The 121287-nt window shown below is 37.9% G+C and overlaps 18 protein-coding genes across 27 annotated transcripts; 8 read left to right on the top strand and 10 right to left on the bottom strand.

The window, feature by feature from the left end:
- Positions 1-11574: 11574 nt before the first annotated feature.
- Positions 11575-55288, bottom strand: LOC115623765 (maternal protein pumilio-like). The gene is made up of 8 exons (XM_030518301.1): positions 54360-55288; positions 49252-50094; positions 22015-22256; positions 20770-20896; positions 20572-20693; positions 13135-13408; positions 12951-13049; positions 11575-11604 (listed from the first exon to the last, which is right to left on the bottom strand). The coding sequence occupies exons 1-8, from the start codon at positions 54660-54662 to the stop codon at positions 11575-11577; spliced, it is 2040 nt and encodes a 679-aa protein (XP_030374161.1). The 5' UTR covers positions 54663-55288.
- A 4078-nt stretch (positions 55289-59366) lies between these two features.
- On the top strand, positions 59367-59910 carry LOC115623764. Its single transcript, XM_030518300.1, has 3 exons — positions 59367-59370; positions 59449-59652; positions 59731-59910. The coding sequence occupies exons 1-3, from the start codon at positions 59368-59370 to the stop codon at positions 59908-59910; spliced, it is 387 nt and encodes a 128-aa protein (XP_030374160.1). The 5' UTR covers position 59367.
- A 1299-nt stretch (positions 59911-61209) lies between these two features.
- LOC115623465 (chromosomal protein D1) lies at positions 61210-63301 on the bottom strand. Its single transcript, XM_030517826.1, has 2 exons — positions 62743-63301; positions 61210-62646 (listed from the first exon to the last, which is right to left on the bottom strand). The coding sequence occupies exons 1-2, from the start codon at positions 63164-63166 to the stop codon at positions 61898-61900; spliced, it is 1173 nt and encodes a 390-aa protein (XP_030373686.1). The 5' UTR covers positions 63167-63301; the 3' UTR covers positions 61210-61897.
- A 1330-nt stretch (positions 63302-64631) lies between these two features.
- Positions 64632-65012, bottom strand: LOC115623763 (major heat shock 70 kDa protein Bbb-like). Its single transcript, XM_030518299.1, has one exon. It carries the CDS (start codon positions 65010-65012, stop codon positions 64833-64835), a length of 180 nt encoding a protein of 59 aa, XP_030374159.1. The 3' UTR covers positions 64632-64832.
- Positions 65013-69361: 4349 nt separating this feature from the next.
- Positions 69362-71515, top strand: LOC115624313 (thiamine transporter 2-like). Of its 3 annotated transcripts, XM_030518941.1 has the most exons (5): positions 69362-69622; positions 69965-70266; positions 70330-70673; positions 70761-71002; positions 71067-71515. In XM_030518941.1, the coding sequence occupies exons 1-5, from the start codon at positions 69414-69416 to the stop codon at positions 71323-71325; spliced, it is 1356 nt and encodes a 451-aa protein (XP_030374801.1). In that variant the 5' UTR covers positions 69362-69413; the 3' UTR covers positions 71326-71515. The 3 variants fall into 3 exon arrangements, with proteins under 3 accessions (XP_030374801.1, XP_030374798.1, XP_030374802.1); XM_030518938.1 differs by having other exon boundaries at positions 69965-70673; XM_030518942.1 differs by having other exon boundaries at positions 69965-70701; positions 71067-71200.
- A 1557-nt stretch (positions 71516-73072) lies between these two features.
- LOC115624312 (major heat shock 70 kDa protein Ba-like) lies at positions 73073-75439 on the top strand. Its single transcript, XM_030518937.1, has one exon. The coding sequence runs from the start codon at positions 73245-73247 to the stop codon at positions 75162-75164; it is 1920 nt and encodes a 639-aa protein (XP_030374797.1). The 5' UTR covers positions 73073-73244; the 3' UTR covers positions 75165-75439.
- Positions 75440-76775: 1336 nt separating this feature from the next.
- LOC115624310 (dipeptidyl peptidase 9) lies at positions 76776-83238 on the bottom strand. 2 transcript variants are annotated; one of them, XM_030518934.1, is made up of 9 exons: positions 82174-83238; positions 81483-82104; positions 81182-81425; positions 80229-80788; positions 79111-79726; positions 78021-78332; positions 77732-77954; positions 77234-77426; positions 76776-77169 (listed from the first exon to the last, which is right to left on the bottom strand). In XM_030518934.1, the coding sequence occupies exons 1-9, from the start codon at positions 82565-82567 to the stop codon at positions 76968-76970; spliced, it is 3366 nt and encodes a 1121-aa protein (XP_030374794.1). In that variant the 5' UTR covers positions 82568-83238; the 3' UTR covers positions 76776-76967. The 2 variants fall into 2 exon arrangements, with proteins under 2 accessions (XP_030374794.1, XP_030374793.1); XM_030518933.1 differs by having other exon boundaries at positions 81483-83238.
- Positions 83239-83377: 139 nt separating this feature from the next.
- LOC115624315 (acylphosphatase-1) lies at positions 83378-84106 on the bottom strand. Its single transcript, XM_030518944.1, has 4 exons — positions 83857-84106; positions 83788-83804; positions 83617-83726; positions 83378-83526 (listed from the first exon to the last, which is right to left on the bottom strand). Exons 1-4 carry the CDS (start codon positions 83978-83980, stop codon positions 83412-83414), a joined length of 366 nt encoding a protein of 121 aa, XP_030374804.1. The 5' UTR covers positions 83981-84106; the 3' UTR covers positions 83378-83411.
- Positions 84107-84142: 36 nt separating this feature from the next.
- On the top strand, positions 84143-87625 carry LOC115624311 (inhibitor of nuclear factor kappa-B kinase subunit beta). 2 transcript variants are annotated; one of them, XM_030518935.1, is made up of 5 exons: positions 84143-84282; positions 84549-84796; positions 84866-86095; positions 86402-86988; positions 87060-87625. In XM_030518935.1, exons 1-5 carry the CDS (start codon positions 84171-84173, stop codon positions 87085-87087), a joined length of 2205 nt encoding a protein of 734 aa, XP_030374795.1. In that variant the 5' UTR covers positions 84143-84170; the 3' UTR covers positions 87088-87625. The 2 variants fall into 2 exon arrangements, with proteins under 2 accessions (XP_030374795.1, XP_030374796.1); XM_030518936.1 differs by lacking the exon at positions 87060-87625 and having other exon boundaries at positions 86382-86421.
- A 110-nt stretch (positions 87626-87735) lies between these two features.
- LOC115624314 (2-oxoisovalerate dehydrogenase subunit beta, mitochondrial) lies at positions 87736-89304 on the bottom strand. The gene is made up of 3 exons (XM_030518943.1): positions 88454-89304; positions 88294-88386; positions 87736-88132 (listed from the first exon to the last, which is right to left on the bottom strand). The coding sequence occupies exons 1-3, from the start codon at positions 89273-89275 to the stop codon at positions 87905-87907; spliced, it is 1143 nt and encodes a 380-aa protein (XP_030374803.1). The 5' UTR covers positions 89276-89304; the 3' UTR covers positions 87736-87904.
- Positions 89305-89634: 330 nt separating this feature from the next.
- Positions 89635-91676, top strand: LOC115624134. Its single transcript, XM_030518730.1, has 3 exons — positions 89635-89850; positions 89930-90346; positions 90408-91676. Exons 1-3 carry the CDS (start codon positions 89703-89705, stop codon positions 91067-91069), a joined length of 1227 nt encoding a protein of 408 aa, XP_030374590.1. The 5' UTR covers positions 89635-89702; the 3' UTR covers positions 91070-91676.
- Positions 91677-91753: 77 nt separating this feature from the next.
- Positions 91754-93908, bottom strand: LOC115624133 (ubiquitin-associated protein 1). Its single transcript, XM_030518729.1, has 2 exons — positions 92421-93908; positions 91754-91943 (listed from the first exon to the last, which is right to left on the bottom strand). Exons 1-2 carry the CDS (start codon positions 93801-93803, stop codon positions 91818-91820), a joined length of 1509 nt encoding a protein of 502 aa, XP_030374589.1. The 5' UTR covers positions 93804-93908; the 3' UTR covers positions 91754-91817.
- A 502-nt stretch (positions 93909-94410) lies between these two features.
- LOC115623683 (snRNA-activating protein complex subunit 4) lies at positions 94411-97065 on the top strand. Its single transcript, XM_030518153.1, has 3 exons — positions 94411-94951; positions 95015-95573; positions 95687-97065. The coding sequence occupies exons 1-3, from the start codon at positions 94487-94489 to the stop codon at positions 96844-96846; spliced, it is 2184 nt and encodes a 727-aa protein (XP_030374013.1). The 5' UTR covers positions 94411-94486; the 3' UTR covers positions 96847-97065.
- A 146-nt stretch (positions 97066-97211) lies between these two features.
- On the bottom strand, positions 97212-114083 carry LOC115624370 (HEAT repeat-containing protein 5B). Of its 5 annotated transcripts, none has more exons than XM_030519035.1 (9): positions 113967-114083; positions 106133-106558; positions 103583-105229; positions 103251-103524; positions 102887-102919; positions 100840-102666; positions 98770-100765; positions 98358-98372; positions 97212-97830 (listed from the first exon to the last, which is right to left on the bottom strand). In XM_030519035.1, exons 2-9 carry the CDS (start codon positions 106468-106470, stop codon positions 97502-97504), a joined length of 6459 nt encoding a protein of 2152 aa, XP_030374895.1. In that variant the 5' UTR covers positions 106471-106558; positions 113967-114083; the 3' UTR covers positions 97212-97501. The 5 variants fall into 5 exon arrangements, with proteins under 5 accessions (XP_030374895.1, XP_030374892.1, XP_030374893.1 ...); XM_030519032.1 differs by lacking the exon at positions 113967-114083 and adding an exon at positions 110011-110181; XM_030519033.1 differs by lacking the exons at positions 98358-98372; positions 113967-114083 and adding an exon at positions 110011-110181.
- LOC115623762 lies at positions 110886-112282 on the bottom strand. The gene is made up of 2 exons (XM_030518298.1): positions 111588-112282; positions 110886-111159 (listed from the first exon to the last, which is right to left on the bottom strand). Exons 1-2 carry the CDS (start codon positions 112280-112282, stop codon positions 110886-110888), a joined length of 969 nt encoding a protein of 322 aa, XP_030374158.1.
- A 502-nt stretch (positions 114084-114585) lies between the features above and the next one.
- On the top strand, positions 114586-115710 carry LOC115623521 (probable 18S rRNA (guanine-N(7))-methyltransferase). The gene is made up of 4 exons (XM_030517902.1): positions 114586-114710; positions 114776-114813; positions 114868-115433; positions 115486-115710. The coding sequence occupies exons 1-4, from the start codon at positions 114672-114674 to the stop codon at positions 115671-115673; spliced, it is 831 nt and encodes a 276-aa protein (XP_030373762.1). The 5' UTR covers positions 114586-114671; the 3' UTR covers positions 115674-115710.
- LOC115623522 (dnaJ homolog subfamily C member 30, mitochondrial) lies at positions 115695-116672 on the bottom strand. 2 transcript variants are annotated; one of them, XM_030517905.1, is made up of 2 exons: positions 116406-116530; positions 115695-116322 (listed from the first exon to the last, which is right to left on the bottom strand). In XM_030517905.1, the coding sequence occupies exon 2, from the start codon at positions 116188-116190 to the stop codon at positions 115801-115803; it is 390 nt and encodes a 129-aa protein (XP_030373765.1). In that variant the 5' UTR covers positions 116191-116322; positions 116406-116530; the 3' UTR covers positions 115695-115800. The 2 variants fall into 2 exon arrangements, with proteins under 2 accessions (XP_030373765.1, XP_030373763.1); XM_030517903.1 differs by having other exon boundaries at positions 115697-116351; positions 116406-116672.
- Positions 116673-116766: 94 nt separating this feature from the next.
- LOC115623520 (protein unc-45 homolog B) lies at positions 116767-120193 on the top strand. Its single transcript, XM_030517901.1, has 2 exons — positions 116767-118333; positions 118408-120193. The coding sequence occupies exons 1-2, from the start codon at positions 117031-117033 to the stop codon at positions 119973-119975; spliced, it is 2871 nt and encodes a 956-aa protein (XP_030373761.1). The 5' UTR covers positions 116767-117030; the 3' UTR covers positions 119976-120193.
- Positions 120194-121287: the final 1094 nt, after the last annotated feature.

Below are 121287 nucleotides of genomic sequence, written 5' to 3'. Positions count from 1 at the left end.
CTTTGCTTACAAACACACACGCACACACACACACCCAGCAAGTTCCGTAAAACCCTTGCAAGCATCCAAATCCGTCCATCCACCCGTCTCTTTTGCGATTGCTTCGTTCTGGTTTGCAAACCCAAGTGTCTGCATGTGGTTTTCTGGCAGTGCTTTAGATGCTTTTAGTTTAGTTAAGCTTCTGACCAACAGAACTCAACACAACGCTTAAATGAGCTAGACAAAATGAAGTTTTCCGTCAGACACACACACACACATACGCACAGAGAGTAGACACGCACACATGGATACAGTTACAGTAAGGCTTCTCAAATTGTTGACTTTTCCTATTTGCCAACAAGAGAAAAACAAAGATTTTCCAACACTGGTAACACAATGTAGTCTTGAAGAATGGAGTCTCTAAAATTGATCGATGCCGTGTCAACAGTTCTTTCTAAACGAAGCTATTACCGGCTTTACAGTTTCCAACAACGATTTTAAATAAACCTTTGAGTTACATTTAAGATCGGCTATATTTAGAAAATCTATGACCTGTTCAACAAAAAGAACCACGTTCTTAAGACCTTAAAACATTGCCTATTTATGGCTTGTGTATTGTCTTTATTTACCAGATGAGGAGGCAAAAGCCTATCGAAAATAAAGACCTTAGTATAACTATAGTTCACAGATGGTGCAAGATAAACGGTAAAACGTTATGTATATGCACATTTCTTTAAAACAAATCTTGTACTTAAGCATTTGAAATATGTTAGAAACAAATTTCAATAAGTTGGTCACACTGAAAATTATATAAACTAATACGTAAATGTAAAATCAGCCCAGCTGGCTAGTCTTTCAGTCATTATACCATTAAAAAAAATATATATAACGAAATTTTCATAAATTGGTCACACTGAAAATTATATTACATATGTACATTGATGTGTTATTCGACACTTTCTTATATTGCCAAATGTGTGGCGTCATATGGGAATTATGCAACCCTCTAAGTTAAAAAGTTTTCATTTACTTTTTAATTATTTTTGAAAAGATTATTTAGATTGGAGGTAAGTTTTATTAATTAGTTTACACTTTAATAATAATTAAAAGCAACGTTTCATATTAAAAACAAATAATAAATATCTTCTCCATGGGCACACTTAATATTAAGTTTATTTACTTGAATAAACGTCTATTCTTCTCCATTTAAAATATCCAATTATAAGCTTGATTATTATTTACCATGATGCTGAAAGCTCTTTCATAAGCCAACTTAAGCAACTTACACTGTTCAAATGCACATATATAATATGTCGAAGCATCGAAGAGTCTCAGATGCCCCCAAAGCTTTGCTACAAATTTCATAAGAAAGCAACGAATTTGTTAAGTTAACTAGCAAGTGAGAGAATTTTGGTTTTCAGCTTTCAGCTTCGGGAGAACTCGTGGTTAACCTCTGCTAATGAGCCAATTTAAATTTATGGTCGAGTTTTCAACGTTCTGTGGATAGATCTAGCATGCAATCGTAACAGTTCAGAATCGCACATGCTGAAATAATTTAAATTCGCATTATTCCTAAAATTCTGCAAATGGCAGTTCACCATTGGGAGTTCAGTTACAAGTTTCAGAGTGCATTTCTGTATTATTTTGCACAACTTTATGGGGAGAAAGAGGGGGAGGAGTGAAATATGAAAACAGTTGGTGCGGAAAATGAGCAACAACTCTGGCCAGAGTTGTCAACGCTGTTGATGTCGCCTGCAGTTGAAAGGTGTGACATGCTTTGAACTGCTTAAGAAATCTTATGACAGCCAACAGCAGCAAATGCACGCAAAAATGCACGCAACAAGCAACAAAACAAGAATAGAAGGGGGAAAATAAAATAAAAATAAAAAAATTGTAGAGAAGTCAATGACTGCAATGCGCAGCAGGTGGAATAGAAAGGGACTCGACAAAACTGCTTTATCAGCATAATTCAGTAGTGCAAAAAGAGTAGAGAAAAGCAAAAGTTTCCCAGAACTTGTTCATCTTGTTGCTGTTGTTGGGTGGAGTGGGTGCGGGGAAGAAAAACTACCAAGTTCCGTCTGATGCTTAATTATGTAGCTTGTTAACTATTAATGAAAAAGTTGTTGTAAAGCAAGAAGGAAGGAAATGCAGGAAATACGAAACCAAGATATAGGACTGAAATGACATTACAGCGACGATGCCGGAGGCGGGAGGAGTAGGAGGGAGAATCTGGCATTGGGGGAGGTGGGGATTAATGGCTGAGGGCGACATTGACGAAAGATGGATGTTGTTTGTGTCTGTTGCCGAAGCAGCCAATATCAGCAGTGGACAACAGCAACAAAAGAGATGGCCATCACTTACGCTTTCTAGCAAGATGTTAAGCCATGCTTAGTGCGCAGCGCTAGTGGATTTCTTGATTCCTTGCCTGTTGGTCCATTACTTTCAAATACTGAAATATCTATTTAGTAAAGTTTATTAAATGAATACTATCTTACTGCTTCTGCTCACACATATTTAACACTTGCAGCGATTTCCAACACACACAGCTAATAGAATTGTTAAATTATAGAAAGTAACATAAATGAACTCTAATAATGGCTATATATAACAACTAATATTAGTATAGTTACTCGTATTATTTTTACGAATACCTTTCATTGAAACATCTCTCAAGAGAAACGGCTCATTATTTTGTTTTTCTCGTAACATTATGGCTTTGGCGTCCTTCTTCTCTTCTGCTTCTTTTAAAATGTCCTGCTAGATAAGCCAATTTTTTTTTTTAAATTCAAATTGTTTACTCCAATTGATTCCGTGTTGTACAAAACTTTTAATTTGCTTTGCTTTTTAATCTTATTTCATTTTCATATGTTTCGTTAGAATACTTCTGCTTTTTGAATGCTTTTTTAGCGCAGGCTATAATTTTTTTTTTTTACTGATTACTGCCTAGCATTATATAACCCAGCTTCTTAATTTCATTATCAATTTCCATTTATTCACATTTTTTAAAAACAAAAAGTGAGGTAAAGATATCTTAACGTTAAGAGTACAGGCAGCTTAGCCTTTTCTACTCAGCTTCTCAAACCTTTTCAAACACTAGAACAAGTAGGGTGTTTATAAATTATGCTCTCACTCTCATTCTTTAACCCAAGAATCATTAAATTTATTAAAAAACTTAGTGCCCAATAAAGTTCAACTTTAAAAGGTCAACCAAAGCAGCGCAATGGAACTTGACAAATTGTTACGCTATCGTCTCATCTCAACCCCCAAATTTGTGCTACGTTTTCTTTTTTCCTATTTTTTTGGATTAATACTTTGGGGAGAACTTTAGCGCCTTTTCATGCCCAGCTGCCTGCTGCTTTTGTAAATAATTTGCCTTTAATTAACATACTGCTGACATCATTAACACACACACACACAGGCACACGCACACATAAAAATGGGGAAACGTTTGTCAGCGAGGCAGTGAACAGTGAATAACGAACAGCATGACCACCATTTGTCTCGACACCCATGGCCAGCCAGCGTATTGACAGTCTCAGGATAAAAGTCCCGCTCGAGTTTCTTTTTTGCTAATTAAATAGGGGAAATTAGAAAAAATACGTCGTAAATTGTGTGTGAGAATGTGCGGCAGTGTCGTGTTATCTCTCTTCACTAGGACTAACATGTTGCTGGGCATCTGAACAAAAGAAGCACTTATCACACTCTGCTGGGGTGTCGCTGACGCCGCCATCGTCCTTGTCCTCGTCCGACTGACTTACTCCCCCATTGACTTGGTGTGAAATCATTTGAGCAACAGCAACAACAACAACAACATCGTCAGCAGCAGCAGTGTCGTCGTCGTAGTCGCCGCCGCATGACGCAATTAATCAAATTAAGTTGCTTTGGTGTTATTTATTTGGTTACTCTCCTACTCTTTATCTTCGTCTTTATTCAGTATGTGGGTGAGCGCTTGATTAACGCATAAGCAGGCATGCGCCTCAAGATAGACTAGTACTTGGCATATGTTTTCGAAATAAAACACACACATAATTCTTCAATTATGGAAAGAAAAACAAGAGTGAGATTGGATTAAGCCAGTTGACCCCATAAGTCGGTGCGTTTCTAAAACGGATTCGGTTCGTTGGTGAATGGAATTAGTGTCTTAGGAAAAAATAAGGTCAAGGGAAAACAGCTATTTCAACTTTTATGATACGTCACTTTTGTAATTATTTAAAAAACATGTAATCAATTGTATGTAGTTAAAATACCTTTTTTTATATTAAAAAAAAATCCTATAATTTAAATCAAGGGATGGCGTTAAATAAAAAAAAAAGTTATGTATTATTGCTGGCTCACTTTAAAAGATGTTTGCAGTTCGACTAAGTTTTTATTAGAGAAAAATAAAATAAAAATAAACAATAAATAAATAAAATAACTATAAACATATACAAAAGACCCTAAAATTAAAAAGTTAAAAATAAATATAGAAAAATAAATAAATAAATAAATAAATAATGCAAAAATTAATAAATAAGAAATATAAATAAATAAAAATTTAAATAAATAAAAATATAAATTAATTAATTAATAAATACAAAATTAATAAATAAAAAATTAATAAACAAAAAAATTAATAAATAAATAAAAAATATAAATATAAAAATAAATAAAAACAAGTAAATAAAAAAATATAAATAAATAAAAATATAAACAAAAAATATATAAACAAAAAAATATAAATAAATAACACTATAAATAAATAACACTATATATAAATAAATAACACTATAAATAAATAAATAACACTATAAATAAATACATACAATAAAAATATTAACATGAAAATCTTGGATTTGTACAATTCGTGAAATACATTTCTGTTAATTTTAAGCTTCTTATTTGAACGAATTTTAATTGAAGTCATTTAAACAAAGTTTGTAGTCCCGTTTTTTCTGAAAGGTTCTTCTTTAATGTTTGTTGTACATTTTACTTGAGTTTTTCGACTCCAATGGAGTGCCGTAACTTGAAACTAACCATTTCTTTAACTTCTTTTTTATGCGCATTTTAACTTGAGCGAGCTTTAGAGTGCAGTGTATTTGCAGCTGCTCGGAGTTTTGATTTGAATCTTGTTGAACTTCTGTTGAGAATGAGAACGAATAATGCATGCCACTAAACTTTTAAATACCCTGTGACGGACCTATTAAATTCGATTGTGTCAATCTTTCCTTTAGTAGCTATATGATTAAAAGCATCGATGTTGGAATATGTGCATGTATTGGTCATCATTTTGTATTGCCTTAAATCTCTTCAAACTAAACTAAAACTAGAAATTGCCGATTTAAAAATTATTCGTATTCAATTTTAGTTCGGTTTCTTTCTTTGCAGCTGGCGTTAAAAGTGCTTTAAATACAAATATCGATTTATTTAATTCGTAGCCTACTTACCAGCACTTTCTCTCAATGAGTTAGTGCTGCCCATAAATTGCACTCGAGAATTGTAGGCGGCATTTAAGTGGAAACTAAATAAAGTGTGCGTTCAAGTGTGGCAGCCAAAAAAGAGTATTCGTGTGATTGTGTGTGTGCCTTGGAAATATGTCACAAGCTGCATTTAAAGCTGGTTTTCTTCCCTGGCTGCCCACCAGAGCGCAATCGCATAATTTGTTGCATACTTTACTGCGCTAGCTGGCGATAAATTGAGCAAGACATCGTCCTGGTCTTGGGTATGGGGTCTTCGTCTTTTTGGTTGTTGGTTGCCAATGGCAGCGTTAGAGTCTTGGCAACGCCAACCAAATGTTTCTGCTTATCAGCTCTGTCATAATCTAAAGGACAGCAGGCTCCTCCTTGGCGTGCTTGGCAACTCCTCCCCTTTGCCTCTTCACCCAGAAACTTGTGGCACGCTTCACTTGACATTTGCCGCCAATAAAGTCCAATTAGCGGCTTCTGTCTGTCTGTCTGCCTGCTTGTTTGGGTGTGTATGTGAGTCGCCTTTGCAAGTTGGCGGGCACGCAAATGCTAATTAGTAAGTGTGACAGCCAAATAGTTGGCAACGAAAAGGCGCTAGACATTAATTAGGCAACAACCAGGTGCTTAGGACAACGCCCACAAAATTTATTCCGCAAACTCCAACCTCCGACCGCCAACCAAATGCAGTGAGGCCCGAAATGAGTGAAGGGGAGCGTCAAAAAGTTTTCATTTTATTCCTGTTGTCATCATGATTTAAGGCTCAAACTCATCCTGTGGGCTGCTGAGTGGAGTGTGTGTGCGACTGAAAATTGTGCATGTATTTACACAAGTGCCATTACATAATTAATTGTGCGCCCGCTTTGCGTTAATTAACGACTAATTAAGTGCGAATTTAAATGGCAAAGACAATGTATGTGAGCCCATATGTTTTTATAGATTTAAATGCATTTTTATGCAAATTTTGTATTTGGCAGGCGCCTATAACTGGGCTACATAAGTTTCAGGCATATGTCTCTTTTTTTCGCAGATTCCACTACCTTTTTTATTATTGTTTTTATTATTATTGGATTTATTGAACAAAAAAGTAGCCACAAGTGCAAAAATGTGCCATGTCAACAGCTGCAATTTGTTTGCTGCAAAATATGCATAAACAAATACTATGGCGCTCAAAAATTTGCATGCAACATAAGTGCTTGCCTTGCTATTTTACATATTTGTCGCAACAAAAAAGATTTGCATTCATAAATTTATAAATATTTGTGTTTATATGATTTTTCAATATGTTGATATAATTTCTGAAAATTTGTTTAATCCTGCGGACGCAAATAACAGCTATATAGCTAGAATATTCACTGCAAGTCTAAGCAATTGGTAAGGGCTCTTAATAAAAACAATATATGGGTAAGATAAAAAATTAAACTAAATAAAACGAATAAAGTAACATTTAAAAACTAAAAACTAAACTATTAAAAAATAATATTTTCAACATTGATAAAAATGATTAAAAAATAAAATATACAAATAAAATTAAATATTTTAATATATAAAAAATATCAAAACTAGTATACCCTTTCACCCTTTGGGTACAGGGTATAAAAATATAAAAAGTAAATAAATATAAAAAATAAATAAATATAAAAATATATATAAAAAATTACAAAAAAATTGAGCTATGACAGTACTAGCATAGCAGGTTCGAACCTGAGAGTTATTTATTAACTCTGTTGAGTTGAATTAAAATGAATTTCAATATATTGTTGCAATTTAATAAATAATTTATAGTATGCTACTATAAAATGTTTGACTCATGTTTAAGCGAAAGTCAAATTATTATTTGACAAGTGTTAAATTGTATTTTAACAAAAGTATGAAACTTAATCTCTGCTGAAAGCTTCCTCAGTTTAAACTCAACATCAAAGCAACACAATTTCTTTCGCTCTGTCAATGCCTGGCTACGACTTGCTGGCAGTTAAGTCAGTCAGATTGGCCGATTTTACTGTCAGCTTAACACTTAACAGTCAGCACTCGACTCGACACGTAGCAACTTAATCTGCAGAGCTCAAAATCAATTAGCCCTGCTCATGCATAATCAAAGCCTCGCCTGTCAGAGATCTAACAGCTCTTTCGTTCGCTTCACACCAAAACAACGACTCTAGAGGATGAGAAAAATGGGCAGAGAGAGAGTAAGAGTTTTGGCTTAAAGCCCTATTGACTGATTAACACAGAAGCATTGCAGCAGCAGCAGTAAAGAGTCGTCAGTGAAGCGTGCAGGAAAGTAAAAACAACAGCAAGAAAAAATTCAAATGGGCAAAGTCTTCATTAAGCGAACAGTCAAGTCAAGTCTGTCTGTCTGTCTGTTTATCTAACCAACCCATTTTATGCAATTGGGTTATGCGTTCAATAGGCATCGTAACAACAACAACAACAACAGCGACTACGCAACTACAACAACTCTTCCGACTTTGCCGCTCATTCGTTTTACACATAATTATATTATTAGAAAACTTTAAGCAGCTGTCAAAAAGTCTGCGTTACTTTTCGCTTTTGCGCTTCAAAAAACTTTTCCAGGGCGACGCACAAGTTTCTGGCATGAGCAATCGAGTCCCGAGGTGCTATTCCGTAATATTTTATGTTTGTTCAAAGTGACAAGAATAATTGCTTACTAAGTGGGCGTAAAAACGAATTTCAATTGCATTTTTTCTCCCCCCCTCCTTCTAAGTCAACGTCAAATTATGTACGAACGTGAGCAAAATGCTTAAAGAATTAATGGCATGAATGTGGAAAAGGTTGCAAATAAGGTAATAAAGATAGTTATATTTTAAACTATGCAAAGGGAGTCATAAGAAAGTCGGGAATACACCTGGCCCTCGCTTAACACGACCTCTCTTAATACGAACTCGGTCTAACACGCTTAACAATTTGCAACCTTTTCGCTGAAAACCTCATTCTTACACTATAGCTTGGAAAGACCCATTCCAGTTGACAAGAGAGTTGGAAAAAATACTTTTACCTTAGTAAAAAGCCAATAAATAATTGAAAACACCTTTCTTTTGCCAGCACAAGCAAAAAAAGTATTTATATTTAATATTTATATTTAATATTTATATTTAATATTTATATTTAATATTTATATTTATATTTTATATTTATATTTTATATTTTATATTTTATATTTTATATTTTATATTTTATATTTTATATTTTATATTTTATATTTTATATTTTATATTTTATATTTTATATTTTATATTTTATATTTAATATTTATATTTAATATTTAAACTTAATATTTATATTTAATATTCAACACTTGGAATTGTTCGGACCTTAAAAGCACCAGAAATTTAAATAAGAAAAAAAATGTTCGTGCATTTATCGAAATCTAGGAACGTAACACCATATTTTGTATGGAGTCCATGTCGCTTAACGCGATGTTTTCCAGGAACGTAACCCCCGTGTTAGGCGAGGGCAGTGTACTCTATTCCATATATTCCAGCAACATAACACCTAAAACAAACTTACTATTGTATTTATTGCATTGATAATAAACTTAGTTTTGAGGTTCAAGCAACGCTCGCACTCTCTTTCTATAACTTAAAAAACGAACTTCAATTGCAAAATACATGCGTCTAAGTTCTACAGCCTCAATCAATTTCATTTCTATTGTATCTAAGTCTAACATTTTCGTTTTCCTTAAGTATCGTGTTAGGAACATTATTGAAAAAGTAATAGGCCTCGCACTTCACTTCAGACCGCATTAAAAACAGAAATTGGTTCTTAAGACGACGACATGCAAATCGGCAATGAAAGGCAACCACACAATACATATACTACGTCGATAATGGATAACGCCTTTCATGCCCGCTTTTAATGTGCAATGTGTCGGCGACGCCGATTGCTTTCGTGTGCATATTTCGTGCATTTTTATTATTAAAATTATATATATGTGTATAGTATGTTGAGGCGTCAATATTAACACCCCAACAGTTGACGAATTGCAGGAAATTGTTCGCCTGACTGTCACGATATGAAGGAGAAGCGACGGGAAGCATTGAAGAGGCAGACGACGAGCGATACGACGAAATATTGCAAAAGCATACACAATAGGTCTCTTCGAGGCAGTTCGGTTATGCAAGAAGAGCATAAAATATTCTTATGAATAGTGAACGACGCTTTGTCAAGTGAATGATGTGATAAGGAAGCAGTGGGGGGAAGCAGAAGCAATGATTTAAAGGTAAGCAAATATGCCCATCATATTTTTGTATTGTTAAAGAGTTAAAAATACTCAAAGTCCATGGAATATCCTTCAGATTTGACTGGACTGAAGCGACTAAAAGGAACTCTCTTAATCTTAGCGAACACTTCAGGGAAATTAACTATAAAAATAGCAATAATATCACATTCTTATAAGACAGAACGTACATCTTTGGGACAATATTTATGACAAATTGTTTTGTAGATCATTTATATTAGATATCCCATAATTCTACCGACAGAATTTTTGAAAAATTGTTTTAAAATGTATGAAAAATGGTTTGTAGATCATTGATATTAGATATCCCACAATTCTTTCGACTGATTTTTCAAAAAACTGTTTCAAATTTACCTGCAAGCAATGCTTTTCAAAGTAATTCACATTGAAAGTGTAGAAAAATTCCGAGTTACTTTTTAAAAGCCCTTAAAGTAAGCAACATTTTGTGCTGTTTGTTGTCCGATATTTCTTAAAGTAAAATTCGAGAAATTCTATAAGTCGTTATCTTAATAAAAAGTTATTCCTTGTATTGAACCATTGCATTGTCATAGCGTTTGCGTCCCACCTCCACCACAGCAATAAAATACTTCCTTTTTACAAAACTACACATGTCTGTTTGTGTTTCTCTATACCTAAGCCAGTGGAATTATTTGTGAAAGACCCACATATGTTGCATTTGAAGTTGCATTGAAAACAAGAAAAGCAGCCACTCAAATGCTATATCATTATTTGTATATGTGTACAAGTATGTATATAGATGTAGGTATGTGTACCACAAGCAGAACTGAAAGGATACGGAAAAACGTCTTTGACATAAATGCAAACTGTTGTCTGGACACAAGCGACTAGGATGATGGCAAGCACCATCAATATAAATTTCAATGTGTCCAAAAATATTTGCTGCTTCAAAATGAAGAAAAATAATGCAGCTTGTGCGAAGATGGGCGAGCACATACAAAAAATGTAGAAGAAATATTTTAAAAAAAATTCGAGCAACATATTGGCGAGTATTTGAAATTTAAGTTCTATACAATTGTTAGCGAAACAAAAAAAAGCAGTACAGTGGAGCACATGCTTTTGTAGCAGGGCTCCTTTTAAAAGACTTTCCAATATGCATATACATTTTAAGCAATACCCACAACTCAAATTGTATCAAACGTTCCCCGAAGCAGTTCCGACTTTAAGGCATAATGACATCAAGCTGGCTGCTCCTTCCATTGCTGGCTTTTTGCTGCCTTTGATGCAATTTTTGTGTTGCTACTTTTGAAAAGTAGCAAAAAGTGCATTATACGCAGACCAACGATAAAGTTGACGCTCAATGGCAGCAACAAAAGACAAAAGGCGCAAAAAAGCCTGCAGGATGTATATATGTGTGTATGTGTGGAAAAGTTCATGGCAACGATAACAGCGGAAGTGAAGATTGGCCCAGCGACTAAAGTGTGGAAATGTCAATTTGCTTTGCGGGCTAGCCAAATGACTGGGAAGGGCGGAGCATTCGAAGGGCGTGTGAAGCGAAGGAGCAAAGGAAGGAAGGAAGCTACTGCAACAGCGCATATTGATTTTCAATTTGATGGAAGCCAGTGTTGAGATAAAGAAGGCAATGCGGGAAATGACATTATGCAGCGCAAAGCGAGAGCGCCAGCAACAGGAAGACGAAGAAGCAGCACCAAAGGTTTTAGATGCACTGCAATACGACAAAACTAGCGTGGACTAAAAGCATTTGCAGGCGACTGCAAAAAGGCAATTTTGCGGCTAATAAATCCGATTTCCGTTCCGTTTCGAAATAAATTGTGAGCTTTTTGGGGACCAAGCACTAACACAAAATGCACAGTGGTTCCGAAATGAAATCAAATCCTTTTAAGAGGATTTCAAGCGAGACAGTCTCACTAAATTAATTGGTGCCTAGCAAGCTTCCATTACTATATCTTCAGCCTGCACAAATAATTTGAAAGATTAGATATTTCATAGATAGAGATTTCTTGCCAACTTTCTAGATAATATCAATATTGGAACCAGTAGTTGAACTAAGATTAAAATTATTCCATTATAATATATCTTCAGGCTGCACAAATAATTTGAAAGATTAGATATTTCATAGATAGAGATTTTTTTGCCAACTTTCTAGATAATATCAATATTGGAACCAGTAGTTGAACTAAGACTAAAATTATTCCATTATAATATGTCTTTAGTCTGCACAAATAATTTGACGGAATATATATTTCTTAGATAGAGATTTCTTCCTAGATACTATCAATATTGAACTAAGACTAAAACTATTCCCGAAACCATTATTTTAATAGTATTTATTTATTTTTGCAAGTACGAGTTTTTCCTCTCTAATTTCTGTTCATATCAATAATTAGTGATTTTATTAAAAAAAATTATTATTATATTTTTGCATGCATTAATTAATTAATTTAGTTCTTGGACATATATTTCATTTAATAAGTATTTTCCTTTATTATATATTATTTTAATTTTTTTATTCTCTTATATTTGTTGTTATAGTTATTTTTGCTTTTTATTTTTTTTATAGAAAACATGTTTAATTCTTATAATTTTATAAAACATTACTATTTTTTCTGCAGCTATTTTTTCCTCCAGTTTTTTTACATGTTTTACTTTTTACGATAGGTTTTATTGGTATTTTGCATTTTCTTTACTCCGATTTGTTTCATTTTTTTACTTGTTTTATTTTCTTTATTTAATGAAAATGTTACTTGTTTTTATTCGTTCGTTTTTATCATTCAAATAGAAAATTTTTTATTATATTTCATTTCTAAAATTTATAAACTGTTTGTAACCCTTTTTTAATATTCTATTAAAAAGTAAAAGATATTAAATTGAAGAAAAAGGTTTCGTGGGGTGCCCCAGCATTCCATGAAAAGCACATACTGTACTTCAACGGATGGTAGCTGTGGGTTAAAATGGAAGGGGATGTGTTGCACATTCGTTAGCCAAGGGACAGTTTGAACTGCTTTGGGGATGGCAACAACTGCAACAACATACAGGATGTTGCGGTAAATTAGCAGCTGCTATTGCGCCACATGACCTCATTTTGCAACTTTAAATTAGCCTATATAGCCAGCCACCACAACAGTAGCAACAACAACAACAACACCATCTGAAACGACAATCGCACACTGGGGAGCCATAATGCAGTCAACAACAACAAGGTCATTGAGCATTCTCGTTCTATATATGTATATATAAAGATATGTATGTGTGTGTGCACGCTTTTGGGAGCTTATCTCATTAATCCTTAATGCACTTACCTGTACATCAAAATTTGCTTGCTGTTGCTGCAATAGATTGCCCGGAGATTCCATATGATTAGGTCCACCTGCCTGTGCCTGATGATTCAACATGGGCGACTGTAATATATTAAAAAAAAAAAAAAAATTATATATTTTTAGAATCGGGCAAACTTCCTTTGAAACTGTTCAACTGAACACTTACCTGTGCTGCCATTGGCATGCCACCAACACCATTCATCATGGGGGGCTGCAATTGACTCATCTGTGCCATTTGCTGATGCGGATAGTTGCCGTTGCCACCTCCGCCGACGCCAACACCGCCGAGACCACCGCCCATGCTCTGGGCGTGGTCCATGAGCATTTGATTGAAGTGCGGCATTTGTGGAAAGCTGCCATGCTGTGAGGGATCGAGCAGTGTTGGTGGGCGTGGCAGTGTCTCTTCAGCGGGCGAGGGTTGACGGGAGCCGGGCGTGCGACTGAAACAAGAAATTGAAAGAAGTTAAGCAAAAAAATTAAATAAATTTAAGAAATTTAAAACTATAGACTATTTTAAGCACTGTACAGTTTTGAAAGCTCTGCCAGCAGCAATAACAATTAAAAATATATATAAATTCATGTTTAAATTAATCTCTGTTTGGCAATTCACGAATTTCAGTTACACATAGTTTTATGACCATTGCTAGTACGATGAAGTGCAGTTTTAGAAGCTCTTTAATCGTTCCTATTTTAAAATTTTTAAACTTTCTTTATGTATTTTGTGAACATTGCCAAAAATCGGGCGATTTTATTTGAAAGATCAAATTCTATGAAGACATTTATATACCTTACAGTTTTGTTATCATTAAAGTTCACCACAGAGTTTTATGTTCATTGCATACATATCCTTTGCTACTGTTATAATTCACAGCTGTATTGTCAACTGTGCTTCTGTACAGTTTTTGAGTCACTGCGCATATCACTTAGCAAATGCACGCACCCATTCACCACATAGCCGTGCCACACACCATAAATAAATTCTCAAACTGTACTAAAAATGTACTAAAAGGTGGCACATGCTATTGACAACAAAAATAAAATAAAAATTATAATTTAAATTATTACCAGCAGAGCAGGCCCGGCCCTCTTTCAAGAAACAGGTTCATAATTTAATTTACATTATTATAGTTGGGCAGTCATTGAAAGATAGTGTTTTTAATCAACGCAGCTGGCAATACAAACAAACAAAAGACTTAAGCAGCAAACCTGCTGATAATGTGCGGCTGGAATCATGTCTATGACGTCAGCCAGCGACAGCGCCAGTCATTTGTCAATAAACAACAACAATAAGCACGTTTTACGACCGGCGCTATTAATGCAAATCAAAAACAAAATACCATAAAAAAATAAATAAATTTGTGGCGGCGTGACTGTCTGTCGCCAAAACCGCCATCCGAAGCAGCTGTTCAGCTCATATGGTACAGGTAAGTTATAGGATATACTTGTATGTATGTAGATGTGTCTGTATGTCTATGTATGTTTCTGTTACGCTTGGCTCATTTGTTAATGCATTTAACTGTCAATTCATTCATTTATACGCGTCACAACAAAGCGAGTAATAAATATGTAAATCAGCGACTGCAGTCAAGACAATGACTCTGCAACTGTGCGTCATGGTATTAGTAAACATTTATTATTGCGTTTCCTATATACCATACATACTCTTTTTCATTATCGGGTCATTAACACCAGCGCTTAATGCAGCGCATGCAAAACTGTGACTAATTTAAATCTCCCCCTCTCTTTCTCTTTTCTCTCTCTCTGTTGTGTTTAGTCGTCAGTGCATAAAAGTGGAAATGTTTGAGAGCCAGTGGAGCATATAAAGGGGCGAGTGCTTTGTCTGAGGTCAGTTCTCAGAGCGCTCGAGCTAAAAAATTGATGACTAATGGGCACGTAAGCTGCAATCACTATTTTGAGATAAGCGAGTACATGCAACTTTCAATTAAATGCGTTTCTGTTTGCTTGGAATTAAAGATAAAAATGAAAAAAGATAAATTGAAAAAAAGAATATAAATATTATTCAAATAAAGAATGTACATTTTTAAAAATACATTTAAAAGTAAGAGTATAAACTAAAAAGGAGCAAAAAAGTTAAAACATTTAATTAGTTTAATGAAAAAAAAAACAATAAATAATAAAGGAAATGATAAATAAAATATATAATAAATAAAAAAGGGAAAATTTAAATATATTTTTTCAAATATTAATATTAATGATTTTTTAACTAAAAATCTGATCCTATATCTGAATCTAAGAATCTAATAAAAAGAATTGTTATCGATAAATAATTGGGGAAAATTAATAATTGAAGATGAAGAAATATTAAGAAATGAGAAAACTTAAAAATGTAGGAATAAAAGAGACAGAAAAGAGAAACAAATTACAATAAAAATAAATAATCAATATTAAGCTAACAAAAAAAAAACTGTATTTTCCATTATTATATACTGCATTTTTGGAGACAGCTCGATTATTCTCACAGATGCAAAATCTTGCCAAATTAATTGAAGTTTTTTAATTTCCAATGCGGCTTCCCATTCATTTAAGCCAAAAGAAGCCCTAATTTCGACATCTTCGCATTTTCACAAGCGCTGTTTAGAAAATTGCTCGTACTTTATTCAAAAAGGTTAAGATGAATACCCCTAATGACCTCATTTTCACTTTCTTCATTGTGCCCTCGAAAGTAAAAACAAAAACTAATCTCATCAAGCCAAAGAAGAAAGTGCTCCAAAAGAAAGAAATATTAAGACAGCCATTAAATAACACACAAAGGTCAAACAGACAATTTGCCGCAAGTCATCGTCATCATCGTCAAGTAACAAACACACAGACACACAAAAGTGTTGCAAATGCCGCTGGAAAAGCAGCTGTGAAGACAAACACCTGACCAACTTCTTCTTTACATACATACACACATATATACTTGTAGTATGCCTATAGATATATTTTTGGTTGGCAGTTATTGCCACAATTTCGTTTTTCGCAATGAATTTCATTAGCGCGCAAAACGTGAGCCAAAAGCAATGGAAAAACAGCAACAAAAAATTACAAACGAAAAAAAATGCTTTAAAAAAATGAAACTTGTAAGCCGATCTGTTTAACAACAACAACAACAACAATGGCGCCGCACGCACACAAAAAATAAAAATAATAATGGAAAAAAACACGAAACTAATCGAAAACGTATCGTAAATTGTGGCGTAGCTTGTTGTTGTTGTTGTTGCTGTGGGTACTTACATCATAACAGTTATTACGTTTGGCATTGAAACATGTTTGGGCCGACCGGCAATGAAATTGCAGCAGCAGCAACAACAACAACAACCGCACCACGAACAATAAAACTCGTCAAAGAGAAACCGGCAAAGACGTTGCCAACTTTTTCAGCCAAAACGGCAGCGACTGGTTTTTTTAGGCTAATCGGCATATATATGGAATGCAACGACATTTTAATACCCTACAAATAATATAAAAGCTTTCAACTGGGAACATCTGATAACCGGGCTGTGTTGAGTGATTGAATTAATAAACTATACCTCTCTTAAGCAGAATTTCCCTCTCTTGATTAAGGTAAATGGATCTTTCAAAAACGCTATCAACAATCAAACAATTACTGTGTTTGGATTTTAACCCTAAAATCCCCTACCCAATACAAATCGTGTGTATCAATTGTTACCTACGCTTATACTCGTTATCCAGTAAATGGAATTCCATCCTCTATTAAGTAAGATTTACCTCTTGTGATTAGGGTAAATGGATCTTTCAAAAACGCTATAAAAAATCAAACAATTACTGTTTTTGGATTTTAACCCTAAAATCTCCTACCCAATACTACTCCTGTGTAAATGGAATTCCATCGAATCCGAACTCTTCATAAAATATCAATAACAATTATCTACTTAGGAATGTTTGCAAATCTACATCTGATGTATAGTTATGGTATTTGACTTCAATTTTAATTTTCTCTTTTATATCTTCTTTTTTTACATAAAAAATAAAAAAAAAATAATAATAATAATAAATAATAAAGAAAATAATAATAATAATAATAATAATAATAATAATAATAATAATAAATAATAAAGAAAATAATAAAAAAATAAAAAAAATTTAAAAAAAAATAGTACAAAAATAATTTTAAAAAATAGTACAAAAATAATAAAAAAAATAGTACAAAAATAATAAAAAAAAATTAAATAATAATAATAATAAAAAAAAAATAATAAGCAAACAAATAATAATAAAAAAAATTAAACGATAATAATACACTTTTTTGTATATTTGTTGCTTCCTTGCTTAATTAAAACAGAGTGGCAAAATGTTATAAATAAAATGATAAACAGATGTTTAGAAATCCTAAAAGAGATGGAAAAAGTCAACGTGTGCTTTCTCTTGAATGAATTCCTGAATTGATTTGTTCCATCCTTTTAGCAGTAGAGACAGCAAGCAATATAAATCTTTTGCAACTAATCAGACTCGTTCTGCTATTCATTTTCTACATATACGTTCACAAATTTGTTTAAATGGATCTAGAAATGTCCGGATATTTCATTTTAAAATATGTTTCTTAAAAGACAAACAAAAAAGATTATGCGATACAGGCGAAAGTTTGAATCAGAATTGAGAACGCCAACACAGTTTTTGCTAAACAAAACATATGCGTGTTAACAAATCACAATGGTGTTCTGTTGTTAAACAATCGCATTTCGGATGTATCTTTAACTAAAAGAAAATGCCAACAAAGAAGTATGAGAAGAAAGTGCTAATGTCTCCAGAGTTGTCCTTCAACTCCCATTAAGTTATTATGCAAGGAAGGAAGATTAAGTGTTCTGTTGTTAAACAATCACATTTCGGATGTATCTTTAACTAAAAGAAAATACCAACAAAGAAGTATGAGAAGAAAGTGCTAATGTCTCCAGAGTTGTCCTTCAACTCCCATTAACTTATTATGCAAGGAAGGAAGGAAGATTAAGTCAAAACTTACTAATTGTCAGTCAATTAACGATTGCAAGACGAAGTTTAGTTTTGATAGGAAAATGTCATTTCATTGACAGCTCTGACAACCTGCTAATGGAACAAGAGGACACATTTTCAATACCCTAACCACTTGAGAAGACAAAATGGAAAAGCCAACACAGTTTCCACTCTCAACCGAGCTGTCGATATTCGAGCTCTGGTCTCACACTCAACTACTCAGACAACACTCGTTTTATACACACGTCCAACACTCAGCTCTGAGTGACTCTGAAATGCTAATGCATAATGCTCCAATTGGCGTCACATAATATCAACTGTCATTGCCCCAAGTGGGCCGCATCAAAACTCGCAACAGTAGCTATCTGAGAGGTCTGACTATAAGTCTGGTTGGCGGTAGGTGGGTAGAAGAGTAGGTGGGCGGGGAGCAGACCTCGAAAAATGACAATTAGTCGAATGTGGGCAAACAACGGCAGCTTTCCACGAGTTATACCCGTATATCGATAATATTGTAATGACAATTGAAATTTATGGCCAATAAAAATAACGCTGATAGACAGTTGCTAAGAAAATGGGTAGCAGAATGAACCAAACAATTAAGCAATTAAATACTTTTGAATTATGAATGAGAAATTATAAGTGCAGTGCTAACAGCTTCATTAACATTTCTCAAGTTGATAAGTTTATTACAAAACTAAAGCACTCTACAGCCTAAAATATACTAGCGTCCTGCCCCTGCTTCGCACGGGTATTTTTACAAAAATTTTACAAATTATACATTTATACATTTATTTATACACACACTTAACACACATACACCCTTCTTTTTGCTATGAGTTCTTAAGGAGTGAATTTTATTTTGGATATTATTATTTTAATGATTTTTTTTTTATTATTATTCTTTATTATGTCAGAGGTTCTCTGTAAAAGATATTTGATGTTTTATTTTGTGGTAGCAAAATATCGATCCCTAATGCCAATTCGAAGGCTTGGCCTTGGAACTACCGGTAATTGAAGCCATATAAATGATCAAATGGGAACATTGATATCCTCGTTATATGAGCTAGTTGACCAGTTGCTGGGCCGTTGATAATAGTTGCTACATTAATAATTCCTTAATAAGCAGCCTCGTCCCATGGCATGCTTGGAAGGCTTTAATTTCTCAAAAGCATGATTACACTTCCGAATTTTACCGTCAATTCATGTGGCGGCAGTCTAGAAGGGTTTAGTGAAATTAAATGTCTTCAATATTAATCACGGTGTCGATCGATTATTTGGCTGGGGGCTTTTGAATAATATTGCCTTAATATTTAAAGTGACAATGTTTCGAGGATTATTATGAACTAACTGCAAGACTTTTTTAAGTTAATTTTTGTACACCTTTGATTACATTATTGGCGTTTTAGTAAGGATTCCATTTTTTTTTTTTTTTTTTTTTTTTTTTTCAAATATAATATGGCCCATGTTAACCGTCGATAGTGTAGTTTCCCAACAATGAAAGAATCCATTATCCCGGTACAGTAGATTCGGAGCCTTTTCAATTCAAATAAACAAACAAACAATCAAATCTTTTCTCATTATAATATTAGTTTAGATAGATTACATATCTATAGTATGTTATGTAATTTACTTTTTCAAAACCCATTAACTAAGCACAACCGCAACCTAACCCAATATTATATATATCTGTAAGCCCCACTTGCTATTAGACATGGGAAAGTTGCCGCCCGAATTAACGCCTCTTCAGAGCTTCAACGAGCTACTTGAAGTAACAAGCAAACTAAGTCAAGTTGCCAGTTACAGCTACAGACACGGCCGAACCGAACCGAGCTGAAGGCATAAAAGCAGCGCGGAGTTAAAACATAGCTGACATAACTCAGCGGCGAGCTGGAACACCATACATCTTGTTTAAGAGGCAGGCAGGGCTGGCTAGAGACAAAGATGGAGGGAGGTAGACGGGGAGAGAGAGAGGGAGAATGCGAGTGCGAGAGACGAGAACCTTGAAGTAAACCAGTTTAGGCCGTTCTAATGTCAATGCCATTGCAAAACGGGCAAACCAAACAGGCCGGGCAGCCGCCGCAGACACGACCACAGACTCCACCACAGTCACAGTTCAGGCAACCAACAGACAGACAGACAGACAGACAAACAGACAGTCAGACATCGTGACACTTGCGGCAGACTTCAACTAGACTATAAGTGCAGCGCACACACATATAGATATATATATATATAGATAGAGAAGAGAGAGAGAGAGACGAGAGAGAGAGAGATAGAGAAGAGAGAGATAGAGAGAGAGATATATATAGATCTATATAGATATATAGGTATATATATAATATATGATATATTATATATATGATAGATAGATATATATCTCTATAGTATATATATATCCTATATATGATATAGTATATATCTTATATTATATATGCTATATATATATATATATATATATATATATATATATATATATATATATATATATAATACATTCACGTACTCGGTACGTACAAAATGGCATTTGGTTAAGTGGCATGGAAAAGAAACTTATACTTGTGACAGTCTTGACAGACAGTCCGACTAAACTAGAGCCTTTAGTTAATGCATTTCTTTATTTCTTTGTACTCACTTGAATCCTTTGTCGTCATCGATGCCATTGACAATAACACCATTGGTGTTTGTAACCTGATCGTCCTTCTTTAAACCATTTGTATCAAACGGAGAATTGGCCTTTTCCTTATCATCGTGTGACTGCAACAAACAAAAAATCGCACATCGTTAATCATCAATAAGTTGATATATTTCTGAGAGTTCCAATTGCACTCACCTTATCGTTATCGTCAAACTTTAAGTTGCGCATACGCGGCTCCAAACCGGATAAGGGACTCTCCTTATTTGTGGGCGAACCACCCAAAACATATTCAACCATTTTGACGCAAGTGGAATCGCGTGGACTGTAAAGGAGGAAGAGAGATAATACGGGCCATTAATTTCAGGTATAATTCATGAACAGTCGCCTCGACCGAATCGGCCGAAATGTACTTGATTAAGTAAGCCCGTTATCTAGAATAGGCTTTGAAACCACTAACAAAAATTTAGCTTAGCTTAAAAATGATTAAAAATGAATTAAAACATGGCGAAGTTATATCTGCACTTCCTTATATTACAATACATCCAATACATTCCCAAATCCACTGTTTATAATAGGTAAAGCTACAGAGAAAATTATAGTCATCATCAAAAATTAAAGTTCCTGTGTGTCCTAATTCTACATGGATATAATCTTTTGATCAAAAATATGACTTTAAATAGCGAATAGCAATTAAGCCATTAGTAATTGGGCTTTTAGTAAAACTTAGGCACAATACAATCAACGAAAGGTCGATGAATCGCATCTTCACAAAAGGCCTATTAGCAGCTTAATTGCTTAAATATTAACACTTTTTTCATTGTCTTCATCTGAAACGTTAAACACTCTTCTGGTTTAATCATTTTTTTTTTTTTTAAAAAAGCAAATAAAAACCTTTAATTTTTCCTATACCCGTTTAAAATTGTCTATTCTGAGCAACAATGTACATATCTGCTACTTTATTGCCGATTTTTTAACGACAATCGAAGCAGAAACTTTGGGTATTGTCACTAAGTACTTGCGACAAAAGATAGGAAACTGTCACATCATCTTTCCCGTGGATCTTTTAAATATTTGTTCATAACTTATATACTTGTAGGTTGTATATTTGTATTTAGAATTAGATAAAAAGAAATTAAATAAGAACCATTTATATTTAATTTGATGATAAAAAAAATGGCTTTTAAAGTTTCAATAACGGTGAAGATTTGTTTTGTGTAGGAAAAGTTGGTGCGATTATGTAACTACGAGTAGATACTATGTTCATACACATTTTAATACAATTTGCATTCAATTAATGTTCATAATGGCCCTAAAATGTTGGCATATATAATTTACATTTCATTGGGATTAGTGAGTAAGCATTAGCTTTTTAATTTCATATTTTCTTGTTCTACATCATCTTTAATTTTTTATAGCTACGTTTTGACATGTTAGACTCACCTTAATATGCCCGCATTGCCGCTGTTGGATGTATCGGAGGCGGCACCATGTGGATAACCACGTGATCGTGGCGGCACCAATATATTCTCGCCTTGTGTGGACCAAGTGTGATCCTTCCATACCGAAGAGTGATCTCCAACGCCAGGTATTTGTAATGGATTCAATGGACCGCCTGGAGTGCTTGAGGCGCCGCTCTTGCCATCGGATTTCTCCCATAACTTTTTGGCAGTAGATGTGGTTATCTAAAATAAAAACCAGAGAGTGAAAAGGATGAGTATAAGGCATTCATTTTTTATTAAATTTTTAATTTAATTTTTAAATTAAATGTGTTGGGTAGGAAATTTCATTTAGCACCCAAAGAATCTCCCAGCTTTCCCCTTGAATCAGCACAAGCTGCAGTTGTGTTATTAAACATCAATAATTTGAATGTTCACAAGCCCTGACGCCCTCACCTCCTCATATCCGCCACCCTGAATCCGCGACCTAATTTCTTTCAAGGCAAAAAGCTGGCAGGAGGGGGAAGGCGATGACGCCTCTTATCGGCGTCAAGGGTCTGCCGTCTTCCTTCGTTAGACCTCTTTTGATGTTGCTCATCATCTTGCTAACTTGCTTTAGCCTTCAAGTATTCAAGTACACTAATCCGCTGGCTGTGCCAAGCGAACGTCCTTCCATCCACGTTAAGGCTACAGAGTTGTGCCGCCCATGACAATGTGTCAGAAGAATAATTAAAAAATTCAAAAACGAAATAAAAGTAATCAGAAAAAAAGAAGAAAATGAATATAAATCTACAAAACTTTTAGATGGAAAACTATATAGCATGTGAACAGACTTTTTAAGAAAATAAAGCTTGGTCTTTGATTGGAAAGCAATTGATAAACAACTACAGAATAAGGAGAAAAGATTTGATTACATCAGACAATATTTAAAATTATAATTTAAAGAGAAACCCATGAAGGGTAGACATTTAAAAACATTATATGTAATTTATTTTTGAATTGCAATGCCAAAATATTTTAGAGTATGAATTTAAGGATTAAATTATATATATATTAAATAATATAATTTAAAGAGAATCCTAGGAAGAGTAGACATTTGAAAACAGTATATGTAATTTATTTTTGAACGAGTATACGAGTATAGTGTATGAATTTAAGGATTAAATTATATATATTAAATTATATAATTTAAAGAGAATCCCATGAAGAGTAGCCATTGAATTTATTTTTGAATTGCAATATTAAACAATTTTAGAGCATGAATTTAAGTATTAAATTATATACATAGATGTACAAGTATGTGTGTAGATGTGATTCAATTCTGCATCAATTCTCATTCAATTTAATCAACCGCATAAGCTGATTGTTTATATTCTTGGCCATATCTTCATTGTAAGCTGCACAACGACAACTGCATTTTCTCAGCAATCTCGACAACAGTTGCCCATCTAGGAAATACATTACTCAGATGTCGCCAGGCACAGAAACGTGCTAACTGATGAGGCTTTTTACTCAAGCTTTCAGTTAACAAACAGCACAAATGGTCAATGGGGACATCAACAACAACAATAACAACAATAACAGCAAGAAGTAGAAGAGCAAAAGAGCTTGCCTGCCTGTCTGTCTGGACGGGCAGTCAAGTCGCAATCCACCGATTGGCCTCATCAGTCAAGGAGAGCCTGCAGCTGCAGCAATCAAACAATTTCCAACTATGTATTTCAACTTCAGCTCCATGGGGAGCCATGGGAGAGGTATAGAGAAGAGATACAGAAAGAGAGAGAGAGAGAGAGAGATGAAAAGTAGAGCTTAAACGGGTAAATAAGAAAAGTGCAGACATTTATCGAATCGCCAGCATTCACGGGCAGCATAAACTAGCAAAGATGACGACGAGTGACAAGTGTTTCAATCAGTGGGCCGAACAAAACGATAAGCTGACAGCAGGCTGGCTAACACAGATGAGATACATACTCGTAGTGGAGAGAGAGAAGGGGGTAGCTTTAGGTGAGCGAACGGCAGGCAAGACAACACAACTAACCCAACTAACTAAATAATCTACTTAATATGCAAATATTAGACTAATTTATGCCTGGAACTTCCAATTTTCAAATTAGTGCTGTGTGATAAGCAAAAAGAGGCCCAAAAGGCAACACGACAGCAATTAGCAACCTAAACACATGTTTGGGAGCTTAAATAAATAAATGAATAAAGGTTGCACATGACACAACAATTGAGCAGAATATTGACATGTCTTAAATGTTGTGGCTTTAATAAAGTGAATACGTGTGCATTAAAATATTAACAAGCGAAAATGTTTATCACTAAAGATATACAGGCAATGCAATTCTTGATATCTTAGAGAAAATTTAAATATTTCTATATTAAAACGAAATGAGCAGAAGTGGGGCGGGGACGTCAGGGAGAAAAACACACACTTGGAAATATGAATACCAAGTTTGGTTAGTCCAGCTCTTATAATTTCCAAGAGAATTCCGATCATACAGACGGACGGACGATCAGCTGAACGGTCTGTGTTGGCATTTGGCGACGATCATTACTAGACAAACAGTAGCCGTTAAGTTAGTTATATTGTTAATAATAAAAAGTTTGTCATATATGTATAAAACCTAAGGATTAAATTATATATTAAATTATATAACTTAAAGAGCATCCCATGAAGAGTAGACATTTGAATTTATTTTTGAATTGCAATGCTAGAATATTTTAGAGCATGAATTTAAGGATTAAATTATATAGATGTATGTATAATGTATATGTGTAGATAATTGAAATAAATTAAAGTTTATTTAACAAATTTAATGATTGTCCACGATGGACAGTTTTAAATAAAAAACACTCTGCTAATACAAAAATATATGTATAATATATTCTATTCATCTATATTAATATTATTAAATAATATAAGAAGAATTAATCTAGTATATCTTCGCTTTTCTTAGGAACTATACGATTCTATCTTTTCGAAAGTAGGATTTTAGATAAGAGACATGGCATCTGAGTTGACAGGGAATCGGAATCTGTGGTTGGAGAGGAATGAGCCAAGTTAGAATATGCTATGGCAGAATTGCCCGTTATCTATTATCGGATATAGATTTGTGTGTCCAAGTCCGAGGCTTGCGTTTTCTATACGATTTGTTTAAAAATATAATTGAAAAATATAATTATTATTATGACTAACTAATTAAGATTTGATAAGTATGTGATTAACAAGAATTACGAAGTAATTATGAAAAGATAAGATAAGCTTTGAACTGGTACTGTGCAATTTGTTTAACATTATTTAATTTTTCTTTTCATCGCAATCATCGCCGGCATTATGGCCGAAAATGACAGCCTAAGGAGCCAGAGGAGCTTACTGTCATCGCTATTTAGCCGCAAAGCGTGCTCATAACAATACGAAAGAGATAAATAGCTACGGCGCAGTGAGCTTAAAATGCTAATTAACTTTTTATTTTATTTTCAAATGGCAGGCGAAGAAGCAACCACGTGCGGTACATACATATATGTATATAGGGAGCAACGAGCAGAACAATGTGGATGATAATGACGATGGCTGTGGCATCCACATCTACGAAAGTAGCAGCAGCCAGCAACCGCTCGCGTCATAATGCGTCAGACAACCACACGTGGCAAGGAGAGGGAGGCAGAGAAATAGAGACAGTAGCAGAGACACACTCTTTCTCACACACACACACACACACACCCTGGTGGAAAATCGTTTTAAATATTTAAATGCTTATCAGTCAAATGTGTGAGCTCGTCAAGCAGCCACAAACCGCGCGCTCTGCGGCAGCCTTGCATAAATAAAGCGGCTCGTTACAAAAGCTGTTCCCTAGACGATGACGACAACGACTACAACGACAACGATGATGAGGACGTCGCACGGAAATTTTATTTCACAACATTTTGTATGCCCATTTTTTGGGCGTGGCACTGTCTTTTGGCATTTCGGCCACAGCTATGACGCCCTAAAGTAGGCAACACAACAAGCCTTGAACTACTTACTATGCACATATGTATTAGTAATACGATAAGGTGTGTGGATAAACAAATTAATATTTGCATTGTAAACAAGCTGCTAGGGAGTCAATGTGGCACGACCAATGATTATCCAGATTATTCAAATACTTGTACAACCCAATGTAAGCAACAACAATGGCAACACACAAGTGATGTGGAGAGGTGTGCGCTCAATATGTTGGAAAATTTATACCTTAATGTCTTTAAGAATTGAGCAATATAAAATTCTTTAAGATTGGAATAATCTATCTATCCATCTGTTCCATATACATGTACATATATAGCCAATAGTATGTATTAAGACTGCAGCAGTATAATCATGACTGAGTGTTGCTTCTTCAGAAGCAGCTGTTTGCGAAACACCTTTATTTTAAATAGCGATTTGTAAACAATTTTCTAGATTTAAATTAATTAAAAGGACATACAAATAGCACCTATTGGGGAAAGGAAAATATCGATAGAACTGCATTGGAATCGATTGTGTAATTTATAATGTCAGGGTACTGCAACCGACTTAAACGCTTTAAAACATAACGGCGTTGGTTGGCGATTTGAAAAGCTCCGAACTCATTTAGGAACCAAAAAAGTGTATATATTAGGTCCTAAATAAAAATGTAGCCATTATATTTCTTTCTTTCCAAATAACCTAATAATTTTTGGAATATTAATCAGAATTTTTTGTTTGTTTGTTTAGTAAATTAAAAATTAATTATGTTTTTAATAGTGCTGTAGTCACGTGAATTTTAGGAAAAACAATCCACTTTTGACTTTGAAAAAGTTCTTATTTATATTTAAGGGGAACAAAATCAGCTCCAACACAACCAAACTCTCTTTTGTAACATAATAATATATGCTCCCAGCATCTCAAAAACTTTTAAATACAATAGCTTGGGGAATACCCATCCATTTCATTTCGCTTATTTTGGTAAGGAAGGAAGTAGATTTGGAACAGAGTTTTGTGTAATTCGCCTTACTCATTTATTATTTGGAGAACTCTGCATTATTTGTTGCTTCAGCACCTTGCCTGCCTGTCAAACTTTTTCCTAACATCCGACAATAAGCCACATATGTATGTAATTTCCTATTCCACACTCATACATATATACACCATCCCGCTTTAATTATTATGCTATGAGCACAGCGCCATTGTCATGCACAGAAACAACCACAACAATAAAATTTGCCAAAAATAAAAGAACAATAAGGAATGAAAACAAAAACCGGCCCCACAAATGAAAAAACTGGGAACGAGACATCGCTGCTGCCTCCCTGCCTGACGGCCTGCCTAACTGACTGGTTTTCTTCTTGTATTTGCCAATTCTTTGCTTTGCTCTGCCTTTGCCGGCCTGCTCTTCACCTGCTTTTTATGTTGCTTTACATTCACCTCCACCTTCCTCTTTACCAAGTAATGTTGTTGCTGTTCATTGGTTGCTTTTGTTGTTTTTGTTTCAAGCCTACACCTCCCTTTAAAGTTTCGTGCTGTTTTTCTTGCTTTGCCTTTTCGCTACGCATTCCTTGTGTTTTGCTTTGTTCTATGTTGTTGTTGTTGCGCACGCATTTTATTTATTTTTTGAGAGAGGGGGCCGGTTTGTTCTCACTCTTCTTCTCACCCAGACCCTCCCTCTCTTTCTCTGAATTTTTGTGTGTGTGCGTGTCTTCACAGTCAAGGACAAGTTAATGAACGCATTTGCTTTGCTTTGCTTTGAATTTTCCGCATTTTCTCTATTTTTGCTTCCATTTTTTTGGCTTTTCGTACTGAGTCATTTAACGTTGATTTTTCAGTATTTTTTTTTCATTTTTTTGTTTATTTATTCACTTTTATGCTAGCTCATAATTTTTGCGCAATATTTAACAATTATAATTGTTAAACTTTTAATTTGCGCGCTTGCTGTTGAATGAAACGCCAAAACTGCGCCAACAGCAGTTGTTGTTGCTCATTCCCATTATTGTTTTAAGATTTATTATTTTGCTTGGCGCCGCATTTTTTAACATTTACTTGTATTTTTATTTATTTATGCAGTTTCTTATGCAGTTGTCGTTTCTTTTCTGTACATTTTATTGTTGTTAATTGCGGTTTAATTAATTTTGTTTGATTTATTTGCCAGCTTCATTCATTTCTTGCGCCGCTGGCCCGCCTCTCTGACCTATATTAAGGCACAGCGCGTATACGCCCCATATGACGACGAAAAATCGGCATAAAGCGGAATAAGCGAAATGTTGCGTCAGGTGCGACGAACTTGCCGGTTTTCGCACTTCATTTTTTGTTGCAATTATTTGGCACCGTTGTTGTTGTTGCTTTTGCTGTTGCTTTTATTGTTGTAGTTTAGGTAACGTGTGTGGCAGTTAAACTTTATTTGTTGACGCTTTCGCACTTTTCCAGTTCGTTTTACATTCTTTACATAAAAAAAAAAAAACAACGGCCAATTATGTAAACGAAACGAATTTGCATTGCACATATGTACATACATAAATATATATATTTGTTTAAGATAACAAGCTCAGAGGTAACCTGGAATACAAATATCTGCCCCTAATAGCCACTTGTGCTGATTTACTCGACGTTCGTACATTTTCTCACAAGCTATCATGATAATGGCCTTGTGGCACTTGACTGCAAACTAAACTTAAAAACTAACTTACAATTTTACAGCCTGTCTGACCAGCAACGTCTTATGGCGTTTATAAAATTGAATGTTGATTTTGGTTGAATCATTCTATCGGTTTCGGAACACAATATGTAAACACTAAACTGAAGCTCTTGGATTTCAGTTCTTCACAAAAATAATTTAGTCTTGTGTTCTGTGAGACAAACATGATTATTGTTTGGCAGGAAGAAAGATTTTACTGCATCTATGTATCATGTCAATCAATAAAATACATTGTAAAACAAATTTGGAACTAAAATTTAAAAATAAATATCAAACAAACAAAAAAATGTATAATTAAATATCATATAATTCCATTTAAAAACGTATATTTTTATATGTAAAAAAAAATAAAATACTATGTATATATATTAAATAAAATAATAATGGAATAAATTGATAAATAAATAAAATAATATAATAAATATAATAAGATAAAATAATAATAAAATTAAAAAAAAAAACTAAAAAATTAATTTAAGAAAATTTGCTCTAAGTCCAAGACACAAGATATAAAATATTTTGATGGTATTAGGAATAGAAAAATTAATTTGAATTTGATTGCCGGTTTTAAACAGTTACGAAATCTTTTAACTTTAAGAAGTTTTTTGGGTAAAATAGACAGCTTGTGCACCTTTTAAAACGTAGTGTATCTAAAACAAGTAAAAAAGCTAAAGTCGGGTGTCCCGACTTTGAAATACTCTGTACATATGTTTACAATAATTATAGAAAATAAAAAAAAAATAAATAAAAAAAAAATTGGATCGATTTTACCTCTCTCGGTATTCGAACTCACGTAAAGGGTGTGTAATTGCACATTTACATAGCAATTGCGTCTGTGTGAGTGTATGTATGCCTATGCGCATCTATTCGTGTCTGTGTAAGCATTTTCGCAGTCAACCAAACAGCAACATCAACAACAGCCGCGGGCAGCGTTTGAGCAGCGCTGCAGCAGCAAATATATTTATGGCTATAACTTCTTATTAAATCGGTCTATCATAGTGAAACTTGGCATACGGACACATAATAACCAGCTGGGGGTATTTCCAAAATTTTAGTTCGAAATTCCAAGAATTAAGGGAGTTACGATTTGCGGGGTAGAGGGGGGAGGGAGGGGAATTCCAAAATATACATTTTCTGCGTATTCACATAAGGCATCTGGGACTACAATTTGGTGTTCCTAGGTCTTATAGTCTCCGAGATATAGGCGATTATACGAATGGAAAATCGGGAAAACCCCCATAGGGGGGAAGTGGGGGGGAAAATCAAAAAAATAAAACAAACTCGTATAGAATACACACATAACGCATCTTCGTGCAAAATTTGGTGTCTCTATCTCTTATAGTCTCTGAGATCCAGGTGTTCATACGGACGGACAGACGGACAGACGGACAGACAGACAGACAGGGCTAGATCGACTCGTCTCGTCATGCTGATCAAGAATATATATACTTTGTGGGGTCTGCCACGCCTCCTTCTGCCTGTTACATTTTTCAGCTCCCGCAAACCTAATATACTCTTGTACATTTCATGTACAGAGTATAACTAACGGAAAGAAGGAATGTACTTTGTTAAGGAAAGCGACCTAATGAGCAAAGATGAAACCTATTTAATATTATACACGTATGTACTTTGAACATTGTTCATCGCTTGAACGCACTTGTAACGACCTTAAAAGCTATAAACTTATTTTCCCTATTTGCTAGCCAATTTAAAAAGCCCCAAAAATATACACATACTTGTATAGTAGTAGTGCGTTAAACTTTTTTATTTGCCTTGCGATGAATAAACAAACTTTAGCTTTTTTAATGAAAGGAACTCCACGGAAACTAAAATTAGTTTTGGCCACAAACAATGAAACAACAATAAGTTGCGCAGTTTTTAGAAGGCAAAAATTTTAATTTACCATTATATTGCAAATAATGAGTGAAGCATATAATGCTTAAAAGTATGAACGGAGAGGCGAGAAAATAAAAATAATTGCCAAATAAATATATTTTACATAAAAAACCAAACTAAGCACGAAATGCACTTGACATATATTACAAAAGTCAGCTAAGCAACAAATAAGACATATACAAATATATGAAAAAAAAAGTCTAGTTAAAGTTTACAGCGCGCATAGTTCTTGACTTTGAGTTTTAAGTGTTGCTTAAAAAAAATATATATACGAGTATATAAATGAAAATGATGATAAAAAGAGCGTTGTTTAAACTATTTGTTGACTTTGAAAATTGAAGCAGACCGCGGTTTTTGCCTTTATTTTTAGTGTGTAGAAGATTTATTGCAGCAATCAAGAGTTGAAGTTGTATATGAAACAATCTTGAATATACTTCAGTTTATTTAACTTCAACAACAGCACTTCTCGCATTCGCACGGTATTGATGTCTTTAAGGCTTAAGGCCCGAAGAGCAGGAAATAACAGGGTTTTTGTTGTTATTGTTGGCATACATGTTTGCCCGATTTGAAGTGCAAAGACCTCTCGCGTGCCACAAGAAAGAAAAGCAAGAAAAAAGGAAAAACAAATGGTATAGTTTGGCGCATCGAAGATTAGCTACCCTAAATAATTCGTTTGGGGTGATTGTTTTCTTTGACAGTAAATATATATAAATTAACTATACTTTGCCGCTTTACTTTTAAATTTGAGGCAGTAAAATGTTCTTAAATTAAACTGTCATTAATTCCGAATCTCTCTCTGTAAGCTGCGACCTATTAACAGAATATGTAATACTTTATATCGATCAATATGGCACAAAACAAATAAATTAAACATTAATAAGATTTAAAATTAAAAGGATTCAAAATATTAAAAACTTAAACAGAAATTAAAAATAAAACCGATTTTAAATTCAAAAGATTTGATATAAAATGGATTAACATTACAAAGCTTCGCTAAGACAATAAAAATTCATAATTAACAAAAACATAAAATTTGTACAACAAATTAAAATACAAATTTATATAAAGACCGCATAAAGAAACAAATAAGTATAAAGAAACAAAAAGGTATAAATAAACAAACAAAAATTAAAATAAATTTGTATTTGCGATTATCTATGATAAATACATAAAAATAAATGAATAGTATGAAAATTAAATAAACAAAAAATAAAGACAGAGACGTACAAGTATATTGAAAAATAAAATGTTTAAAAAATAGATAAATAACATAAACAACATTTTTGAAATTGCAAAAATAAAAACCAATCAATATTTAAAAACTTGTTCAAAATAAATTGTAATTTTTTTTATAAACTGCAGCAATCTCATCAAGACGTTCCGCTACCACTTTCTTCTACGTCCTACCAACACAATCAGAAAATTATAATACCCTTTATGAGGGCAATAAAAAGGCAATAAGCAAACAAGCGAGTAAAAATATATTCATAAAAACCATAAAGAAAATAACAACAAAATTGAGTTGACAAGAAGGACTGACGACAATGAGTGAGGAGTGTATTGAAATATAACGGTAAAAGCTAATAGTTGGCCAGTGGTGGTGGGCTGTAGTGGGCGTTTCTTCCACAGCTTTCACCATCAAGATAATGTCAAGTGCTATAACAAATACTAGAAAGTAATTTCAATATATGAATGATTGTGCGTCACAAACAAGAACAAGAATAATCACAGCAACAAGAGCACCAACAAGAACAGAACCGAACAGATGTGGGCAAGCAACCCATGTGTGGGTTTCTTATTTTGGATATTCCAATCGATATTCGTCCGAGATTGGCTTTAATGCGGAGTGGCAACAAAGTCAGCGCCAGTGCGAGAAATGCGTTTATTGCACTTTTCAATCCGACCGTCGAAAGAGCGTGAATATATTGAGGCCAATAGCTCCGATAAACATACAAATAAACATATATATTATATCTGGGATGGAGCTGATGTGCTGTATAGAACTTGGCTTTATCCATATATTGTATGTGTGTGTGTGTTGTCGAGAAAAACAGTGTGAGAAATTGTGCTAATTTAGGCAACAACGACTTTTGTGGTACTCTTTTTTTTTAAACAAACAAGTTACAGGTTAGTCGAACAAGCTTGTCAGTTTAATACCCTAGCTTTGAAATAGTGGACAGTATTGACGAAACTGAAATTACCTAGGGATTCTACATATCAAGTTTGGTCAATGTGGGCTCAGTCGTTTCCGATAGCCAGGCGTTCATACAGACAGATAGACGAAGAAGCTACCTTCCCTTTTTTTCACAAATATAACATAAAATTTTTATACAATTTTTATCCATTTTTAGACCATATACTGCTTAAAATATTTAGTTAGTTTTTCAACTAGTTATAAGTGGCCTTAGCTTCTGTGCTATTCCAGCTAACCGCAAAGTTCCGCAATATCATGTATCGATAAACAATGTTTTTGTGAAATAAAAACATTCTTTGTCCACATGCATGTACATAGTTTGTAGTATCAACTAATTCTAACCTTGCCTTGCCTAGCTTTTGCGCTTCACCAATTACCTCAAAAGACCCACAGTAGCGCATCATCGATGGCCCAACTCTGCAATGCTGACGCATATTTTCTTAGTTAAACTAAACAACGTGACTGCACTAACAAAATGACATGATTGCCGAAATGCCATACGTTTTCTCCCCCCACCCTTTCCCTAATACCCTAACTAACGACCGGTCTTTGCTTGAAGTTCTGTAACATTGTTTAGTGGATTTGTAGCGTTCCTCAAGCTACACACACACACACACACATACTCACACGGACATACATAAAGAGCAGCCACGCCCATGAACGCCCACAAGTTAACTGCAGTCAACTGGCATATCTTCCGCTGCTGCTGTCGCTGTCAGCCTGTCCTCAGCCTGTCCGCACTCTGTTGGTTTATTGTTGTCCCTATTGCTTTCGTTTGATTTGCTTTATGTTGTTGTTTTTGTTGTTATTGCTGCTGTTGTTGTCATGTTGCAAACATTTCCGTCGCTCGTCCGGTTGTCCATTTGTCTAAGCGTCCGCCTGCCATTTAGTCAACTCGTTTGCCAAGGTGTTGTCATCAACGTCGTCTTCCAAGTGGGGCGCCTCAGTTACTTTACCGCACAAACTTCATTGCATAATTTAGTTGTGCGCTTTTGATTGCCATCATCTTTCTGATTGAATTGTTAGCAATTCTTTCAGGGAGCTGTCAGCAGAACCACGCCCAAAATTACTGTTCAATAGCAAGGCTATTATGCAGGGTGAGAGAAAAACATGGGCCAAACATCGTCAAACTAACAAAACCTTAAGTCCATTGATTGCTTATTCATTCAGTTATCCAATTTATGGTTTCGTTTATAGAAAGGAGTCATTGGAAAGCCTAAGTGAACTTATTGAGTCATTCTTTTAAATAATGAAAAAAAAGTCTAGTCATGATTTGAGAAAAAAAAACCAAAACAAAGAGAATAGTAGAAAGATTCGTGTTCAGGACTTCATTGTTTATTGAAAAGATCACATCATATCACTTTATTTTTAAGCTTTTCCGTAGTTAGATTAGTAGTATTATCGATAATCGATCAGATCTCAAATTGGAGAATCCTTAAAATAATAATTTTTAAATTTTTAGTTTATTTATTTTAGTTTGCAACATTAACTTTGAATTTTTCTCTCTTTTATTGTGGCTTTTTGCGACGTTCGCTATATAGATGATAATGATAATGCTAGAAATGGTTTGTAATAAATTGGCTTTTGCATGTGCATAAGACAAGTCTAGTTACCAAGTTTGGTGACCCTAGCTGTTACGGTTCAAAAGTTCTCGATGTTCATACAGACGAACAGACGCATCTGCCGTTTAGACTTTCTAGCATACCATTTCACCCTTCGAGTACAGGGGTATATAAATAAAAGAAACGAAATTATTATAAATTAAACAATTAATATTCCATTTTGTTTCACTCGATCGGAATGTCTTTTTTCCATATTGTTGAATGACGCAATTCTATATAGAATACAACATAGACTGAAGACATGCTATGACAATTGTTGTCGTTGCGGTGCATGCAGCAGCTATGGTCTGTGAAGGTAGACTATAGCCATGCTATATACTATACCTAATCAGCGAGCGCGTCATGAGTCGCGCAATCAAGCATGAAATAGACGACAACGACGACGACGATGAGCGAGCGAGAGCGGGCCGAAAATAATTGAAACCGGAAAATATTTATTTTCATGTAAATTCCTTCCAAAAAGCGAAACCGGCACAAAATACACACACACACATATATACACATGCAGTCAGCTAGCGAACAGACAGGAGAGCGGGGAAAAGGGGGCGGGGGAAGGGGCACAACATAAAATTTGTACAATGGCTCAACCCTTCCAGCTTATTTTCCAGTTTACTTTTTGCCATCAGCTTTGTAAATGGCTTTGTGTGTGCCCCTAGTATTTTTTAATACTTTTTTTTTAGGGTTAAACTACGTGAAATGCATAAAAACAATTGCCAGCTCTAGGTAGGCAACTCGGCCAATGCACAGAGACAGAGGAGCAGAGAACGCAGTCGCAGCCGCAGCCACAGCCACAGCCAAAGCTTTTTTATAATTTTTTTTATCTGAGACCAGCAGCCCAAGTGGGCGACCGCTATAGCTGCTTCTGTAGCTCTATAGATCTGCGTCTGCTTCTGGTTGCGGTTTTATTTTATTGCCATTTCTGCTTGAGCATGGGGGTGTGTACATACCTATATATGTATGTAGATGCATATGTGTATGTGTGCTTATGTATGTATAAAGCAAAGCGCCCCATTGCCCGCTTCACGCTATTATCTAATAGCAGTTGCAGAATGAAATAAAACAAAAAGAACATTCAATTCCAACTGTGAATGGAGGAGCCCGAGTTTTGATGGTCGGCACACATTAGAGAGCGCTGCGGTTTTGTGGCCTTTGTTTCGTTAACTTTATGCCTGAGCTTTATCAGTTTCCACATACTCGCAGAGTTTAAGCGCAAATTACGCGATTAATTGCATTGAAGTCCAGAAGGCAAAATATGTTCGGCGGTCATTTCTATTACCAACAACTTCTATAACTGTACATCTTAATTCAATTAATTAATTGAGTGCGCTTAGCTTAACTTCTGAATTTCTAGCTACATTTTTAATATTATCTAGTGAGGCATAACGAAAAAAAAAATTAAAATAATAAATAAAAGCCCGTTTCGAATTCCGTAAATGTTCACGTTTCAGCAAATAATGATTCTGCCGATTTAGGATTTTTCGTTTAATTGAAGCAGATTTTTAAGTACTATTTATTTATTTTTATTTATTATCTATTTTGTTTTAATCCTGAGGGATTAAACTTTAATTTTCAAGATTTAACTGTAAGAAAAATAAATTCACAAAATAAATTAATTCTAAAATAACAAAATTTAAGAACCAATTTGGAAAAACTAATTAATATAAAAAAAAAACAATACTGTAACTATAACAGGAAAAAAATATTTAATACACGTGTAAAAACAAAAATAAAACGATTTAAAAAAAAGGATTAACAGAATTAAAACAGAATTAAAATGGATCAATAATAACAATTTCGGATTTGATAAAAGGCAAATTAATGGCTAGCTAGTAGCTACGAAGTAGAATGAAAAGAATTTATTTTAAAAAAATTACCAAGCAAGTGAATTTAAAAAGGAAATTAGACTAGTTAAGGAGTGACAAGAAAAGTGCTTCAATTAGCAACGAATATAATGGAAATATTATTTACGAACATGCGAGACTGTTTAAATAAACTAGACTATGCAACAAGAAATTGAAATTGAAATGGCTGTAGCTGTTGGTTTTTAATCCACACTACATTATTAACACCCTCCCCACGCACAAAGAAAACCGGAAAACATGCACATGCACATACACATACACATACATGCACAAATATTGTATGTATAAAGTGAGTAAAACATGAAGCCATATTCCCTTTATAAATCAGTTTGGGCGCCACATTTTCAAAAAAGGATCAGAGGACACCAGAGCAAAAGTATAAATATATAAATAAGCAAACGAGAAATTCGCTCTCAACTGAAAATAACAAATCATTTACCATTTCCTGTGTGAGTGCAACATCCTCGGCGTTGCGCGCATCCAACATAAACTCTTGCAATAATTTCATCATGGCCAACAGAGTTCAACGCAAACAGAACAGAACGTGGAAAAAGAAGTAGCGCCGGAGGCAGTGGCAGTGCAGAGGCAGAGGAAGAGGCAGCAAAAGAAGCAACGTAATGACGTTAATGGTGAGAAGCAAGGAACAAACAAACAAAGACACACACACACACACGCACTTGCTTTAAAGCCGCAATCGTTTTATGTTGATTTTCACAAGCGACTATTTACATACATATATACATCTATACTATATGTATATATGCGACGATTCGGTTGGTATTTATTATTTATGCAGAAATTTTCGTTATCGATTTTTGATTTAGGGTTCGCCCTTATTGACTTTTTCACCAACTATGTACAACTTTTTTTTTCATTGACAATCAGCTGCGTTTTTCACATGGGGAGTAGGAGGCGAGTCACAGCTGCGCATTTTAAATACAATATCAATAAACACATTTGTACAAATACAAATACACAATAACACACACACGTAGCAATATAACAAGTTGCAACTTTTTATTAATTTTTTTTTACATATGTACACGCACAATTGTTGGTTGTTTAAAACATTTCACATATCATTTAGCCTTATATGTTTTATTGCTGGATTTCTTTTCTTCCCTTCTTTATCATATCATATGCTACATATATACAAAGCAGCGCGCGCCCGCAAACACAAAAACGTGATTCCGATGATCGTGGCAAAGCCGTCGACGCAGCTCACAAGATATTTCATACAGACGAGTCAACTGTTGCGGCCTAACTGAAAATTCTGTGCGCTGAGGTGAGCAAAAAAATAAAACAACAAAAAAAGGTACACAAAATGAAAAAGCGTTGGCAAAATTCACAAACACACACACACGAACACAAACGCTCAAGCCAGTGGTCAACACGAAGTGTGTGTGTGTATGTGAGCGGCAGAGCAAAATAAATGTGAGCATGAGAACATGAAACAGCTGCTGTTGTGGACGCACAGTGGAAATATTTTAAGAAAATTGTACACTGAAACATGCTTTCTCAGCAGAAAATACGTGATTTCAACAATTTCATACAAGTTAAGAAAAAAGTTAAATTAAATGAAAGACAAAAATTACAGATTTAATCTTTGTATACAGATCCTTTTGAATTCATGTAAGTTTAAGAAATACCTACATATTTTGAAATGAATAATTTTGTTTGTTCAATATAACTTTCAATTTAATGAACTATTTCAATATGAAAATTTTAAATACTAAATTTTCAGGCTATCCTTTAAAACTTGCTCGTATACACAAAACAAAAATATTCCTTATAGGTATTTTCAAATAAAACAAGAGAGAACGCTACAGTCGAGCAAGCCCGACAGTGTAATACCCTGTACCCAGGTAAACTTCCGTCACTGAGTTATATGCGCCCAAAGCAGCAGCAAAAAGAGGAAGAAGAAGAGCGAACTTGTTGCTGCAGTTTGTGGGGGTTGTACTGGCGAGAATTTGTTTCGCTAATAACTTTTCTTAGAATTGATCGAATTGAATAAAATTTTGAACAACAGTAGACAATTATATATAAATTATGTGTGTAAAGTTTGGTTTAGGTAGCATTTGAAATGTGGACGCTATTGACGAAATTCTGTAGCGGGGGAAGGGGGGGAAAAATTCCAAAAAATAAAATAAACTCGTCCTTTCTCGGACCTAGGAGAATCTGGATGCCAACTTTGGTTATTCTAGCTTTTATAGTTTCTGAGATCCTCGCGTTCATCCAGACGGACGGACAGACGGACGGACGGACGGACATGTCTAGATCGATTTCTCTCGTCATGCTGATCAAGAATATATATACGATATGGGGTCGGAGATGCTTCCTTCTGTATGTTACATACTTTGCACAAACCTAATATACCCTTTTTACCCTACGGGTACAGGGTATAAATATGTGAGCTAAAAAAAAAACCATAGTCATACAATTGAAACGCATTTCAATCTTTTTTTAGTAATTTCTCATAAAAAATAATATTTAACTAGTAACCGCTATTTGTGTCCTTCCTGGGATACTAGAAGTTTCTACTACTACTTTTATACAAATTGGCCTTTGGAAACCCAACGTTCGAATTTGAAGTTTTTACAGTCTCCGGGTTTAAGTTATGACGCTGACTTGGCTACCTTAGCACGTTCATGGTTTTTTCGTTATACCAATCTTTTCCCAGTTTTGTGGTTGTTATCTTAGTTACAGGCCATTTTTAAGGACATATTTTGCTGAGCATATAGTTGCATTGTGTTAATTATATTACATATTTTGGACATATTCCATATTCTCATTTCTCGCCTTAAGCACACTGTGCAACAATAGCGACGTCTACTGCGCCGACACGACAATAACATAATCAGAGGCAATTTATGTTGTTAGGCACAGCAACAACAAAAACAATAGCCACAGTGGCAAAGCAAAGCTAATGAGCGGCCCCAACTTAAGCTCCCCCGGGGGAGCCAAGCTCTCAATGCCGTTTGTGTGTATGAGTGTATCTGTATTTGCATTCGTATCTGTGTGTATAGTATGTGTGTGCGTTAAGCTGCATTTGGCATAGTTTTTACGTAATTTGAGACAGTGTGTGACTTGAGTGAGTGAGCGACTTAATGATTTTTAGTGTGTGGGCGCCCGCAGACAACCACACTCGTGCTCTCTATCTCTTTAGCTCTCCCTCTCTCTCTCTTTCCCACTCTCAAACATAACTCAACATTGTATTTGTGAGCTGTGATCATGATTTATTTGTTGTTGTTTTTTAAACCGAAAATTGGCGCAATGTCTCAAGCAATTCGCACAGCTGTTAACAAAAACAACTACATAGACATAAATGTACTTATGTATATGCATATATTGAATACAAAAGCAAGCGACTGTCATCAGCAATTAACATCATTTGAGCTGCGAGAACAGTAACAACGACAACAACAGCTATAATAACAAATTAATTTGACAAACAATTTGCCGCAACTATTAAAGTGTCTATTAAATTAATGCACGTAATTGGTCTCAGTGAGACAAGACACGAGTCGGAGAGCAAGCTTAAAGAGGAGCGAGACACCCCTGTAAGTTAAGCTTTCTATGACACAAGGGAAGAAACATAAACTGAACTGTGACTATTAGTGATGAACACTACAACATATGATATAAATGGTAAATATTACTACTAGGCATACAAGTAAGATTATTCAAATTTGATTTGCGCATTTTATTGTAATTTGATTAGTTTTCTCCTTCTTCGGCTTTTCTAAGATGCTTTTTATAATTTTTATATGTTTTCCTCCTATGTGGACAGTAAATGTCTGTTGACATAATTAAATTATTAAAAATGTCAATCAACTGTGTCTATAACAAAACCATTAAGCGACGACTTCGATTTTCAAGAATAAATCAGCACACAAAATCAATTCAAAATATCTAACCACATGGAATTAGTTACAATAAATATTAACCATTATTTCAATAACAACAATTACAATTTTAAGATAGAGATGTTTTTTTTTTTTACCAAAATCAAACACATAAGCAAAAAAAAATTGGACATTAAAATAACAGTCCTGAAACAATAGGAATTTAAAATAAATTTTAAGTATTAATAACACAATCTAAGTCTAAAACTTAATTGAGTAAAAAAGTTAATTGCCTTAATTGCAACTAGTTGAAGCATTTATTGATATTGGTCAGCAGTATATTTAATCACGCACTCATCCCTTTTGTGTGTCTGCTGCATGACGCATACAATGAACGAGCCCCAAGAAACCGAACAACAGCTGCTGGCCAGACGCCACACTCAGCTGCTTACTTGCTGGCCGGTCGGTCGGTCGCAAAAGCATTTTTTTTTTTTTCAATTTTTTCTATTTTTGCAAAGATAAGCAGAAAAACGTGCAAAAGGCAGCAAGAAAATAAAGCCAGCCCGAACACTTTGAATACATACAGATATACATACATATGTACGTATGTATGTACATATGTGAATGCGGCGTTGCATACGAAGAGAGCTGGAGAGAGGGAGACACAAACGAAACCAGGTCTAGCAGCCAGCCGGCTTTGAAGGCGCGCACAACAAATGCAAATCAATCAAAGCTCTGCCAACATCGCAGACTGCCGGCAAAAATGCAAACAGCGCTGTCGACGTCACTTTGGCAGTGCCAATGAACGCACAGCAGCAGCGACGCTAACGGCAGCTGCAGCAGCGACGCTAACGGCAGCTGCAGCAGCGAATGTATTGCTCGTTTGACACGCCAAAGCAATAGCAAGAACAATTCTAAAGACGCGCAAGACTGACTCTTAAAATCACTCTACTCTTTTTTTCAAAACGATTGTTATTTTAATTTTGATACATAAGATTAATTATAAAACTTACGCTTTAAATTGAACACAAAATTAGTTTTCATTCATACGGACTGTTGGAGAGTTAGATGCGCATTCTTATATCGAATCATCTCGTCTTACTGATCAATAATACTTATATAAATTTTGTGGAATCCATGTGCATAGCCATGTCTGCTGCCTGTAACATGCCTTGGCACTAAACTGGTATACCTATTTACCTTTTGAGTACAGGGTATAAAGAGCTACAATGTAATGTCTTATGGGGAGTTTAAATTGCAAGCAAACATTCTTCTAATTGGCAGCAGAGACAAGAAAGAGAGAACGTTAATAAGAAGCGCAGCAGCGCAAAACACACGCGCAAATAAATCATAAGCAATTTTTAGTAGATGGACACGTAAGGAAGGGGCAAGGTAGGCAAGCATTTTTCCAATTAGAAACAAAACGCACGAAAAGGGGGGCTGCTGTAGGTACATACAGTGCTGCCTAAAATAGTTGGTACAGTTCGAATTATTGATAATGCAGCGTTGCCAACCCAGTTTAGGATAACAAAATAGTTAAACGCAGCTCTTTCTCAGGTACATTATTGCTTTTGACACTTGGATTAACACTGGAATTAGTAATTGTCTATTGTGTAATTGAAACATGCCTAGTATTATGAGTTTAGACTTCTTAAATAATTCGTTTAAATTGATTAGAAGTAGAATGAAAATCTATGACATGATGCCTGCTTTCTTGTTAATTTCGAGAATATGAAGATATTTTTCATTTTTAAAATAACTGTCACAAATTAATTTTTTGTTATGGTAACTCAAAATGTTTGCCTGTAGACTGCAGAAAAGAACAAACGACAGAACAGATAAGAACAGAGCCGTTCTGTTCTTAACTCAGGAATTGATGTTCGTTCACAAAAACCAGGGCAACATGCATTTCTACTTAGATATTATGTACATTAATACTTGCAGAGCTCGACATTCATGTCCAACACTTGTTTATTTAGAAAATCTATGTATGCCGATAATCTGGTGACACACTGTATATTATTCTGCTTGAATTAAGAAAAAACAAGCCGCAAGACAAAAACAATTGGCATATGAGAGACACGGTTGGCTGTGAGAAAAATCACAAAGAAGAAGAACAACAAAAGAGTGCATATATGGAAATAATTGCCAGAGGCGTACAAATTAACACAATTTAGAGCCGAGAAAAATGAAATAAAAGAAACAGCGAACCAGCGGAGCGGATGAAAAAAGTGGAGAAGCAAACGCCACGCACTTCAATTCAAAACTCAAAAATGTTGCTGTTATCCGAAAGGTACTAAACTTATTTAATATGCTTATAAACTTTATGAAAGCTACAATGCTGTGCTGACAAAGGAAAACTGAACTATGTATATATGGAAATGTATCTATTTAGAGTACCCAACAAAGTATCCACATTGTAGAAATAAACAAATAAAGTAGTCATTAAAACAATTTTGCTGTAAAATTGCAAAAAGGTTACTAAGAAATTAAGTCACAAATGGCAGAGGGGGAAGGAATAGGGAGCATTCTCGCATTAAACAAAAATTAAGAATCGGGAAAGTTTTCAAGATTCTATGTTAATAAAAAGGTTTTAGGAACTTCATAGAAAATCTATATCTTAAAGTTGAGAAAGAATTGGATTTATAAATCGATTCAAAATTTAAAAAATTACTTAAAATTTAAAAAAAAAAAATCGACTTGAATAAAATAATTGATTTTAATTAAAAGATTGATTTAAATAAAATTAATCGATTTTAATTAAAAGATTGATTTAAATCAAAAAAATCAATAAATAAATTTTAAAACCAATTTAAATTTTAAATGGATTTTAATAAAATCAATTTTTAAAATTGTATATTAAACATTTTTTTGAATAAACCATTTTTTTTATGGAAAACATATCTTTTTAAAAAAAGTTTTTAAAGAATCGAAAATTAATAATAAATAAAATACAACTTTTTTTTACCTGTTATTTTAGTTTGCTTAAAGTTTAACTTTGACTTTTTGCGAAATATCTTTTAGAAGACTTTCCTGTGCCATGCAAAAACAAGGTGTAACAAAAAAAGTGCGCTCGCAATCTGAAGATGAATCCCACGCACACGCACATACATACACACACACACCGTACATAGATAAATCATTATAGAGCGAGCAAAAAATGTAAACTTAAATGCCGCATAACGTGTAGCGTACAAAAGCAAAAAGACGACGACAATTACAAGCGACAGCAAAAGAACACATTCTCACACACACACACACTCCCTCCCTCTCACACAGATACAGATAAACACACACACCCAAGTAATAAGAACACAGCGCCACATAAACGAGCAACAAGAACAACCACAGCAGGCCGAGTAGAAGAAGAAAATGCGCCACATGCAACGACACAAAAAAACAAAAACGAAGAAGAGTAGCAAAAAGTCAAACAAAGCTGCGACGAACGTTGGGGCGGTCACCGAGGCAGAGAGTCCACCGGACAGGCGGCAGAAAGGCAGACTGCGAAGAGAACCAGACAGCCAGCCAGCCACCAAAGCAGTCGCGCAGTTAAGCACAAATCAATGACCTACGACATCAGCAGAAGGCAGAGGCAGAAAGCCAGGCAGGCAACAACAACCGAACAACGTGCTAAAATGGCGCACGAAGAAGACAACGCGATTGCTTCACCAAGCCGCACAAAAGAACCCAAAGCGCACAAAAAAAATATGGCGCTAAAAACTGGAGTAGCAGGCAGGAGCTAAAGAAGAAGAAAATAAAATAAAACAAAAGCGAGCGCGATATTTTGCACGCTCTTTTAGTCCTTTAGTTGGCATAAATGCAATAAATTTCTTTCAGCTCTTGCGCAAAACCAAAGATTGCACAATACGTATAAGTGTGTACGTTTGCACAAAGGAAGTTACAAAAAGGTGAACGCTTATAAAAACGTAATCGATTTTTGTGCAAGTGTATGTGTGTGTGTGTGTGTATCTGTGATTTAAATAAATGGGATGCTGTAACCATATCAACTGGTCGTCTGTTGAAAAATACCACTAAAAGAACAAGAGGAATTCGAATTGGGAAATAACATCGATAACAATCGTTTTTGCACCAGTAATTCTTATATTAGAACTTGTTCGATAAATACTATTTAAGTAGGCATTTGTTATCGGTATCATACGAGTAAGTAACACAATTTCAGTTTGGTCGTATACTTGAATGAGTTTGATATTTAACTGAAATAAAAACATAGCAAGTTCGAAATCGAATTCTTGCTACACTAGCATATATGGTTCTTGTTCTAAGTACTAATTACTTTTTCTAAATACTATTTCATTTGATATTTTTGATATCGATAAGCCAAAACAGTTATGTTAATTCAACTCTGCAAAATATAAAAAATGAAGAACCGAGTCGGTCGGAAAACAGAAATGGAGAATCATCACAAAATTTGTTGGGACTTTAAAAAATTATAAACAGTGAATAAAATATATAAATGCATTTGAAATTAAATAAAGCATTTGCTATCCATAAAGATTCTTAAAGATTGCCTTTAAGGCCATAATTTTGTTAGCTCTAGCTCTAAGTATAATAAATATCGAATCCCAAAGACTTAAATTCTTTGATTAAAATTTATTTTGCTTTAAACGCATTTGTGACATAGCATGTTGCTGTAAGTAGAGGCAGATACTCATATATGTATGTATATACTATACATACATATATATTATGTATGTATGTATGTATGTAGTCCCAGGTTCAGTCCCGTAAAGTATTAAATTCTTTTATTTATAAATGCGTGCGTCGGTAGCACTTGAGGCGTTGCTTGGCTGTGTAGAATTCTTGTTGACTTGGTCAACAGCATCAGAAGCAGTGTTTTGGTCAAGTGAGTTGATAGCGGTGGCGTTCTCAAGTTTCCAACAAAAGTCACACAACAACAAGAACAGGAGGCATGGTGTGGCATGTGCAATGCCCGACGCTTAGCTTATATGGCATGAAATTGCAACCGGAATGCGTCTTAAGCGGAACAGCAGCAGCCGCAGCAAAACAAATGCAACATGTCTTAGACAACAGCTGGTAGCAGGCAGCAGGCAGCCAGCCACCAACTCTGGAGATGATTGCCTAACTGCCTGAGTGGTTAACTGGCTTTTAGTGTACTAATGTGGTCAACAACAGGCAGAAGACATGGCCCAACAGCAAGCAGGTTGAGCGGCTTATGAGGAGCACAACACCTTTCAGGAAAATCCAAGAGCTGACGGTTTACCAGTGTAGCAAAGATTTATGGGTTTGAAAACATTAGCTCTAAATGAAGATACCATGTGAGGACAAATTGAAAGCAGCTTTTGGTTAACATATCTCCCAGTATGTCTTGCTAAATTTTAACACAACTTTATAATTATTTAAAAACTGTACACCTAATTCTGTTTTTACACGGTAGATAGGTATATATATATACATATATATATATATATGCAATTTTTAATTTTCAAACCGTGTTATATCAAAATCGTAAAAAGAGCATTAGGTGTATTCTAATTGAGAAGTTTTTTTTGTATATACCTATAGTGGCTATATTTTTTGTTCTATCCGAAACTGCTTTAATCATCTTTTATGATGAATTCGAATTCTCTCAAGACGTCTTACTCCAGTTATTTATGATTCGAAACATATTATGCTTCCCTTTTCCCTATGTAATTGAAAAGTTTCGATTGTAGTGACGTTGCAAAATTGTTATCTTCATATGTACCATGTTTATGAAAAGCCCAGTAGATAATTACACGAAGCTGCATAAAATCTATAAATCTACTTAAGCCAAGGGATGTTGACAAAACTCAACCTTTTGCAGACCACAAACTATTTAATAATGGGAGTAATACCAAACATTCAAGCCAATGAAATTTAAGTTTAGCATTAAAAGGTCCTACGAAATCAGAGTCTGCTCAAAGCTGTTATTTGCTTACCACACCACTCTATTATCTTATTGAGCCATTAATGCTGAACAATCTGAGAAGTTGCTCAAGTGCTAGGGTCAAAAAACATTTAAACTTTTTATGAACACTTGAAGCGATGACAAAGTTGCATTTAACAATATTTGAGTTATTATTTTGTTTTTACACTCCATTTGCCCAAATTGAAAATCTATAAAAAAGAAAAACAATACTAGATATCCGATTTTATGAGCCTAGGCTAAAGAAAACTTGAAAAGCCTGCGAGTTGCGGCAATAAGTTGGGCAATGACAATAAAAACAAACTTTGTAATTTACACGCAGCAATAGGACTTGGAAATACATACCACAAGTTCGAGGATACCATAAAATGCCACGACTCGACAACAACAACAAAACGACAAAACATTATTGATTAACTTTAACTATGAGCCAAATATTTATACGCTCCACGAACGCAAATTGCCAAAATTACGACAAAATAAAATAAAAACACAAAGCGGTAATTCACTTGAATATGTAGCCGAGAAAAATGCAAACGTAATGCCCAGCAGCTGCTTAAGAACTTAGGGCATAGGTGCCTATCTTAACGCGGTACTAATCCAATTAGAGGACTTAAGACGTTTACGCACATAATAACCGGCTTTCTCGGATTAACGTGTTAACGGCATGAAACGAAGAGTGAGAGAGTGTTGAACCCTCAACAATGTTTTAGAAATTGGCGAGCGTTTTAAATAGCTTGTAATGTATATTTGGAAAATATTGAAATTATAACTAGATAGATTAAAAATAAATTGGCATTACATACATAGCTGTTGTGTTTGGAACTATAATAGAAATGCGTTCTAGCTAAATTTTTGCATTGACAAATAGCTAAGGATTCCTTCTTTATTGTCTTTTATTCAATATTTTTATTTAAATTTTTGTCTATCATTAACATGTATTTGAAACTGGCAACCTATGCTTAATATATGAAATATAATTTAATAGTTCTTTTTTTCACCTATGTGCATAAATAGTTTAATTAAATGTTGAATGTGGAACAATTTATGAAATAATTAAAAATAAATAAATAAATAAAATTTTTTTTTAATTGATTTTAACTTGTTAAAATAATAAATTATACAAAATTGGACGTGAAATGATTTACTAGCCAGTTATAATATAATGCCCCCTTTTTGACGCGAGTTTAGAATATGGTAAGGCATTTTCATAAGCTCATTAATAACAAGCTTTGCTACGGATATAATAAACAGGAAAATTAAGATTGAATCATTTTACATACTCTATAGTTATGTTTATAAAAAATATGCAATTATAATTGTTTGCTGTGGATCCAAATGATTCTTGGTGTTCATACAGACAGACGAACGACCATGTCTTTTTCGATTATATCATATAAGCAGATCGCTAAACTATGACCAAATATCAAAAATCTTCAAATTAAAATAAATATACCGATTCCTTTGAAATGGAAAATATCGAAATCCTACATACATATATGTACTATATAAGTGTAGGGTAGGTTCAAAAACGTGCCAAATTTATTAGTACTACAATATCTGCTCTTCTCACAATTACATCAAACGGTAGACGTCAGTCACTCTAGTTTATTTACATCGTAGAATTTCCGCAGAACTTTGTGATTTCTGCACTCTTTATATACCCGTATCTTAAAATAGAAAGCTGCTTTTGTTTTTCTCTAGCTACACGATTTCCATAACACATATGGCATTAATCATTTGTGAAAAGCGTGGATAAATATGAATTCCTACGATTCTATTTTATAGTTTCCTGATAATCTTTCAATGCTTCTAATATTGTAATAATTGTGCGCACAACTGTCACAATAAGCGTTCGTATTGTGCTTATGAGTAGTTCTATTTACAAATTAAATCAAGTACAATTAGCATATCGTATTCCCTCCCCAACAGGCATACTCGTGCCTCAAGTTATTACCATTTAAGTCAACAACCGTATACGATAATGTTTGCACAATAATCCATCAATCATATTGTATGTTGATGAACAGCAACAAAATCAATAAATTGAGCGGAAAAAGTGACAAAATGTATTGATTATGCGACAGCGTAAAGCAATTACATTGCAGCTTATCTGGGTAGGTGCTTAAATGGCAAAAGGTTCATCATCAGATAGTCAAGAAGGGAGCGTCAGATGCTATTGACAGATAGAAATGTTTGCGAGTAATGGCTTATCATCCATCAACAAAAATAGTAATAACAGAACCACAACATGAATATTATTGGACCCTTCAACAAGAGCACATGAAAAAGGCGATTACAAAAGCTAACAAAAATAAATAACGTATAGAAAAGAAAAATGTAACAATATTGCATTGCTTATATTGTTCAGCTCCTGAGAAGTTCAAAATCGCTTTTAGAATTCATTTAGGGTGAACATTTCATGGAACAATACAACAGGCTATAATTGTATAATAATCATATTTCAAAATGAAGAGAATATTCTTTGAAAAAGTGAAACATAATGATTGAAAAGTTTGTCCCGTCAATGATCAAAAACTACCTTTTAAAGAAATATTTAGACTTGAATGGAACATATAAAAATGTCCACTTAGTCTCCACCAATTAAAAAATATACAAAATATTTGACAGGTCTCTTGAAGTTCGTTTGCGTATAGATAAAAAAATCGACCAGTATTTCTCTTTTATTTTCCTATAAATTGACTAAAATAATAAAGAATAGTCATTTTAGGATTTTTTTTTTCTGAATAAACTAAAGCAAACTCTCACAGATTTTGAAATTAAATTTTAATATGTTTGGATTGTATGTTTTATGATATTTAAGTATCTTAAGCGGACACTCCCCTTGGGCAGACAAAAATTGGACGACCGTGAGTGTCCCGCCAAGAGAGATTTTACTGTAATGGGTATCTTTTGTTTTCCAATCGTGCTTATACAAAAAGCATTCTATTGTGTAGTTTTATATAAGCCCTATTGTTAATTAAACTATTATATGTATTTCTTATTTAGGGACACTCCCACCCACTACTACTTTTATACAGAGAGAGAGACAATAGTTTTCCGCTTCTCTTATATAGAAGAGCAGTTCTCTAGACGGGAAGATTTGTTGACAAACTTAAGCAATTAACCAAAATTAAGAAAGAAATTCGGCCCTTTATTCCACCAAAAAGTTGCACAATAATATTTTATAGTTCTTATAGGTTTACTCACCGCTGCATTCCTGTTGGCGGCAGCCACTGAATTGTTCATATACTGGTTCTGTTGCGGCATTAAGGCGCCTCCCATGGCCACGGCGGCTGCATGGGGCTGTCCACCCATATACACAAAATCCTGAGGGCCCGGGCCCAGTTGACCGCTGCCCGGTCCACCCAAAGGCTTGGGCATGCCACCACCATTCATGCCCGGATGCAGACCGCCATGATCGTACATGCTGCCCGCCGCGGACTGTGGATACTGAGGCATATGACCGAGAGCTGCGGCAGCGGCTGCAGCTGCTGCTGCCGGATTGTTCATGGCATGACTTAGCAAATTTGAGTTATATTGATGCTGCTGCTGTTGTTGTTGCTGCTGTTGCTGCTGAGACTGCATTTGTCCAGGATGTGGTCCGGCGCCGCCACCCACATTAACGCCAAGGCCGCCAAGGCCATGTCCATTGCCATTTCCCAGGCCGTTGCCACCGCCCATTAAATGATGTGGCGGCCCTTGTTGATTCTGTTGTTGTTGCTGCTGCTGTGGGTGTGGAGGCTGCTGCTGTTGTTGCTGCGCAGCTACGGCGGCGGCCTGTGACATCATGTGATTATGTTTGGCCACTGCGGCTGCTTGTTGCATGGCTGCCATGTTCGCTGCCGCAGCCGAATTGCTCATTGATGGGTGGTGCAGGCCACCATTGGTGCCGCTGCCACCCATGCCGCCGCCCAAGCCACTGCCCGAGCCCATGCCAATTGGGCCAATGGGTCCTGGACCGCCATTACTGCCGTTGCTACCGCTCGGTGGTGCTCCGGGTGCAGCATTTGCAGGATTCATGGGTGGATTGTATTTCCATTTATCCGGATTCTACAAATAAATGAGAAGAATGGTTGCGTTAATTAAATCAATAGAATATTGCTGAATATCGCTTAATATGAAAATATCAGTGAAAAGTTAAGTTAGTTAGTTAGAGAAGACACATAACTAACCCTCTAATAAGAACTCATCTGTATATTTTTATTCATTTTCGTTCATGCCCTTACAACACAGGATAGAAAAATGTGAGAAATATCATCTAATGGTGATGGTGATAGAAGATCGATGAAAAGGAATTGCTTTTTTAAGAATAAAATAATAATATAAAACAATGAATTGTGTTAGAGGAGTTAGGGGAATAAACCGTATTGTACGCTTATTACCTCCAAATACTTTGAGTCCATTCTTGTCTAGCTAGGAAACCCACAATACAATCCACTTAAAAAATAGTTTCGATTATAAGAATAATTTTGGGTTCTTTTGTCAAATACAAAATGTTCTTGTTCACATAAAAACTTAACAAAATAAATTTCAAAAAATTATATACATATATAATAATCAACAATCCATAAAAAAATACAAAATAAATGAAAAATAATAATTACTTAATTAATATAGACGAATAATTAACAAAAACAAATAAATACAAAAGATATGCATATGTTAATAAATTTATACAAAATATATATGTTTAAACATATAAATAAATTTTGAAATATGCGCATATATATATATTATAAATTTAAGAGGATTTTTGAATTATTCTGTATAAAAAAAATTAAATAAATATGAACAAATACACATATTGAAATTATATAAAGAAACAATAATAAATATAATATAAATACGTTAAACAAATTAATAGAAAGAATATTAATCAAACGTATTAATAACAAAATATTAAGAATAAAATATTAATAACAAAATATTAATAAAACCAAATTACTAAATAAAATATATTAAAATCAATAAATTGAAAATATATATAGCTCTACATAATAGCGAAATTGTAATTAATAAAATTACCCAAAACTCTAAGCATTGCAGAAAAATTTGTTTTACATTTATAAAGAAAGTACAAATTGTATTTAAAATAAAAGTTTGTGTGAAATAGAAAGAAATAAACTTTAAATCTCTAATTACGTTCCACTTCCTAACAAAGGCATTTCATGTTAAACTTATACTATAAGCAATTTAAGCAAACTCGATTCGACTGTATTATAAATCTGCATCTTCTAAGTTGCCGTCAAAACAAAATCCTAGACACAAAGGCGCCGTCTGCAATTGGCCATGTACCTATGTACGTACTTTATATACCCAAAGTACATGCCAAGCCATCGTCGTTTTGCCAGGTCCTCAATGCCAATTTCCTTGGAACTTGTAAGCTGTTTATGCAACCTTTGGCAACAAGCAAAAGCCACATACCTTCATACAGAACCCCATGGATCTGGGCTGTGTGGGGCTGGGCTAAAAGCAGCTATACTTCGCATGGGCAGGCAAATTACTATACAAGCTATGGGACATCCACCAAATGGCAAGAGGAGCTACGCTGACGCTGACTTGTTTACCTTGGCACGAGGAAGGCAAAAAGAAAAGAGCCTCATAAAGCAAATGGCCATCTGATGTGGCCAGGACAGTGGAAAAGGACAGCTGTAGGCTACGGAAGTCGTAAGCAACAACGGAAAAAGCAGAAAAACAAGAGCGGCAACTCGCTTTTAATTAGATTTAATGGGCGCATCAGGTTTAACTCATATACATAAATACATACATACTATATAGATAGCCTACATATATGCCAGCCTTGAGCGCATTTTAAAATGGTTATATTAACTTTATCTTGTTATCTTAATATACTTTATGCTCATTTAACTCTATTATTATACACTAAAATAAATGAATATACTATTCCCTTGACCCTTCCACCTTTCAACATTTTTCAACTGTACATATTCGCTTGTTTTTTGTAGATCGATCTTTTGAACTAAAAATCAATTGAGGTAATGTTTTTTTTTGTCTTTTGATATCAACAATTTTAAGTCATTGACAGATGATTTTTCAATACTCCAACCATTTTTTCGTCCGATTACTTTTAGATTAAGTACTTATTGTGAATCGAGAAAATATTTAAATCTAATCATGGCTTTATTAAATGAATTTAATGCTCTCCATCTAGAAAGTTTTCAAATCCTTAAATAACAAGGTCCTAACACGATGCTCAAAACTGTCATATCGTTTTTCCTAATCTTCTAATATATACTTATGTATTACAATTCTTCAAGTAAGAAACAATTAAATGTGGGCTCCGCAGATGCTAGTGAAATGGTATAGTATCTTTAAGGACAGAGTATGTAAATCAATTGCCATTCAAATACATATCCCTTAATAAATATTTCTTCAATTTCGTATAACTTTCCTATTTATGATTTTACAATACAATTAATGAAGTTCTTTTACAAAAAAGCACCATTTAAATAATGTGTGTATCCTCAAAATACAATTTTTAAAGTTTTACCTGCTCTGAGACTTCTTAAAGTGGATATTTTTCTAAGCAATCAATTATTTCTTTCTTTTTTTCTTATTTTCTCACCATTCGTATAGTCTGAGTAGATTTTGAGTATTTACTGCAAAAAGCAAGTATTTCAGATCCCCGTTTCAGTAAATCAAAAAAGTGAAACTATAATAAACTTCCTAACTTCCTTATTAGTACGTACATAGCACCTGGAATATTTTTCAAATATACTCTAATAAAGCAATGTGCATTATCAACTTGGAATGACTAACTAGACAAAATAATCATCTGTTGATTGGATTTTCAAAGTATTTAAAATGCCTTCTTTATCTAATATAATAAATATATCATTTTCAGCTTCTATATTTAGAAGTAAATTTTGAAAACATATTTACAAGTATGTACTTTAATTAATGTACATACATATATATATATACATATATATATATATATATATATATAGTATTGAAGATATCTTCAATTTCCCACCGAAAGTCGACTAACAACTTGATTAGTTCGCATAAGCAATTCAATAAACAAAATATACATTTTGTTTAATTCACTTTAGCTAATGAGCTGTTTGCGAATAGGTTTGGACGGTATGATTTATTTACGGATAGTGTCTGGTAATTTAAAAAATGTTATCTACATTAATTGGCATTAATAGCCAAGAATATATACAAGTACTTAATAAATTTGGATGGTTTTAATTATCCAATAAATAAATGAACGTTTCGACTGAATGGTTTTTATTTACTTTTCTCTATCTTTACCTCACACTAACTATCCAGAAATGATAAGAAAATTACTCAGCTCCTTTACCCTTTGAATATGCTTCGAGCTTTTGAATATAATTTACATTACATAAATTGTTGCTGCATGACAACAACTCCTTATACTTTTCAACAGCTGTTTTGTGCCTAAAAGCATAATTAGGATATTTTCGGTTACCAAAAATGTACACGACGCACTAAATTCCAACTATGTTCCCATGGTGAGTGTGGCGGGCAGAGCAGAGACAGGCATGGGGTCTGAGAGCAGCGCATAAATTGGCAGAAAGCCAAAAATTGCAACAGTGGAGGACGCAGCAAAAATGCAGCAGCATTCATGATGACGACGAAGCGGCAGCCGCCACAGGAGACAAATTTCAACGCAAATTTGTGGCAGAGGCAATTAGCTAACCAAATTTAAAAGTACGCCCGTAGATTCAGAATAGTGTGGAAAATGCACCGAAATGAGCCATAAATGCCGACATTTGATTCTCAAGTCAGAGACCATTCAAAATTGTATAGAGCTTGGAATTTAAGAGAAACGTCTGAGTGTTACGAAATCTTTTATAATATGCCACAACTTGGCTTTGTCTTAAACAAATGAAATAAACTAAAAATTGCATTTAAAAAACGTTGAGTATTGTAAAAAGCACATTTAAAACTTAGGAAAATAAGATTTGATATATGTATTTTAATAATAGAAAAATAATTGTGAAAGATTTAATCAAAAAAATAAAGAAATATTTGAAAAACCCATTTTTTTATTTTTACAGGAAAGTAAATAAATGAGAATAGGTACATATTTTGAAGAAAGGTTTTGGAATGTATATTGAAAAAGAGATTGTATGGATCTATTGATGTCAGAGATGTGGTGATAAAATTGGATAATTACAGGTATTTCAAATTTAATTAAAATTTAGTATGATCTATTTATAGGGGGTAGTATGATAGATTTGTATACTGTATTGTTGCTAAATAGAGTAGCCTATACAATCTCAAATATTTATATATACTTATATATATATATTGATACTCACATCAATGCCATGCTCATCTCCGCATGCCCAACGCGTCTGCTGCTGCTTCTGAACGAATTGTGCAGCATATTCGGCAGCGGCTATATCATGCGATGTGGAGCCGACTGCACCGACTCCACCGGGAGAGGGACGCTGTTGGAATACATAGCCGACGGCGGCGGCGGCAGCAGCTGCACTCGCTGCATCCACATCCTGTGCGGTGCCACGTGAGCCTACAATGGCATCGTTACCAACGCCGACACCGACACCAACGCCGACGCCACCGCGTCCATTGCGATCATCGTTGCCACCCAGAAACTTCATGTGTTGCAGATGTTGTTGCTGCTGCTGCTGTTGTTGCTGCTGCTGTTGTTGTTGCTGCTGTTGAAGATGCTGGAAGTAGGGCGAGGGTGGCGGCAGTGGAGGACCGTAATGCTGCTGCTGTTGTTGTTGCTGCTGCTGATGCTGATGTTGATGCTGCAATGGATGTTGCTGGTGCTGCGGCGGCGACGGCGTCGTTGGCGCTACCGTCGATATGGATATCGTGGGCGCAGTTAACAGCTCAATTTTGGCGGCTTTTTGCTCTCAAGCTGACAAACGGGCGCGTATTGCAAAAATTTCAAATTTCAACTATTAACTATATTTAACACTCAGCGATGACGACAATGACGACGTTAATGCCGACGAGACGACAGAGACTACGACGTGTTGACGCTTTACGACAGAGGACACAATTTATTGTTGTTGCTGTTGTTGGTTTTGTTGTTATATATATATATATATACATGCAAATTGCACAATTTTATCTGACTAACCACACTTTTCACTTATATTTGTATATGCATGTACAACATTTTAAGATTTCTTTTCGGTTTTGAAAATTTAAAATCGTGTTTGGTATTGGGAGGAGGTTTTCATTCACCAAAAAAAATTATGTGTTTTGCGTTTTGGGTTGTTTTTTTTTTTACATAAAAATTTACACTATTTAACACAAATTATTAATTATAATTTACACGATGCACTTGGTTAAACAAAATTAATTTTTTTTTTTAATGCATAATTACGTATGAGAATTTTTTTTGGATATTATTATTTTTTTTTTTTGTACAGATCTGTTGAAAATTTGCTGATTGAGATTAAAGATGTGGTTGGTTGTTGTTTGAATTATAATTAAGATGATTTTAATATACACGACGTTTTAATGATGAAAATATACACAAACTGCAAAGATATAAACAAAGACATTTTTAATTAGTATCATTTTATATTATTTTGTATAGCCATTTTACAAATGCAACAACAAATACTGAACCTTACGGAATTGTTTAATATATCAATTCTATTTTATAGTTTCACATGTTATTATTATTATAATAATTAATAAGATTTTATATTTGAAGAATACTGAAAAATCATCTGAAGTCGCTGTGCAGGTCTACTAAATCAAACTTTGAGCTGGTCATGGACTAGACAGACGAATATACATACATATGTATATGTAAAAAACAAGAGCATCAAAATGAGAAAAATAAAATCATGTTCATAGCGAAAACAATAACAAAGCAGCATGTAAGAAGCAGCAGCGCCAGAACAAATGAAAGCAGCATACAAAGGAACGAGACGAGACAAGCTGAATCATGCGCGAAAAATAAAGTAGAAAAAGAGAAATACTTTGCACAACAAGGGAAAACATAGAAATTAACAATTATATACATACATATGTATGTATGTGTATATGAAAATAACAACAATAATAACTAGTCGAAAATGATGTGTGTGGCCAAGGAACGAATTGTACGCAGCGGCCGGCGGCGTTGCCATGCGTCGTTGTTTCGTCGACGACGACGTTGAGAATAACAAATACGAAGATGGCCCGGCCAAAACGAACGCCGCCGCAACATTTGAGGTTAAGTTACACAAATACATTTGTATGCATGTATGTAAAGCAGTCAATCTGTCTGCGACAATTACAGCAAATACAACAGCAGCAGCGGCCCAGGCGAGCGTCTAATCGGCTAAGGCAAAAAAAAAATCAACAACAAAAAAAATAAATGCAGCGTGCGAAACAGCAACGCAGCGGGAGCCCCAACATACACACATACGCCGAAACGCACACAAACAAATCTAAAAACAAACATAAAGATAAACGCTAAAAGAGACATGTGAAAAACAAAAGCCCGAGAACACAAGCAGCATAGCATACTCCAAAAAAAAGGAACAGAGCGCAGATTATTCCAATGCCCTGCGCAAATCATAAAAAGGGGGTGTGGCAACACAGAATAAAGCATACAAATTTGATTAAACATTTTCGATGACTATTATTATTATTAATTCAAACAAATGGCACATGCTGCTGCTGTTCTTGCTCTTCTTTATCTAGTTGTTGCTGTTGCCTATTTTCTTATTGGGAAAAATGCTTGCATACAAATACATACATACTTATGTATATAACGGCGTCGCATCGAGAGAGTGCAGCGGCCCGCTCTTTGAATGTAAAAACAAGAGAGAATGTTAGTCGTACAAGTCCGACAAGGAAATGCCCTAAGAACAACAACAACACTTGCGCTACTTCCATGGGCAGTTTTCAGTTTTACTAATAAACAATTCTAACGATGAACCAATTTGGATAATATTTGGATAAAGAATTATATACAGATCAAGTCTTCAGAAATTGATTTTAAATCGAGGAACTCTACGGTTTGCTCAATGAAACTAAAATAAAGGAATTCATCCAGACATTATCTAAATCCAATTGTCTCGTCATGCTGATCAAGAATATAATAAATACTTCCTACTGTATGTTCCATACATGTGCACGAGACCCAACAAACCCTTCTTACCCTTCAGGTACAGGGTATAAAAAGAGCACAAGTGCGAGCGAGCAAGGAAGGCTGCGGCGAATTACAAAACAAAAAAGTGCTGTGCTGGGCAAAAGAAGAAGCAACAAGGAAGAAAACGAGGCACGGGCGGACAAGCAAAAAGAAAATAAATAAAACGAAAGACAGGCAAAATGCGTACAACAGACAGAAGAGCAGAACATGCTGGGCATGGCTGCCTGCGTTTTATATACATACATACATACAGAAGTTTATACATATGCATGTGTGCTTGCACGATTTTTTTGCAGACAATCGGAAGTACATACATAAACACACACACACACAAGCACTTTATCTATATTTAATAAAATTATTCACCAAAATGTCTTTCAAATTAAAAACACAACAAATGAAATGAATACGCGTGCTCTTTGTGGCGGCAGCTGTGACAGGGGGAGGCAGCCGTGCGGCAGCGTCGTCGTCGGCAAGGGGCGCAGCAGCAGAAGCATATAAAAAAAATTATATATGCCAGCAATTTAATTGATTTTTACCTTTTTACGCGCTTGCCTACAGAAAGTTCAACTAAATTTTATGTACAAACGCACGCGACAACAACAATAGCAAGAGCAACAACAATAACATAGCCGACGACGACAGGCTGCGTCGGCTTTTTGCTTCATTTATTTTACTTAAAATTCTTTTTTTTGTTACTATTTATACATGTTTTCATATATACACATAGGTAGCATGTGTTGGTATATGTGTGCACGGCCGCTGCTCGTCTGGATATATGTATATGTTCGAATGTATGGGTAAAATTTTCGCAGCAACTACAGCGGCAAAAAGGAACCGACAATGACAATGTAGAAAAGAATGAAATAACGACTTCATTATTTCAAAAAGCAAAATTCCATATCGAATTCAAAACTTACACATGCACTTAAAAACTTTTTAAACACTCGAAACTTTATTACGGTTTTGCGTTTTGTGTGTTTAATTTATTATGTATTTTAAATTACAATTATTTACACAGGATGAAGAAGAACGTCGTCGCGATAACGATGCCTGCTGTTCACTGTCGTCCAAATGGCGAGTGCGTTGCCGCATGAGCAAGCCAAATAACGAAGAGAGCACTTGCGAAGGAGAGAGAGACAGAGCGCCAAGAACATTAAGTTTTTTCTTGCTCGCAATTCGGTCTCAGCCACAATTGCATTTGTTTGGGTTTAAATTTATTTTTATTTATAAAATATAGAAATAAATATTATGTACATCCACATTATGGTGGTGGAGAAACAAATTTTGCGCGAAAATCAAAAAAGAACAATGCCACTGCAATTTACACGGGCTGGCAACTCAGCATAACAAGTGCAGATGGGAGCAGTGTTACCACACTGTTTTTTGTTTGTTTGCGGCTTTTTTATCAACCGCTGTGCTGCTTTTTTGTTGTTCTCGCTTGTTCTTATACACACACACACTCACATGCAAATTGTATTTTGTTTTGCACGCTTTACAATGCTAATTTGTTATGCGCGCACATTTTTATGCATACAAGCTGACGCAAACCGCATGATACATACATAAAAACTTATTTTTTTTGTATATTTATATCAAGTTCACATATAAACAAATGCAGTTAATGTTCTTGTTGGCATCGCCTCCTTTGTGTTCCTTTTTAGCCGGAACCGACAGGGAGCGCCAGTATAACGAAAAATTATCTAACTCCCATTTATTATATACACAGGAATTTAAATACCTAGTCCTTTACACACATTATCGTATAAACTATAGATATTATAATGAATACAACACACACCTTAGCTTATTTATTAAATGTACATATGTACGCACGCACGCTGAGTGATGAGCGAGATGGCGTAGAGCTGCCACTTAACTGAAGTATCGATACTTGAGTAGGCCTTTATATATATAATGCGTTGCCAGACGAATTCGCACAAACCTAACGTCTGCAATTTTTCTTAACAAATACAAGTAAATGTCATAAAAAACATTTATAAAAAAAGCTTTCAAAAGTCTCAAAAACAATAAATTATACTTAATATTGAGAAACAGCTAATACGAAGTATGAACGCTGTTGTCGCAGTAATTAGTTTTACATTATATTTATATTCGATTTTTTATAGATGCTTGTATTTTACCTCGAAGATGCTGACATTATTCTTAAGGCAAGCCAACCTGGTCTGCCCATGTCAATGGTACATACATATTTGAATATCTGTTTATAAGTATAAATGTATATATTTTTCTAATACTGGTTCAAATTTACTCCGTAGGATAAATTCCAACATCGCCGGTATTCAATAGAAGTATTGCCTGTTGAGGAAAACAAAGTTCACATTCTGGGCAATTGGAAGGAGACGCCAATGCCGGTCTATCAAACTACTATTCCAAAGATTGAAACGATTGCAGCTGACCCGCAAAAATTTGTCAGTACTGGTATTAACCCTACATATGTAGGTACTAAAGAATCCAAATACGTAAGTGCATACATACATACGTACCCATAAATATACATACATGCATATAAACATAAATTATAATATTATGAACTCTAGCACCGCCCGCGTTACTCTGATGACTTTAAGTCTATGGCGGTTCAAAGGATGTTGTCTGGCGAACACGTAATGGCAATATCGATGGACACAGGTGCTTCCTTGAGCTCCTTATATAGATGGAAAACTGCAGTTGTCGGCAGCAAAAAATGGAGCAAATTTATGAAAGCTAGGAATATGTGAAAACCGAACGTTTTATATTGTCGCAATACCATTTTTTACAATATCTACATTTGTTTATACATGTGTATAAACAACTCAAGCTGTTAAAGAAAGAAAATTTATACAAAACTAACTCTAACTAATAGCTATATATAAAAATGTACATGAATAAATAGGCAAAATATGCATACATACATAATTTTTAAGAAACAAATCAGCACACACGCCTGTACGTATATGTAAATACAAAAAAAAAAAAAAAACGGTTAGTCCACCATTTTGTACACACTGATTCATTGTACCAGTACTATCAAATAATTAAGATAACGACACATCGAATTTGACAAAGTTTTCCGTCGTTATAGGGTAAGCAGTATTTTTAACATTTGTCAAATCGCAACCAATTTGCTTAAATTTTAAAAAAACCTAAGCAAAGGCAATAATTGCTGCGACAATCGAAATGTAATTTAACTATCGAGCTACCGATAATTAAAATACTCGATAGGCAGAAATTAAATGTCTAACGTGCGCGGGCACGTTGGCTCAAGTGCAATTGGCAAGCATGAGAAAACACGCCAACAAAGTAGTGGAACTGGCAGAAATTAAGAAAAATAATCTCATTTGGGCAATTCATATTATTGTTTGCCTATTTTAAAAAAATCGGCATTAACCAAATATGGGGGGCCAGTTTTTTGCAAGCACTTTATAAAAGAATCGCATACAGGTTTTGTATTTTTGAGAGTAATATGTACATATCTTGCATGGATATCTAGGGTCAGCACTTTTTTATGTGGCATGCTTTGGATTTTACTTTTTAGAACAGAAATATGTGTTCGAAAGGCGAGGGTGATGCGGTATTTAAAACTACTGTAGAATTGGGCATTTACTTTAAGCAATTCAATCTAAGAGTTTTTAGTTGACTTGGGAGAACCTTGGATTGTATATCGTTAAGGAAGATATGTTTGACTCGTTCATTTCAGCTGTCTCATTATTTGGTTTTGATGTATAACTTATTTTGGCAATACATTGCCTATCCAATTGTTTAAAATGTTAATGTAACGGAAGCTCATATGTATGTCGAAAGAGAAATATTAGAATATAGATAGATATTCTATTTTAATTTAAATATATATATTTATATTATACCATTCTGGGTATTTTAAATACACATTTATTGGGAAATTAAAAAGTTTTCCCCACTGTCGGCAGTCTCTTCTAATTTATCTGTTTAAAGAAAAAAAAAAGCGCCGCGACCGCTTCTCCAAAGAATTACCATGTTTAGAATTTCAAATAAACTTTATAAAAGCGTTTTTAGGGAAATTGTAGTCTCACATTTTGGTTTTTATTATTTATTTTATTTTTACACGTTCCTTACATGCGTTTGAGGGAAATTTGTTTTACACACAAATGAATGGGATACGTCGGTTCTTATTTATGAGTGCTTTTGGGGAGGGCTCCGCTAGCACATATTTCCAAATTTCTTTTCAGCCATGTTAAGGAAATAAAATTACAAATAGAATCATCTCTGGATGAGGCGAAACAAAATTTGGATTAAACTATACTATATATAGTATATTTATATATAAATGAACTTATTCATTTTGAAATGCCTTCGTTCGTTGAAAACTAAAATCGGGCGCGTAACGAATTTTTTTTAGCATTAAATGTATTGTATTTGTATATTTTTATAATATATGTGAATGTTTTTTTGGTGAGTCTAAATCTATGTTTTTGTTGTTTAGCGAAGGAGTGCATTAGTTGTTGTTCGTGCCAATCTTGTGGCATTTTTTTTTTGTTTAAACGTTTAATGAATTTGAATGATGTCGATCAAGGCAAGCCGATCTATCGGTCGATTAATGGTCGTACGCCCCATGGGTGGGTGTGTGTGTCTGTTTGGTTGCAGTAGTCTGGGGATTTGAACTTGCATGCTTTGTCGTTTTTGTTTTTGTTGGTGTTTCTGGATGATGAATAATTACGTTTATCTCTTAAAATCTAAACCTCGAAGCCTTTAGGCCACTGCAGCATCCTCGTCGGTTAGTTCTTCAACGGATTCGCTTGCCGACTTATAGCTGGTGGTGCTGTTACCGCCTGGGGACTTTACTTTGGGTTTCGGCGGTAAGGGGTCTTCCTTTGTGGAATCCTCACCGTCGTCTTCGTCGCCAATACCGTCTGCGTCTCCCTTGGCTCGGGCACGTGCTTTCTCCGAATCGCCACCAGCACCACCGGGATTTCTGCCGGATGACACTGGACGTCCACGTTTTTTGGGTGCAGGCACAACATCGCCATTCGACTCGCCAGTTTCCTCGCCCTTTTCCGCATCGGTGGACTCATCATCATTGTTAACGGCCTTTGGGCGCCCACGTGGCTTGCCACCAGAGGCACCACTCTTAGATGGACGTCCACGTTTCTTGGGCATGGACACGAAATCAGAGTCTGACTTGCCGCCATCTTCGCCACCATCAGCAGTCGAGCCATCATCTTCGCCATTGTCATCGTCGTTGTCATCATCAACCGGCGGCTTGATGCTTTTAGGACGTCCTCGCGGCTTGCCCGTTGGAGCATTGGGCACTGACTTGTTCGACCCAGCCGGTCGGCCACGCTTCTTAGGCACAGCAGCCACATCGCCATTAGTTTCTTCAGGGGCACGCTTTTTGGGTCTACCTGGACCACGACCTGTGCGGACTATGTTCAAATTGACACCGCCGGTAGGAGGACGACCCACTGGACGTCGCTCATCATCGTCATCGACATCAGATTCTGAGAATTTGGAAAGTTTTAGTTAATTAAAAGTTCAAAATGTATATGGAATTGTGGACATAGTGTCTCCTGTTTCCAATGAACACACACACACACCTGCCTCCTCATCACTGGGCACATGCTTCTTTGGTCGACCAAGCTTGCGCCGCTTGGCCGGCGATGGTGACTTTTGTGCCTTAGATGGCTTGTCAATGCTTAATGAATCGTTACCGCTTTCATTGCCACTGCTTTCAGTGTCCACTTTGGTCACTTTTGCCGGGCGTCCTCGTCCCTTGCTGGTCTTCGGCACGTCAGTATCACCATTTTCACCATCCAGAGCCAAGACGTCTTCTTCGGCATCACTGGCGATCGGATTTTTAGGTGGCCTACCGCGACCCTTATTACCACTGCCCGATGGCCGACCACGCTTCTTAGGAATGGTATGCGCAGCATCGCCACCGCCGCTCAAAGCAACTGAACCGCCACCGGCCTTTGGCGGACGACCACGCTTCTTAACCGGCTCTAAAATTGGCGACGACATCGATATGGAGCGTTTAGAACGACTGTATTTGCGGTAAAAAAAATTTTGCGCGCTACCAAGCGGCGGCGTTTCTTCTCTCTTTTTTTTTGCTTGTGCTTTCTTTATATACACACACACACACTTTTTGCGCTTTTGCCGCTTCTATACTGCAGTTTTTTCTGTGCAATTTTTTGTTCGTTTTTTACGCTGCAATAAGTAAAGAAAATATGAGCCGCTTAATATAAAATGTATGTTTAAATTATTTACGGCCTATGTTCAATTTTTTTTTAAGTGCTTTCAATATTGAAAATTAATTTTACATTTGCAAATAAATCGCTTACCTTTTCACAGTACGCACTCGTCCCCTTCTCTAACCACACAGAAATGGCGTCGGCGTCGGCTTGTGTCTTGTGTAAAAACTTATCGATACTTATCGGACGATGCTTGCTTAAGACGCAGGAGTCTGGAAAAACGTTTTTATTTGAATTCACTTTAAATCAAAACTTTTTTTTAGCAAAATCTTTTCTTTTGAAATGCTTCACTTATGAAAAAATGATTGGCAATTAAATTCTTCTTGTTAAGCTACACATATATAAATTGATGTATGAACCTATCAGACAATATATGGGAAGTAATTGCCTTTGACTAAAAACCAAAGCCTACTACTATTTTTTTTAAATTGTTCTATTTCTATACATGAAATATATATATTTTTAAATATGTAGCACCATATAGCATCGCCCACGTGAGTGAAACCCAGTTCCAATTTTTATTACATATATGTATGTATATGTATACATATTACATATATACTTTTATTTTACAGTAATCCATCTATTATTAAAACACTTTCCATTTAAATAGTGAATAGCTAAGTTTTCAATGGGTAATATGGCAACTATTATATCAAAGTCATGTATACTGAGTGTGCCGATATGCTTATACAGATATGATTATATAAATATGTACATACACATGTTCGATATTTAAGATTAATTTTGAGAGAATGGAAAAAAATGCATTCTAAAATCTAAGCATTTCGAATTAAAGTAAAAACACAGCAATAACACGACAATCTTCAATGTCAGCCGATCGATCATGTGGACAGCTTTATTAAATTGTATCCCTTTGAATTAGATAATTAAGGGTTATTAAATAAGGGTTATTTGTAATATATTTAATAATATATAATATACATTTAATATTAAAAATAAACGCAGTTAAGTCACAGTAACAAAAAGCTATTTTTATTTCTCTAATTGTTTGTTATGTTAAATAACTAAAATAATTTTGATTTACAAATCTTAATATCTTAACACAAAATTTGGTAATATCAAACAAATTCAGGCACAGCTTAAAATATAAACAAAATATATTGATAAATTAACAATGTTTTAGGTATTACTATAGCTATAATACTGATATAAGTAAAGCAATTAATATCAAGGTTTCGGAACAGGATATCTAATTAATTTCAGTCACAGCCTAAATTAAATACGCATATAGTTAACAATGCTTCAGATATAAATAGTTATACTTATAAACCTCATCCCCACCCAAGAATTGGGCTGCCTAAATTAGTCAACCTCCCCGACAGTGGGCCCCTTGTAGCTACCGAATCCCCCCGACTGTTATCCGCAGTAGCCAGCACCTGGAGCGCTTCCCTGATACATTCTGGTTGTAATGGTCACGGATACGCCTCGGCTGTCTCCTTCATCTTGGTGAGCACCATCGAGTTGATCTCTTCTGGCGCAAACTTCTTCTGTTCCCCCTTGAACTCGACCCCAATCTTGGGCTTGCCGCCGTCGCTCACCACCTTGAATGGCCAGTGTTTGATGTCCTTTGCAATCTTTGGATCGTCGAACATTCAAACATTCTATTAATGAATTGAATAGAATGTTTGAATGTTGGTTTCGTTTATTTTATCTGGGGCGACTAGCAATATGACGGTCCTATTTATACTGAGGTTGTTGTGGAAATCTCGAGACGCTGACTGCGAGAAGCCGGTAGGGCATTCGGCATACAAGAGAGTAAGTGCATGAAGCCGGTAGAATATTATATGCAAACTGCAGTAAGTGCGAAAGAGATGGTGCTCAGCGTTTGGTTTATTCAGGCGTTTATGTGTGTATCGAGTACGAATTTTCGAGAGAGAGAGACCAGTTTCCAGTATGTTGTGGTATCGAGTAACCAACTAGAATTTTCTCAAATTCGCCGTTAGTTTGCCTGCGACCTACCCCAACTATTTTTCCATGCCTTATGGATTTGCTGCGCAATTGAAATTGCGTGTTATTACTTTTCACATTTTCATATCAATTCTATTTATAAAACACTTTTTACACTCATATGCGCAGATACATACTTACATACTATATTTAAGTGAATGATATGATTTTTTATTTATGACTACACAAGAGTTTCTTTTCTAAAGACTTACACTTTAAAGAATTGCTCAGGTGAAGGTTATAATCATAACTGCATATCTATGATAATTCATTTTTATTTAATTCTTTTGTACTAACTGTAATAGACCGAAACACAGTCATGCAAAAAAGTATAAGGACACTTGCATTGCAAAAAAAATCAATCACTGTCCTGCAGCTTAGCCTTAAAAATTTGATGGAAAATGTTTCGTTACATTAAATGCTGAAATACCAAAGTATTGAGGAACCGTCAGGAAAAATATGTACACATACATACATACATTTATATGATGTATTTTTATTATTGTTTTAGACTTGTTGATAATTTTGGAATTAAAACATTTTTTCTGGAAAAATAAGGGTCCTGAATATCTGAAAGCCTTAAAGGTAATTTATATGACCACCCATCATAAATTAAATAAATAAGCATATAATACAATTAAGGTATGTATTTACTTAAAATGGAGAAAGTAGTACATTACAAAAAACGCTTTAAAAACCGAAATAGTCGACGTAAAATGAACCGTAAGGCATGAAAGCCAAATTATGTTAAGCTCTTGAAGGAAATGTGTAAAGATTTGTCAAATTGAATTCATTTGTATCTAAGAATGTCAACATCTGTGGTGTTGGAATGGTTTTCAGAATCTTTGAATCTTTTCATAGGTAACAAGAAAGGAATGCTAAAGTCGAGCAGGCTCAACTCTTAAATACCCTGTACCACCCCACAAAAAAGTAATATAATTAATTAAATTAAATTAATTAACTAAATTAATTTAATTAATTAACTAAATATTAACTAATTAAATATAAAATATTCCATGCATGCATACATACATTTACATTTACATCAGAATCGTGCCTTATGCGTGTTTGTGTACTTGTACATATGTATGTATGTGTGCATTGGGCCTGGTTATACGGCTATAACTTTCTTTCCGATCATTTTATCATAATGAAACTTGGTATACGGATATATAATTACTAACCTAATGTGACTACCAAATTTTAGCTCAAAATTCCAAGAATTACGGGAGTTATAGAAAATCAGTAATAGGGGGGGAGTGGGGGGGGGGGGGCGGATCAGAAAAAATTAACAAACTCGTCCTTTCTCGGTCTCAGGAGAATCTGTATACCAAGTTTGGTTATTCTAGCTCTTATACTTTCGGAGATCCTTGCGTTCATACAGACAGACAGACAGACAGACGGACAGACAGACGGACAGACGGACATGGCTATATCGACTCGGCTTGTCATGCTGATCAAGAATATATATACTTTGTGGGGTCTACCAAGCCTCCTTCTGTGTGTTCCATGTGCACTCGCACAAAACTAATATACCCTTGTACCCTTTGGGTACCCTTTGAAGTTCCCTGTGGGGTCTAAGTCTAAACTATTTTACAGAAAATGTAGAAGAGGCGTTAAGTTTAAGCGTAAAACTTATTATATGTCAATGAAAAATATAATGAAATAATCAAGTATTTTACTATTGCGTTTTAGAATAAAAGGTTTCTTATTTAATTGGTGTTTTAAGCCGGTAATACTAGTACGCCTCACCCACCTACTATGAACAAAAACACAAATGTTTGTTTAAGAACGCAATACCATATTAAAAGATTTATACACATGTAAAAAACATATAACTATACATTAATACATTTAGTTTTAGCGCATTAATACCTTAGTTTAACTTAAAAGATTGTAAAATAAAAAGCTAAACCATTTTCTAACATCAATAATTTGGCATTTTCTGAAAACAATTGTTATAAAACCGGAACAACTAAGGCTACGGTTAAATATGCCAATATTTTGCACACAAATTTGTGTTGAAGGTTTTGAAGAGTTGATCTGGAATTGTTTGTATCTACATATATATTGGTATAGAATTACTATTGGTTTTAATTGAAAGTTGAATTCAGAAATCTATAAATTCAATTCATGATTTGCATGCAAACTATTTGCCAGTCTGGCCATAACTTAATTTTTAAAAGTATTCTCACAGCTTATTAGCAAACATTTCTTAGCCGAAGAAAAACCGAAGACACAAGGTAGATGGAGGACCTCTATTGGAGGTAGATATTTGAACAGGAATTCAATTTCCTGTTTAATTATTTAACTTCACATATACATAGGTATACCCAATCTGTTCATAAATAACGTATTAGTAAATAAGTATTTGTTTATTTAGCTACGTGTATATCTGATATGAAAACCCTGCTTTTTGAGCATAACTCTCTGTTCCACCCGTAAATAGCATGAGGCCCAACTTTTGGTATTGGAATTAATGAACGTATATACACTTTATTGTTTGAATTTAGGTTATAAGTATTCCTTATATTCGCAGGTCTTCAATATTCGTTCGTCGTCAGGTTCGAACACTATAAGGTGAGTAAACAATATATAGTTTCTACAACCAATATCTCCAATCTCTTGGTCCCTAACTTTACCTCAAGGTCCAACCACTAACAAACTATTTTTAAGGCTTACATTCACAAAGTAAATGATAATGAATTTCGTTTGCTCGTAATGCCATTCATTCATACACACTACTATATCTAAAATTCAATCTGTCTGGAAACATCTTCATTTATAAATACATATACATACATGTGTTTACGTATTATAATCAATTGAGATTATGAAGTTTTGTACCCAAACGGTGAAAGGGTAAAACTAGTTAAGGGAGGAAGTACAGGGTGCGCCATCTTTTATGTCGGTGTGCAAACATTGAATATCCTTGAAAATAAACAACCGATTTTCAAGTATGAGATATTTTTATTTTATTTCGTTCTGTACAACTTCTTGAACTTTTCAACACTGGTCTACTCAAGTCAATATGTACATACCGACATAAAAGATGGCGCACCATGTATGTAACATATAAAACATGTAGATCCCATTTTAAGTCCCAAGCAGGACAGAAACTGGAATCACCACCAATGGGAATTTATGTTAATATATACTATATGTCTATATTTTCCTTGTAGTCGATTAGTTCCAAAATTAAAAATTGTTTGGAAGTTTCTTATAGGCTTACTTGAACTGATTAAAAGGTGGCGATATAATAAATTATAAATATCACAAGACTTTTCCGTGAACATCAACACAGACCTACTTACATTCAACTTATATTTACAAAATTAAGGAAATGATAGACAGACAGTCTCATATTTTCCTCAGTAATTTGTGGTTCTTTAAGGTAATACAAGTGTTACAATTGTTTTGGATATAAGTATGTACGTTAGTATATTTTATACATACATATGTTTCTAAGAACCCGAACCCTCACGCCAAAAGTGAACTCAAAAGTGATTCATCTTTTCTTTGCAACTCTTTAGGTCTTTAGCTCGCACATTCGAACCAACTCAAAATTATACATTATATCTAGATCAACCGGAAAAAGACCCACATATGTGCATATTTAAATATGTATTCCTACGACGTTGGAAATGAAAATTTATATTTACATTGTAGACATCAACAGGTTTGACGGGTTCTCAATTAAGTTCCAATAAAACAAAGAACTAATTTAGTAGCTCATTAAATTAATTACTCAATAGAAAATTGTCTGAGAACTAGCCTCGCTGTTCCCATAATCGGTCTGAGCTCACGTGCGATAATCAGCAAAGTGGTCGTGCACCTTTGGGTTCAGTTGTTGACTGCCACTGTAATCTTTAAACACCGGCGCTGATTAGAGGGCTTTATAACAGAATATTATGCACATATACGACTATATAATCAATTTACTATGCAATCGGAACAGCTCGATGGCAGCTACTTACATTAGTCAGTTGGCGATTAACTGAAGCGGTTGAAGGCGAGTGTGAGTTCCGCGATCACGACTACGAAGCATGGAGCCCTGGCTAAAGGTTTCCTGCATATTGTGTGTGTTCGGATTCGTGCGCGAATTGCGACCTTCGGAGCCGTACCACACCGAATTCCTGCTGGGGGATACATTCAATGTGACTCAGGATCAGCTGAATCGCGACGTATATCCCATTGCCACATATTCGTACCTCGCACTCCTCATTGTGGTTTTTCTTGTTACGGATTTTCTCAGGTAAGTCTAGACACAAGTGTGTTAAAAGTGCGCATGTAACCAGCATGACGAGCTGAAACGATTTAGAAATGTTCGTCTGTATGAACATCGATAACTTTTAAGCCCTTACAGCTAGGGCCACTAAACTTCGAATATTTAGTGAATTACATTTTATACGTAGCCTCGTTAGTTTATAGAGTTGTACATATCCAATCCAGTTTGAATTAAATCACTGCACCATACCTAAGTAACATTTAACTGTGATAGCAATAATTTCTCCCAAAAAATAAATTTTAGTGGAAGGGTATTGGAAAGATTTTCCTACAAAGCGCTAACTACTTTTTTTAAAACATCATTTCACAGATACAAGCCTGTTATTATAGCAAATGCCATTACCGGCACTTTTATCTGGGGCTTATTGCTCTTCTGCTCGACTGTGTGGAGTCTACAGATTGTGGAGGTCTTCTATGGGTTCTATCAGGCCGCTGAGGTGGCCTATTACTCCTATATATATGCCAAGGTCGATAAGAAATATTATCCAATTGTCACTTCGCACACCCGAGCGGCAATGTTCGCTGGAAAACTAGTAGCGGGTCTGTCGGCACAAGCCCTAATTATGTGGAAACTGATGAACTACAGAGGGCTCGTGTATATATCAATGGCCTGTAAGATTGTGCCAAATGGAGTCTTAGTTTTGGATATTACAAAATGTTTGTCTTTTCATTCAGCTCAAGTGTTAGCCATGTGCTGGGCCTTCTTCTTGCCCCGAGTGCAGCTAAGCTTGTATTTCCACCAGAAAACCCCACAGGCCTCTAACGAATTGCAGGGGCATGTAAATATGGCAGTGTCCGAAACCACAGCCCCATCAGAGGCCTCCCTATCGAAGGGGTCAGAATCAACTGCCAAGTCTAGTATCCAACCATTACAACTTCTGTGGCTGCACTTTCGTAGTGCCTACACAAATCCTATGGTCGTCCAGTGGAGTCTGTGGTATGCGGTGGCCCTGGCCGGTTATCTGCAAGCTACCTCGTACATCCAAGTGCTTTGGAAGTCTTTCGAGAACGAACCATCTGTGCGTATAAATTCCAAAACCGTTTACGGTCTGTAAAGTATTTTCATGGCGATCCGATTCGTCACACTTATCGAATTAAATCAGTAGATCGTCTGGAATGGGGCTGTGGACGCTGCCTTTACCGCCCTGGCCGCCGGTTTCGCTTTAATGGCGGGCTATCTTCATGCCGGTCGCTTGAAATCGAGAACCAGCCTTATAGCTCTGGCGGTATTTGCGTTACTGGAAGGCGGCTGCATATTGTTGGCCTGCTGGCCCAAGAACATATATCTCTCGTATGTGGGCTACACGCTCTTTGGCGGCCTCTTTGGATTCACCATCACCGTCGCTAGGTGGGTATTGGATCTAGATACCTTCTCAAGTTCTTGGCACTCATCTGTTTTGTTTTACTTGCAGCGCTGAATTGGCACAAAGTCTGGTCGAGGATAGTTTTGCTCTGATCTTTGGCATTAATACACTCGTGGCCCTGATACTACAAACGGTTCTCACCCTTCTGGTAATCTCAGGTCTACAGCTGGGCCCAATTGAACAGTTTGTAGTTTATGGATTTTATTTCATTGCCATAGGTTCCATATTTTTTATAGTGGTTGCTATTCAATACGTATTGGGTGTGAAGCGAAATACAAATACACATAAAATAGAAGTAGAAGGGTAAACTTTCAAGGTAGATAGGGATTACATAGTTCGAATTAGAAATGATTAACAATTTAGACATACGCTGTGTATAATATTTTGTATAATACTATTTTTAAAATGTTTTTTACTATTCATCGAATAGAGTTTAAAAGATTTGATATGTTTAAATATTAAGATGAACTAAAAATATTCTCAATTTCCCTTTTGGATAATACATACATACATATATAATTCATATGTATCAAAAAAAGTTAAAACTCGAATGAAAAATAATAAAATCCGAAAAAGATGTTCATAAAATAATTTTTTAATACGTGCATATGACATATTTGTTTTGAACTGACATTTTAAAAAATGTATACATCGCAATTTTTTGTACTGATGGAAATTCATAAACTTCGAATCGTTCTATCATATAGTAATTTATATACTAATAATATAAGAATTTAGAACCTGGTTATATTGTGCCTCGCGGCTTACTTCGTCCATAAACAAAAGAAAACTTTGAACGGCCTTTACCAAAAAACTCGAAAAGCGTATTTTTAGATCATACTGGTTTATTCTTATTGATAATGAGTTATTTAGAATAAATCAGAAAAAACCTAATAGGCATATTTATTCTAGTTCACAGCTTTCATGCAGTGCTTCAGTCTTAAAAAGAAATCTCTTGAATTGCAATTTAATAATTTAGATGATTATTAATTTAGATAAGCATGAGGCTTATAACATGAAGGCGATTCCAGATGAGGCAGGTCTGAATCAGTGTCCTTCAATATACTCAGGCATACATACATGTGTACATATGTATGTACATCGAATGTCATATTATAAATAGGCCTAAATATGTACTACACTTTAATACTTAGAGCAATCAATAATTTATTTATACCGGCGAATACATATGTACATACATACACACACGTATAATACATGATTTGCTTTAAAAGATGCGATTGTGAGTTTCCAAATGTCAATTCATATTAAAACTATAAAAAATATAGACCAAAACAATGAATATTGATTCACATAAAAAGTGTTCTGTTCTCACATCCATGAATCACGTGACGTCACTGCTTTAATAGCTGCTTTAATTGCAAGTTGCAACTGAACTTAAACATTTCAGCCGGTAAGGCGAATTTACTTCTTTTTAATATACATACATATGTATAGTATGTACATATGTAATTTCTTAATATATGTAATAAATAACGCATGTACATATGTATGTACACATTTCTGTTCATATTTAAAGACGCGTTTATATAAATCTGTCGAAAGGCGTCAATTCCACCCACTCGGGAGAAGCTAAAAATAGGTAATAAAGTCATTCACAGACAGATGGATGCAGCCGGCGCGCAAGATAAACAATTTTTGAAAGAGAAATTAAATGTACATTCGCAGAAAAACACAAATGGCCTTTAAAAAAACTTTAATTTTTCAATTGCGCAGAAAATGCTTCCATATGGCAAAAGAAAATATTTGGGGTAGGTCAAGGCCAAAATAGCGGCAAATTCGGGAAAATTCTAATCGTTACTCGATACCACAACATACTGAAAACTGCTCTCCCTCTCTCAAGCAATTCCTACTCACCAACTTAACAATAACAAAACTGCCCGCCATCCCTTTCGCACTCACTCTAGTATGCGGAATATTCTACCGGCTTCTCGCCGAATGCCTCTCGAAATTTCCACAACAGAGAGCATCAGTATAAATAGGGCCGGCTTTTCACTCTTCGCCACATTTGAAATCAAGCAGTTAAAGCGAAAAGTCGCAGCAAGCGGTTAAACATTCAAGTCAAAGCCTTTAACAAGTGAACAAGTAAAATATAAAAAAAGTGAAGTGTGGAGAAAAAGTAAAAATCTCTTAAAAGCGTAATAAGATTTAACAAGAAACTTACCTGTGCGAGTGCAAACGAAAAGAGCAGAAAACAAAGTGAAAATGCCAGCCATCGGTATTGATTTGGGAACCACTTACTCGTGCGTTGGTGTCTTCCAGCACGGCAAGGTGGAAATAATTGCCAACGACCAGGGCAACCGCACCACGCCCAGCTATGTGGCATTCACAGACTCGGAGCGGCTGATCGGTGACGCTGCCAAGAACCAGGTGGCCATGAATCCGAACAACACGGTATTCGATGCAAAGCGTCTGATTGGTCGGAAGTACGACGATCCAAAGATTGCAGAGGACATCAAACACTGGCCATTCAAGGTGGTGAGCGACGGCGGCAAGCCCAAGATTGGGGTCGAGTTCAAGGGGGAACAGAAGAAGTTTGCGCCAGAAGAGATCAGCTCGATGGTGCTCACCAAGATGAAGGAGACAGCTGAGGCGTATCTGGGACAGACCATCACCGACGCCGTGATCACAGTGCCTGCGTACTTCAACGATTCGCAGCGCCAGGCCACCAAGGATGCGGGCCACATTGCCGGTCTGAATGTGCTGCGCATCATCAATGAGCCGACAGCCGCCGCTTTGGCGTACGGCTTGGACAAGAATCTGAAGGGAGAGCGCAATGTGTTGATTTTCGATCTGGGCGGCGGCACCTTCGACGTCTCAATCCTTACCATCGACGAGGGTTCTTTGTTTGAGGTGAGATCCACAGCCGGCGACACACATTTGGGCGGCGAGGACTTTGACAATCGCCTTGTCACTCATTTGGCGGAGGAGTTTAAGCGAAAGTTCAAGAAGGATCTTCGCTCCAATCCCCGAGCTTTGCGCCGCCTGCGCACAGCAGCTGAGCGTGCCAAACGCACTCTCTCGTCCAGCACAGAGGCCACCATTGAGATAGACGCATTGTTCGAGGGCGTCGACTTCTACACGAAAGTAAGCCGCGCCCGTTTCGAGGAGCTGTGCGCCGACCTCTTCCGTCAGACTCTCGATCCGGTGGAGAAGGCACTGAACGATGCCAAAATGGACAAACAACAGATCCACGACATTGTCCTTGTGGGAGGATCTACGCGCATACCGAAGGTACAGAGCCTGCTCCAGAATTTCTTCGGCGGCAAGACTCTGAACCTCTCCATAAATCCAGACGAGGCGGTGGCCTACGGTGCAGCCGTTCAAGCTGCAATCCTCAGTGGCGACAAGAGTGACCAGATCCAGGGCGTGCTTCTGGTGGATGTGTCGCCCCTATCGTTGGGCATTGAGACCGCCGGCGGAGTGATGACGAAGCTAATTGAACGAAACAGCCGCATACCTTGCAAGCAGACAAAGACCTTCTCCACTTACGCGGATAACCAGCCCGCCGTCTCCATCCAGGTGTTTGAGGGCGAACGCGCCATGACGCGCGACAACAATGCGCTGGGCACCTTCGACCTATCCGGCATTCCTCCTGCTCCGCGCGGTGTTCCCCAGATTGACGTGACCTTCGACATGGACGCCAACGGCATCCTCAATGTGACAGCCAAGGAGATGAGCACGGGCAAGGCGAAGAACATAACGATCAAGAACGACAAGGGTCGCCTCTCCCAGGCTGAGATCGACCGCATGGTGAACGAGGCCGAGCGCTATGCCGAAGAGGATGAGAAGCACCGCCAGCGTATAGCGGCGCGTAACAGCCTGGAGAGCTACGTGTTTGGCGTGAAGCAAGCGGTGGAGCAGGCCCCCAGCGACAAAATTAGTGAGGCCGAGAAGTCTACTTTGTTGGCGAAGTGCAACGAGGCCATCAAGTGGCTGGACTCGAACACCACCGCTGAGAAGGACGAGTATGAATACAAGTTGAAGGAGCTCACCCAGCACTGCTCACCCATCATGACCAGAATGCATCAGGGGAATCCTTCAGCTGCTGGCTCCGGCAACTGTGGCCAACAGTCGGGCGGATTCGGGGGCTACAAAGGCCCCACTGTCGAGGAGGTGGACTAAATTAGGCAGCACAATACCGGCTGCCTAGGGGGGGAAGGGGTTATAGTTATAACTGTATATATATATATATATATATATATATCTCAGCATTGTTAACTATATGTATATTTATTTTAAGCTGTGACTGGATTTAATCTGATATTACCAAATTATCAAGTTAAGACGTTAAGACGTGCAAACCAAAATTAACTTTTAGCCTGTCCAGAAAACTCAAAATTATTTGTGTTAGTTATGTTTATTAACAAACAAATAGAGCAATATAAACAATTTCAAATTAAATCGTAATAACTGCGTTCATATTTTCGAAAATTTATTTATAGTGCTTATACAAATATGAATTCTCAAGAGGTAGACAATTTACTGAAAGCAACAGAATTGAAAATATAATAAATTTCTGCAGTGAATGCATATATTTCTAAATATATAAGTACAATTGTCTGTTTGATTGTGGGCCTATTTTTAACCCAAGTAGCGTCAGCATCATTCAGACTTGTGGAATCAATTTTGTCACGTTCCCAATTTATATTTATTTAATAATACGCAGTCTTTTGAAATATCAAATACTTAATAAAATGATGAGGAACTAAAACTGTTCAACTCTCGAAATACCGAACAATTTTAAGGGCGAAGTGGGAAGAAGTTTGAAACCGGAATAAAGCCGAACATGAGAAAATAAATTTGTCAAATAGACAAAGTTTTAGTTAAGAAAGTGGAAAAACGTCATTGAGAAATTTGATTAACCCTTGAAATAAAGTGGGAAATCGATTGAAAACTGAATAATTGCATCATTTTTCAGAATAAAGTGATGGATTTTGATACTGGTTCTGAAAGGCCCGACCAGGAAGGAATTGAAATTGTAAGGCGGAAATGAAGTGGAAAACCGAATAACACAATCATTTTTCGTATTGAGATTCACTTTCTCAGCTGGTTGAGGCCTGAATGAATATCTAAACAAACGAACTTAGATCACAAAATAACATTACTTTTTACTTTTAAATTTAGCTGTTTATTTGATAATTTAAACAAAATATAGCAATTTTTAAAATTAATTCTTTAACTATGTTTTATCATCATGTTGGTTTTTTTTTTCTATTTTTAATGCAGCCAAAAATTTTACATCTAGTCGAACTCTTTTAAATATACATATTGCAAGTTGTGTGGTAATTATTATAAATAGCATATATATATTATATATGGTTTCAATTTATGGCGGTCGCTGGCCACGCCCACTAATAATGCTTAGCTAAAAATAAAAAAAAACAACACAGAATTAAGAACTTATTGTTAGACTAACTAGAGACAAATATACACAATTTGTTGTTGTTTATTTCTTCGCGTTGTTTTTGTTTTAAGCAAAGATATACATTAAGAGGTTTGAAGTTAACACATTTTAAAAACATTATATATATAATTACATAGCAGCACAACAAATAAGTTGGGAAAAATGATAAAAGTTACAAATGTTTGGCAAAAGCGACGCAGATAGAGAAAAGACGAAGGTCCAACTGATTTGTTTTTGTTTCGTTTTGTTGTTAATTGATTTTGCAGTAAAAACATAATCTAACATATGTATATATATAGTTTTCATTTAGTTAAGTCAATACTTAAAACTTTTGCAAATTTTATGTGAATTTTATTACAATAATATATATAGACATATATGCAATTATTGATATCATGGGGCGCTATATGTGGGTTCGGGTTTTATATAAAAACACTAACAGGACGACGACAAACGATAAACTAGCGCTGTGTGTGTGTGTATGTATGCAAGGATAATGTATTGTGCCATTTTTACGAATCTCATAAGTTTTGCAAGAAGGATAGTAATTTCGTTTCGTAGTTTTTATTCGATTCCAAATTTCGCAACGAATGCCGCTCCTCGGGGAATATATGCAACGAATACGGCTTATTAGCCTTATTCAGGGCGCTGATCAGCTGCGACGTATGATAGAAGTGCACGTTCTCATCGATGAGCCCGTGTATGAGCAGCAAACGATTATCCCTGCAATAAGTCCAATATTTAATGAAAATTGTGAACATATTCGGGGGACAAGCAATGTACTTACTCCTCGGGAAACGATTGCACGTAATTGAGCACTGAGCCCGCCGTATAGCCGGCCTCGTTATGCTGCGGCAAATCCATATATCGTTCCGTATAGCCAGTGTCGTAATACTCCCAATTCGTAACTGGAGCGCCTGCAATGGCCACCTTAAAGATTTCCGGATACTGCACCAAACCCATTAGGCTGAGGTAGCCGCCTGTAAATTATAAACAAAAGACAGATCATAAACAAATGACAGATTACGCATATAGTTAAATAAAAGATAGATAAAAGCTTTATGAGTCTCTGGTTTTCAAAGGGAATTTGTATTTCAAATTGGTAAAATACTGGGGCTATTTAACTTCAATTTAAACGGAAAGCATTCCTTGAAATGGAAAACAAAGATATTTTATGGAATTCGGCTCTTTTACAAAATTCTCAGATTTTTTTTTATATAACTCCCAGTTTATGGATATATATTTAAATACTATGACTAATTTATTTATTCGTAATCAAGCTCACCATAGGACCAGCCATGTATGGCAACTCGTTCCATGTCAATGTATCCCAACTGATCGGCCAGTATGCGCAGGGCATCCACTTGGTCTGTTAGTTCTACTTGACCCATGCGCCCGCGTATATGACTCTCAAAGCGTATGCCCCGATGTCGGGAGCCACGGGAATCAATGCAGACGACACAATAGCCCTGGGCGGCCAGCATGTGCATGCGCAGCTGATGTTTTCCCTGGAAAATCGCAGAAAAATGTAGTATAAATTAGATGATGATACAGTATTATAGACAACCAATTACCTTGAACGTATTGTTGACCGTTTGGACCTCGGGTCCGCCGTAGACATTCAGAACAGTCGGATACTTGACACCCAACTGAAAATTATGCGGCTTGAACACCATGGCATAGACTATTTCACCAGATGGCAGTTGTGGTCGAAATATTTGCGGACAATACTGTGGCTCCGGCTTCCCCCCCTCATGCAAATAGCCCACCAATGAGATTTGAATGCCATTGACGCCGCCATTCTGGCATGTTTGCGTTACACGCATCACCTTACAGCTGGGCAGACGCTGGATATTACAATAGACCAACAGCATCAGATGGCATTGCTAAAGAAATGAAGAAAGGGAGATTGTGAAACGATATACTTTTAAATGAGAATTTGTAAGATTAAGGTTATTAGACTTTCTAATTTGCTAGCTAATTTGTCGATTTTTGTAAGAAAGCTGTTGAATTTTAAAAATATGTCAATAATAAATCTTTCAATTAAAATTACTAAGAGTTCTAGGAAAATTAATTTGGAATTTACTTTTCAACATTAAACAGAAGCAGTCTAGATTTTGGCTTAAAAATTTTCTTGCTAATTCGTCGATTTTTATACGAAAGTTATTATGAATTTTGAATATAAATAAATTTTAATTAAAATTACTAAAAGTTGTAGACTGTGATACAGTTTTCTGCACCACGAAAACTAATTTGAAATTTAAATTCGATTTTTGTAAGAAAGTTATAGATTTCAAAAGTATATAAAACTAATATAAGCTCTTCTTGACCTGCTTCAGAATTAAAATACTTAATTGTTGAAATTGTAGACTCAGCGTAGTAATGAAAACAAAAGAAACTTCAAGTAATATTCATAACAAGAAGTTACTCTTCCAAAACTGAATTGTGAAAGAAAACACTCCGTATAAAGTTTCGTATTCCTAGCAAGCTTAGTTTCAAACTTGTCAGTGTTCCTACAGATGTACGGAGAGTTAAACATGTCTATATATGAAGTCTCCTACTCCTTCTGCCTGTTACTGTTATCTAGGGTCAAGTTCACCCTTTTAAGCTTCGAAATTCCACGCATTCCTTATATTCTAAAACTGTGTTGAAGTTTTTGCTTACATCATCAAATTCCACCAGATACGAGTAGCCTGGTTCGGTGAGCAGACGTATGTGCTCTGGCCGCTGCAAACTGACCACATACAAATGCTTTTCCAGCGGCGTATCACGCAGTCCTACAAAGTAGACTAGCTGTTTCGGTTTATCCACCCAAAGACTGCGTGCCAACACCTCCCATTCGCCGGATGTGAGTGCCACTTTATTAACAATGCGCGGTTGCAACGCTGCCGGTTCCAGAAAAGAGGGCTGTGATTGCTGTTGAGCTGCCGATCCTACGTCCTGCTGACAGCCATTGACGTGCGTAAACAGCAGACTGGAGGTAACCAAGTACAAATGCCTGAAGCCCGTCTCCTCGGAGGCCCAGACATATGTGACCGTACGGTCTGTGAACTCCAGAAAATAAAGTAAATCATGCACATTTATCCAGCTCTCCGAATGCTCTGTATAGATGACCTGCAGTGGCGTTATGGTGCGATTGTAGGGACTGCGCCAGCTGTGGTCCCCGATCGAGTCTGTGGGTGTGGACACCTGACTGCTGTAAGACTCGCAAAAGTTGTCCAGCGGTATGAGCAGCACGTCCAAACGTTGCTGCTTACGATCCAGACCCTGCAGCCACACACTGAAAGAAACGAATGTGGGATATAAATACTATATATGAGAAGAAATAAGAATATGCGTAAAATATATGTATGTATATATAATCTTTCATCTTCCGCTTTTAAATAATAAATACAAACAACAAATTTGGGGGCTATATGATGTAGTCTTCAATTAACATTTAAGCATATGTTATAATGTTAAAACTACTACTTATAATAACTTTTGTTGATCGTTCCTATGACAGATATATCATAAAATAGACCGATTTAGCTCATTTTTAAGTATATAAAACAAGATACAGAACATCTTAAAGTTGGCTTGAGTTAGCGTTAGAAAAAAGTTAAAGCAAACTTTCAAGTTTGGACGACAACAGCATCATACCCCCTTTTAGAGATTTAGAAACATACAAGGCATGCAAAAATTTGCCATTAGTGATAAGTTGTGGGGGAAAATTGAACTTAACAACCAAAACAAGCATACATCAAATGTGGTAAACATTTTGAGCTCATTATAATACTTACTAATTGGCATCCGGCGTCCAGCCGACTCGCACTATATATTCCAGCCATGGGAAAACAGCGAGCAGGGAGTAAGGCAAATCCTTGGTACAGATCTCACTAATTTGCAATGCTTCGTTCAGCACGAATTGCACCATTTTGAGCTTAGACTTGGCATTGGTGGTGCCAGAACGTGGAAATCGATACTCATCTACCTCGCCCGGCACAGCCGTCGATGATGATGGAAACGTATACAGGGATACATCTGTTTCGTCCACCTCTTCGTACACAATGCGATAGATGCCATCTTCTGAGTGCGGCTGCCACCAGTATCCTTGATACCGACTGAATTCTTCCTGCATGACATACGAGGGAACGCCGGCACTGAGGGCATCATCCGCATACGTCCGACGACCACTGCTCGTGAAAGTCAAACGCTTCTCGTTGCCGCTGAGCGTGTGCGTCACCCAAATATCACAGTCACTGATGTAGGCAATCAGATCGGAGTTCTGCGGACATATTTGCGGGTCCAGTGCGGCCCACTGAGGACATGTGCGCAGCTGTGTGGGAAATAGTAGACCCGTCTGAAAGATAGAAAATAGTCAGAAGATCACAGCATTACATGTAGAAGACATTAGAACGAATCTTGTTAAAAAGCGTACAGAATAATAAACATTTTGATTTTTAATTAAATGTGTAATGGTAATGATTTAAAGATAGCATGCCCTTTAAAGTACGGCAGTAATTTTTTGAATAATGATAAAATATTAATAATAAAAAAGTATTGTTTCTTAGTATTAGCTATAATTTGTTTCATTCTAGCTGCTTTCCATTGAGAATCTATCTTAACACTGATCCAGTTTAGACATATCATACGCTTTCTACTCTAACATTTGGGATGACAGTCAACTTCATTTTACTTAATAATCTATAGGATAGTACGATTGTGTTTTGGTTTGTCTTGAAAATGCACTTACATTATAGCCCGTGTCCAGGCATTGATACAAGTCATTGAAACAGGGGAACACAATCTTGCCACTAGGCTTGTGCAACTCATAGGAGGTAATGCCCCAGGTGGGGAGGCGTTTGCGCTCCTGCAGTAGTTGGAATTCACGTGCATAGGGATTGCTAGAACCGCTGCTGTTGCTGCCACCACTGCTGCTGCTGCTGGTGATTGTGGCGCTCGGTATTGGCTGTTGCAGTACCGGATGCCAGGGTAGTCTATGGTTTAACGAAAATTTCAGGTTCGTTTTAATCAGACACTAAAAATTGCATTACCTTGGCTTGTGCAGTCGCGGTTGTCCGAGGCCGCCACCAAAATGAAACGAAGGTGTAGCCGAGGAGCTTGGCGTTGGCGAGCTGGCGCCAGAGTGCATGTTCGTTGTTGTTGTTGTTGCTGCATTTGATCCAGTGCCATCGCCGCCAATTGTCTCGACATGCCCCAATTCCTGAACGAGAAGCTGCTGCTCATTGCGCTGTCTCAAGTTGATGTCAATGAAGAGCAATGTTGTCTCCCACGTTTGCGGGGGAGTGCTAAGGAAATAGCAACGCGCTCGACCATCTGATAAGTTGCGAAATTCCACATTTGTTGGCACCATAGTGGACAAATTGGACAATTGTTTGCGCATCTCTTGAACAACGGTTTTGTTCTCAGCCCAGGTTTTTTTGGGAGTTGGCGCCGCAATGTGACCATCATTGTCCACACCATCCTCGTCATCGTCTTCGCAATCATCGCAGTCATCGTCATCATCCCCGAGACCATGGGGCGGGGAGCCGCTGGTGGGCGAGCTGAGGTGATTTGTGATGGCAGAGGCGGCGGCTACAACCACCTCAGTGGTTGTGGCAGTAGCAGCGGCAGCTGCTGCCGTAATGGGTGATGTTATCGAATTGAGAGCACTGCCTATTGAGGAGTAAAATGCATTAGCTGTGGTGCCCAGTGAGCCAATGCTCGTTAAACTAGCTATCGAACCGGGACCAATGCCAATGCTCGCCAGACCACCGGATGTCGTTGAGCTGGGCGTGCTGGCGGCACTGTGGCTGCGATCCAAGATGCCACCGCCGGCCACACTAACCGCTGTGCTGGCCACACGCGCCGTAAAGCCGTCTATGAGATTTGCAAGGGATGTAGCGGCGGTATTTGTTATGCTATGGCTACGCTGATGTCCGATATTGCCAGGTCGACTGTGCTGCTGATGCGGACTATTAGATGTGGTCTCAGCTCCCAAAATGCTGCTAGCTGCTGTGGCATTGGGACCGCCGCCTAGACTAGCGCTCAATGGTGGGCTGCCTGCTGATGGTGCTGCTGATGAGGCGGAGGGCAGGCGATTTCGAGACGACTGTTGTTGCGGTTGGGTGTTGTCCATGTTGTGCGTTATCCTGGCATAGAGATTTTATGAGTTTGCAACGCAATCGCAATTTGATGTGTACTTCTAGTCTTGGTTCTGCAATTGTCAATTGAATTTCCAAATGCTGGCTCGTGTTCTGGCTTCTTCAACACGCATTTGACCTAAATTATAATTTGTGCGTTCCAACGCAAACAAGCGCACACACACACGTCGCTGCCGATGCTTTCGGGTTAATTTCCAGTTGTATTTGTTGTTGCTGTTGCGTCGCGCTCATTTGTGGTCGTGGTCAGTACTATTGTTGTTGCGCCTGCATTTATTACAATTTCTTTTCATAAAGATTTTAAATACTATTTTTAAACAAATTTCGCCGTGTTCTTTGTCCAGTTGCTCTTGTTCTTCTTACTGTTGTTGTTGCTACTGTTGTCGTCCGTTTCTGCTTGTCTGCTATTTTCTCCACTCATGCTTGCTTACCAGCCTCGCGCTCGGCTTTTCTGTGTGTTGCTCTTCTTCGTCGTGGTCGGTCGTCTATTGTAATTGTTGTTGTTTTTTATCTTCTCTGTAGGAGAAAGTGAAAGCGTGACGCGCTCAAAAATTTCAAGCGCACGTGCACGGAAGTTAAACCACAATTCTAATTTAAAGTTTTATTATATACGGCCGCAAACGAAACGATCGAAATATATTGCTTTTATTTGTTTGTCTTGGCAGCAGCAGAAACATAAAATTTGATGTGGCCAGACTGTGCTAAGACTAAACTGTGCTGCCACTAGTTTCCTCCTTTTTTCTTGTTGCTCTCCCACCAAAAACAAGATAGGGCCACACTCGTACAAGTTTACTTAATAACGGTTAACATTTATTAACATATTTATACCTTTATAGTAAATTCTTCATGTGTATATTGAGGTAATTCTGCGGTTTCTCCAAAAACGCACTTGTCTATACGGCTTGTGGGGCTGCCGGTACGTTCGAGCCACAATTTCCTATAAATCAAAATTTTATTTGGTTAGTACAAATGTACACAAGAACATATGTATATACAATTATGTATGTATGTACATATGTATGCTTACATTTCATGCATAGCATTTGAGTTGCCTTGAATTTCGCCCTTTACAGTTCCATCAGATGTATTCATACACCAGCCCCGAATGCCTAGAGACTGTGCCTTGCGCTGCGTATACTGTATGCAAATATTTATAATTAGTACATTGACAAATATAAATTGCGAGCCCGGCATTTACCATGCGAAATGAGACGCCTAAAAAATATGAAAATGATTAGTTTATCATAATTATTTATGTCATCTATACCTTGCACAATGCCAAAAACTTCAAACTCGCAGCTCTGCACAGCAACTGCGCCAGATTCGTGTTCATCTTCACCAGATTTTCTTTCAGTTGGCAGCGATGAGGAATTATTTCCCATCTTGTCCATAATGTCCCTTTTCTGTGACTGTCACAATATAATAATTGTTATCGTTGCACTTTCATAGCATACAGCAATTGAATATACACCCTATGAGTTATCGAATGTGTTTATTAATAAACCTGCCGCGCAAGTATGGAGAGTAAGTGCGCACAAGATTTGTTTCGGTCGGTTTAGAAAGTAGAAATACATAATAAAGATGCCGGCGTCACTTAAGAATTATGGTAACTGGATGATTCTAAAGAAGTTGGGCCAAGGAGGATTTGGCGAGGTATTGCACTGGCGCAATAGCCAAACCGGCCAGGAGATTGGTATGTTGTCTCCAGAACAAGTATTTTTCAATTCAACATTGTAGGCACGTACACACATGGACTTGTGTGTATGTGTGTGTGTGCGATTTTGAGTTCATACATATGTACATACATATGAATTGAATTTCCTAGAATTTTGGCTGATGCAAGCAATTGATATCAAAATTTATAAACAATCAATAAATACGTATGACAGGAAAAAGCAAAAAAGATTACAAAACATACTTAACATATGGGAAATATAAATCAAATTCCTTAACTTTAAGCCACGAAACGCCTCAAAGATGGCTCCTCCTTGAGCACTGACGAGCGGTGTAAGCTCTTTGATCGCTGGCGTCAAGAATACAATTGGACACGAAACCTTACGGAAATGCCGTACATAGTTCGTGGCATTTTCCTGGACGACACAGATCCTGCATTCATGAACTATCTGAACAGTAACCATGGCCACGATTTGCCTGTAATTGTCATGGAATATTGCAATGGTGGAGATGTGCGACGACTTCTTCAACAGGTAAAGTCCTGAAGTGCCTATTTATGCTGTTGTTGCTTTGTTACCCATTTTATTATTACTTTACAATAGCCGGAGAATGCGAATGGCTTAAGCGAGTTTGAGGTGCGAGAAATCCTTCGGTCGCTACGTTTGGCTCTCGAATATTTACACAGGCGCTACAGTATCTGCCATCGTGACCTTAAGCCGGATAACATTGTACTACACCGAGGTGATAATGGGAAAAGGCAATATAAATTAACCGATTTTGGTTTGGCCCGCCACAATCAAAACTTGAAGACATTGCAACAAAGCGTTGTTGGCACCATTCATTATTATGCGCCTGAAGTTGTCGATACGGGGCGGTACAATAACAAAGTAGACTACTGGTCTATGGGCATAATTGCTTTTGAACTCTGTTGCGGCCGCTTGCCCTTCATACCCCACTCCAGTCACTTCAACATCATAGTTAACGTAGGCAAAAAACCACGCGAATGCATTTCAATATCACAGGATCCGGATTCGACGTCCGAAAGTTTTATATTTCATAATGAATTGCCCAAAGAACGGCACTTAACCGAAGTCAGAGCAAAAAAAATGACCTACTGGCTTAGATCCGCTCTAGATGCCAAATACCAAACGCGTGGCACGTTCCACAACGACGATGAAAAGCCGGTAACTGATGAGGTACAAACGCCAGCAATATTCGCCGAACTTGACAAGCTGCTTGATTGCAAGGTCCTGACAGTGTTCGCAGCATGCAGCTATAAGTGCTTGGCCTATGAAATAACACCACAGCTCGCAACCATATCGGATTTGCAGCATCTAATTGCCCGGGACACTGGCATTGCGCAGGAATCTGTGGTATTATTGCTGCCCACGGGGCATCCCCATAAACGTATTACAGAACAGACACGTCCCGCTGATCTGTTTGTGGACCATTGGCAAGATACTAGTGGTAGGTCCCGTAGTTCCATACCGCCCGTAATGATCTATGTCTTAGATTTAAATGGCACCTATAATTTCCCGGAGCCGAACCTCACACCGCTGATGCGCCTGTTTATGCCCCCGACGGCAAAGCGCCTAGAAACCTGGATGTCCAAACAATTGGCTCTTGAGGTTAATTTTCTGCTCAGCGAGGAGCAGAGGAAATTTAAAATGCTTTTGCTGTCCTTAAGGGACCACGTCCTGACACTGGAGGATGCTCTGCTCACCTTTAAGCCGCACATTGAAGCGCTGAATGCCCAGAAGCTGAAATTTATGGGTGCTATAGATTATTTCCGTGCATTGCAAAATGCCGGACATGAGTTTTTTTTAAAGATGGTAAGTTGTATTTGTTATAAAGCTAGATAGATCCTCCTTATTTCTTTTTATTCCTATTTAAACTTTTACCCGTTTCCGAATACGGACAAAATTCGAAATCGCCCAAATTATAAACATAAATATCAGATCCTATTTATTTCGGGAAAAAATCCCTCTTGTACAAATTGGAAAAACGATTCCAAATGTAAATGCTTCAACACATTTGATTTAAATGGGAATATATAATTGGAAAATTGTTTAAACATACAATTTCCATTTAATAAAGACATTATTCTTCCATTCGTAGCTAATTTTTTGAGTTTTCAGTATCAAAACAATGCGCCTGGACTGTCGAATTGGGAAACGAAATGGGTGAATTTCTCATCCGCTTGGAATGTGATACGTGATTCCATCGATAGAATCATCGCACGCTTTGAATCGGTGCTGCGAGACGTGCGCAAACACGTCGATGACAAAATATGTGATAAAATGATCAATCAGGATCTTTATAAGGTGGAGAAGTTTCGTGCCACATATTTGAGGAGCTACGAACTGAAGGTGGTGGAGTTTCGTGAAATTCTTATCGCATTTGCCGAAGAACGTAATGAGGCTCTTAACAATCAATCTGTAAAATACTTGCGCGAAAGCACCTTCGAGTTGTACCGACAAACCATAAAAATAAGTTATACCATCCAAATGATAAAGAACAAGTGGCCAGATATGGAAAACCAATTCATGGCACTTCAATTGGAAGTGTGGAAGAACGCCGCCGACAATTCCAGACGCGCCTCAATCGCAGAATTGAATCACACAATGGGATCCCTCACTTTGGATGATTCTAGGGGTGAGATTCCCACTTTCTTTGATCCACAGACGCCTTCTTTGATTGATTCTGCGCTCAAATTGAAAGATCTGTAAGTATACAAATCGAATCCATCCATGTCCATCGAAAGGAATTTATTTTTTGATTTTATGTAATTTTCAGTTTGGTAAAAGAAATGGAAACTGACTAAAGCAAGCACCAATTGATATAGAATATTTCTTTTAGAGTTAGGAGTCAGCAAACAGGGATCATTGCCATATATTGGCGTCCTTTCTAAAAAATTAGTCATAAATTGGTTAATTTCACGTTTTTTCCAAAACCAAAGAAAACATAACAATTTTTTAAACTACTCGTATATAATTAGATATTGAGCCTTTTTATGACATTCATAATTCGTTAAGAGTATTTTATAATTATTTCTAATATTTTTACTTATCTGTTAAAGTATGCGCCTTTGAATACGTTGCATGCCAGCTATGATCAATGATTTTGTTGAACATATTCTTCGAAAGATTCAAGAAGAATAAATATTACATGTTATATTTTTACGTTATTTATTATTTGTTGGACATTATTTGAATTTATTTTTAACATAAATAAAAACTGAGACAGAATATACTTTGTATTCTTCGGATCCGCCTTTTCTCCATATATTACCGACGAGCTGCGGGAGTTAGAGAGGAATAAGCAAGTTTCAGAACAACAGGGAAGCAAACAAGGAACAAAATCCAGTCTAAATGGTTTGGCTGGAACTCCCAAAATACATACATAGATATCTTATATTAGTTTTTAATTGTTGTTTAAGTAGTTCCCCATTGTATAAAATATAAACACTCTCTTCAACATTGAATTATATTTGAAAACAAATTTTCTATGCCCAGCATTTTATTGGTTTCCCCGCATAATGTGGTGAAAAGCCCGTTAAAATTGTACACCTTAGGAGTTAAAAGTAAAGTCCGTAGATAAATGCATCCGTTTCGTTTAAATCAATCCAAATTCACAGCTCATCAATAATTGACAATATCTTTGACAGCAGCCAGACAGCGATGTTTGTCCGGTAAGTAGAAGGGTTCGAAGACATGGGGGAATGGCGTATCCCAGCCAGTGACTCTCTTAACTGGTGCCTCCAGGCGCAGAAAGCACTTCTCTTGTATATAAGCTGCCAGTTCGGAGCCAAAGCCTTGAGTGTAGGGCGCTTCATGGGCCACAACAACGCGTCCAGTTTTGCTGGCACTCTGAAAATGAATGATAAATATGTAAATAAATTAATCAGTCCTTTCAAAATAAATTTGAATTTTTGAATCTAGAGCTTCACTAATGTTCCACTTCTAAAGTCCAATATCTAACAATATACTTGTAGATTCCACACAATTCATGGAGTTAGGAATTCGCTTACATTGCAAACAGTGTCACGATCCCAAGGTAGAATGGATACCAAGTCGATGACCTCACAATCAACATTTAGCTCCTTCTTCGCCAGATCAGCCACCTAAAAGAGTTGTGGATTAGCTATATATATATATTCTCATGTCAAAGGAAATTGCAATTGTAATCACCTCGAGCAGCACATGGACTTGTGTGCCCCAACCGATTAGAGTTACGTCATTGCCTTCACGTAAAATATCGGCTTTGCCCAGCTCTGACGTGTAGACGCCCGTAGGGACCTGCTCCACAGCCGCCCGGTATAGGGTTTTGGGTTCAAAAACAATACAGGGATTGGGATCTTTGATGCAGGCGAGCAGCAAGCCCTTAGCCTTGATTGGCCCACGAGGTATGACGACTTTGAGGCCAGGTGTGTGGGCAAAATACGCCTCCGGACTTTGGGAGTGATAGAGGGCACCATGTCCGACTGCTCCGCATGGAGCGCGAATAGTGAGCGAGCCGCAATCGTACATGCCACCGCTTCTATAACGATATTTGGCCGCCTCGTTTACGATCTGATCGAAAGCTGGAAATATATAGTCGGCAAACTGGATTTCCGCTATCGCCGTGGCGCCCGCATTTGCTACACCAATCGCAAATCCGGCAATTCCCTGCTCGCAAAGCGGAGTGTTAAACACACGCTGCTTTCCATATTTATCACGGAGATTCATAGAGCAGCGGAAGACGCCGCCAAAGCCAACATCTTCGCCAAACAGCAGTGCAGACGGATCCTCGTCCAGTGCTATATCCATGGCCTGGTTTATGGCCTGAAACATGTTCATTTTCTGCAGATCCCCCTTATCCGAAGTCGCCGTTGTGGGGTAGTAAGTAAAATGCGATCTTGCCAGTGCGGGGGGTGCCGTCTTTAGGGCATTGAAGAGGCCCCTGGCCAGATTGACAGACACTTTCATGTTGTGTTGGCGAATATTTCTGCAGTTTACACCCCACGCGAACATGAATTAAACACCAATTCCTCCCCTTATCAATGTTATGTAAGGTAGAGTTGAGGATCAGCTGCTCACCTGTTGTGCCGACCATCGTTGCCAGATCGTAAACATCTGCTTGGCTTTTAAAATAATTATAATAATCTTTTGATGTATTCTCGAAACTTAAAAACTGATCATGTTTATACTGAATTTTCTATTCGTAGTAACGGCTTCGTAGTTAACGGCTTTTTGTTTTCTTTGAAAATGCAATAGCAGGAAGTGCTTATGCCAAACAAAAGCTGGGTTCTACGTTACACCAGCGAGCATTGAATCGATAACCAAATGCAATTGTGAACTGGCTCATTTCAAAAGTGCTTATTGTTTTTGCCAACTAAAAGTGAGACGCATTCAATTGTTATATTAATAATTATTACGAATCGGAGGTAGAATTCTAAAAATGACTACTCTATTCGCGGGCGTGCATATAAAAAGTAAAACGAATGGAGTTTATCCTCTGCACAACATCGATTTAGAGAAGAATGTGATGTATTTGAAGGAATATATAATTAAGGAATTAAAATTGCAGCTATACGCCAATGACGTAGGTAAGTACAAAACCGCAAACTCATTGTATATACATACTTAATTATGCTGAAATGTTTGTATTTATATATTCCTTTGTAGAAATATTGTACAATGGTCTGCTGCTCAATGACTCTCAAGTCCTGAGAGACACAATGAAACCGAATGCAGTGATCCATTGTTTCCGTAAAATGAAGAATTATGAGCCCTATGTGCCGCCACCCGCATCCGAAATAAACACAAAGCACATACAGGAGCTATTTTCGTTGACATCGCATTTGCAAATAAGTGTGCAATCCCGCGTGAATATACTTCAGAAGATACTGGCTGAGTATCCGGAATTCCGACGCAATTTGGGTGCTCAGGCCCTGATACGCGACTCGGTGTTGTTTAATACCCTCCATGAGCCCGAGGTGGTGCAGCGTTTGGTGCGGGATTACCCCCTGATATGTGAGGCAACACCCTTTATTGTGGAGACCATACGCAAGGAGCTAGCCCGCAACAGCTCGGCCACACACTGTAAGTTAGGATGTTCGTCGAGACAGTCACATTACTTAAACACTTCTATTCGCCGTTGCAGTTCAAGAGCAAGCCGCGTCGGAGTCTACCACATCGTCGGAGGAGGAGAACTCCTTGGGGGCTGGTAGCAGCAGCAGTGGCGGCAGCAGCACCACAGCCGCTACACGTCGGGATGAGTTGGCCAACATACGTCAGATTAGTCGGCTACAGTTGGCAAACGCATTGGCTGGAGCCATGGGCTCCTTCAACTCTCTCTCGAACATAGCGCAACGGAATGTGGATGAAGCCTTGCATACTGGCGATCGCCCACGGACTACTTCGGCTCCTAGCACAGCTTCCTCCAGTGCGGCTGCCGCAGGCGCAGGCACAGATCGCAGTGGCATTTCATCGGAACTGTTTCGTAATGAGCTCGCACGTGCTTTTCAATCCTTGCAGCACCAGCCCACACAAACGACAGCGGCAGGAGCCGAACGCATGGATATGGAGGGCATTGTGGAGCAGCCGGCGGCAGAAGCTTTGCAAGACTTGGATGATGATGATGCCGCCGCTGGAGATGATAGCGATGTTCTTCCACGAATCTATCGTCGCCACAGATTCACCGAACAACTGCGCACAATGGCCGCCATGGGTTTCATCAATCACAGTCAGAATGCCAATTATTTGAATCTGACAGACGGAAATGTCGAGCATGCCATTAATCTTTTAATGCTCGGCATGAACTGATTGCCTAGATTCTTATACTCTCCTATTATTCTTTGTAGCTGCTATGTTTATGCGAAGTGCTCGACACGTTAGGTTCAAAACTCAGATATCGCTTTATCTGCCTGCTAATTGAGATCTATATAATTCGTCTTAAAAGTGAATTCTGATTAGGAAATGTTCTGCATCAGAAAATAATAATATAAAAAAAAAAGATAGAGCTGTTAACTTTTAAAAGTGTTAAAAGAACATTTTTAGACTCTTAGATATGAGGGAAATATTTCAAATCCAAATAGCTTGATCGATTTCAATTACAGGAAATCCAATGCAACGGTACCGGTTTTCAGCTCCATAGCTTTTAAACAGTACCAATTAAAACAAATCAGATGGACGGACATGGCAATATACATTTTTTTGAATATCATCTAATTTAATTTAGTCACATATGTCTTCTATAATTTGATCCCCAAAAATGTATAAATGCTGGCAACCCGCCGTTCTTGAACTTCGTATAATCATAGTTACTTTCTAGTTATACTTATAAATATATATGAATGTGCATAAATTATTTATCGTTTGGTAGCTACTGTACAAAGCCGATTTCGAACTACATATACATATATATCCCATATATACGCTAGTACTGTATTATCTCTTTCATTTCACTGAAGCCTGCAGAAGGGGGTAATAAAAATAATAAAAATACGATAACTTTATAGCTATGTGTATAATGACGAGCGTGTATTGTTTCATGCCATATCAAAAAATTGAACTAGTTAATTAAATAGTCTAGCGCCTTATCCTTATTATTGTTGAATTTCAAAAGCGCAGCCGAGATTTTTGTTTCATCAAAACCGAGATCCACCAGCTCGCTTAAGGGTATCAAATGTTCGATTATCTGAAATGAAAATTAAACAAATAATTAAGAGGGCTCCAAATTAAAAGAACATTTTAATAGAAAAGTCTTGGGAACTTAACGATTTCCCCAATCATTAGTTATATAACAATTTTGAAAGTCTATCTAAAAAACAGCATCTAAGAAAGTCTGGAACCCTTCGGTTTTAGTTTAGTTTTGGAAAGGGTTTTAAAGGGAAGATTTTGAAAAATTGAAATATAAATATCTAAGAAAAACTTGGGAACTATACGTTTTTGTTTACTATGAAGATTAATCGAGGAGTAAAGGACAATAATACCTTGTTTGGGCAATTCTTTAGCATAAAACTGAATCGAATAGAGGAGGATCGTTCCCAACAATGCAGAAACTATGTAACTACTATATATAAGCTCACAAATCACGTTCACTTTGAAATAAAATCTACGGGTAGATGAGCGCGGAAGAATAATAAAAATGATTGAAATTTCTTCACAGTCTCACCTTCTTATCGTCAATTCCGCAAATGCTCACAACCTTGGCCACACGCTCCAGCGGGAATCCCATACCACTGATGCTTTGGGCGAGTTTCTGGGCCGGCACAGCCAGCTCACTGAAGACGTTGAGGCGGGGCAGGGACTGAAGACTGTCCGGATTGTGCATCTGCTCCGAATTGTGGCTGTTGTTGCGCGCACGTCGCTTCTCCGGCTGCAGTTCCGTCTTCAGCTCACGTAAAATATCTGGGACGCTTTTGGACTTGAGTGCAGCATCCACATCGGAAGCGGCCAATGTGGTCGACACGAGTGTGGAGGCAAGCGGCTGAGGCTGATGCGTGGGCGTGCCATAACCATTGACATAAGGCTGTGGCTGTGGCTGTTGCTGAGTCATTAGATAATTTTGATTGCTATAAAGCTGGGGCTGATAATAATAATGCTGGTTGTAGCCCATCTGATAAGCTTGGAGATGCTGCTGGAGAGGCGGCAGCGTGTAAGGCGACGACATCGATGTGGGCGTGGCTGCATGGGAATAGAGTGGCGCATAATTGTTACAGTTCGGCGTAGCCTGAGGTTGCGTCTCCACTGGTTGGGTGGCTGGAATGTCTGCTGAGTAATTGTCAGTGGCTTTGGTATCTGACTGCGTTATTATGGTTGCTGGCACCGCCTCCTCCGTTTCCCCCTCCACAGTCTGCGCCTTCAGCTGCGTATTGTGCAGCACTTGGGCGAGCACATCCAAGTCGTTGATGGTTTTTAGCTCGATTATATCGAATGGCGTGGAGTTCATGTTGTATTCGAAATCTGCATAGTTCAGCGAGCTGTTGCGTTTATGCAGCGTTGTGGTTGTCGCTTGCGTTGTCGCGCCGCTTAGCACAGTGGGCTGCAGAATTGTATGGAAACTATATGGGTTTATTGACTTTGGTTCCACGGTCACGGCCGTTTGTTTGTTGTTGTCGTCATGTGACTCACTGCCACTAATTGACGTTTCTGTTGTTGTTGCTGTTGCTGTAGCTGCTGCCACCTCTTTGAGTTGGGTTTCCTTACCGCCACACGTTTCTTCATCTTCGCTATCGGATGACAGATCTGCTGCACTCGGATACTCGACGGCGCCCAACATTTCCTTTTGCTGTGCCTCGATAGCCCGCTGGAACGCAAGGTTGCGTCGCTCCTGACGCTGGTGACGTTCCTCCTGCTGCTGGTGCCGCAACTGACGCCAACGTTGCGCTTTGCTAAGCACATCGCGCTCCAGCTGGAAGTCATATTGGTAGTCTGGATGTTCGTCATAATAGTTCTCACTGTATTGTTGCAATCGGTTGACAACGGTCTGTGGCAATTGGTAGACGGGCGGCGGTGGTTTGTAACGTTCAACTATTTTTACGGGCACATTTTCCATGTTATTTTTCGCCACCAAAATGCGCACACACGGCGAATTTTATTAATTAATTTAGCAACGCACTTTGTTACTACGCTTTTTCCTTCGACCCCTCTTTTGTTTTTGCATAAATGAACCGGTTTCGCGAACTAAACTGCGAACCGCTTATCGATACATCATATGGCTATGGCGCCGTATGAGACGGAGAATATTTATTTAAATGTTAGACCGAGATGACTTAATCTTGATCATTTTAAAGAAGACCTATAGGAAATTGTAAATTACTTAGTATATTAGTGGGATTCTTGAATTTGATTAACATTTGTAACTCCTTTTGTTGAACAGCTGTTCATAAAAATTAAGCAATGTGAACACTCAACATCCTCAGTTTCCAGTTTGATTCCAAATATTATTATATTATCTTTATAGTGATGCCTCCTCAAATATATTCAATATGTTTGAATATTTGAATTACGAATAATTATTAATAAAAATAATTTGTAATCTGCATAATCATAAAACTATTAAAATCTCTTCTAGCGACGGCCATATCATTGCTCCATTAACTATCGACTGCAGCTGAAAAAGACAACATTTTCGATGGTCTGCATAGTGCCATCACTATATTTAGCTGTTTTGTGCGGCAAATTCTTGGGCATGTAATTGTTTAAATACAAAATCCATTTGTCCATGCCCATTGCAAAATGTGTGATCTTGAGCTGGATCCCGACAAGATCCAGCAGGAGATCATCGAGTTGCTGTTGTCCGTGGGATCAGAAGTGAGCGATGGCAACGCTTTGCTTCTCAATCAGGAAATGCAAAGGATGTTGGAACAAATACAAATGCAAATAATGAATACGCTGAGTACGGTGCGAGCCCGATATGAGCGCAACGAGCAAATACTGATGCGCCGACTGCAGCCACGAAAGCGGAGGGCCTGCAATGACAACCAAAATATTGGCATAAGTGGAGCTGTGCTGAGAGGCGGGAGTTTCCGTTTTAAGGGAAACCTATATTTTCGAGATATGGACGGACGCAGTTGTCCCAACAATTCGGACTACGAGAAGCGCTGTTGTAGCGAAATGTTTCCAACAGATTTCGACATGCGCTCAAAGCACGTCTGGACCGTATTGGACAAGAAGAACATTGTGATGGGCATTAAGTCGCAGGTAAGCTGACTGGGATTCACAAATGGAAAACAATCATACATTTCTATTTCTCAACACCTTCAGTTGATGGAACATAAGCGTTTCAACGCAAATGGCCTAAAGGACAACAAAGTAAAAAAAAACATTAATTTGCATTCAAAAACATTGTTAACTATGCTCTCTGAAGTTAAATACGACAACAGCTTTAAAATCGATTGGTTAGAGATTAGTTCCTTGAACGTAGACTATCGCCACTCGGCTTACAGCTGTGAGGCCATGTGGAATGTATACCTAAGTCCTGAGATTAGGCGTACCAAATGGTCGCAGGAGGAGGATGAGTGCCTATTGAAGCTGGTTAAGGAGCATAATGGCTCTAACTGGCCGGCAATTGCCGAAAAAATGAACAATCGTTCGGACTATCTGTGCTATTTGCGTTATCAGGAGAAACTGCGTTTCTATGACGACGCGAATAGAGCGCACAAATGGAACCACAAGGATGACGAACGCCTCAGAGCAATTGTAGCAAAATATACAACAAACGGTTTTACCGAATGGGCCAGTGTTTTGGCCCACTTTCCGGGAAAGGCTAAGTCCACGCTGATTGGACGCTATACCTATGTTCTGCATCCAAACATTTCTCATGGTAAGTATGTAGAAATGCTATAAAATGGACCTTAATATTACAAAAATATCTAAGATCGAGTACGAATTAAAACTTAAACTAAACAATAATAATTTCATTGTTCGATCTTGCAGAACCCTTTACGGTGGATGAGGATATTATGCTTTATGCGGCTGTGGAAGAATACAATGGCAGATTTTATTCGATCCCGCGCTCGATGTTTCCAAAGCGATCTTTGACCCAACTACGTACCCGTTATTTTAATGTTTTGGCGCAGCGTCATAAAACCGATTCCTGGTCGATAGAAGACGATAAGAAACTTATTGATTTTGTAGCCAAAAATGGCCAATCTGCGTGGCTCGATTGTGCCGAACATTTGGGAAATCACACGCGGACCAGCTGCCGTACACGCTTTTTGGTCATCAAGCGATATCTGGAACGTTGCCCTAATGCAAAGGTGGAGGACATTCCGCGACGTCGTCCACATAAAAATACTATTGTTACCCAAGAGAATTGGGCGCAGCGCCTTGAGGAATGGAGACAGGATCCAAAATCCCTGGAGCCACAGAAGAAACGCATGAAAGTGGAAAACATATGGGAGAAACAAATGCCGAAAGGCATCGATCTTCAAGTCTATGATTACTTTAAATATGGGTACAATCTGCAATTGGATTACCACCCCAAAGTTACACTGCCGAAAGATAATGTCAATCTTTGTCAGGTCATAAGCACATTATTCTTCAATCCACCTGATCCTGGAGCCTTCAAGAAAATAAGAAGCACGGGCGTGCCGGCGCCTTTGTGTCGCTGCTATACTCAAATGGTTCGAGAACTACAGCTGCCCCTTCTAGAACCAAAAACTCAAGTCCTACCACCTAATTGGTCCACACTAATGGGATTTCGTACCCTTTGCATAGTGTCTAGCTTTTTTGGGCTAGAGGAAGAGCCACAGGTAGATCTGGTGTATGATGAATGCACTCCGGCAGTGCAACTCTTCCGACAACGCCTGCGTGCCCTCTTCTTTCGCGTCGCCCTCTTGACTCGATTGAGTCCGAATCATATTGAGGGAATGTCGACATATCTCGAGGCCCTACCAAAACCTGTAAATGAGCTGAAAAATGTGAGAACCACAATAGAAGAACGAAATAATAACAGGGAGATTTCCAAAAGGCGAAGAGTTACCGAAGTAAAAGCGGAAGTACAGAGCGATGAGGAGAATGAAAGTCATACTGTCACATTCGAGATCGTTAATGGTAACGAGTCTGATGAATCAAGTCAGATATTGGGATATTGATCGAAGTAAAATAACATTTATTTTAAATTTGGGCTATTGAGTAGAATGTTAACATTCCTTATTTTAAATGTGTAATTTGTAAGACTACAAGGTAGACGACATTGTCTTTCGATTCCAACAAATAATTTTGACTCTATAAAACAACCAACACTGTTACAAAGCACAAAATAAAACCACGGAAATAAAACATTTTATATCAGCTCTTTGTAATATTCTAAATAATTGGTCATTCTATTTTTCTTATGGACTCGGGTCAACCGAAAAATTCGTACGATTAGAGCTGTCAAGTAACTTAAGCTCTGAATAATAAGGAAATTTACATAAAATGCAACATTTTTTGTAGCACAAATTGAAAGAATATGATGTTTCGCCTTTATAAGTTTATTCATACATAAGTGGTCATAATAATAGCTAACAATAATTTATAAAGTTTTTTTATAGGTACATCATTATTTGTTATTTACTTTTACGGCAAAACACAAATCATTGCGTATAAACATTTTCGAGTAGCCGCGATTCAAGTGAAGTTTCATTTGCCTTCCACATTGCGAAGCATTTAAGCAGGCAAAAATCACGCTAATATTTATATATATGTATGTATATAAGTTGTATATGGACACACAAATTGGATATATGTTGAAATTGTGTCTGGCATTCAATGGAAATTGCTAAAGTCCGTTTTCAGCTTGATCGTCGGCTTCTGTGGCTTGGCCAGTAAGCCGCTTCGCTGCGCCTCATTCGCCTTTTGGGCAATACTAATTGACTGCTGTTGATTTCGTATCGCTGCCTCCAGTTTCTGGCGAAGCTCTGGTGTTTGCCCCATGAGGCTCTTGAATTCCTGCGGATATTTGGGTCCGATTTTCAGCAGCCATTGCAGGGCCTGCTCGTGCAATTGTCTCTGATATTTCGGCAGAGTGCGCAATTTATTCGGTTCAGCCAGATAGCTGATGAGGACCGGCACCAGCAATGTGAGCATTTGTATGTCTGCGTGCAAAAAATAATAATATTAGTGAAGGACAATTAGAGTTATGACAAACGGCAAGTGCAACGACTGACTACGAAACAATATGGGTGTCACCGACATTGATTATTTCGTTTATATTTGGCGATTTCATTTTCAATAATCAACGAAAAGGTAAAGTATAAATTCGTTCTAGCTTTCAAATAAAAACCAGAATAATCAATGCTGGGAACACCTTTCATTTGAACAAACATTGTGTTGAGCAGTTGTGTGCGTTTGTGTGGTCAGATTGTGTGTTGGGGTTGGCAATGCTGTGTGCTGAGGCTGCTTATCAATAAACAACGGCCAATTTCAAGACATACCGTTACTTTTGTGGCATGCAATTAACTTGTACGACGACATTTAAAGCGTGTAAATACAGCAACTAAATCTATTCGTGTTATTTATGGTTAGTGCGCTTAGGCTAACAGAGAAACTGTGCATTGGACAACACATATGACAGATGTGAATTATGTAAATTTTGACAAGACTATTATTATGGACTATTTACCTTGTAGCAAAGTTCCTAAATAATATTTTTAGTGACAAATCATATATGTATGTGTGTGACAGTGTGTATGCATGTGCGGTGGGTGAGCGATGTTAAGCAGTTAAAAGAGAAGAGAGAGAGATAGAGAGAAATAGAATAAGAACGGTACTTTGTAGAACGCACTTTTTTGTTGTTGCTGCTTATGCTGAGATTTGAAAATGGGACAAACAAATGTTCGCTAATGCGACGGAACTGCTGGATTTGGGGGGCGTGTAAATGTATGGTTATATAGTGGCGGGAAAACTAACGATTTCGCGTTAAGTAATTAATTAAGTTAATTCATTAAACAGGCTTCAGGAACCACAATTGAAGAAAGGAACTACTATATTTGTTGAGACAGTTCCCCCAACCCCTCCTCTATTATTTAACTTACGATGTTGTGGCTCTGCCAACTCAATTAATTGCTCCACCGTTACAATGCTCTCCAAAGTGACTTGCAGTTCCAGCTCGCTGGTCGGCGTTTTGGTGCATTCCGCATACAGGGATTCAATAATCCTCGGCGCCAGTGCATGTATATATGGCGTGGCCGTCTTCAGATCCGCTTTTGTGAATATCGAACGCGTCGTCTCGATGCATTTCAATTTCACCGACAAATGCTCCGATTGCAAGCATTGCCGGAAATGATTGATGCATGGATATTGCAATGAGGGCGTCGCGACTACAGATGCTGGCGTGTGTAATATAAAGACAGCGATGGCCAATAACATGGTAACTTCATCGACTTTGCGTTCATCATCCTCGCCAGCGGTTTTGGTCAGATCGATAACAGTTGCCAAAGCGCTCTGCAACAACTGCTGCCAATCAGCAGTTATATCCGGCTCTTGCGCCCATCTGTGGACACAGACGGAACGTAGGCATTGGAGAGCTGCCCTTACGGCACTCGTGTTGGCCAGAATGGTGGTATCAATCGACGATTTGTTGGCAATCTCTTTGATGATCGTTGTAGTCATGTAGAGAATGGTGGGCAATATGGTAAGGGCGCCGCGTGGAGAGCAAAGCTCGGCCAGCTCCTCGACACACTGCAGCCCGCTAGCCACCAGCATGCCGTTGTCATCGCCTAGAACCGAGAAGAACGAGGCGGCTGCATTATGCTTGGCATATGCGTAATCGAATTGTATGCCCGCCGTTTGTCCAGCACCACCATTGGTCTGCTTGCTGGGATTCATGCTGGGAATCTGACGTACAAAGACGCACAGACAAACCTCTAGGACGGCATACACATGTGAGGATCCTGGTGTAATGGTGCCCGAATCACCTCCTTCGCCCAACTGCGCCGTCGACTGTGCATCATTGGCATTATCACTCTCTAGTGCGGCACGACGTCGCTGCAGATCTTCGCGAGCTGCCTGTATTGTCTGTTTAAGTATCTCCACGCACAGTAATTGCACCAACAACTCATCCCTCGTTAGTATCTGACGATGCAGCACATTGCACAGCTCGATCGTCAATGTTTTGTCTTTTATTAGTTGCTGTCGTGCCCAATCCGAATCGAATATGGTGTGCAGGGCATGCAGACAACTGATTATATTCTTGGGCTTATCCGAGATGCGAATGCTGCACAGTGCTTCCATGCAAATGCCAAAGATCATGTGAAAACGATCCGCAGAGAGGGAACCATGCGTGATGTTATTGTTGTTAGACTCTTCGATAGCTTCAGTTGAGGTCGGTGACGATGAGGCTGATGAGGCGGCCAATGAGGATGTCTGCAAATGCAAGGCAAATCCCTCATCCCTTAGCCATAAGGAGGCGGCATAGAGTATGGGTGGCCAGGAGCTCATGTAATGCGGTTTCGCTGAGTTTATGGTGTCTGTAGTGTAAAAAGCGCCGCCATCATGTGGCAACTGCGACTGAAATTCGACGGGCAGCAACAGCATTGCATGATCCTTCATAGCAGCCAGCCAGTGAGTGGACAAATTTTCTAATTCCGGCTGAACTAGACCCAACAAACTTTCGCCACGACCTTCACCGTAGTCCCCACAAGCGCCGCCGCTACCATGGAAGGAACCTTCATCCAAATCCAAGCCACTAACCAGTAGTGTCAGATTATTGGTCGTCGCTGTCAGTTTTTTTTGGAGCAACGATGCGGGCGCCTTTCCATTGCTCACCATAGCCACTATATAGACTTCAGCCCAGGCCTTCAATATGCTCAGCTTCTCAAGCGTAGCCATGGACTCATTATACAGCTGGGTGCTGTTTGTCTTGGTGTAGAGCTTATTCAAAGATGAGACCAACAGTTGATGCACACGCCGCAGATCGTTGATGTCTCGTGCCACCCCAGACCCTATCCAGGCCGAACAGACCTCACAAGCAGCGGCTGTTACATGCGACGGCGTATCCGGCGTAAAGGCAGGACGCAGGGCGGCTCCAACCTGAAATAAATGTACATAAATGAATATACAATTCGACAAGGAAATGTAACTATAGGTTGATGATCTTCACTCACCTGTGCTTGAAACTGCTCGAGTAGCAAGTGTCCTGGAAATTCCGGCTCCGGCACATTGGCGAAGCGATCAATGATCTCCTGGAGTGTGCGCAATCCCTCTAGACGCAACTGATCCGAATCTGAAGTAGCGGCCATGAAGGACATGCGTATAAGCTCGGCCAGATGAAGGATGAGATAATCGCCTCGGGACTTGATTAACCGCTGTTCCTTCGCCTGCAGCAGATCGAAGTGTGTGGGATTGGCGGCCTCACAGGTGGCGATTATTTTGCGGACACATTGCGCGGCAAAGACACGGGTGGGCCAACGTGGCTGCACTGCTGGATGCGTGGACGTATCCTCCTCCGCACGATATTCTGTCACATCATCCGCATACTCCTCTTCATCATCATCATCGTCCTCGGCTGCATCTTTGGTGGCATTGTCACCCGATGGCTTTGAGCCTGATCCAGCATCATGTTTATTTAAGGGATCTTCGGCACCGCCAACACTCTCTACCGCCACAGTGAGCACTTTCTTGCAAAGACTTAACCAGGAACTCAAATTGTCAGCGGCCAGCATTTGCAACATAGATGTAAGGGTGTCATGAATGTTCTTAAGCATCTCCGCATCAGTTTCTGTGTCCAGCATGGAGAAAAGCAAGCCGGGAAGACCATATTCTGTGATCTGCAAATCGGGACATTGCTCGGGTGTTATGGTTAACGCCAGTTCGCATACTTCCTTGGCTTCGCGATGCGCCAATTGCCGCAAACAAGCAACAGAAGCCTTCCTTAAAATGAAATAATTGCTGGCCAGCATCTTGACCAGCGTCGGCACCAGAGTGTCCAAATTCACGGACTTGGAAGCAAACAAATGTAGTTGTTGTAAACAGCCAATGGCTTCGGCTTGAACAAGCGGATCCGCGTGTGCCTGCAGCAACGCTGCGGCACAAAGGAAGGACGAGCGCATGGCGCAGACAGCGCTTCCATTACCCTGCAGCTCTGGTCCGACAGTGGTTATCAGAGCATTGACTACACGGCCCACACACTGATGCACATCCACATGCGCATGGGGAACCGTGAGCAACAGTTTCAGCGATAGCGTCAACGTGGCCTCCACATAGCCGCGGAACATAGGACCGCCGGAGTCGGCAATCTGGGCGAGCGCATACAGAGACCAAACCTGCACAACGGGCGACGAGGTATCTTGAGCCAGGGCCAATAATATGGAGACGCTGGTATTCAAGTGCTGCGAAGATCCCATACCGCCGACATAGCGATGAAGACAGCCTAAGGCATGGGAGTGGCCAGTCCGTGTGACCACATCTCGTGCAGACTTCAGTTTATCAAACGAGTTCTGTGCAAGCTCTGCCGTGAAATGTGAATCTCCAACGACCTGGGCGAGACGACCCAAAGCCTCGCCAGCAGCACAACGTATCGTAGAATTCGCACTTGTAAGCGAAGACACAATCAAATTTGTAGCGCTCTTTTTAACATCCTCCTGGCCTAAGCTCGTTTTGCTGTCCGTCAGATTCTTGAGTGCACTCAACAATGCTGTGAATATATTCATTTGAATTGCCTCCTGACGAGTGCTCTTCGCTTGCTTGATGCACTCCCCGAAATGTTCGAGCATTTGCAAGCGATGCTTGTTTGCTACTTTTGGGAAAATGGTGCCGTAAAGCATCACAGATGTGTCGATAACTGCAACGCCAAGCGGCAAAGGTCCTGGGAGTTGTATGTTGTTTGATGGCGCTTGACTACTGGAAGACGTGGCAGACGACCAGGTGGGACGGTACAAACAGCAAGGATCATGTTCCAGCGCTCCCGAGCCAGCGGCGCTATTAGGTTGCAACTGTTGATGGAAGTAGAATTCATTAAAGAAGGATAGATTTGCGATGTACCCGACTGTGTAAATTAAAATTAGAATAACTCATGCAAATGGTCAAGCCGATGATGAATGTAAATATCAAACTTATGGATGACTCAATTATAAAAACAATAAAAACTGAAGGACGCGCCGATTAGTTATTAACGCAAAAGCTAATAATCAAAGGAATCCAGAATACACTTACATGCTCGCCATCGACTTTACGATTCGGCTCCATCTGTTTGTGTGTGTGGGCATTATTGTTATCAAGCGATAACATATAGATATGGGTGAAAGAAATTATTTTTTAATAAATGGTAAAGGGTATTTAAGAGGTCCACCCTATCACAGTTACTGTAGACAGCTAGTTTTAGTCTATGCTCTAGAAAAAGGGTTAACCCTACTCAGAAGTTCTAGTTACTCGATTCTTCAAAGCCACCACCCTCACTTGTTATCCTTTAGCTTCAGTTATAGCTAATTTCTATACCCTTAAATGGGTAGTCATTAAAATTTAATAACCTCCAACGTTTGAGCCTCATAGACTCAGATGAGAACACCCTGCCACCTACCTGATCCTCAATGGTGCGATGATTCGTTTCCTGCAGCCAAGTGCCCAATATGATCGAGTCATCGCCGTGGCAGAGCGTGCGAAGTAGAGAGTTTGTCGTATTGGCCGCATTGTCCGACAGCGTAAATTCCGAAACGAGCATTCGTAACAGATGTGTGTAGGAGGCCTCCAAAGCATTGGGCGGTAGAAGAGTAAGGGTCTCAAAAAGACGCAGACGAACCATGGCAGCAGGGGCTTTTAGTTGTGTGCCATAGCTTTTCAATACGGCGGCTAAGCTGCAAAATCAAAAAGGGGCGTCAAAGATGTGATACGAAAGAGTGGTTCACTACTTACTTCACCAGCATTGCTAACGCGCTCTCAATTGGCGTAAGCAGACGACGTGTAATATCCTCGTTAACCAGCTCCGGACAATTCAGCAGAAAACTGTGCATGACGGACAAAGCGCCGGCGCGGCCCTCGAGCGTCACCTGCCAGGTGAAGGCATCGCCACGCGCCTTCTCCGATTCCAGTTCCTTGTTGGAGCGTGGGAAAGAGTTGCGCCAGAGGAGCAGCATTCGTGGCAGCAGACCCTTTACCACTGGCGATCCCAACGTCATGATGGCGCCAATTAACAGCCAACCCGCTTGTGTGCGATTCAAGGACATGCGGCTATTTTGAGAAGCGGAGCGCAACAATTCCTCGGCACAATTGAAGACCACTTTGCCCTTATTGTGCGGTATTCCAAGTGGGGAGTAACGCACGCTGCCCAAAATGGCCGCCAATGCGGCACTATAACCGGCAATAGCCTCGGGAGAGGATCGCATCTGCTCGATGGCCTCGATGAAGCGATCGATCAGAGGCGTTATCTGGCTGGGGACAGCAATGCAGTAGCAACGCAGACACCAAGCGGCAGCCAGACGTGCTGCCGCACAGGGATGTACAAGGACCGCACACGTCGCATCGATGGCATTCAAGGACTGATCGCTTAACAGGTTTTGGGCTGTCGTACCCAACCCAATGACTAGGGAGCTGAGTTCGTGCAACGCACACACCAGCAAATGTTGACTGAATAGTGTCTCCTGATTCGAATCCTTGGCATTTTCCGGACTGAAGTCAATTGAATTCATCTGCTTGGCCACCAAATGTATGAGCTCCTTGCAGGCAGCGCTTTGCGCCTTCTCGCCCAGCATTTTGCCAATGGTGGAGCGTAATATAAAATTAATGCACTTCCTCGAATAAACTGCATCGACATGCGAACAGGCCGCCTTTGGATTGGCCACCAAATCGAGTACATGCGCCAGGAAAATGCCCAAATTTCGTTCCAACCAAACGCTGCCCATAAATTGCACAAACACCACATACGAGTGAGTCACGCCCACACGCACCTCACGATTAACGCCTGAGCTGCCCTTTATAATCTCTCCGGTGCCTTTGAGGAAGGAGACGCCACCGCGCAAAAAGCCAGACATCAAAATGCCGAGTGCCTCGTCCAAGGAGACGAGTCTTTGGGCGCCACCTTTCCCTGCATGCATTGTCGGCCCCTGCTGGCCTTGTCCTGGCTTCTTCTTACCCGCCGCTTCCGCTTGCTGTTGAGTGTAGGCCAGGAGCGTGCCTAGCAATTGAGCCACAGCACAACGCACTTCGTAGTTGCTTCCATCGAAGGCACGAAAACACAAAGTTCCTAAACTTTCCAGCTCCGTTTGATACAGAAAGGGAGCACTGTAGATCATTTTTAGGACACAGCGAGCAGCTGCGACTCGTACTGCCATCACCCGATCCAACAGGCAATGCTTGGCCGCCTTGTAAATGTCCTTATGCACATTGGCAATGGCTGTGCCCATGCCTGCGCTCACCTTCTCCAATGTATTCATAATCTCTATGCGTGCCTGAGACTCTGCATTGCGCAATGTGCGTATCAATATCTGTACAGTGTCCTCATAGGTGCGTCCCATCATTCGTCCAAGTTTCTCGTACATGGAACCCAATACGCAGATGGCGGCACTGTAAAGAAAAGGCATTCGAAATTCGAGTAAAACAACTCTCATAGAATGATTGAATCTTATAGAAATAAATTCGATTCCGAACATCAGATTTTTGTTAAAACTTTAAATTAGTTTTAGAATCTATTATGGAAAAATACGTATTTATCCTTTATTTAATTCATTTATCTTTGCTAACTGTTGGTTCATCATTTTTTAATGGCATTTGATGGTTTTTGAGGCCAACCACGGGTTTGCCCATTTTTCTTCGTAAGATTGGAAGCGCTGGCTAGCTAGGCTATGCGTTATCGTTCAAATATATTGATGTTTCGAGACTAAGGTGGGTAGGAAAGACCATCCTATTACAATATTTTTAGATATTTATTTTCAACCCTGAACTTCTTTAGTTATCTTTGGTGAACAACTTTTGTAATGGTCATTGCAAAAGCCTAAAGCCATCAATATATGATTGGGTTTATCTTGGAAGCGGCTGTATTCAGATAAACGTCATTCTCTGATTTCGGGCTATTTCCAAACCTTTTAATCGGTGATTAAAGGATTGTTGAGTACTCGCAATTATTTTGCTACATGTTTTTAAAATTTCTTTTTTGCATTTCAGACCATTCTCGAAATGTTCTTTCAACATATGTTTCATTAATCATTCATTGCGACTAAGTCAAAGATTTCTTTGGACAAGAAGCGAAAAGTACTTTGCAGATGACGTTATTTTCTGGCTTAAAAGCTGACTTTTTGAAGCAGGAAAAATATTTATTTATTTCCAAATTTTAGTGAATTACTGACAGATGTCCAAGATTGCTTTTAAGGGCCAAAAAGCGCCTTTGTTTTTTTACACGCAAGCAAAAGAGAACGTATTAAACAAGTTTTCAAGGGGTTGGCAATTGTTAAGTTAAAGAATTTAGCTTACAGTTTGGTTGGAAGATAGCTGGGGGAATCGTCCTTATTCTTCAATATGTCATTGCAGGCATTCACAGTATCGAAGAGCATAAAGGTGTCGCCGACAGAGAAGAGGGTGGCCAATGCACTGGCAATTAATTTTCGCATAGGTGGTCCCGGTGCGCCCTGAATGCGTTCCGATAATTGTTGGACCAATTTCTTCTGACATGCCTTCACCTCGTGCTTGGCCACATGCGGCAGCGATTTCTCCAGATAACGCAGCCATTCTAGCTCGAAGACGGGTCTCTTATGTTCGGGCAACTGTTTGAGTGCCTCCTCGTTAAGTGTCAGTGTGTGTGCCAATTCCATTTCGTCGTGTGGCGTTGACGTCTCACCGTCCCCGTGCCCCTTTTGGCCACCCGACGCCGACGAATTGTCGTCGTTGTGAATAAATGATCTGCAACGATAATTGGAATTAATGTGGAATGTTTTTGTTTGGCTTAATTAAAACTGTTAGCTTGCCACGGCAATGAGCAACTGTCAGTTTTCTCATTCTCTCTCTTGAACACTGTCATCGCTCCACCCTCAACCTCAAAGCCCCACCAACAACCACATACCCCCAATAGAGTCAAGTTCAAAGCACATATGCGGCTGCTCTGCGGTTTGGCAGCTCCAATTTCTCTGATTAGTCATAAAAATGTATGCTTATGTATATACATACATTTACATACATATGTATGTACATACATATGTTCCAATGAAGAACTACAGGGGTAAGCGTTTATGGAGGAATCCTTTGCAAAAATCTACGAGCCACTAAGGGAATTGAATAACAAAATCCGATTCATTATTATTATTATTGTGGACCTGTTGGTATTTATAGCATAAATCACATTAGCCTTTTCAATTCTGAGCAGAAAGGGCAACATAATTAGTTTCCATAGCAATACTGTTACAACTCAGTATGAATTGAGAAATTAGCTTTCAAGCAGACCCGTCGAGGGAGAGAGGGGGAATTCCCAGCTTTTTGTCGTGTGAGAAGAGTAGGGTTCTTTAATAGTTTTCATTTTTTAATAATTATTATTGTATTTAATTAGATATTGTTGGGTAAAGAGAAGCAATTAGGTGCATCTTTTGAAAATAGCGGAGGAGGGCTGTATTTTATTATTATCTTAAAAATCATAAATTCAAAGTAATGGTGCAAAATTTTGTTTTAAAACAAATATTAACTTGAACGGTTTTTACATTTAAGTGAACAAATTCTTAATTCTTTTCATGAAATTCAAACAAACAATTCAGAAAGAATTAAGAATAGAATTTCAATCAATTCGGAAGTGATTAAGAAACCAATTAAATTTTGAAAAAGTCCGCATGTTTGCTTCTTGAAACTTTATAGTGCGGCTCAGCATTGTTTTTAACTTATTTAAAATAATCGTATAATGAGAGATTATCATAAATAAGTATCTTTATTCTTTAGCTTCATGTGAATTGCTGCGCAAATCTTGAAGTTACATTCTTCATTAAAATGATGTAGGCTTAGCAATTTCCACTGCTGCAGACTTTGATCGCCTGTTCAACTGCTCGATCGCGTTTAGTCGAGCGCTCTGCTTATGAAGCTTAAAGCTGACTCTGACCTTGTCGTGGCCAAGTTTAAATGGAAATCTCGTAAGGTCGCAACAAACACACTCTGGCGTTGGTGTGGCGGCTGTGGCTCGGTATTTTAAATGGCATTCACAGCTTGTTCCAATTGAAAAGGCATGCATCACAGGCATAAAAATACAATGTGATGACTAGTCATAACCCATTAAAAAAAGAGAAGCACCCACACACATATGCATATACAATATATATTCACTTGATACCGATGTGTGCGCTCATTTATGATTGGAACACATCAGTTGGCACTCGAAACCAAACGGAGGCAAGTATGCTGAGCGTTATAGAATAATATAAACGGTAATCGGTCCCCCTCCCCCATCGGCATTACATGTGATAAGTGAGTTTACAATATTGCCCTCTTGTGGACGATAAAAGGCAGTTCCGTTGACAAAGAGTTACATTTAAACAAATGCTTATGGCAGAACTCAAATTTATAATTAGAAAAAGCATATTAATATTTAATATGTTTATATATGTATGAAACGCATGATAAAGGTTTTCTTGTAAAAAAAAAACACAAGCCGCAGCGAAATTTCAAAAAAACATTTACCTCACAATTTTCATTTCATTTATTTTTTTGTGTCAACAAAGGTTATCGTTTATCAAACCACAGCTTAAACGGTAAGAGCTACGAGGTTGCAATTTGGACACAAGTTCCTCTCATTGTGAAGCGATTTTGGGAAATTTCGAACTACAAAGGAGTGTAAAACGGCTCCCACGATTTCATAAAAAATTCGAATTTTTTATCCGATTGCCTTGAAAAACTATAATGTTTATTGCCGGTTATGGTTTCTTGGTTAGCGTTTCTTTTTCTTGAAAGGCCTTTGAAACAAATGACAGGTGGATGTTCGTGATCGGTTGGTGGTTTCCAAAAATCAACCGTAAATCTAGATACATTAAAAAAATGTGTTTTGTTTTTGAGAAATGTGCCTTTCTTAATACCAATTATTGTTTGTTGATGTTGAAAGTGTTTATTGTTCTTGAAAAACTCTTCTAAATAATAACAATTTTATTTGAGTTTTCGATTTCCGCCAGTTAGTTTTATTGATGACTGATTTAATGAGAATGTATGAAAACAATATTTTGAATTTTAAGATGCAATGTTTCAACTTCTTTAATTTGGTTTTCATCAGTGAAAGGTTAAACATAACTGTTAAGGATTGAAAAAGCTAGCTTTGGCTGATTTGAAAGCATGAATATAGGCTTTTAGGGAATATTAAGCTACTTCTACTCCATAAGCTGCTACTATTTTTTAAGCCACTATATAGATTAAATGTTAAGTTCCTTTCTTGTATATCTCAAAGAATTGTTTAGAAAAAAATGCAATTTTGGCAAATGGCTGATTGAATGAAAGCAATGATAAAGGCATTTATATTTAATGTTTGTTTTTAAAACATTAACAATAATAACATATTTTCACTTCGATGCTCAAAATATACTACATATAGTATAAGGATGATTTAAAATCGAAATTGGTTGCATATGTTTTTCTTTCTTCATGTGCAATCTTTGTCCAAAGTCAAGTGCATGGCGTGAATCCAAATTATGAGTGCCTTGCCCAAAAAGTTGAAACAAAGACATCAAAAGAGGATGCCAGCATCCTTCTATGGCCGGCGGTTATGGGTAATGGGTTGCAGACTCACACAATGACTAAAGACAATGGATCGAAGGCTTGGCAAGAGTACGAGGAGAACTATTGTGTGTGTGTGTACTTTTTTCCACTTTTCCTCTTTTGTTTTGTTGCCTTGCTTCAAGTAGCGCGTGTTGCATATACAATGAACCAACACACTCACACATACAAAGGCGGGGAGGACACGCGCTTCAAGCAGCAGAACAATTGACGTCTGCAGGCTAAAGTTACATAAGAAGACGCAAACACTCCGTCGCTCCATCCTTCTTTACGAGCCCATGCCTCTGCCTCGGTAAGAAGAGCTTGTGGTGCGGTTGATGGGATGGTGGCATGTGTGGGTTGTAAAGTGTTTGCAAAACATGATGACGATGTTGAAGAAGGAAACGGGACACGGAGTCAGTGTTGCATACAGAGTGAAACGAGTAAAACCTGTAAGGTGCTTGCTTGGCTTGCCACACACCACCCTTCCCCTCCACCACTGTCTACATGTAGAACTGCAACCTAGACAAAAAGGTTGTTGCAGGGTGTTTATTTTGTTGTTGTTGTTGGTGATGGCGGTGGTGGTGGTGGTTGCCCCCTTTGGCTGACATTTCCAATTCGTCTGTCCGTTTTATGCCTACCTTCTGGCCTCATAGATAACTTTGCGCAAAAATTGCGGTGTGCGTGCAAAGTTCAAATTTTCCATGTTCCAGCAGTTGTGTCTTAAAACATTTTCAGTTGCCACATACAAACAACAATAAAGAAACTTTCTTTAATTGCCTTCTTTCTTTCTACGCTTGCTTTTAACTTTTGCGCACAAGTAAATCAATAACTTTTTAACTGCGTTTTTCTTAATGCCAAAGATACACGGTTGGACGCTGCAAACTGTTGTTACGCACGCGAGTGCGCATTTTTATGGACGTTAATATTTGAGGTAAGTGAGTGTTTTATATAAAACGACTACCAAATTGCAAAAATTTAAAACCATGAAAAATATAATTTTTGGAAGCACACAGAACGGTTAAGCTACGCGCACTTGCTACATGAACAACATGCAAACGGCAACTGGGGGAAAAGCGAGCCGCAGAAGCTGAGAGAGCGCAAATAGTATGGCAAAAACAGCAAACGAGAGAGCAAGTGAGAGAGCGTCAGATATGTTTTACTCTGTAAGTGTGTGTGTTGGTGTGCTGTCGGTGGCGTCCACGCCGTCATGTTCCGCTCTCAGCTGTTTATTTCTTGGGTGGCTAGTTGACACCATTACAACATTAACAACAACTTCAAATTGCCGGCAAGCCTGGCCTGCTGCTGTTATCGATAACACATTAACATACATTAACGGTTGGGTCAGGTTGTTGTTTTTATGTGGGCGTAGTGGCTGCAAAACTGTGTCAATGTGTCAACGGCTTGCTTGGACAATGTAAATATGTTTTCATCAATTTATTACGTGCTTAACAGCATGGGAACAAGCAAAAAATACGCATACACAAGCATAAGATAAAGCAACTAAAGCGAATGCCTATGGCAAAAACTGCATTGTTGGTATAAATGCCAGCGCCTTGGATGTGGGACTATTTGGATTGGCCAAATCCTTAATGATGCCTTGAACTCGTGACACCACGTCGCTCCTTTGCACATCCCCACGCTCGAGCATGCGTTGAAAGAGGGTATAAAGTTGCCGCGCCGCCGATGCATCCGATAGCTCGTATAGGGCCTGCAGCAATTCCTCGGAGTATCCTTCGTATTTGTTCAGATTGGCCGCCTTGGCATCACGCTTCAGCAGATCGTAAACGCTGCAGTGCAGAAAAATTACAATTTAAGGAAGCTGGGCCCAACTTTTTTGTGAAGTCCCGACTACAATTGTTGATAACTTAAGCTTTGATCATATATCGATAGTTACGAAAATTTTAGAAATTATTAAAGGAGCCCGATGTTTGGCTTTTCAATCTATTTAAAATAGTTTTGAAATTCATTAATCACTTTTAATGGCCATTTTATTAATTTTTTATTATTGACTGAAACATTTTAAGAGAATCCTAGATCGCTATCGAGCGTATTTTGTATTTGTATGTATGTATCTTTGACAAATCCTTACAATACAGTTATACAATTTTTGAATCGCTTTCGAGCATTTGGGTAGCCATTTTAAAGGGATTCTAACTTGTAACTTGAACTCGATATACCGTTATCAACAATCCTAGGGAACTCAGGCACAACTTACAGTAGAAAGTCTACGTAGGGCTTGGTGGGCGGCACGCGTTTTTTACCAGCCGTCGATGTACTTGACCAGCGATCCATGGCCGATTCAAAATCAAAGGCTGCTCTGCCATAATTGTCGTCATAGAGACGTAGGAAGTTGTCCAAAGATTCCACATCATTGGTAAAATCATCGTGATTTGCTTCTGTTTGAATATCACGGATGAGGGATAGTGGCAAACGATCGAATTCTCCATCGTCTCCAATTTCATTGAAGAGGTCATAGCCCTCCAATTTGGGAGCACTAGCAGGCGGTGCAAAGAGCGCTGGTCTGTGTGGTTCTGTGGGCGCAGCTGTAGGTCGTTCGGTGGATGTTGTGCGCTGTGGTTGCTCCCACCAGCTGGGTGGTTGCCACCAGCCCACGCTTGTGGAGCCAGTGGGACGACGACGTGTGGTCGTCGAACTAGTGTCTGGTTTGGGCGACGTGGATGGTAATGGGGTTGTGCTGGAACTACTACCACCACCGCCACCAAAATCTACATCAGCACTGAAGGGTGGCTCTATAGTAGTACTAGCCAGTGGCTCGTATTGCAAATGATCTATATAGTAGGCCAGCGCTTGCATCGCAGCCGGCAGGTAACTGGTCAATAAGTTGGCCGACTCCGTTTGGGCGACTAGAGCGAAAATCGCGAGGAGCCATGGCAGATAGGAACTGCGCATTTTATGTACTATATACTATTTGTAGTTTCCAATTTGTTTGCCGTTTATATTAACATAAAGAGACACTAAAACTTTAACGTTTCGTACTTTAGAGCGACAGTTTTGCAACTGAAAGTTGGCCGCTGTTGTTGGCTGCTGGGCATCGGCGAGTTTTGTGTGTTCAAAATCTGGTTTCCAAAATGGATGCTCAGGCGTACGATTGACTTGAGATACCCTGCTCTTGTTAATTGACTGAGGGCGTCAGTGTAGATTTTACAGTAAGGTTCGTTACAAACTAAAATATTATGTTGTCGGGGATTTTTTGAAAGTTCATTTAAAATATTGAATTGGAAATAAACAAATAGTAAGGTAAATTAAAAATAAAATAAAAAACTTTTAATCAACAAGACAGATTTTATAAAAAGCCTATTTTCAAGCATTATTTTAAATTTCAAAATAAAGTGTCACCAATTCTATATTAAGAACCTTTAAATATGTATTTAGCGTATTTCTTTTTTTATGTGTACATTTTGGGAAATAAATATCTTTTAATATAAGTATCAAATTCATGTATCATTTCAGCTTTAAAATCGTTTTAAATAGCCATATCAATGAGATATTTCCCGTAGCAATTTAGAGTTTTATACAAAATTTGATTATAGAGCATCCACATAGTTAATTGAGTGCGGCTGATAGTTCTTCTGTCTTTCTTTTGGCAAACTCGTTAAAACAACAGCAACCGAATGGAGAACAATACGCAGGGGCCAGCGACCGAACTGCTGGACGTTGCGTCAATTTTGTAACAAACCGTAACTTGTTCTTCTTGGGAAGAGTGAAAGATATTGTCGCGGAAACCAGTTTCGAAAAGCACCCTGATCAATATTCAAAAGATGCAAAGGCAAGCAAAACCAGAATTGATCATGGGGGGAGTATTTTGGCAAACAAAAAAAAACATTTGAATTAAATGCAATTTACAGTTGTACAGCACTGCAGTTTAAGAGTCATTGATGTGTCAGGGGTTATCGATCGACATAAAAAATCGAAAAACAAAACTCAGCTGTTAAAATTGCACGCTTCACTTGTCATTTTGTTATTGTTTGTACTTTTTCTTCTTGCTATTGCTATTAAGTGTGCCGGCAAAAGAGATACATGATAAATATAAACTTGATAGAGACGGCGCAACAACATAGAACCTGTTGTTGGGCCGCACATACGTCACGTATTTTTGTGGTGGCTTGTCTAGTTTTCGCTTTTTTAGAAAAAAAAAAGGAATGAACGGCACAAGGTAAACGGGTCAGAGCTGCCGTGAGCAAAATGTGTCACAAATATGTGTGCACATCTGTTTATAGAGCATAATGGCAAAGAGTGAGAGAAACATAAATTATGCATAGAAACACGGCACGAATAGCGGCACAAGCAACTGTTAAATAACTAATAGCACCGTTTAATGAAAATAACCCTTTGCCGTTTCCACACCTACACATGTATACTCCTCAAATAGCAATATGCTAATTAACACCAGTTTGTTGACGCGTCGAAATAACACGATGCACAAAAAACAAACAAACGATAGTTTTTTGTATATACCATCGTATGGACGTACGTATTGTGTCATTGTATGCATATTTGGTGTCGCTGTCCAGCGGAGCACCCCGAAAACGTTTTACTCACACATATTTTCTGGAAGGTTTTGACCACAACTCACCTTTGAATTATATATTCATACACTAATGCACTTTAAATAACACTATCACATGCTTATCGCTCTTAATTTAGGAAAATTGGATCGAATTTTTCACAGTTAATCCTCTGCTGTTATTTGTGTGTATTGCACTGCGATAACGATAATATATAACTGGTTATCGGGTAGAGACCCCTCATTGTGAATAACATGAGATATCAGCTGTGTGCAGCATTACCATGCAAAAAAAACGCCTTTTAAATCTTAATTGATAAATCTCTGTACATGTGCGCATTCAAAAAAATGTGATATATTTTACCCACTTTAAAAATTTCACCAGCTGCATAAAACTTGGGCTTTTTAAATCGGTTATTGGATTCTTCAAAATTAAATTAACGGATCAGGATGCATTCTAAGACACTGGTTTCGTAACTAATCTCGTTTGTAAATGTAGTTATGTTTATACAGCCACATAAATAAAAACGAACTTTGTTTACTCTAATATACTGGAATTTTTTCCTGATTTAAAGCTGGATATTTCAAATTCAGACAAAATAGCGCCCAAATTCTTCAATTTGAAGCTTTACAACATATGGAAGTGCGCGCGAAGTGAATTGCAAAGCAAGGAAAAAGAAGAACTGTGCACGCGTTTTTGTTTTGTTTGCGTTCACGTTATCATTATTTGGTATTCATTTACATTTATTTTTGCCTAAGAAAGTCTCAATAAATATGTCAAGAAGACCCGAGCATTCGGCACCGCCCGAAATTGTGAGTATAAGCTTATTAAAACTTTAAACAAAATAAATGCTATCAAAATTTTCCTTTTTCGGCAGTTTTATAACGAGGATGAGGCCAAAAAGTACTCCCAGAAGTAGGTTCCATTTATTTTAGAAGCAGCAGATTTTTTTATTGATGGCATTTTCAGCTCCCGTATTATTGAAATCCAGGTTGAAATGGCGGAACGTGCATTGGAGCTGCTTGCGTTGCCTGATGACGATGAGACGCGGCTGATTTTAGATATTGGCTGTGGTTCGGGGCTGTCAGGCAGTGTCCTGGAAGATGCAGATCACATGTGGATTGGTGTCGACATATCCAAGGCCATGCTGGATATTGCCGTTGAGCGTGAAGTTGCAGGCGATGTTATTTTGGGTGATATGGGCGAGGGAATGCCCTTCAAGCCGGGTACTTTTGATGGTGCTATTTCAATATCGGCATTACAGTGGCTTTGCAACGCCGATAAAACGTCACATAATCCACATAAGCGATTGCTCAAGTTCTTCACTACACTTTTCTCGTGTCTGACGCGCACAGCGCGTGCAGTTTTTCAATTTTATCCCGAGAATTCGGATCAAATTGAAATGGTCACATCTCAGGCCATGAAGGCGGGCTTCTATGGCGGTCTAGTCGTTGATTATCCCAACTCAACAAAGGCCAAGAAGTACTATTTGGTGTTGATGACTGGCGGCGCAGCGCCTCTGCCTCAAGCCTTGGGTAAGCTTTTTCATTTCTCCTGTTAAACAATTATTTAATGTCTTAATGTTAGGCTCGGCGGAGGAGGAGCGACGTGTGAACTATATCAAGAAACGGGACGCTTGCCGAGAGGCACGCGGGAAGGCGCCAAAGAAATCGCGAGATTGGATTTTAGCTAAGAAAGAGCGACGTCGTCGCCAAGGCCTCGAGACGCGCCCAGACACAAAGTATACAGCACGCAAACGCAGCGGTCGTTTCTAAACATAATTTATAGCGAGAATATAGCCGATAAAAGGTACAATTTGTATTTATTTATTTAAACATTTAGGACTATCAAACTGTACAATTAGGACTAGCCTCTTGTTGCACCGCCTTTTCTACCCTTAATTTAGTTTTTGCTGTCGTTCGTCGTAACTCGGTTCAGTTCCTGCTTCTGACGCTCGGCGTGCAGTGCTTCGGCCCTTTGCTTTGGTGTGTCGTAAGATGATTCGGCAATAAACATCAAGTACATGGCAACGCCCGCAAAGATGAAGGCCAGCATTAGAATATCATTTTGTGTGGAAATGGTGTTACTGCGTTTCTGATTCTGTATACGATCGAATTTAGCCTTGGCTTCCTGGCGACGCTCAAAGGATTTGCCGTAGTGGGCACGCGACCATTCATCGAAATCATAGATAGGTGTGCGACCCTCCGAGTCCGCGACTTTGGATTTACGGAAACGAGATTTGTAGAACTTTGTTTCGGGATCATCTTCCTCCACCTCGGCTTCGTCGGGCATATCTCTTATATCTTGGGCATATCCTGCCGTATGCACAATTCCTTTATCGTAAAGACGTCGCAGTCGGTAGTTCGACAGGACTTCATAGGCTTGATTGATTTCCCTGAATTTTTTGGCTGCGCTCTCGCTGCCCTGATTGCGGTCCGGATGATAAAGCATGGCTATTAATTAATATGGATAAATTTATAAACACAAATAGCTACAGGGATATTTACATAATTTATAATAGGCTGCCTTTATTTCGTGCTGTGTAGAGGATTTTCCAATTCCCAGCGCCTCATAATAATTAAAGTGGCGTCGTTGTGGATACGTGTTTAGCACATTTCGTGTGACATGGCGCAGGAGTTGCTGGCCATAGTGCAGCAGCATGGCCAAAAATCTAATTACTCTAAAATTTTTTTATTATTTTATCAACGCTTGTTATATCACATTATTTTGCCCAAAACAAAACACAATGCCAATAACCATCGAACAGCTGATCGTTTTTGAACTTGTTTATGATGTGTCGGCGCTTCTATGTGAATGGCAATAAGGTAACTGTTGCTGCCGAAGCGGCTGCAATTTATTTTGGGCTTTTTCGTTTTTATTTATATATAGAACAATCGAGTAGGAACGTGAAAAGTGAAAATTTCTTCACAGCGTGCTTGTGTTTTTCACGCCCGTTCTCTCACCGTGCATTCGAGAAGTTTCTGTAGTCGAAATATTAAGGCCAAACGGCACGAAAATAAGCATAAAAGGCAGCGCTTTGTGAGTCACCAGCGTTAAAAATCCCAGCGATCTGATAAACTAAAGTGCAAATATAAAGTTTTTTAAGTTAATATTAAAGGCAATTGTATAACCATGACCAACAATACAACAACTGCAACGACGGCTGGTGGCGGAGGAGGCGGCGACAATGAAGCCACCAGTCACAAAGATAAAGGAAATGAAGCATTTAAGGCTTCGCAGTGGGCGGAGGCTGCCAAATGTTACAGCACAGCCATTAAACTGGGCGAAAAGCATAAGGATCTGCCGGTGTTTTATAAGAATCGTGCAGCGGCCTATCTGAAATTGGAGCAATATGCCAATGCCGTTGATGATTGCACGGAATCTTTGCGCCTGGCGCCGAACGATCCGAAGGCTTTGTTCAGACGGGCACAGGCATACGAGGGGTTGGAGAAATACGAGGAGGCCTACAAGGATGCCACAGCGTTGTTCAAGGCCGATCCGGGAAATAAGACAGTACAGCCGATGCTTCATCGTTTGCATCAGATTGTGCAGGAACGTGTGGAACGCAATTCGAAGACCTCGAATAAGGTTAAGCAAATGATGGAGTTGACCTTTGATGTGGCTCTGCCTTTGGAGAAGCGACGATCAGGTGCCAATAATCTGGTAGTATTGGCAAGGGAAACAGCGGGTGCGGAGCTGCTCTATAAAGAGAACTGCATTGCAAAAATATCTTCGCTGGCCAAATACGAGAAGGATTCGGAGATTTATGTGAATATGATTCGTGTGGTTGCCGGTCTCTGCGAAAACTCCGTCGACCGTACAAAGGGCGTCCTAAAGGAGTTGGGTATCCCTTGGTTTATGCGTGTGCTCGACCAGAAACATCAGGACTGTGTGTCTACGGCCCAGTTCTGTCTGCAGACAATTATTAATTCGCTATCTGGTCTGAAAAACAAGCCCGATTCAAAGCCCAACAAGGAGCTCTGCGAGAAACACACACGTGAGATTGATACGCTGCTCACCTGCCTGGTGTACACCATTACAGATCGGACTATTTCGGGAGCGGCACGTGACGCAGTAATTGAGTTGTTGACCCGCAATGTGCACTACACGACTTTGTCTTGGGCGGAGCGTCTGGTGGAGGTTCGCGGCCTGTGCCGTCTGCTGGAAGTATGCTCCGAGCTGGAAGATTACAAATATGAGAGCGCTATGGATATAACAAGCTCGTCACGGACCATTGCGTCCGTCTGCCTGGCTAGGATCTACGAGAATATGTACTATGATGAGGCTAAACAACGCTTTACCGATCAGATTGATGAGTTTGTCAAGGATAAGCTTTTGTCGCCCGACATGGAGTCAAAGGTACGCGTAACCGTCGCTATTACTTCGCTATTAAGTGGACCCTTGGAGGTGGGCAATCAGATTGTCGCTAGAGAGGGTGAGTATTTCATTTATCTTTCAAGTCTTATGGCTTGTTTAACTAACGCTTTTCGGATTTTCAAATTTTTACAGGCATTCTACAGATGATTTTGGCGATGGCAACTACGGATGATTTGTTGCAGCAGCGCGTGGCCTGCGAGTGCCTCATTGCAGCCTCCTCAAAGAAGGACAAGGCCAAGGCACTGTGCGAGCAGGGCGTGGATATTCTTAAACATTTATACCACTCCAAGAACGATGCAATACGCGTACGCGCTCTAGTGGGTCTCTGCAAGCTGGGCAGCTATGGTGGCCAGGATGCGGCAATTAGACCGTTTGGGGATGGTGCTGCGCTTAAATTGGCCGAGGCGTGTCGACGTTTTCTGATCAAACCGGGCAAGGACAAGGATATACGGCGCTGGGCAGCCGATGGATTGGCCTACTTGACACTGGATGCCGAGTGCAAAGAGAAATTGATTGAGGATAAAGCATCAATACATGCCTTAATGGACCTGGCCCGCACAGGAGATCAGTCGTGTTTGTATGGTGTGGTCACCACTTTTGTGAATTTGTGCAACGCCTATGAGAAGCAGGAGCTGCTGCCCGAAATGGTGGAACTGGCCAAGTTCGCCAAGCATCACATACCCGAGGAGCATGAGTTGGACGACACGGATTTCATCAACAAGCGGATTACGGTGCTTTGCAACGAAGGAATTACGACGGCGCTTTGCGCCCTGGCCAAGACCGAGAGTCATAATTCGCAGGAACTTATCGCACGCGTTCTCAATTCAGTTTGCAGTTTGCAGGAGCTGCGTGGCAAGGTGGTGCAGGATGGTGGTGTAAAGACTTTGCTACGTCTGGCCTTGGAGGGTACGGAGAAGGGTAAACGACATGCCAGTCAGGCGCTTGCTCGCATTGGCATCACAATAAATCCGGAGGTGGCATTCAGCGGCCAACGCAGTTTGGATGTTATCAGGCCGCTCCTAAATCTGCTCCAACAAGATTGTACGGCGCTCGAGAACTTTGAGTCACTCATGGCGCTCACAAATCTTGCCAGCATGAATGAGAGTGTGCGTCAGCGCATAATCAGGGAGCAGGGAGTGTCCAAAATCGAATACTACTTAACAGAAGATCATTTATATCTGATACGAGCGGCGGCCCAATGTTTGTGCAATCTGATTATGTCCGAGGATGTCGTGAAAATGTTCGAAGGTGAAAACGATCGTGTTAAATTCTTGGCCCTGCTCTGCGAGGATGAGGACGAAGAGACGGCAATGGCATGTGCGGGCGCTTTGGCAATGTTGACTTCAGTCTCAAAGAAATGTTGTTCCAAAATTTTGGACATTGCCAGTTGGCTGAATATCCTGCACACATTGATTGCCAATCCAAGTCCGGCGGTTCAGCATCGTGGCATGGTCGTCATTCTGAATATGATCAATGCCGGCGAGGATATTGCCAAGAAACTGTTCGATACGGATGTTATGGAACTGCTTAGCGGCATGACGCAGCTACCGGATGAGACGCGCGCAAAAGCCCGTGAGGTTGCCATTCAATGTTTGGCCGCTGCGGAAAGGCATCGCATTATAGAGCGTTCAGACGAGGCTGAAATACCGGATGTCTTCGCCGAAGGCGCCAAAATAACAGAGATTGTCGATGACGACTGAACAGAGACCATCTCTACTCCCATTTAGTGCCAAGTCCCCTAGCTTAGATTCGTATGCTATTGGTTTCGCGACATTAATGCCCGCCATTTTCTAACAACTTCATCCTTACCATATCTTTGCCGTCTTTTTATTATTTCAAATGCATAATGTGTATTTTAAAGTGTACTTAATGAATGACTCATAAATATATATTTTATTATTTATGATTTTATAATAAATGCAGCTAGTGTTTGTGTTTAAGTAAAAGAATGGAAACATCTTTTAAAACTCAATTCAATTCATATTTATAAATTGTTCAACTTTGTTTTCATTGATCATCTCTATAAAGCACGAGTATTTACTCGTATATCTAATGTTAAATTTTCTGTGTTTTCATTTTTCTAGGCTAGACTTACCACCATTCAAGACAACTATCAAAAACATTTTTAAATGGAATACATACTTGTATAACGAAATTTTGAAGAAACTAGCAGTACAATGTTGATCATAACTTGCATTTTTTGTGGTTTAAATAATATAGGAAAAATGTTCAAGTACTGCCCAAAAGTTTTAAATAATACATGTACACTAATTTGAAAAAGGATAAGGGTATTAGTGGATTTAATAATCGTCGGTCTAAGGCATTATATGATCCTTATAAAACTTCTGTACCCTTTTCTTGTACGTCCTGCGCTTAAATACTGTTCATGCCTTTATTGTCCGAAGTTCGAAGAGCATAAAAAAAATCGAGATGTAAGGGTTTTTTTTGCTCTTCCTAGATTAATCCTATTTCTAAATAAATAATATAACTCTTAACAAGACTAGCAGATGCTTGCTCACATCTCTTGTTTTTACAATCGAACCGAATGTGTAGTCTAGTTTTTAGTCCATTAAGTCGTTGCCATTGTGATCCTTATCTAAAGTGTTAAATACATAGACTGGCTCAGCTTAACCATGATATAGAAATATAGGGCTTACTTCTTGAGATATTTTCAAATTAGTTCATACTCTTTAGCTGGGTCTCTCATTGTCAAATAAATGCATACGATTAGACTCTTCTTTAAAGACTAGCTATTTGTACTAAGTATAGTATATTGTGCGATCTTTCTGGATTATATTTATGCGCCATCTGCTCTTGAATTCTGCATTCAACAGCCTGGGTTTGAGACACCTTTCGCACAAATTGCTGCTCTTCGCTAGGCACTTTCATTTGCATTGTATGTGTTTGTGTGTATGTGTGTGTGGGATTGTAGAAATTATAAGGCCATATCCAAGTCCATCAACTGTCGTGCCACTTGAGTCAAACATGTTGCCATTGATACCTGAGTACTCG

This window comes from Scaptodrosophila lebanonensis, unplaced genomic scaffold, assembly GCF_003285725.1.
Source record: "Scaptodrosophila lebanonensis strain 11010-0011.00,11010-0021.00 unplaced genomic scaffold, SlebRS2 tig00000053-arrow-pilon, whole genome shotgun sequence".
In the NCBI taxonomy this organism is placed as follows: domain Eukaryota; kingdom Metazoa; phylum Arthropoda; class Insecta; order Diptera; family Drosophilidae; genus Scaptodrosophila; species Scaptodrosophila lebanonensis.
This window is presented reverse-complemented; position numbering and strand designations above follow the sequence as displayed.

What these genes read in the sequence shown, in the direction of transcription:
- LOC115623520 (XM_030517901.1), top strand. Translation starts at nt 117,031, where the DNA reads ATGACCAACAATACAACAACTGCAACGACGGCTGGTGGCGGAGGAGGC. An exon ending in TCAGATTGTCGCTAGAGAGG is followed by an intron (nt 118,334 to 118,407) that starts GTGAGTATTTCA and finishes AAATTTTTACAG; the next exon opens with GCATTCTACAGATGATTTTG.
- LOC115624310 (XM_030518933.1), bottom strand. Translation starts at nt 82,567, where the DNA reads ATGGACAACACCCAACCGCAACAACAGTCGTCTCGAAATCGCCTGCCC. An exon ending in TGGACGCCGGATGCCAATTA is followed by an intron (nt 79,727 to 80,228) that starts GTAAGTATTATA and finishes CGTTTCTTTCAG; the next exon opens with TGTGTGGCTGCAGGGTCTGG. An exon ending in CATACATGGCTGGTCCTATG is followed by an intron (nt 77,427 to 77,731) that starts GTGAGCTTGATT and finishes TATAATTTACAG; the next exon opens with GCGGCTACCTCAGCCTAATG.
- LOC115623521 (XM_030517902.1), top strand. Translation starts at nt 114,672, where the DNA reads ATGTCAAGAAGACCCGAGCATTCGGCACCGCCCGAAATT. An exon ending in GCCAAAAAGTACTCCCAGAA is followed by an intron (nt 114,814 to 114,867) that starts GTAGGTTCCATT and finishes TGGCATTTTCAG; the next exon opens with CTCCCGTATTATTGAAATCC. An exon ending in GCCTCTGCCTCAAGCCTTGG is followed by an intron (nt 115,434 to 115,485) that starts GTAAGCTTTTTC and finishes TCTTAATGTTAG; the next exon opens with GCTCGGCGGAGGAGGAGCGA.
- LOC115624315 (XM_030518944.1), bottom strand. Translation starts at nt 83,980, where the DNA reads ATGGACAAGATGGGAAATAATTCCTCATCGCTGCCAACTGAAAGAAAA. An exon ending in TCAAATGCTATGCATGAAAT is followed by an intron (nt 83,527 to 83,616) that starts GTAAGCATACAT and finishes TTTGATTTATAG; the next exon opens with GAAATTGTGGCTCGAACGTA.
- LOC115624311 (XM_030518935.1), top strand. Translation starts at nt 84,171, where the DNA reads ATGCCGGCGTCACTTAAGAATTATGGTAACTGGATGATTCTAAAGAAG. An exon ending in TGCGACGACTTCTTCAACAG is followed by an intron (nt 84,797 to 84,865) that starts GTAAAGTCCTGA and finishes ACTTTACAATAG; the next exon opens with CCGGAGAATGCGAATGGCTT. An exon ending in GCGCTCAAATTGAAAGATCT is followed by an intron (nt 86,989 to 87,059) that starts GTAAGTATACAA and finishes TGTAATTTTCAG; the next exon opens with TTTGGTAAAAGAAATGGAAA.
- LOC115623764 (XM_030518300.1), top strand. An exon ending in GTACTAAAGAATCCAAATAC is followed by an intron (nt 59,653 to 59,730) that starts GTAAGTGCATAC and finishes TATGAACTCTAG; the next exon opens with CACCGCCCGCGTTACTCTGA.
- LOC115623522 (XM_030517903.1), bottom strand. Translation starts at nt 116,559, where the DNA reads ATGCTGCTGCACTATGGCCAGCAACTCCTGCGCCATGTCACACGAAAT. An exon ending in GGCAGCCTATTATAAATTAT is followed by an intron (nt 116,352 to 116,405) that starts GTAAATATCCCT and finishes ATTAATTAATAG; the next exon opens with CCATGCTTTATCATCCGGAC.
- LOC115624370 (XM_030519032.1), bottom strand. Translation starts at nt 110,075, where the DNA reads ATGGAAAATTTGAACTTTGCACGCACACCGCAATTTTTGCGCAAAGTT. An exon ending in GTTATCTATGAGGCCAGAAG is followed by an intron (nt 106,559 to 110,010) that starts GTAGGCATAAAA and finishes TTATCGTTGCAG; the next exon opens with ATCATTTATTCACAACGACG. An exon ending in ATCGCACCATTGAGGATCAG is followed by an intron (nt 102,920 to 103,250) that starts GTAGGTGGCAGG and finishes ACACACAAACAG; the next exon opens with ATGGAGCCGAATCGTAAAGT.
- LOC115624133 (XM_030518729.1), bottom strand. Translation starts at nt 93,803, where the DNA reads ATGGAAAATGTGCCCGTAAAAATAGTTGAACGTTACAAACCACCGCCG. An exon ending in GCGGAATTGACGATAAGAAG is followed by an intron (nt 91,944 to 92,420) that starts GTGAGACTGTGA and finishes TTTTCATTTCAG; the next exon opens with ATAATCGAACATTTGATACC.
- LOC115623683 (XM_030518153.1), top strand. Translation starts at nt 94,487, where the DNA reads ATGTGTGATCTTGAGCTGGATCCCGACAAGATCCAGCAGGAGATCATC. An exon ending in TGATGGGCATTAAGTCGCAG is followed by an intron (nt 94,952 to 95,014) that starts GTAAGCTGACTG and finishes CAACACCTTCAG; the next exon opens with TTGATGGAACATAAGCGTTT. An exon ending in GCATCCAAACATTTCTCATG is followed by an intron (nt 95,574 to 95,686) that starts GTAAGTATGTAG and finishes TCGATCTTGCAG; the next exon opens with AACCCTTTACGGTGGATGAG.
- LOC115624313 (XM_030518938.1), top strand. Translation starts at nt 69,414, where the DNA reads ATGGAGCCCTGGCTAAAGGTTTCCTGCATATTGTGTGTGTTCGGATTC. An exon ending in CTTGTTACGGATTTTCTCAG is followed by an intron (nt 69,623 to 69,964) that starts GTAAGTCTAGAC and finishes ATCATTTCACAG; the next exon opens with ATACAAGCCTGTTATTATAG. An exon ending in CTTTCGAGAACGAACCATCT is followed by an intron (nt 70,674 to 70,760) that starts GTGCGTATAAAT and finishes TTAAATCAGTAG; the next exon opens with ATCGTCTGGAATGGGGCTGT.
- LOC115623465 (XM_030517826.1), bottom strand. Translation starts at nt 63,166, where the DNA reads ATGTCGTCGCCAATTTTAGAGCCGGTTAAGAAGCGTGGTCGTCCGCCA. An exon ending in GCCCAGTGATGAGGAGGCAG is followed by an intron (nt 62,647 to 62,742) that starts GTGTGTGTGTGT and finishes CCAAATTCTCAG; the next exon opens with AATCTGATGTCGATGACGAT.
- LOC115624134 (XM_030518730.1), top strand. Translation starts at nt 89,703, where the DNA reads ATGACTACTCTATTCGCGGGCGTGCATATAAAAAGTAAAACGAATGGA. An exon ending in GCTATACGCCAATGACGTAG is followed by an intron (nt 89,851 to 89,929) that starts GTAAGTACAAAA and finishes ATTCCTTTGTAG; the next exon opens with AAATATTGTACAATGGTCTG. An exon ending in CAACAGCTCGGCCACACACT is followed by an intron (nt 90,347 to 90,407) that starts GTAAGTTAGGAT and finishes TCGCCGTTGCAG; the next exon opens with TTCAAGAGCAAGCCGCGTCG.
- LOC115623762 (XM_030518298.1), bottom strand. Translation starts at nt 112,282, where the DNA reads ATGCGCAGTTCCTATCTGCCATGGCTCCTCGCGATTTTCGCTCTAGTC. An exon ending in CCCTACGTAGACTTTCTACT is followed by an intron (nt 111,160 to 111,587) that starts GTAAGTTGTGCC and finishes TCTGCACTGCAG; the next exon opens with CGTTTACGATCTGCTGAAGC.
- LOC115624314 (XM_030518943.1), bottom strand. Translation starts at nt 89,275, where the DNA reads ATGTTCGCGTGGGGTGTAAACTGCAGAAATATTCGCCAACACAACATG. An exon ending in AAGTCCATGTGCTGCTCGAG is followed by an intron (nt 88,387 to 88,453) that starts GTGATTACAATT and finishes CAACTCTTTTAG; the next exon opens with GTGGCTGATCTGGCGAAGAA. An exon ending in ATCGTGACACTGTTTGCAAT is followed by an intron (nt 88,133 to 88,293) that starts GTAAGCGAATTC and finishes ATTCATTTTCAG; the next exon opens with AGTGCCAGCAAAACTGGACG.
- LOC115623765 (XM_030518301.1), bottom strand. Translation starts at nt 54,662, where the DNA reads ATGAAGTTTCTGGGTGGCAACGATGATCGCAATGGACGCGGTGGCGTC. An exon ending in AGTTTGACGATAACGATAAG is followed by an intron (nt 20,694 to 20,769) that starts GTGAGTGCAATT and finishes TGTTTGTTGCAG; the next exon opens with TCACACGATGATAAGGAAAA. An exon ending in GATGACGACAAAGGATTCAA is followed by an intron (nt 13,409 to 20,571) that starts GTGAGTACAAAG and finishes TTCTTGTTTCAG; the next exon opens with TCGCACGCCCGGCTCCCGTC.
- LOC115623763 (XM_030518299.1), bottom strand. Translation starts at nt 65,012, where the DNA reads ATGTTCGACGATCCAAAGATTGCAAAGGACATCAAACACTGGCCATTC.
- LOC115624312 (XM_030518937.1), top strand. Translation starts at nt 73,245, where the DNA reads ATGCCAGCCATCGGTATTGATTTGGGAACCACTTACTCGTGCGTTGGT.